The 127,921-nt window shown below is 42.0% G+C and overlaps 4 protein-coding genes and 1 pseudogene across 4 annotated transcripts; 3 read left to right on the top strand and 2 right to left on the bottom strand.

Annotated features, from left to right (window-relative positions):
• Positions 1-554: 554 nt before the first annotated feature.
• On the top strand, positions 555-1,505 carry LOC139153486 (vomeronasal type-2 receptor 26-like). Its single transcript, XM_070727908.1, has one exon. It carries the CDS (start codon positions 555-557, stop codon positions 1,503-1,505), a length of 951 nt encoding a protein of 316 aa, XP_070584009.1.
• Positions 1,506-1,981: 476 nt separating this feature from the next.
• On the top strand, positions 1,982-22,219 carry LOC139152871 (vomeronasal type-2 receptor 26-like). The gene is made up of 7 exons (XM_070726644.1): positions 1,982-2,007; positions 9,853-10,144; positions 10,705-10,830; positions 11,059-11,191; positions 13,580-13,596; positions 13,652-13,709; positions 21,315-22,219. Exons 1-7 carry the CDS (start codon positions 1,982-1,984, stop codon positions 22,217-22,219), a joined length of 1,557 nt encoding a protein of 518 aa, XP_070582745.1.
• A 12,831-nt stretch (positions 22,220-35,050) lies between these two features.
• Positions 35,051-50,148, top strand: LOC139175277 (vomeronasal type-2 receptor 26-like; annotated as a pseudogene).
• Positions 50,149-63,528: 13,380 nt separating this feature from the next.
• On the bottom strand, positions 63,529-83,141 carry LOC139174628 (extracellular calcium-sensing receptor-like). The gene is made up of 6 exons (XM_070765495.1): positions 83,095-83,141; positions 79,880-80,171; positions 71,845-72,669; positions 65,348-65,566; positions 64,465-64,594; positions 63,529-64,088 (listed from the first exon to the last, which is right to left on the bottom strand). The coding sequence occupies exons 1-6, from the start codon at positions 83,139-83,141 to the stop codon at positions 63,529-63,531; spliced, it is 2,073 nt and encodes a 690-aa protein (XP_070621596.1).
• Positions 83,142-84,411: 1,270 nt separating this feature from the next.
• LOC139173929 (vomeronasal type-2 receptor 26-like) lies at positions 84,412-112,678 on the bottom strand. Its single transcript, XM_070764287.1, has 6 exons — positions 112,548-112,678; positions 103,812-104,103; positions 94,701-95,525; positions 92,715-92,933; positions 91,965-92,094; positions 84,412-85,316 (listed from the first exon to the last, which is right to left on the bottom strand). Exons 1-6 carry the CDS (start codon positions 112,676-112,678, stop codon positions 84,412-84,414), a joined length of 2,502 nt encoding a protein of 833 aa, XP_070620388.1.
• Positions 112,679-127,921: the final 15,243 nt, after the last annotated feature.

Raw genomic sequence — 127,921 nt, 5'->3', positions numbered from 1 at the left:
GCAGGGGGCCCAAAGAGCAGGATGTGGCTCTGGAGCTACGGATTGGTCATTCCTGGTCTAGGAAATCATTGAGTAAGTAATTAATTTTTTCATTTATGTTGGGAATACACAATATCAATATGCTTTATAAACTGTCAGTTTATGGATCTGCATTGTCCTGTCCCAACAAAACATTTCTCTGCTCCTCGATAATTTAAGTCTTCGGAGAGAGGCAGAATACAAATCATATACATACATGCATACATACATACATACATACATACATACATACATACATACATACATACATCTGTCCTGTCAGCATTTTCCATTTTCCTAACCCTAACCCTGTTGAGCATGAAGAAATCAGGAAATTCAGGCAGTTCAAATGAATATAAAGGACTTTAATATTTAATATTAAGTTACATTCAAGAATCTGAAGTACTAATGATAGAAGTGAGTTGGCAGTGAATAAAAATCAGTGGAATCTACATATTTCATGTATTTAGTTTGTGGGTTGGCTAGAGTAAAAAAGGGGGGAGAGTCATGTCAATCCTTAGAAAGGGTTAATGATCATGACAGATGATGCTGAAATCCTTACACAAAAATTCTTAATTTCAGATGCAGCCCAGTGTGACCCCTGCCCAGAAGACAAGTATCCCAACAAGGAGAAGGACCAATGCATTACAAAGAAGATGCATTTTCTCAGCTATCAAGAGACACTGGGTTACACTTTGGCTTCTCTAGCTCTTTTCCTTTCTCTGATCACATCTGCAGTACTGGGTGTTTTCTGTAAACATCATGAAACACCAATAGTCAAGGCCAACAACCGAGATCTCACCTATATCCTCCTAGTCTCCCTCCTGCTCTGCTTCCTCTGCTCCTTCCTCTTCATTGGTCAACCCAGGAAGCTCACTTGTCTATTCCGACAAACTGCCTTTGCCATTTTCTTTTCTCTTGCGGTTTCCTCTGTGCTGGCAAAAACAGTCATGGTGGTTCTGGCCTTCATGGCTACCAAACCAGGAAACAGGGCAAGGAAATTCTTAGGAAAACCACTGACCAACTCCATTATCTTAGCCTGTCCCATGGTCCAAGCAGTTCTTTGTGCCATTTGGCTGATAACCTCTCCCCCATTTCCCAACTTGGACTTCCGCTCCTTGGAAGGAGAGACCATCTTGGAATGTCAGGAAGGTTCAGTTTCAATGTTTTACACAGTCCTAGCCTACCTGGGTTTTCTGGCCTTTGTGAGTTTTATTATAGCCTTTCTGGCTAGGAAATTACCTGATAGCTTTAACGAAGCCAAATTCATTACTTTTAGCATGCTTGTCTTTTGCAGTGTTTGGATCAATTTCCTCCCCACCTACCTGAGCACCAAAGGGAAGTCCATGGTGGCCGTAGAGATCTTCTCCATCTTGGCCTCTGGGTCTGGTCTCTTGGTTTGCATATTTTTCCCCAAATGCTACATTATCCTACTGAGGCCCCAATTGAATTGCCGAGATAATATAATGGGGCACAAAAAACTCTGATTAATGTCTTGGGTTTCTGTGGGGACAGGGAACTTTATTTTGACTTTGGAATATTTTTATATTTGGTGTTATTTCTAATGATAATGTATCTGTTAATCAGCAATGATCACACTCCCTTTCATTTTACTCAAATACCAATTGTCACAAAGAGGTCCAGTGATCAGCTTATATATATTAAAGAAATGCATATTAGTTTTCAGCTTCATTTACTTTAGACATGAGAGTTTTTCAAATGTTTCTAACATTTCAAACATGATTGTTTGCCTATATCCCTCAGGCTTTGCTGAGTTTCCTACTCAGTTTTTCATTTAATTTGTTCATTAGAGCATTCTAAATTTAAATGAGCTACATTTTTTACTCTCTATTAACAAACTACAGAAATGTAATTTATGTATAAAGTAGATGATGTGAAATTGATATCAACTGATATTTTCTTAGCTTTGGAATGTTTAATCTTTTTATCCATTGCAACTATCATGAAGAAGAAAGATTGGGTGGGAAAGTGAGGAAGAAGGTATAAGAATTAATAAAGTAAATCATGACTTGTTCATTATTAAATAGGGTGGAAGACACAATTATAGGTTGCTGTATTGTTTTTTTTTAAAGATGTAATAGGCAAAATTACAGAAAATGCTTAGACATTTGTAATTTATAAAGGCATATGTCTGTATATAAAGGTAATGTTTTCTAAGGACTCAAGTTATTTCCAATGTTCAATATATTTCATAAATACATATTTGTGTTATGTATTTATAATACATAATTTAATATATGTAATAATATATGTAATATATAATATAGTATTCTGAGCAGAGACAGGTTACAAGTGGTGTGCCATAAGGGTCTGTTCTGGGTCCTATTCTTTTTAATATGTTTGTGAGTGACATAGGGGAAGGTTTGGTAGGGAAGGTTTGCCTATTTGCCAATGACTCTAAAGTGTGCAATAGGGTTGATATTCCTGGAGGCGTCTGTAATATGGTAAATGATTTAGCTTTATTAGATAAATGGTCAAAGCAATGGAAACTGCAGTTTAATGTTTCCAAATGTAAAATAATGCACTTGGGGAAAAGGAATCCTCAATCTGAGTATTGTATTGGCAGTTCTGTGTTAGCAAAATCTTCAGAAGAAAAGGATTTAGGGGTAGTGATTTCTGACAGTCTCAAAATGGGTGAACAGTGCAGTCAGGTGGTAGGGAAAGCAAGTAGGATGCTTGGCTACAAGAATGATGGAAGGTCTTAAGCATAAAACCTATCAGGAAAGACTTAATGAACTCAATCTGTATAGTCTGGAGCAGAGGTCCCCAACCTTTTTAGCACCAGGGACCGGCTTTAAGTTAGATGAGTTTTCCACGGCCCGGTGGGGGGGGGGCTTTGGCCATATGGGGGGGGTTATGGAGGGGTGTAGCTTAGTGACGCAGCCCTCCACACTTCTCCACAGGGCGGAGAGAATGAGGAGGCTCCTTTGGCGGCTGGGGGGGGACTTTGTGATTTTGGCTGGGGGGGGACTTAGGAAGGTCCTACTTCTCCCCCCCCCAGCCAAAAACTCAAAGCCTATCTGCTGGATACGGGCGATGAGCGGGACGAGCGGCGCCGAAGCCGGTGGCTGTGGCAGCTGCTGCAAGAGGCTCTCCGCTCTCGGGAGAGTTTAACAACAGAGGCTCTTTGGCTGCCCGGGGCGCGCGCGGGCGCACACACGCACACACAAAAACATAACCCCGTAGATGGGAAAAGGCTGGATTCTTTCTCCCCATCTCTTCCACTCAAGGGAGGCTTCAATAGACTCAGCCACCAAACAATAATAATAATAAAATCAGCGAGCGCCAACCATAACCCCCCTTCTTTATTTTTCAAAGCTCAAGCGGTTCTTTTCTCCTCGCTCCAGAAACTTGGCGATCGCGCCCCACCGCCGCCGCCTCCTCCGTTTCCTCCAATGGCAAGCAATCTAAACGTGGGAAGGGCATTCCGGCGCTTCCCTTCAGCCTCAGAAGCCCCCTCGACGCTTGGCGGGCTGGCGTAGCTACGAACGGGCATCCCCCCGCGAGCGGGGCGGCTGCTGTTTTCTTTTGACCCTCGCCTGGAGAAAAACATGAAGAGAAAGACTCACTTTTCGGCGCGCGTTACGATCCGAGATCTTGCAAGTGGGGGCACCCGCTTCGGATGAACTGTGGCGGCTGGAGGGATGGTTATGAGGGGAGCGAGCGAGGAGAAGAAGATGGGAAAAGGTCTCCGGGTGGCCCCGCTTGGCTCCGTCTCCCTCCACGCAGGATGGGCTTTGGGTCTCCGACGCCCTCGCCCGTTCCCTCAGGAGCAATGAGTGGGACGAGCGGCACGGAAGCCTCTTGCAGCAGCTGCCACAGCCACCGGCTTCGGCGCCGCTCGTCCCACTCATCGCCCGTATCCAGCAGATAGGCTTTGAGTTTTTGGCTGGGGGGGGAGAAGTAGGACCTTCCTAACTCCCCCCCAGCCAAAATCACAAAGCCAGGCAGCCCCTAGCCGCCAAAGGAGCCTCCTGATTCTCCCCGCCCTGCCCGACGCCCCACCCTGTCCTGCATAATGTCCTCTGCCTGGAGGGCAGCGGCGCCGCAGACCGGCTGGAAAACCCCAACGGCCCGGTCCCGGTCCGCGGACCGGCGGTTGGGGACCTCTGGTCTGGAGGACAGAAGGAAAAGGGGGGACATGATCAAAACATTTAAATATGTTAAAGGGTTAAATAAGGTTCAGGAGGGAAGTGTTTTTAATATGAAAGTGAACACACGAACAAGGGGACACAATCTGAAGTTAGTTGGGGGGAAGATCAAAAGCAACATGAATAAATATTATTTTACTGAAAGAGTAATAATTCCTTGGAACAAACTTCCAGCAGACATGGTAGATAAATCCACAGTAACTGAATTTAAACATGCCTGGGATAAACATATATCCATCCTAAGATAAAATACAGAAAATAGTATAAGGGCAGACTAGATGGATCATGAGGTCTTTTTCTGCTGTCAGACTTCTATGTTTCTATATATGCAATATACTATATATAATATATGTGTGTCTCTATCTGTATATAAATATATATGCACATACATACATACATACATACATACATACATAATAAATATATACCAAACATTAAGATAATCATATTTGGCAGAGAAATGGAGTGCCCAATAAAAGGGAATATTTGTAGCTCTGGGTTGAAATTAGGGATCCTTGGAGCTCTCAGAGTTTGGATGATTTAATGGAGGCTGTTCTTTATCCAAAATAGGTATCTCCATTAATGCTAGAGTTGATGAGCTAGTACTGATGATGTTATCTGATTCAGGCAATGAAATGCCTGGAAGAAAATAACCAAACTCAGATAGTACCAAGGATCCCTTCAATGGAATGAGCCATTGAAAAGACACCTTTGTCAGAGAGAGCTGCAGAAGAGCTATACCCAAAGTCTGCCTATAAAAATTCAGACTAAGAGTAGGTGTATGAATTTGTGTATCATGATAGTGGCATAAAAATTTAATGGCTGGGAGAATTATTAGATGTGCAAACATCTGAGAAACATTGTCAATAATATTTAGTGAGGAATAAGCTTTCAAGAAAAAACAAATACAGTGAAAACTCGTTTTACGAACCCCTCATCATATGAACTTTTTGAGATACGAACCCGGATACTGAGAAAGTCATTCTTAGAGGAAGTTGATGACTTTCCCCCCAAAGAACATGAACAAAGGAAAAACAATTATTTTGAGGTGGTTTAATTTTTTGGTCCTAATTATGGCCTAATGGAAGGAAATGCATGGAGAGTTAAACTGAATGGGGATGTGGAAAGTAGTTTTTATCTAGGCTTCCTTTTTTTTTCATTTGCAATTCAACACAGCCTTCAGCTAAGTAGAAGAACAATTATGGTACCAATAAAATTGGGACCAAATACATTTCAGAGAAATTCTTCTGAAAATAGCTTGGGGAACATCAGTGAACTTGATTTTTTACAGTACAGGGCCTGCATAAGAAAAGCAGGATCTGTGTACTTTCACACTCTACAATTGTGGCCAAAATGGACTGCTGCTGCTTAATGTCTGACTTGTCCCAGTTTGAGTGTTCAGGAAAGAAAGACCCTGAACTCCATTTGTAACGAAATACAGTGATACCTCATCTTATGAACTTAATTGGTTCCGGGAGGAGGAGGTTCGTAAGGTGAAAAGTTCATAAGATGAATCAATGGAAAACCGATTAATGCATGCAAGCCCAAAATTCACCACTTTTCCCAGCCAAAATCCCCGTTTTTGTGCTGGTGGGATCCCTCTGAGGCTCCCCTACATGGGAAACCCCACTTCCAGACTTCCATGTTTTTGTAATGCTGCAGGGGAATCCCAGCAGGGGAATCTCAGCATCGCAAAAATGAGTGCTTCACTGGCAATGGAAGTCCTCGAAACCCCACCTCTGGACTTTGGTGTTTTTGTGATGCTGCGGTTTCGCTGAGGCTTCCCTCGCTGGGAAACCCCACCTCCGGACTTCTGTTGCCAATGAAGTGCCCATTTTTGCAATGCTGGGATTCCCCTGCTGGGATTCCCCTGCAGCATCGCAAAAATACGGAAGGACGGAGGTGGGTTTCCCATGGAGGGGAGCCACAGGGGAATCCCAGGAGTGCAAAAACAGATGCATCACATGCAATCGAAGTCTGGAGGTGGGGCATCCCAGCGGCGGTGGCAGGTTCATAAGGTGAAAATAGTTCGTAAGAAGAGGCAAAAAAATCTCGAACCCCAGGTTCGTATCTCAAAAGGTTTGTATGACGAGGGGTTCATAAGACGAGGTATCACTGTATATGCTACTGAAACCTAGCAGTTACAGCATAGCAAAGAGAGGTCTGAGGGTTTCCATCTTAGTCCTATTAATTTTCCCTTCACTCAAGTCCTCACCTCCACCACCCACCCACCCCCTCCATCCTTGTGATGACCAATAAGTTTCAGATTACTTATTCTGATAACAGTTCCCAAATGCATTTTGGCCTTTCTTTGCATAGCTCTTCCACATTCCATCCCCAGGCTTGGGTTCTTGGATCTTTCTCTGGACGGCACATTTGGTTCCTGTCACACACCCCTCCCTCTCCTCCCATTCCCCCTCACCAGACTTTATGGCAGGTTGATATCAATGCAACCAGAAACATGACTGAAGTGGTTTGATGGCAGATCTGACAGTTGGGCTTTCATGGTTTAAACGAGCCCTCCATGGAATTGGTCCCAGCATTTCTCTTTTATTCCAAGTCCACCAGAGATGCTAAAAAATACGTTCTTCAGATTTATATTTCCCACATAAATCTAAAAATCTTATATGTCCATGACACTCCACACTCTGCATGGTGCATTGGCTGCCCATTGGTCTCTGACCACATTACTTACAGGACCACCGTCTGCCTCAAGTATCCCAAAGGCCAGTTAGTTTCCACAGATTTGGCCTTTCTCAGGTCCCATCTGCCAGACAATGCCGCCTGGTGGGCCTAAGGGAAGAGCCTTCTCTGTAGCGGCCCCGGCCCTCTGGAATCAGCTCCTGCCAGGTATTCATAATGCCTCCACCCTCCTGGCCTTCTGCAAGGCCTTAAAAATAATCTCTGCCAGCAGGCTTGGGGCAGTTGAGTGTTAGCTCTGGCCAGTATATATGGAATGAATGTGGATGACTGTTTTTAAAGTATTGGGTTCTAGAATTGTTTAAAATTAGATTTCTTCCATATATATATATATTTTTTTTTGGTATCCATTTGCTCTGAGCCACCCTGAGTCTGCAGAGAGGGCCGGCATAGAAATAGAAATAATAGAAATAGAAATAGAAATAGAAATAAATAAATTAAGTTAAAGGTCACTTCATTTTAAATGTGATGTTTTCACCAAAATTTCATAATCTTGAGCAGTCATAATTTTAAGCAACATTTTTTTTTCCTGTTTATATATTTGAAACTCTCTAAGTCCTAATATTGGAAAGCCAAGCATCCATGGCTGATTTGGTCTTTGCTAGGGTTACATATGAGAGTTCCTTTATATTCAAAACACTTCATGCAGTAGGACAAAACATTGCTTCATCAACAAAATATAGCAGAACACAGGGTCCAAATACTGGGTCCAAGTATTTTAAATTAGTATAACATCTTGAGAGATTTTCCTATTTATATTTTTAACTTCTATGGAAGAAATTAATTTCTAATTTCATCCCCTACCCAGTTATTTCATTTAAATTTGGGAACGCTTGTTGAAACTTACTAGAATACAATTTATTGTCCTGTGCCACTATGCCCCATTAACACTCAATACTATTAAAAAAAACTATGGCTCAGGTCAAACTCCATCTTCTTTTCCAGCAGTTCAGTTTCATGAATGTCAAATACCCAACTTCCCCTTGATTCTCAAATCTATCTGCACTAGGGATTAACAACAAGGGAGACAAACTTGTTTTTCTCATTCTGGTGTGTAAATAAAATATATTGCTGAGTGGATAGGATAATTCTTTCCCTTTGCAATTATCATAAGAGTAATTCATAATGTATCCCTCTGGATTTCTGTCCCTCAAATTATTTCAGGATAAAACCTGCTTTGAAAACATGTTCCAATGTTCTCCACTAGGTGGCAGGATCTGTGAAATTACCTTGATTTGTGTTGAAAAGAGTGTTTCCTGGATTTCTTGAGACTCAGCTGTCCTTGCTTTCTGCTTTGTTCATGCATGTAATTCAGCTTCTGCATGAACCTTGGTTTATAATTTAGAAGGGATAAGAATGACTGGGCTGCCTCTCCTGCTGCTGCTCTTCTGCCTCTTTTCTCCAACTATTGCTAAGAGGAGGCAAACTGTATGTGTGTTGAGGAATTTGTTCAAGCCTAAAGGAAGAGAGCACTATTACAGACCTGGTGATCTCATTATTGGTGTGAATTTACCTCTGAGGACTCTTATGGACTCCACCCTTGCTAATTTTCAGAAGGAACCATTCGGGCTTCCTTATACTACTTTGTAAGTTTCACCTGGCAGGGAAAAATGCATTAATTATTTGCTGTGTCAAGGATTTATTTATTCATTTATTTTATTAGATTTATAGACCGCTCTTCTTGCAGACTCAGAATTCAGGGCCTCTTTTCAGAAATCCCTGGTCCACTAATGTCCTAATGTACTTCTTGCCTTTAATCATAAAGCAGGCTCAAATGCTCAATCATTTCAATATTCTATATCAGGATGATCATAGACCCCATAAAAAGTGAGGAACAACAAATCTGAAGTTGTGCTGGGTTAAAAAAAAAGTTTACAATGTTCATTTGGGTAGAAAGTCATAGTATAAAATTCATAGAAAAGCTTAATAGTTTTTCATTGTCTGGCCTTGTAGTAAGTTTTGTATTATGGTGACCAGTTCTGGTTATCACAATAAGGGGGGAAATGAGACACTATAAAGTATGCAGATAAGAGCAACAAAGATGATTAAGTGGCTGGAGGCCATAGTTCCCTCTAAGCTGAGCAGTGAGCAATCGCTCACTTAAAAATCATAATCAACTCAGAGTTTTCCAAACCTGCCCAAAAGCCGAGAGGGAAAGAGTGAGAGTGAAGGAGAGAGAGAGAGAGGAAGAGAGGAAGAGAGAGAAACAGATAGGAAAAAGAGAGGAAGGAAAAGAAAAAGGAAAAGAATGGGAGTAAGGAAGAGAGAAAGAAAATCAAAATCTAGTTTGAAACTAGCTCAACTATTTAAGTGGCATTTTGATATTGATAGAGTTGCCCTATTATGAGCTCACTGTTATAGACACACAGTACAGTATTTTATTTTGAAATTCTCTGAGGCAAAACACGTTTGTTTGTTTGTTTGTTTGTTTGTTTGTTTGTTTGTTTATTTATTTATTTATTTATTTATTTATTTATTTATTTATTTATTTATTTATTTATTTATTTATTTATTTATTTATTTATTTATTATTTCTGTGCCGCCCAGTCCCAAAGGGACTGCCGCTCAGACACTATACTTTTCCGCCCACCCCCCAAAAAAATTAGAGGGAACACTGCTGGAGGCTAAAACTTACAAGGAATTGGGTCATGTTTCATCTAATGAAAAGAAGGAGGGGGGTTAGGGTTTGGGGCTTCTACAAAGACAAAAGAATTAAACTATTTTCCAAAGGGCCAAGGTAAGAAACAATCTTTGGAACCTAACAAAGAGAAAAGCAACATAAAACTAAGGAAATCATTTCGTAATGGTGAGAGCAATTAACCAATGGTACAGCTTGCCTTTCTCCTGTGTCACTAAGCCATACAATTTTAATAAAATATGGGATTTGCTATACAACATCAAAAATATGGCTAGACTACACACTTTCTTCTCTGTTATTTTCCCAATGGTTTCCTTACTACAGACCCACAGACAAGAAGTACCAGCACTTCCTGGCTTTAGTGTCTGCTGTCACGGAGATCAACAAAGATTTGGTTCTCCTCCCCAACGTCGCACTTGGCTTTCAGATTTGCAACAATGATCAGAGGAAAAGGATGATATCTTTAATCAGCCTCTCCTTGCTCTCTACATGGGGCCAAATGGTTCCGGGTTATAAATGTGACAGGCAGGACCTTCTGATCTCTGTCATTGGAGGTGACCACCCCACATCCTCAAGGCAGATGGCCTCCACCTTCAGCATCTACAAGGTCCCACAGGTAAGGGGGATCCATTGGATATCGAATGGTGTAGAAAAAGAACAGAAACACAGACAGTCCAGGATGAAAATGATGTTGTCAAAGGGGATATCCTATAGTTGAATTCATTTTTATATTTTATATGTCAAGATATATAACCCGAACAGACTGATAATGAAGTAATTCTGAACTGGTCTACTTGCCAAGATGAATGAATTTTTGACTTTCATAAATGTTTAGCCAGCATTTCAGTGCAATTTATTACCTCTATCAGGTTAGCTATTTATTCTCTTTGACATGTCACAACCAGACAAAATATGTCAGTATTCTTCCTAGGAAGAGAAGAAACTTAAGCTTGTTAATTGAACCAGGTCTGCCTGAATGGTAAGTTTAAAAAACAAACATGTAAAGTCAGCACAATACTTTACTTTGTTTTGAAAGAGAAATCTCCCTTTCTCCAGCTCGGTGTTGGCTTTGGGTTTCCTCCGGAATACAGACCAGTTTATCCTTCTTTCTTCCGGATTAATCCCCCTGACTATTCAGAGTGTGTGGGTTTAGTTCAACTGCTCCTGTATTTCCAGTGGAACTGGGTTGGGCTGGGGACCTCTGAAGATGACAGTGCAGAACATTTCATTTCAACTCTGATGCCAATGCTGAAGGAGAAGGAGATCTGCCTGGCCTTCATTGAAGGTTTGAACACTAAGGACGTAAATATTGCAATAAAGAATTTCATTTTGAAAATTGTATTGAAAGCTGAAGTCATTATTCTATTTGGAGATTCCACTGATACTGTTAAATTTTTGACACTTCTAAAAGTTTTTGTAATATATGTGAAAATACCACTTCAAAATGTTTGGATCCTAACTTCTCACTGGAAATTCACTATGCAAGGAGACCCTTCTGAAAGTGTAAAACCTTTGCATGGGGCTTTGCAGTTTAGGGAAAACACTGGGGATGTTTCAGAATTCAGCCATTTCCTCCTGTCTTTATACCATTTGATCAAAGAAGAGGACACCATTCTGCAGGAATTTTGGGAAGTAATCTTTGGCTGCCGTATCCTCAAACCAGGTGAGGTTCTTCGAAAAGAGGTGAAAAAATGTACAGGAAAAGAGGATTTACGAGATATTTCAGATTTTATTTTTGAAATAAGCATGACAGGTGAAAGTTACAGTATCTACAATGCCATTTATGTAGTGGCACACGCATTGCATGCAATTTATGGATCAGGAGCACAACCAGCTATGCTGAAGCTTGGAAAAAGGATCTCAAATGTGGAGCCATGGCAGGTAATCTCTGCGACATTTTATCCAGTCCACCGATCAGTAGAGAAGAAGCTTCTCATATGCATTTCTTGAAATCATATCAACCAGGGTGGGTAGGTCGGTAGGTAGGTCGGTAGGTAGGTAGGTAGGTAGGTAGGTAGGTAGGTAGGTAGATAGATAGATAGATAGATAGATAGATAGATAGATAGATAGATGATAGATAGATAGATAGATAGATAGATAGATTAATAGATAGATGGATGGATGGATGGATGGATGGATGGATGGATGGACGGGTGGACGGGTGGGTGGGTGGTTTAGGTAGGTAGGTAGGTGGGTAGATAGGTGGGTGGGTGGGTAGGTTGGTAGATAGGTAGGTGGGTGGGTGGGTGGGGGTAGGTAGGTAGGTAGGTAGGTAGATAGATAGATAGATGATAGATAGATAGATAGATAGATAGATGGCAGATGACCTGAATGTGTTCTACTGCAGGTTTGAAAAGAAACCACAACCACTTATCTGCACAAGCTCCATCCCAGAAACACCAACAGCCAAATCCTCTACAACTGAACCCATCCCATTGGGTTTACAACCCCTAGTGATCACAGAAAAGGAAGTGAGCCACCCCGAGTCTTCGGAGAGGGGCGGCATACAAATCTAATAAATTATTATTATTATTATTATTATTATTATTATTATTATTATTATTATTATTATTATGTGAAAGATCTATTTCACAGACAGAAGCCTGGAAAAGCACCAGGCCCAGAGAAGTTAACTCATGTTTGCTTAAAAGTCTGTGCTGACTAATTGGCCCCCATCTTCACCCAAATCTTCAACAAATCACTAGAGTTGCACTATGTTCCTTCCTGCTTCGAACGAGTCAAAAAGAGGGCAGGGAAATTATTTACTGACCCCTCGTATCCTGGACACAAACTGTTTCAACTGCTACCCTCAAAACGTCGCTACAGAGCACTGCCCACCAAGACAACTAGACACAAGAACAGTTTTTTCCCGAACGCCATCACTCTACTAAACAAATAATTCCCTCAACTCTGTCAGACCTTTTACTAAATCTGCACTTCTATTTCTACTAGTTTTTCTCATCTTTCCTATCATCCTTTTCCTCCCACATAGGACTGTATGACTTTAACTTGTTGCTTGTATCCTAAGATTTTTATTATATTGATTGTTTCGTCATTGCTTATGTGACCCCATGAAAATCATTAAGTGTAGTACCACATGCTTCTTCACAAATGTATCTTTTTATTTTATGTACACTGAGAGCATATGCACCAAGACAAATTGTTTGTGTGTCCAATCACGCTTGGCCAATAAACAATTCTATTCTATTCTATTCTATTCCATTCCATTCCATTCCATTCTATTCTGCTATGCCATGCCATGCCATGCCATCCTAACATATCCTATGAAATCTTCTTGTCACAAAATGGACTGAGAACTGCTCGTTATGATATCGTCAACTGGGTTGTCCACCCCAATACATATTTTGTGGCTGAGAAAATTGGGCAATGGAATCCCAGGGCTGCCCCAAGCCAGGAATTCACCATTACCTCTGATGGGATCATCTGGGCCTCAAAGGTGAGCTGGAAGGAAATGTAAATTCAGGAAAAGCATCACTCTCTCCTGAGGATGCTGAATATCTTTCTGAGGCAGACATGGCAACTTTAAGACTTGTGGACTTCAAACGCCCAGAGGTATCCAGCCAGCATAGCTACAACATCTGTTCTAAGGTGAAAACAGGTATATAGATGCTGAAAAGCCTTTTTGAATTGGGTGAATTACTTGCATTTGAGGTTAACAAATTTGAGGTCTAACCTTTAGAATGAGAAGAAATTCTGCTCGAAACCAGGATGCTATTAGATCAGGCAGAGATTTCCACAGATCATACCTGTTCAGTTGGATCTTCATCATTCTTTGTTTTAGCAAAGTTGTAACTTAATAGAGCAAAACTTCCTTTGTACTTGAAGTTTCAAGATTCAAATGTTAGCATCCATTGGTGAGTCACTAGTGCCACTTGCCTTAATCTCCCAGGAGCTTTTCATGGATCCTTTAGAACTTCATGAGCTATTTGTAATGACAACATTCATAACAGAAAAAGAGGAATATGGAAATGAATAAATGTAGGATCTTTATTGCACAGGCCACCTCTAACAATTCTCTTTTCTCCTTTAGAAGGTGCCCTTTGCCAGGTGTGGCAAGAAGAGGTGCCATGCAGGAGAGAGGAGATGAGTTCCAGAGGGCCAGCCCACTTGCTGCTACCAATGTGCCCCTTGTCCAGAAGGAACCATCTCAAATCAGACAGGTAGAGCTCTTTTCATATGCAGATCTTCCAGGATCTGGAACATAGTTTGGGCAACCTTAAAAAGTCAAAGAACCATTTGGACCCATTTCTCAGAGAAAACAAAACACAAAAACTGGGTGGGCATGGCCAACTTGACATCACCCCCACCAAATTGCATAACCTACCCAGCAAGCTATGGCTACCTAGGTTTTGTGGGTCTGTTTTGGAAACATAGAAACATAGAAGACTGACGGCAGAAAAAGACCTCATGGTCCATCTAGTCTGCCCATATACTATTTCCTGTATTTTATCTTACAATGGATATATGTTTATCCCAGGCATGTTTAAATTCAGTTACTGTGAATTTACCAACCACGTCTGCTGGAAGTTTGTTCCAAGGATCTACTACTCTTTCAGTAAAATAATATTTTCTCATGTTGCCTTTGATCATTCCCCCAACTAACTTCAGATTGTGTCCCCTTGTTCTTGTGTTCACTTTCCTATTAAAAACACTTCTCTCCTGAACCTTATTTAACCCTTTGACATGTTTAAATGTTTGACATATTTAAACCACTAGGAGGACAAAAAGGGCAGAGGTGACATGATCAAAACATTTAAATATGTTGAAGGGTTGAATAAGATTCAGGAGGGAAGTGTTTTTAATAGGAGAGTGAACACAAGAACAAGGGGGCACAATCTGAGTTTAGTTGGGGGAAAGATCAGACATAATGTGAGAAAATATTATTTTACTAGGAGTAGATGCTTGGAACAAACTTCCATGAGATGTGGTTGGTAAATCCACAGTAACTGAACTCAAACATGCCTGCGATAAACATATATCCAACCTAAGATAAAGTACAGGAAATAGTATAAGGGCAGACTAGATGGACCATGAGGTCTTTTTTTGCTGTCAATCTTCTATGTTTGCAGCAGAGGCGGAGTAACGACACGGACACAAAGAGATGGATTTAAAATGGGTCATTTTGTTAATTACATTTGCATAATTTATTCATTAAATTAGCATAAATTTAACTATAACCCTAACAAGGACCTGCAGGGTCAAACAATTGCTTCCAGGGCGGAAAATGATGTCAGAAAAACTTCCGGGGCAACTTATGGGCGTAGCTCCATGCTGATCCAGGTGAAGGGCCCCACCCTCACCTGGATCTCTGCCATGCACCTGCATGTGGGAAGTCTTGCCGTCTAACCCCTACAAGGGGAAAGAAATGGGCGGGACCCAAAGACAGGTTCCCCCCAATTCCCCCCAATTGCTCAGGCCGTTAGCAGCATGAGCCTTTGGAGAGAACCTGTCAATCATCCCCAAAGATGCCCAACTGAGAACACGCAGTTGCTAAACACCACCCAGTTTTCCGCCCCTAACCTGCCACGGAGTGGGGGTCAGATCTCTATCTTGGCCCCCCGACTCCTCCCTCTAACTGCACCAGCTCGCGCAGTGACCGCTGCAGGTCCTGTAAAAAGATGGTGTTCCCCCATTCTGACAGGTGAACACCATCAGCCCGGTAAAGCCACGGCTGATCTATGGTGATGTGGGGATGGGCAGCCTACCCATAGCCTTATTCACTTTTCTCCTGAATTTGTGAATGGCCCTAGGGGAAATGGCGTCCCTCCAAACGATCCTCAAGAGGATCTCAGACCAGACCACTTGCGTGGTTGGCCAAGCAGTGCGAAGAATACGCAAGTCTTCGCGAGCCTGGAAAATCAGAGCCAGACCCTCAAGCATAGACAGGTCATTGCCACCGAGGTGCAAGACCAACCACCTGGGTGCGGCCACCCCGTGCCGCCCTTCCAGGAGCAGTGGAAGAAGCCCCTCCCACCGCAGGCCTCTTCTCCCCATCCAGACGATGTTGACCCATCGGCCCAAGGACAGCTGGGTCCCCACGGCGGTTCTTGCTGCAGAGCGGCCAGCCCAAAAGACCATACTGTGGCCGCACAGCAATGCCGTCGGTCTCGCCCTGGCGGGACTATCTAGAAGAGGGCAGAGAAAGGTTACCTAGCGTGAAATCCTGCCCTACTACCTCAGCTGGCCGTACATAACCCAAATAGGCCGCTGACTGCCAGCGGCCAATCTCCCGGATTCTATGACCCGGGAAACCAGACACTGCTGCACTAGTGGCAGTGCCTATATGGAACGAATGCGTTCCATAGCCGGTGGGGTCAATGCCAATCTTGACTAGAGCCCTAGTCACTAAAGCCCAAAATTGATAGCGGGTCAGCGGGGTACCATCCTGGTGTTTAAAAAGGTACCCTTGTCCTGTCCCCCTGAGACTGCAAAAATTAGAAAGAGCTGCCACCGGGCACACAGACTGATTGGTGGCTGCCGTCAACTCTATCCTGACACCCCTACATAACTGGTCAGTTTTAGATTGTTTCACCAAAAGGGAGAAGCCCCCTTCACTAAAATGCAGGTTGGAAAACTGAAAAGCGCGGAGAGACCCGTCACCCTGAGATGAGGCTAAAGCCTCGCTGACTCGAAGGGCCCCAAAAAACATGACACTGCCCGCCGCCTGAAAAAGGCGGGTCTCGTACAGAGAGGCGCACAGGCTGTTCCAAGCTTGATTAATAAGGGACAGCTGCTGTACAGTTAATGCCTGTCTACTGTCCGCTGGGGGCGCAGGCTGCTCCCTAACCCAACCTTCCAGCATCTTCCAAATGCGGAAGTCACAAGAAACATCCAAAAAGCCACTGGCCTTAGAGAGAAAGGCCAGGCCTGCTAACCTGGACCGAATGGTTCTAACTGCAAAACCGCGCTGTCGAAGCAGCATGCAGAGCTCCATGAGGTGATCTATTGGGAAGGGCCAAATGTGAGGGTAATCCCTGACTTGCCTGAAGTCCCAAAACTCCTTACCTGAGTTCTGATATGCCCTCAAGGTGCTTGGTGCCACTGAGAGGGCCATGGCCCTGCCTGCTTCCATCCTCCACTGCTCATGAGCCCGCCCAGGCTTCACAGGTGGTCAGGGAAGACTTCCGGCGACGCACGAGCCCACGGCGCCAGGGTCCGAAACCTGGACAACTGACCACGGGACAAGGCGTCAGCGATCCCGTTATCTAGCCCGGGGACATGCCGAGCCAGAAACAGGGCAGTTAGAGACAACGACCTGTGCATAAAATGGCGGACAAGCTGCATGACCCTGTCACTGTTAGATGACAGGGCATTCACAATGTGGACCACTGCCAAGTCGTCACACCAGAAGTGCATGGTTTTGTCTCTAAATTGCTCTCCCCACAGCTCTAAAGCTACTATCAGTGGGAAGAGCTCCAGGAAGGTCAAATCCTTGACCAGGGAAGAGGCCCTCCATTCCGGAGGCCACATGGAATGGCACCACTGGTTGCCTAAGATAATCCCGAACCCACAGGTCCCCGCGGCGTCTGAACATAATTGCAACTCAGCTTCCAAAAGAAGCTCGTGCCTCCAGAAGGAACAACCATTGAAGTGGGCCAAAAAGACTCAACATACGCGCAGGTCATCCTTTACCCCAGCGCTCAGGCGGGTACGATGATGGGGCAAACATAGCCCCTTCATTGCGGAATATACCCTCCGGGAAAAAGCCCTACCGGGAGCCACCACCTGGCAGGCAAAGTTAAGGAGCCCGGCGAGTTCCTGAAGCTGATGAAGGGTCACCTTCCGGCTATTTAACACTATGTCCAGCTTGCTCTGAATCTTGAGCAGCTTGTCCAGGGGCAATCTACAAGATTGCTCCTCTGAGTCCAATTCAATACCCAGAAAAGTAATCCTGGTGGCGGGGCCCTCAGTCTTCTCAGGGGCCAAAGGGACCCCCAATTGAGCCCAAAGGGCTTCAAAGGCCAGCATCAGGGCAGAACATTGCTCTGAATGCGCAGGCCCCGCCAAAGGAAGTCATCGAGGTAATGAATGACCGAACCCAGACCAGAGCGCCTCCTGAGTGCCCACTCCAAGAAGGTGCTAAAGCTCTTGAACAGGGAGCAAGATATGGAGCAGCCCATAGGCAATGCTCTGTCTACGTAAAAGCCACCTTCGAAGTGAAAGCCCAGGAGCTCAAAGTCATCAAAGTATGGGGAGGAGCTGGAATGCAGACTTAATGTCGCATTTACCCATAAGGGCTCCCACCCCACACTTCCTAACCATGGCCACCGCCACGTCAAAGGATGCATAGCGGACTGAGCAAAGCTCATCAGGAATGAAGTCATTCATTGATTCTCCCTTCGGGAAGGACAAGTGGTGAATCAACCTAAATTCACCGCTGGCCTTCTTGGGAACCACCCCTAAGGGGGAGAACCGAAGAGCTGGCGAGGGCGGGCACAGGAAAGGACCCAGTACCCTGCCCTCGGCCACCTCCTTCTGAATTTTAGCCCTAACAATGTCTTCATGACCCACAACCGATCTAAGGTTGTCAGACATGAAGGCCTTCCTAGGCCCAACATATGGGATCCTGAAACCCTCGGTAAAACCCTGTAAGAGAGCAGCCGCTCTCCCACGAGGGTGATACCCCTTCAACCATTCCTCTAGCACCCCCAGCCTAATTGGGCTGGGACCCTTTTCCCCCAGCAGGTGGGGGGCGCTTGGCCTGCTCCCCGTCCTTCCTCTCCTTACCCCCTTTGGGCTTGGTACAAGCGCTAGAGGCATGGGAGCCCCCACAGTTCCCACACGCGTGTCTGAATCGGCATAAGTGACGAAAACATGCCCCCTTGGCTGCAAACTCATGGCACAGAGGGGCAGCTTTCGCTGCACCTCCCCCAGCTGCCCGGGCGGCGGGCGACGCCGCCAGCTCATCCTCCACGTAGTGACCGCTGTCCGTGCGGTCGCCACCCCCGGCCCGGGTCATGTGGGTTGCGTTAAACCACAAATCGGTGACAACCACGTCCCAAGGGAGCGTGCGCTCAAATGCCACCCGCATCCTAAAGGCCTCATCGTAGTGGCGCCACACTGTGCCCTTGTACTCAAAATGAGCACGGGTAATCAGGTCAATTTATTTAAGCATATAGGCAGCCCGGGTGGGCTCCCTCTATATCACTACTGAAGCATATGTCAGGTATGCATACAGCCATGAGCTGAAGCACCTACTAACCCTGACCTTCTTGGGCTTATCCACCTTAGCCTCATCCTCTTTCTCCTTCTTAGGGACTTCCCTGTTAAGGAAGGAGAAAAGATCTACATACTCTCCCTTCCAAATACGTTCCCTGACAGTGGGGTGAAGGTGAAAACCCAAAGGTGTGGAGGGTAACCCCCACGGAATGGCAGCTGCCCGAGCAGCGGCCAAAGGGTCTAAGACCATGGGAACCCCCACAGTCGCCTCCCCTGACCCTGTCGAGGGCACTGAAGCCGTCAAAGGGGCCTGGGCCACCGCAGTAGCAGTGGGGGAAGCCCATATCTGACTACAGGTGATGGCTGAACTACCCAAAGAGTTGACCCCACTCCCAAAACCCGGTGGCACAATGGCCTGCCCGGTCAGAGGGAGGGGCGGTATGAGTGTTGTGTGTGGTGCAGTCTCACCTGCCCCAAAGCGGTAGAAGCCATCCATGAAGGCCCAGCTCCTACTGAGCCAGGTGTCGCTGACATCTGCCCGGTCTGGGCTGCTGGTTCACCTGGTGGCCTGCCAAGGGCTGCCAGAGCTGAGGGAATGGTGCCTCCAGGCCCGTACACCGATCTCCAGCGTGCATTCAGATCATCCAGCCTCTCGATGATCCTGCACCAAGAATGAGCAGGCATATTAGATTCATTTACAGGGGGACCCATCATTCTGCCCCCCCCCTCCTGACCCCTGCGGGAGTGTCCTCCTGGACCAAACGGGCCCGAGCTGAAGGTCTCAGGGCCCTCCTGGGACGTGCCCCCGTCTCCACCGGTGGGGGTAGAGGATTCTGCCTTTTGGGAGCCATGAACACAGGAATCAGCAGTAAAATTAGATTAAAATTTAAAAAAAACCTTCAATGGGAATTGCTCAATGGGGATTGCTCCTAGAGTTTCTACTTGCCAGGTAAAACAGCCTACTTGCAAGCAGAAAGCTCGCCACTGGGCACTAGGCCTAAAGGCTAAAGACCCAAAACAGGCCTACAAGGCCGCACCCCCCCAAACCAGGCCACCCAAGGCCAAAAAGGGGGAAAACCCCCCCCCCCAGAGGGGTAAGGCCACTGCTTGGGAAGATTCCCCCCTGTAACCAATGGGGGGGTCCAGCAAGCTCTCCGCCCCCCCTGCGACTCCAAACCAGACCTCATTTGAAGGTTGCAGCCTCCTAACATGGCCGACGCCATGAGGCTGCTTCAAAATGATCGCAGGGCAAGGAGCGAACCCTGGCCGGGTATTTGCTCTGTTGTCGTCGGGGCGAAAAGGAGGCCCCAAGCCTGCACAGCCCTTTTTATAGGGCTGGCAAGCTCCGCCCCCGACAATGTCATCGGCTATGGCCGATGCTTCTGGAAATGGCCGAGATCTCGCGAAATATCACGAGATCTCGGCCCAAGATGGCAGCTACACCGGAGGGCCGTGTCTTCCTGGCCCTGCAGCAAATCCAGGCCGGGGAGTGAAGCACCGGCCAGGCATTCTGTGAAGTGAATACTGCCTTATGCACAAATGTGTCATGAAGGCAGTTACATTGTCTTGCCATGCCCCCACCCATCCCACATGAGAACAGAAGCAAAGGGAGAAGGGTTTATTTATTTATTCATTCATTCATCTATCTATCCATCCATCCATCCATCCATCCATCTATCTATTTATTTATCTATTTATCTATTTATTTATTTATCTATTTATTTATCTATTTAGTTATCTATTTAGTTATCTATTTAGTTATCTATTTGTTTATCTGTTTATCTATCTATCTATTCATTTATCTACTTATTTATTTATTTATTTATTTATCTATTTATTTATTTATTTATCTATTTATTTATTTAGTTATCTATTTAGTTATCTATTTGTTTATCTATTTGTTTATCTATTTGTTTATCTATTTGTTTATCTATCTATCTATCTATCTATCTATCTATCTATCTATTTATTTATTTATTTATTTATTTATTTATTGTTAGAGTTGGAAGGGACAATGCGGGTCATCAAGTCCAACCCCCTGCTTCCTCCCACTTTGGACTGGAGCTGCGAGGTGGGGGGACAGGATGTGACACAGCAAGGTAATGACCAGATCCTTAGAGCAAGAGAAAAATCACATCCATTAGATTTAGATTTATTGGATTTATATGCCGCCCCTCTCCGCAAACTCGGATATATATAATGCAGGCTAGTTTTAGGGCATACTGTATGGGTCACAACAGAAAAAACACCTGTCAAATCTCTGAAAGAGTGGCATATGAGAGTCAAGCTTTAGCACACTTTATTGAAACTGTCCTGTCAGCATTTTCCATCTTTCTAACCAAAACCCTGTCAAGCATGAAGAAATCATGAAATTCAGGCAGTTCATATGAATATAAAGGACTATTTTAATATTAAGTTCCATTCAACAATCTGAAGTACTAATGATCGAAGTGAATTGGCAGTGAATAAAAGTCAATGGAATTTGTATATTTCTTGTATTTAGTTTGTGGGTTGGCCAGAGCAAAAAGGGGACAGTCATGTCAATCTTTGGAAAGGGATAATGACAGATGATGCTGAAATCCTTACACAAAAATTCTTCATTTCAGATGCAGCCCAATGTGACCCCTGCCCAGAAGACAAGTATCCCAACAAGGAGAAGGACCAATGCATTGCCAAAAGGATCCACTTCCTCAGCTGTCAAGAGACCCTCGGATACAATTTGGCTTCTCTAGCTCTTTTCCTTTCTCTGAACACATCTGCAGTCCTGGTGGTTTTCCGTAAACATCATGAAACACCAATAGTCAAGGCCAACAACCGAGATCTCACTTATATCCTCCTGGTCTCCCTCCTGCTCTGCTTCTTCTGCTCCTTCTTCTTCATTGGTCAACACAGGAAGCTCACGTGTCTATTCCGACAAACTGCTTTTGCCATTTTCTTTTCTCTTGCGGTTTCCTCTGTGCTGGCAAAAACAGTCATGGTGGTTCTGGCCTTCATGGCTACCAAACCAGGAAACAGGGCAAGGAAATTCTTAGGAAAACCACTGACCAATTCCATTATCTTAGCCTGTCCCCTGGTCCAAGCAGTTCTTTGTGCCATCTGGCTGATAACCTCTCCCCCATTTCCCAACTTGGACTTCTACTCCTTGGAAGGAGAGACCATCTTGGAATGTCAGGAAGGCTCAGTTTCAATGTTTTACACAGTCCTAGCCTACCTGGGTTTTCTGGCCTTTGTGAGTTTTATTATAGCCTTTCTGGCTAGGAAATTGCCTGATAGCTTTAACGAAGCCAAATTCATTACTTTTAGCATGCTGGTCTTTTGCAGTGTTTGGATCACATTCCTCCCCACCTACCTGAGCACTAAGGGGAAGTCCATGGTGGCCGTAGAGATCTTCTCCATCTTGGCCTCTGGGGCTGGTCTCTTGGTTTGCATATTTTTCCCCAAATGCTACATTATCCTACTGAGGCCCCAATTGAATTGCCGAGATAATATAATGGGGCACAAAAAACCTTGATTTATGTCTTAGGTTTCTGTGGGTCTCCTGCTTGAGTAGGCGGTTGGACTACATGGCCTCCAAGTTCTCATAACCTCTATGATTCTGTTTCAGTTTCCTGCTTTAACAGGGGTTCATAGTAGATGGCCTCTGACATCCCCTCCAACTCTATCACTCTGTATCTGTCTCATGCTTGAGCAGGGGGTCAGACTAGATGGCCTCTGAGGTCCCCTCCAACACTATGATTCTGTATCAGTCTCCTGTTTGAGGAGCGGTTCAGACTATAACTGGTGCGTGTGTGGGAGTGAGTGAGTGAAAGAGCTCCCAAAGCCCCTTCCTCACCCCACTTCTGGGGACCCTCACGATGAATGAAGGAGGGGATTAAAAGAGGCATGGGATCGTCTAGATGTCTGGACCATGTCCAGACCTCTTTCTCTGGGAATGTGGCAGGATCATTAGACCTCCTCTACTTTCTCCCCCAAAGCCCCTTCCCTACCCCAATTCTGGGGAACCTCAAGATGAACTGGTGTGTGTGTGTGTGTGTGTGTGTGTGTGTGTATTTCTCTGTGTTGAAAGAGCCTCATTTAGATGCCCCAGAGGGTCTCCAGACCTCTCTTGGAATCGGACCTCCTCCATTCCCAAATTAGCTTCCCAAATTAGTTTTATGTGAGGACTTCTCTGATTGTCTGGTGGCAAAGTGTCCTGTGTGGCCAAAAGGCCAGGCGTGAATGTGATTTCTTGTGAGAGAAAGGCTGGGCTGAACAACTAGTGGCCTTTTGGTGAGTGAGAAAAGACAGCTTCCAATGGTCAGAAATGAAAGGCTGTAGAAGAAAGAGCTGCACCCAACTGGCGGAGGCAAAATGTCCCATCCCCCTATCACACACACCCTTCCCTATCCTCCCATTCCCCCTCACCTAACTTTATGGCAGGTTGTCATTGACTCAAAGAGAAACAGGACTAAAGTGGTTTGATGGCAGATCTGACAGTTGGGTTTTCATGATTTAAACAAGAACTCCATGGATCTGGTCCCAGCAATTCTCTTTTATTCCAAATCTAAAACACTTATACAGTGGTACCTCTACTTAAGAACTTTTCTGGATAAGAACCAGGTGTTCAAGATTTTTTTGCCTTTTCTACTTAAGAACCCGAGCCCGGAAAAATTTCCCAGGAAATTTGAAAGCGGCATGAAGGCGCGGCCAATTTCCTGCCATTCCCCTTTTAATCCTGGCCATCTCAGGCTTTTCTGGGCTGCCAGAGGAGCCTTTCAGGTATGCTTAAGGAAGCTTTTGCTGTCCAGAGCAAACAAAGTATTTTCCTTTCTCTGGGCCTTTGGAGAGGGAATAAACCTCTGCCAGTGCCCAGAGAAAAGAAATGCTTCCTTCGCTCTGGGCTGCGACTCCAATTCTTCCTCTTCCTCCTGCCACCCAAATTCTGAGCTTTTATTCCTTTCCTAATGGGTTTGCATGCATTACTTGCTTTTACATTGATTCTAATGGGAAAAATTGCTTCTACTTTTCTAGTTAAGAACCTTGTCATGGAACGAATTAAGTTCTTATGTAGGGGTACCACTGTATAAATCTTTGATAGTTTATCATGTGTTATATATGAACAGTACATCACTTTATGAATATTTTCTAATCAAATTATAATGAATAAAAATATTAAACCATTTATCTGCCTATTTTCCCATTTCTTGAGCATTGTTATTGTTCTGTCTGGGTGCCCCCAGACTTCAACACCAACTGGAAAAAGCAGCCAGACACACTGGTAAAAGCAAAAGCACTTTATAGTTTGAAAAATAAACACAGAGAAAAACCTGTTCTTCCCAACAGGCAGGCTATGAGACTTCACAGCAGAGTCCTGATGGCCAGACAATACAGCAGACTTCTTGCTGGCACACCCACCACTGTAGAGAATAAGACCCACACCTTTTCCCCCCAAGGTTTCAGTATTCAAAGTCACAAACCAGAATTCCAAGACGCCAAAGATCACAGCCAGGTCCCAGGACTCCCAAAGGTAATACTCCACAAGCCAAGAAGGGTGGGTCTGCCTTTTCAGCCTTTCCAGAGAGCACCACACCCAAACCCAGCTGTTGCCTCTTTAGTGCTGAAAGTACCTGGCTAATTGTCCCCTTCGTTGTGTTGCTCTTCTCTGCCGGAGATCGATTATTGCTTGTGCATTTTCATCCGTTCCCTGAGGGGCCTCAGACGGAATCACAACACCATCCCCCCGCAGAAGGCCCCTCCCCATCTGCCAGTGGAGAGGACGTGGTTTCTGAGGGAACTGGGTGTGAAAATCCCGAATAAGGTCGGGAGCGTCCAACAACGCCGCTTCCACCCAGGAGCAATCATCAGGGTCCCCCTCCACCCATTGCACCTTGTACTGGAAGCAACCGTCCACCCAACGGGAATCCAAAATGTCATGTACCATAGCTTCAGGGAGGTGGTCACGAACACATGGAGCAGGAAACACGGGAACGTTAGGACGGAGCGGACAATCGGGAGGGACAGGGACTAACAGCGAACGGTGAAACACAGGGTGAACCCGCAAGTTGGTCGGCAGGGTGAGCCGGTAGGCCACCGGATTGATCACCTGTTCAACGGGAAAAGGACCCAGGAACCGGGGATCTAATTTGTGTCTGGGTAATTCGGAAGCTACGTATTTCGTGGACAGCCACACCTGATCCCCCACCACCAAGGGGGGCACATCCCATCTGGAGCGGTCAGCCACCCTCTTATAGTCCTCCTTGGCTTTATTCAGGTACCTCTTCACCATCTCGTGGACCGCCTGCAGCTCCGAGAGAAAGTCCTCGGCAGCAGGCACCGGGGAATCTAGGAGGGTCAAGGGAAAGAAGCGAGGATGGAAGCCATAATTGGCAAAAAAGGGCGTGAGCCGGGCCGAGGAATGGCGGGAGTTGTTGAAAGCAAACTCCGCTACAGGGAGGAACCTGGACCAATCAGTCTGGCGATCCGCCACTACACACCTCAGGTATTGCTCCAGTATCCCTATGACCTTTTCTGTGCCTCCATCGGTCTGGGGGTGCTGCGTCGATGCGAGGCACACGGACACATTCAGGGCCGACATCAATTCCCGCCAAAACCGGGCTGTGAATTGTGTTCCCCTGTCAGAGACCACCCGATCCGGAAGCCCATGTAACCTAAACTTCTGGCTGATAAACATTTGGGCCGTGAGTTGGGCAGTGGGCACCCTAGTGCAAGGTACAAAATGGACCATCTTGGTGAGCATGTCCATCACCACCATGACTACCATGAAGCGAGCAGAGGAAGGCAAATGAGTTACAAAGTCAATGGACACGGCACCCCAGGGTCTCTCAGGCGTGGGCAAAGGTTGCAGTAATCCTGGTGGGGCTCCAGTCACCCCCTTGGCCGTACGACACCGGACACAGGTGGCCACATAGGAACGCACATCATCTTGGATGCGTGGCCACCAGAATGTCCGAGAGACCAGCTCCAATGATTTGAACAGGCCAAAATGCCCCGCCACTGGACAGTCATGACACTGGGTCATAATCAACCCTCTCACTGGGCCAGCGGGAACATACAGCTGCCCCTGGTACCAAAGCAGACCGTCTTGAAATGTCCAGGGGGAATTGGGTGTTAACTCCCGCACCCTCTGCGCTACAAACCCATCCTCCCGCTGCGCCTCCCGTAAACGGCGACGCAAGTCCACTGGGTCCTGAGTCGCAGGCAAAGCTGCAGGGGGTAGAACCGTCTGCAGAGGAGCCGGCTCCTTCGGGTGCGTGTACTCCGGCTTGCGCGACAAGGCATCTGCTCGAGGGTTCTGGGCGCTGGGAGTGTACCTGATGCGGAAATTGAACCGCGCAAAAATGAAGGACCAGCGGATCTGTCTCTGGTTCAATTTCCGAGCCGTCTGCAGATACTCGAGGTTCCGGTGGTCCGTCCGTACCTCGATTTGGTGACGGGCCCCCTCCAGGTAATGCCGCCAATGCCACAAGCCAGGAAGGGTGGGTCTGCCTTTTCAGCCTTTCCAGAGAGCACCACACCCAAACCCAGCTGTTGCCTCTTTAGTGCTGAAAGTACCTGGCTAATTGTCCTCTTCGTTGTGTTGCTCTTCTCTGCCAGAGATCGATTATTGCTTGTGCATTTTCATCTAAGGAATCCAGGCTGCTTGCTGGGGAGAGCTCCCTCTCGGGGGACTCTGGCTGTCCTCCCTCTCCCTCAGCCTGAGATTCCTCCTCCCCATCTGCCTGAACCTCCTGTTCCTCATCCTCCCCCTCTGAGCAGGAAGCCGGCAGAGGATCAGCCGTTCCCTGAGGGGCCTCAGACGGAATCACAACATGTTATATTCAAAGCTCCTTGCCCAATAAACCATACATTGTTTAATGTAATTGTTTTCTAGGTTGAGTTTCAACAGTATTTTACAGACTTTGGCAATAACATGCTCATTATTACCAGTTTCAAATTATTCTTTTTACAGACTCAAATCCAACTTTCCTACCTAAATTAAATCATTTCTTTTATTGTGAGGAAACACATTCTTTTTATTCCAATTCTTGTTTTGTCCTGAGTTTCGGTTTATTTATTTATTAATTTGACTTCTAATAAGCTTGGTTAAGTTTGTTTAAAATATATTATCTGCTTATATTAACATTAGTTTGGTATCACCATTATTTCTATTCTATATAACGTTTCTTGAGCTCAGGGATAGATTCCAAAACTTTTTTGCTACCACTCTGTGGGCGGAGCTTTCTTTTGTGGGCATGGCTTACTTTTGTAGGAGTGGCTTGATGGTCATGTGACTGGGTAGGAGTGGCCTGGTAGTCAGCCTCATTCTTAATCGGGGAGCACTTAGCCTCAATTTGAAACTTAGGAAGAGGGATAGGGGAGCATGGCAGATGTGATCGCATTTTTCATTTAAAAAAACTTAAAATTTACAGTGCTGCTTTATTCAGAATGCTGCGGCAAACCCCTTTTCTTCAGCAGGGAAGAGGAACCCTCTGGCTTCCGCTGTCATCATGCAAGACCATCCACAGCAGAGAGAAGACCCTGGGAGTCTTCTGATGCTGCTGTCTCCCACGTGTTTCCTTCCCTCTCCTCACCTGAACAGAGACTCAAAGTTTGGGAGCATCACACAGGAAGAGAAAAGGCAGGAAAGCCCTCTGGAACAGCAGTGCAAAGCACATGTGGCGGCAAAAGGAAATTAGGCCTGGTGATATCCAAGGCTTTCTGGCTCCCCTTGTCAAAGAAGAGTCAACCCCTCACTCTCCGCTCTTTGCTAGCAGCCACCCTATTTTTCACACTCAGGACACTCTTCAAAGGCAGCCCCATGTAGAGAGCATTGCAGTAATCGAACCTTGAGGTGATAAGTTGCCCTCTTCTTTACTTTTCCCAGAGTTTCAATGCCTTTTTTGTAGTGTGGAGGCCAAAATTGAATGCAGTTCTCTAGGTGAGGTCTGGCAAAGGCATGAGTATCTCTTTAGTCTTAGATTGTACCCCGCTGTTGATGCAGCTCAAAATTGTGTTACCTTTTTTAGCCGCCATTGCACATTGCTGGCTCATAGTGGTTACAGCATAGCAAAGAGAGTTCTGAGGGTTTCCCTCTTAGTCCTGTTAATTTCCCCTTCACTCAAGTCCTCACCTCCACCCACCCACCCCTCCATCCTTGTGATGACCCATAAATTTCAGATTGGGTATTCTGAGAACAGTTCCCACATTCATTTTGGCATTTCTTTGCATGGCCTTTCCACATTCCATCTGCAGGCTTGGGTCCGTGGATCTTTCTCTGGATGGTACATTTGGTTCCTGTTACACACCCCTCCCTATCCTCCCATTCCCCCTCACCAGACTTTATGGCAGGTTGACATCAATACAAGGAGAAACAGGACTGAAGTGGTTTGATGGCAGATCTGACAGTTGGGCTTTCATCGTTTAAACGAGCCCTCCATGTATTTGGTCCCAGCATTTCTCTTTTATTCCAAGTCCACCAGAGATGCTAAAAAATACGTTCTTCAGATTTATATTTCCCACCTAAATCTAAAACTCTTATATGTCCATGACTCTCAACACTCTGCATGCTGCATTGGCTGCCCATTGGTCTCTGACCAGATTACTTACAGGACCACCGTCTGCCTCAAGTATCCCAAAGGCCAGTTAGTTTCCAAAGAGTTGGCCTTTCCCAGGTCACATCTGCCAGGCAATGCCATCTGGTGGGCCTACAGGAAGAGCCTTCTCTGTAGCGGCCCCGGCCCTCTGGAATCAGCTCCTGCCAGGGATTCATACTGAAATGAATGAGACTCAGACAAGAAGTACAAGATGGTTCCGTTTATTCAGCTCTCTCGCAAGTGACTTCAGCAAGGAACGCATCTGAACTGTCAGTGTCAAAACAGCCCTTTTTATACCTTTAAGGCTCGCGCCTAAAAGAAACGGCCGTGCGTCTTAGCCAATCAGACGCGGCCAAGGTTATTCATAGTCAGAGACAGTTTTTTACAAGATCTTTCTTTTACAGAGTTTTACATTTGTTATACAGACTTAACACCCCTCCCTCATTAGTTGAGTCAAACTGTCAATCAGTGAGCCAAGTGACGTAGTCCTCCAATCGATTGGGCCGGCGTGACGTGCGCTCAGACCTGCGCAGATCATTACCGGCTGGTATGTCTATGGTGGAGGTTGGCTCACAGTTGTCTCCTGTCCGCGGCTGGGCCCAAGTTGGGGCTCTGGCCTGCGGAGATGAGTATGCTGGTGGCGCACCGTGCCCTGAAGAGGAGGAAGGCTCGGCGTCGCTGGAGGATGCATCTGGCCGTGGTAAGTCCTTTTGTAATTCCAAAAGTTCGAGTTGCGAATTAATGTCTGCTTGGGGGGAAGAATTTCCGTTAGCGGCCGGCTCTTCATTTGGTGTTATGCGCCCTCTTAAATGATCGATGTGCCGCCTCCATGTGCGGCCATCCTCCAATTTTACCACATAAGATTTTGGGGCTGTTTGTTGCATTATTTTTCCTTTCAGCCAACTCAACCCCCCGTCAAAATTTCTAGCAAAAACAAGTTGCCCTAGGTACATATTTCTTTCAGGTGCTATACATGTTTCATCATTTACATTTTGAGTACAATAACGAGGGTGCAACCTGTCCAGGGGGCACCTTATTTTTCGACCCATTAAAATCTCTGCTGGGCTTTTGTTTGTGATGGAATTTGGGGTGATATGCTGCATTAGTAGGAATTGATCTAATTTGTGTTGTATTTCCCCTGGGCCTGCCCTGCGCAAGGCTTCTTTGGCCACACGTACGTAACGTTCTGCAAGGCCATTAACCCATGGCGAGTAAGGGGATGTGAGTGCGTGTCTGACCCCTAAGTTGCTTAAGAAACACTCAAATTGTCTGGCAGTCAATTGTGGCCCGTTATCTGAAACTAGGATGTCTGGGCACCCATGTGTGGCAAACAAATGATATAATGCCTTAATGGTGGCACAAGTAGTAATGTTTTGCATAGCAATGATTTCCACCCATCTGGAGAAAGCGTCTACCACAATTAAAAAGTTTTGAGTTCCAATAGGCCCTGCGAAGTCAATGTGAATGCGGGACCATGGCCCAGTGGGTCTTTCCCATTCCAGAGGTGTTGTTTTCGGGGGATTGGGTCGTGATTCCTGGCAAGGGTCACAGTTTGCTACCCATTGCTCAATGTCCCTATCTAAACCTGGCCACCACAAGTAACCTCTGGCTAAACCCTTCATTCTAACAATGCCTGGGTGGCCTGCATGCAACATACTTAGTACCTTCTGTTTTAAGGTATTGGGGATGACCACCCTGTCACCCCATAACACGCATCCCTTCAAGTAGGATAATTCCAACCTCTTTGATTTAAATTCTGACAGTCCAGTTTCCTCAGAGTCTCCCAACCATCCTTTTTGAATACAATTGATTACTTTTAACAACAGTGAATCCTTCTTAGTGTGCTCAGCCACCTCTTTGGCAGTGGTCAGGCAGTTTTCCTCAAGGTCAATTAGTAAAACATCCTCTGTGGGGGTTGGATCTGAGACTAACTCGGGCATTGGGCATCTGCTTAGGCCATCAGCATGGTTTATTGATTTTCCCCCCTTATGTGTTAGTTGATATTGATATCCTGACAGGAATAGAGCCCATCTTATTAATCTAGGGGACATGAAGGGAGAAGTTGGTTTATTGGCAGCTAGAAGACCAAGCAGGGGTTTGTGATCTGTTATTAGTTCAAAACTCCTCCCACACAGATAGTAATGGAATTTCTTAACGCTAGAGACTAGGGCCAATGCCTCTTTGTCTAATTGGCTGTAATTTCTCTCTGCCATGGACAATGTTTTAGAAAAGAAAGCGATGGGGGCCTCTGTATTGTTTGGCATTATGTGAGCTAATACCCCGCCAACCCCATATGCCGAAGCATCGCACGTGAGCCTTATGGGCAAAGTTGAGCTATATTGAACCACTACGCTTTTAGAGGTCAATAACTGTTTTATTTTATGAAAAGCTTCGCGCTCCATTGTGCCCCAGGTCCAGGGAACTCCCTTCTGCAGCAGTCGGTGTAGCGGTTCTGCTGCCGTTGCCTTCTGTTTCAGAAAGACAGAATAAAAATTAAGAAGGCCCAGAAATGCTTGGAGTTCTGTCTTATTATTTGGCTCGGGTGCTTTGGTTATGGCCTCTAATTTATCTGCTGTGGGGTGTATTCCCTCACTGTCTATTCTATAGCCCAGAAATTCTATGCTATTGGCTCCCCACACACATTTGTCTGGTTTTACTTTTAACCCCTTAGCTTGAAGTCTAGCCAACACTTCTCTGATGCGCATGTTTAATTCTGCTTGGTTTTTTCCTGATATAAATATATCGTCAAAATATGGGGAGGTCCCTTTTATACCTGCTAATAATCGTTCCATGAAACTTTGGAAAATGCCTGGGGCGGTACTGACCCCAAATTGCAGGCGGGTGCACCTGAAAGCACCCCTGTGGGTCACTATTGTCTGGGCCAGGGATGTGGCCTCATCGACCGGAAGCTGTTGGTACGCTTGCGCCAGGTCGATTTTTGAAAAGATTCTCCCTTCCCCCAGGGAATGTAGCAACTGTTGGACTACTGGAATCGGGTATGGATGGTGTTGAAGGGCTTTATTGATAGTGGCTTTGTAGTCTGCACAGACCCTTAAGGAGCCATCAGGTTTAACTGGGGTGACTATGGGGGTTTCCCATGGCCCTTGTTCTACAGGGACTAAGATGCCCTGGGCTATCAGTTTGTCCAATTGGATGTCTAGTTTAGGTAATAGCGGTAGGGGTACCCTGCGAGGCTTAAGTCTGACTGGGGGTACCTTGGGATCTAGAGAGAAGGAGATCGGGGCCCCGTTATAGGTGCCCAAAGTTGGGCTGAAAACCTCAGGAAATTCTTGGATAAAGTTAGGGATATTAGGTTCAGCATTTACATGGCAAAGACCCAGTATTTCAATTCCCAAAGGAGACATCCATGTTAACCCCAGGAGGGAGTGTTTCGCTCCCTCAACCACGATCAGAGGAAGAGAATATTCACAATTTTTAAATTTTACAGGCACATCTACTTTCCCCAAAACAGGTATGACATTACCTTGAAAATCCCTTATTATTAAAGTTGAGTTAACAAAGTCAGTTTTAAGAAAATTTGGCATGTACATTTTGAATTTGTCCCAAGGCATAATAGAATGCTTAGAGCCTGTGTCTAATTCTAGGTTACAGGGTTTGTTATTTAAAAGTAGCGAGATGATAATCTTGTTCCTGCCTTTAGTAGTTGCGCAATTTACGTAAGTTTGTACTTTACCTCGTGCGTAGTCACGGTTAGCGGTGGAGTCGTTTCTGCGATTGAAGCCTCTGGAAAATTTGTTGTCTCGCGGTTGTTGTGCCTGGTTGTTGAAACGTTGTTGGCGGGGTGTAGAGAAGGACTCCTCTGGAAGGGGCGCTCTGCAAGCCTCGGCGATGTGCCCGCGTCGATTGCAGCGGCGGCAAATGGCGTCCCTGAAGGGGCAGCGCTGTCGTGGGTGATTCCCTCGGCATCCGGGGCAGGGGTTGGAGGGACGTTGGTATCTGGGTTGTCTGGCTTGCTCGGACGGCAGCAGGAGACAGGTGTCGTCGTCCGTGGCAGCTGGGCTGAGGTCATCTGTGGTTTCGGCGCGGGAAACAGCAACGGAGATTTTGGAGACGGTCTCCTTTTTTTCGTGTTCCTTTAGTTCTTTGGCGGCCGCGTCAGCTACTTCGGCTGTTTGAGCCAGCTTGATAACTGACTGAAGTGTTGGGTCGTCCTCTGTCAGGATTTTGTTTCTGACCGTCGCATTCTTCATCCCAAAAATTAGAGCGTCTGTGAGGCGAGCTTCTGGGCTGTCAAATTTGCACTTTGACAGTACCGTGCGAAGTCTCGTGGCGAATTGATTGATTGTCTCAGACTCACGCTGGGTCATCCTGGAAAATTGATGTCTGTAGACTACGGCCGGCTTCGTTGGTTTGAAGTGGTTTGCAAGTCTTGCTTGGAGGTCGTCCCACGGAACGGATTTAGCTGGAAGCGGGTCGGTGAGCGTTTGGACGAGGTCAAAAATCTCAGTCCCGCAATAGTTCAAGAAGATCGCCCGCTTCCTGTCGTCTTCAGCTTCTCCCATTCCAGCCGCTTCTAGGAAGATTTCAAATTTCGCCATGTAGGCGTCCCAGGACGACTTCTCGGGGTCGAAGTAGTCGGGAGCCCGGCCGATCTGGAGGTGATTCATGCTTGACTCGTGGATTCTTCGTTCTCTCGTCGCCAGTGAAATGAATGAGACTCAGACAAGAAGTACAAGATGGTTCCGTTTATTCAGCTCTCTCGCAAGTGACTTCAGCAAGGAACGCATCTGAACTGTCAGTGTCAAAACAGCCCTTTTTATACCTTTAAGGCTCGCGCCTAAAAGAAACGGCCGTGCGTCTTAGCCAATCAGACGCGGCCAAGGTTATTCATAGTCAGAGACAGTTTTTTACAAGATCTTTCTTTTACAGAGTTTTACATTTGTTATACAGACTTAACACATACTGCCTCCACCCTCCTGGCCTTCTGCAAGGCCTTAAAAATAATCTCTGCCAGCAGGCCTGGGGCAGTTGAGTGTTCGCTCCGGCCAATGTATATGGAATGAATGTGGATGACTGCTTTTAACGTATTGGGTTTTAGAATTGTTTTAAATTCGATTTCTTCCATATTTTTGTTTTTTGTATCCATTTGCTCTGAGCTGCCCTGAGTGTGCGGCAAAAGGAGGCATAGAAATAGAAATAATAGAAATAGAAATAGAAATAATAGAAATAGAAATAGAAAGAATAGAAAGAATAGAAATATAAATATGAATATAGAAATAGAAATATAAATAATAGAAATATAAATATAGAAATAGAAATAGAAATAATAGAAATAGAAATACGGTAGATAAATTAATTTGAAGATGACTTCATTTTAAATGTGATGTTTTCACCAAAATTTCATAATCTTGAGCAGTGATATATTTAAGCAACATTTTTTTTCTGTTTATTTATTTGAAAACTCTCTAAGTCCGAATACTGGAAATACCAAGCATCCATAGTTGATTTAGGTTTATATATGATAGTTTCCTTATATTCAAAGCACTTCACGCAGTAGGACAAAAATAATACCACTCTATACAGCCCTGGTCAGACCGCACCTGGAGTATTGCATCCAGTTCTGGTCACCACACTTCAAAAGAGATACAGAGACTCTGGAAAGGGTGCAGAAAAGAGCAACTAAAATGATAAAAGGACTAGAGACCAGGCCATACGAGGAAAGGTTGCTGGAACTGGGCATGGATAGTCTAGTAAAAAGAAGGACTAGGGGGGACATGATAGCTGTATGCAGGTACTTAAGGGGTTGCCACGGAGAGGAGGGGGACACACTATTTTCCAGGGCACCAGAGGGCCGGATGAGGAACAACAGCTGGAAGCTGACCAAGGAAAGATTAAACCTGGAGATAAGGAAGAATTTCCTGACGGTGAGAGCGATCAACCAGTGGAACGGCCTGCCAGCAGAGGTTGTGAACTCCCCAACTTTGGACATTTTCAAGAGGAGATTGGACTGCCATTTGGCTGGGGGGCTGTAGGATTTCTTGCTCAAGCAGGGAGTCGAACTTGATGACCTGTAAGGTCCTTTCAACTCTAATAATAAATAAATAAATAAAACTGTGGGATCATTGCTTGATCAACAAAATATAGCAGAACACTGGGTCCAAATACTGGGTCCATACAGTTTAAATTAGTATAACATCTTGAGAGGTTTTCCTGTCTATTTTTAACTTCTATGGGAGAAATTGATTTATAATTTCAGCCCCTACCAAGTTATTTGATTTAAATTTTGGAATGTTTGTTCAAACTTACTAGAATACAATTTATTGTCCTGTGCCACTATGCCCTAATAACACTCAATATTATAAAAAAAACTGTGGCTCAGGTCAAACTCCGTCTTCATCTCCAGTGATTCAGTTTCATGTAGGTCAAATACCCAACTTCCCCTTGATTTTGAAATCTATCTGCACTAGGGATTAACAATAAGAGAGACAAATTGTTTTTCTCATTCTGGAGTGTAAATAAAATATATTGCTGAGTGTATAGGAGGATTCTTTTCCTTTGCAATTATCAGAACTGTAATTCTTAATATATCCCTCTGGATTTCTGTCCCCCAAATTATTCCAGGATAAAACCTGCTTTGAAAACATGTTCCAAAGTCGTCCACTAGGGGCAGGATCTGTGAAATTATCTTTACGTGTTAAAAAGAATGTTTCCTGGGTTTGTTGAGACTCAGCTGTCCTTCCTTTTCTCTTTCTTCATGCATGTAATTCAGCTTCTGCAAAACCTTGGTTTATAATTTAGAAGGGATAAGAATGACTGGGCTGTATCTCCTGCTGCTGCTCTTCTGCCTCTTTCCTCCAACTACTGCTAAGAGGAGGCGAGCATTATGTGTGTGGAGGACTGTGTTCATACCTAAAGGAACACAGCACTATTACAGATCTGGTGATCTCATTATTGGTGGGAATTTACCCCTGCAAATTCATATGTTCTCCAGAGTCCCTGATTTTCAGAAGGAGCCATTCAGGACTCGTTATAATGCTTTGTAAGTTTCACCTGGCAGGGAAAAAAAAATCATTAATTATTTTCTTTGTTCAGGATTCAGAGTCTCCTTTCAGAAATCCTTGGTCTACTGTTCTAATGTCCTGGTTTAGTTCTTGCCTTTGATCTTAAAGCAGGCTCAAATTCTCAATCATTCCAGAATTGTATACCAGAAAGATGACAGATTCCATAAAAAGTGAGGAACAATAAAACCGAAATTGTGCTGGCTTAAAAAATAGGTGACAATGTTCATTATGGTAGAATGTCATAGTAGAAAATTCATAGAAAAGCTTCATTATTTTTCATTGTCTGGCAGTGTAATAAGACCAGTTTTGTAATGTGGTGACCAGTTCTGGTTATCACAATACAAAAACAAAAAATTGATACTCTGTAAAGTATGCAGATAAGAGCCACAAAGATGATTAGGTGACTGGAGGCTAAAATTTACACGACGGTTACAGGAATTGGATTTTGTCTAATCTAAAGAAAAGAAAGAGTGTGGTTAGGGTTCAGGGATCCTACAAAGACAAGGGAATCAAAGTATTTCCCAAAGCACCAAGATAAGAAACAGTGGAAATTAACAAAGACAGAAGAAGTTTAGAACTAAGAAGAAATTTCCTAATGGTGGGAACAATTAACCAAAAAAGCCAATGCAGTTCTAGTCTGCATAAACCGAGGGATAGAATGAAGAAGTGTTAATAGTAATAGCACTTAGACTTATATACCACCTCAAAGAGCCTTTACAGACCTCTCTAAGTGGTTTACAGAGTCAGCATATTGTCCCCAACAATCTGGGTAATGATATTACCCACTTCAGAAGGATGGAATGTTGAATCAACCTTGAGCGTGTGAGATTTAAACTGCTGAACTTCAGCTAGCATTTTAACCACTGGACCACCTTGGCTCTCTAATACAACTTTATAATGCCTTGGTAAGGCCACATTTAGAGTACTGCATCCAGGTTTGGTTGCCACTATATTAAAAAGATGTTGAGGCTGTAGAAAGAGTTTAGAGAAGAGCAACAAAGATGATTAGGGGCTGGAGGCTAAAACATGTGAAGAATGGTTGCAGGAATTGGGTAAGTTTTGTTTAATGAAAAGAAGTTCTAGGGGAGACATGATATCAGTGTTCCAATATCTCAGGGGATGCCAAAAAGAATTGGGAGTCAAGCTATTCTCCAAAGCACTTGAAGGTAGAAAAAGAAATGAATGGTAACTTATCAAGGACAGAAGCAAAATTTCTAGGTTTCCTGTCTAAACAGGGTGTTGGACTAGATGACCTAGAAGGTCCCTTCCAACTGTAATAATAATCTAATCCAATCTGAATTTGCAAAGTCCCTTCCAATTCTGTTATTCTATTCTAAATCACATACATATTTTCCCTATAATGCTCCCAGTGTTTTCTTTACAACAGACCCATACTCAAGAAATACCAAGAGTTCCTAGCCTTAGAGTTTGCAGTCACAGAGATAAACAAAGATTTGGTTCTCCTCCCCAACCTCACATTTGGCTTCCACATTTGTGACAATGTTCGGATTGAGAGGACCATTTCTTTAATCAGCTTCTCCTTGCTCTTCACCTGGGGCCAAATGATTCCAGGTTATAAATGTGACAGACAGGACATTCTGCTCTCTATCATTGGAGGTGACCACCCCAGCATCTACAAGGTCCCACAGGTAAGGGGGATTCATTGTATATAGTATGGTGTGGACAAAGAACAGAAACAAATGCGGAAGTCAAGGGTGAAAATGATGTTGGTGAAGGGGATATCCTATAGTTGAATTCATTTTTAGATTTTATGTGTCAAGATACATATCCCCAACAGACCAATAATGACATAATTCTGAAATCCTGTACTTGCCAAGAATAATAAATTTCTGGTTTTCATAAAAGTTTAGCCAGCATGTCATTCAATTTATTGCCTCAATCACGTTAATTATTTCTTTTCTTTTGACATATCAAAACCAGACAAAATGTGTCACAAGCAGCTCTTCCTAGGAAGAGAAGATGCTTAAGCTTGTTAATTGAAGTAAGTCTGCCTGATTGTTAAGTTTTTAAAAAAGGCAGGTGAAATCACAATACTTTACTTTGCCTTTGAAAGAGGAATCTCCCTTTCTCCAGCTTGGTGTTGGCTTTGAGATCCCTCGGGAATACAGACCACTTTATCCTTCCTTCTTCCGGATTAATCCCAGTGACATTTCAGAGTATGTGGGTTTAGTTCAGCTGCTCCTGTATTTCCAGTGGAACTGGGTTGGGCTTGGGACCTCTGAAGATGACAGTGCAGAACATTTCATTTCAACTCTGATGCCAATGCTGAAGGAGAATGACATCTGCCTGGCCTTTACTGAAAGTTTGAACACTGAGGACGTAATCATTGCATTACAGAAATTCCTTTCCAAAATTGTATTTAAAGCTGAAGTCATCATTTTGTTTGGAGATTCCACTGATACTGTAACATTTTTGTCATTTTTGAAAGCTTCTGTAAAGCATGGAATGGTACAACTTCAAAATGTTTGGATCCTAACTTCTCACTGGAAATTTACTATGCAGGGAGACCCTTCTGAAAGTGTAAAGCCTTTGCATGGGGCTTTGCAGTTTAGGGAAAACTCTGGGGATGTTTCAGAATTCAGCCACTTCCTCCTGTCTTTATACCATTTGATCAAAGAAGGGGACACCATTCTCCTGGATTTGTGGGAAAAACTCTTTGGCTGCCATATCTCCAAACCAGGCAATGTCCTTCCAAAAGGGGGAGAACAATGTACAGGAAAGGAGAATTTACAGGATGTTCCAGATTTTATTTTTGAAATGAGCATGACAGGTGAAAGTTACAGTATCTATAATGCCATGTATGCAGTGGCACATGCATTGCATACAATTTACAACTCAAGAGCACAACCAGCTATGCTGAAGCTTGGAAAAAGGATCTCAAATGTGGAGCCATGGCAGGTAAATGCCCAGCCGGCAGTTTTTTAAAGCTGCCGGCTGAAATTCCCTACAGGGCGGGGGGGCAACGCTGAGCTAGCTCTTTTCAGAGCTCAGCACTTCCGGGTTCATTCGGAACCCGGAAGTTCGGCTTCTGGCAGCGCGCCAATGAGAGGGCGCTGCCGGCTTGCCCTGCCGGGTCCCGATCGCCCTATTTAAAGGTCGATCTGGAAGGGACCCCCCCCATTGCTTTTGCCAGCGAACGGCGGAGGAGCAACCAGACGTTGCTGCTCGCTCGATTGGACAACGTGGCGTTCCAGGCTTGTTGGCTCAGGGGCTTACAGGCCTCTGACTCTTCCTTTTTCTTTACTTGTTTAAATTGGGAACGAGAGGGTAGGGCAGCCTACTCTCTGGACGGGTGGGGGTGTAGAGTGTAGCGAGGCATAAGGGCCTCACTCGGTAGGCAATTTTGTGCAGTCAGAGGCCTTCGGCCTCTGATTCTTTAATTTATTAATTGGTCAAAGTAAATAAATTGTAAAATAAAAAATAAAATAAAATAAAAAATAGAACAATAAGAATAAAATTCATTTAGGATTTTGTTTGCATCGGGGATTAGCAACATCGCCTCTCCCCTTAGGGGGAGTTTAAACCCCCCACACACACACATCACCTTCCCAATCCCCCCCTGCTTTAGTTAATTGATTAATTATTTAATTAATATTTAATTTAATTAATATTTAATATTAATATTAATTTGGGACATTTTGTGGAGTTAATTCTCGATTAATTAATTATTTAATTAATATTTAATTAATAATTAATATTTAATTAAGTCTTTAATTGATTAGCTCAGCTAAATTAATTTAATTTTGTAAAAATAGAAAATAAAAATAAATGTCATTTTAGGAACGGGATTTTGTTTGCGTTGGGGGTTAGCGGGCAGGCCTCTCTCCCCCCCACTTAAGGGGAGTTTAAACCCCCCACACACGCACACACACACCACTTCCCCCCCTGTGCCCCCCCAAATTCTCCACGGGGGGGTTGTTTTACTAAGGTGGGCTGGTAAGGGCTAAAGGAAGATAAGCCTCTTGTTTTGGGACAAAGGGATTTGGGCACTTCGAAGCAAGGGTGGCCTTAGTGCAGGGTAGTGGGATCAAGTACTGCACCTAGTGGTGCAATCTGGTCCCAGGGCCCCCCCCTGTTCGGGTGTCTTGGCCTGGGTTGTGGGGGCATCCAGGTTTTTTCCCTGTTAACAGTGTCCCAGGGTTTCCTGAACCCCAAGACCTCCCTTCCGGGTGGCTGGGGGTGAGCAGGCCTGGTTTGGGCCTACGATCTTAACTTTACCCCTGGGATTTTAGAGGGATTGTCTGCATGGCTCCCAAGAGGCGTGCCCCTACCCAGGGTCCCTTCATTACGGGCTAGGGAGGCGGGGGAGATAGTTACTACCCCTCGTGCGCAACCCTCTTCTGTCAGCCATGTCACCCCAGGCCCTGAACCCATTATCTCGGCTCAATCTTTTTCCGCTTTACTAGATCGCCTGGACCGGATGGACGCCCGCTGGGAAGCCGCCTTCAGGACACACAGTGGATCCAGGCCCTCGGCAGCGTTGGGAGCCCCTCCTGCCAGCGGGGATGCGCAAGATCCAGCTCCGGACCAGAGCGACCCGAGGGTACAGGATGCCAGTACGGCGGCCGGGGCCCTTGGGGCCCCATTGGATGGCAGGGGTGAGTCAGTATCCATTGCACCCACACCGGTTGTACGGGGGTTATCCACCGTAACCCCCCCCCCGGTGGGGCCGGCCAGCATGGCTCCCCCTTTGGGGTCCAGCACGCCTACGGTATGCTCCCAAGTTTGGGGTGCAACCGTGCAACCGGCTTTGGTCCTGGCCGGGGTGCCAATGGTGAACATGGGGTCCACCGTGGGGGGGAGCCAGGGTAGTATTTCTAATACACAGTGGCTCCAACCATTGCCCGGATCTTCGGGGCCAACCGGGTCATCGCTCAACATGACTGGCAGTGGAGGGCCCCAGGTAGCTCCTGTTGGGGTAGCTGGGGCGGTGACAGTGCTGGGTTTTTCTTCCCTTGCGGCGGCCTTTTCTGTGGCAGGGACGGACAGTAACAGTGTGGCCACCTCGACCGACCCCATGGCTGCTGCCATGGGGGCGGTGCCTGTAGGCCTTCCATCAACCTCCTTGGGATATCATTTGCACCCCTCGATTAGGGATAAGATTTGGAGGGGAGAATATATCGACCTCTATACCCTGTTAAATAGGGAGGTTCCCAAGAAGGAGAGGGATGAGGAAGCTCAGACCGATCGGGCCAAAAAGGTCAAGGTCCCCAGAAGTTTCAGGTCTTGGCTGTACGCCTTTTTGACCTATGCCACTGTTATAATACAAAAGGAACTGGGTAGGGCTACGGCGCTACTTAAATACATCGACCTCATTGCCATGGCATACTTCGAGGTCAAGGGGGATGCCTGGCAGAACTACGATGAGGCATTCCGGATGAGGGTGGCTTTTGACCCTTCTCTCCCCTGGGATCGGGAAGTGCCCGACCTATGGTTTCAGGCGACCCGTAAGAGCAGGTCGGGTCAGCGGACCGATAGCGGTCATTTAATGGAGGAGGAGCCGGCTGCACCCCGCGCTGCTGCGGGGCAGGGTGTTTGAACCACCCAGCTTTGCTATGAGTACAGTGCCAAGGGCTCTTGTGCACACTCCTCTTGTAAGTTCCAGCATGCTTGCGGTAAGTGTGGGGGTTCCCATGCCACCCACATGTGCACATGTCTCGGTGGAAACAGGGACAAAAGTAAGCCAGCCGTTCCTGCGACGCAAGGGCCCCAGTCCGGTCAAGCTTGAGTGCTTGGCCGAACTCCTGCAAGGGTACCACCCGCTATCCTTTGGGGCTTTTATGAAGGCTTTAGTATCCCTTATCGTGGTCCACGTAAGGCCTTATGTCAAAGAATTTGAAGTCAGTTTTGGGTAATGACGATTTAGTTAGAGCTAAGATTAAGAAAGAGGTAGACAAAGTAAGGGTCCTGGGCCCCTTCCCCCCCGTGCCTAATAGGAGGGTCCCCCCCCGGGTGGTGCCCAAGAAAGCCCTAGGGGAATATCGGCCTATTCACCCCGGAAAAAGGTAACTCTCTAACAGCTTCAGGAGCTCACAGGGCTGCTTAACTTCGCATGCCGGGTAATTGCTCCCGGTAGGGCATTTTTACGCAGACTGTATTCCCCCATGCAGGGATTAAGCTTGCCCCATCATCGTGTGCAGCTCAATGCAGGGGCCAGAGAAGACTTGCGGGTATGGCAGACATTCCTGGCCTGATTTAACTGGATTTCCTTCTGGCAGCAAGATTTGCTTCTCCAAGCAGACTTGCCATTGCACTCTGATGCCTCGGGTTTCCTTGGCTTTGGGGTGATGCTAGGAGGAAGGTGGCGCCATTCACCATGGCCAGCTGAATGGGAGGCAGCAGGAATTTGTAGGGATCTTAGGGAGCCTGGCGGGGCTACAGAACCAGGGAGGCAGGAGGCAGATCAGGCCATTGGGCCGTCAATAGCTCCAAGCACCCGGGCTGCATACCGCAGGACAGGTAAGGAATTTTGCAGTTCAGGGCTAGCTAGGGTTACAGGCAGGCTTGGCCATACCAGTCGTAGGCTTCCCCGATAGGGACCCGGGTATTTGCCGTTTTAATTGTTTGGTTTGTTGTTTCAGCCGTTGCTGTTTTTCCGGCCCGTGGTTTGGCTTTTGGGCCGGCTGTTTTGCTGCTAGGTCTCCTGTCGGATCGCAGCTTTCCCTGGGCTCCAGGAGGGACGTCGTCTGGATGGGCCACAGGGGAATGCGCTGGGAGGGGCTCTGCCCCCTGTTTTCTGAGCAGTGTTGGTCCGGGAGAGCCCCCGAGTTGCTGGTGATTAATCTCGGGCGCAATGACCTCGGTGTTTTGAGTGGCTTGGCGGTGAGCATCCAGGCTCGCGAAGATCTGCAGGCCATCACCACTGCATATCCAGGTGCACGCATAGTGTGGTCTGAGATTCTCCCCAGACTGGTCTGGCGGAATGCTATTTCACCTAAAGCTGTGAACAAGGCCAGGTTAAGGGTCAACCAGGCCATTGGAAGGGTGGTGGGGGAGTTGGGGGGGTGTAGTGAAGCATCCCCTGATAAAATTTGGAACCCCCGGCTCTACCGGGCCGACGGCGTTCACCTCTCAGATGAGGGGAATGCCATTTTCCTGTCGGACCTGCAGAGGCGCCTCCAGGAACCAGTTTAGGAGGCTGGGTGGGGGTCGGGGGGGACAAAATTGAGATCTGACCCCCCCCCTCCGTGGCAGGTTGGGGGCGGAAATGGGCAATTAGAAGCAACTGTGCATGCTCCTTTCGGGCATTCTTTAAGGGTGATGGACCGCCTCTCTCCAGGAACTAGAGGTTTGAGCAACGTTGGGGATTGGAGAGAGGATGCCCATGGGAATCATCGGATCCAATCTCCCCCGGGGATTGGAGGGTGAATTCCTCCCACACGACGAAGGGGCGTGGTTTGATCCAGGTGAAGGTGTTACCTCCACCTGGTTCAGCAAGGAGTTCTTGCCCAATGTTGCCAAGGAATGTTATGGTAGGAATTTCCGCCCCGTTAGTTTGGCTCTGCAGGTCCTTAGTCTGTTTTGAATTAAATATTCAAAGTTACGTATTTAAATGTATTTAAAGTCATTTAAATTTATGATAATTAATAAATGACCCTTAATCCACAATATATGTCTCAGCGTCTTTACTCCGCCTCTGGGGGGCAATCTCTGCGACATTTTATCCAGTCCACCGATCAATAGAGAAGAAGCTTCTCGTATGCATTTCTTGAAATCATATCAAGGGAGATCATATCATGGCATCTCTGAACAGACTAAACCAGCAATTACTTAAAAAAACAATAATATTCATTAAATGTTTTGTTGAAAGAGGGGACAAAAGAAGAATAACCTATAAAGTACATGGTCCTGAAACATATTCAAAGCTCCTTGAGTATCATGAGGTGAGCAAGGAGGAGGTGTCATTTCAGATCAATATGATAATCTGGTTGCATTTTATTGTTGTAAGACATCCAGAGTCCTTCGGGTGTGGGCAGCATACAAATGCAAATAAAGAAACAGATAAACAAACAGATAAATAAATAAACAAACAAACAAACTGACAGGCAGATGGACAGGCAGAAAGACAGGCAAAGAAAAACAAACAAACAAAGAAATAAACAAGCTCTGTGAATTAATGGCCATAAGAGGCCTTTACAGGAGCAGCTCTGGCACAGCTGGTTAAGACACCAACTAGAGGGGAGAATATTCTAGATTTAGTTTTTACGAATGGGAATTGGGTTTCAGATGTCAAGGTGGGAGAAAATTTAGGATGCAGTGACCATCTATGTTTGTGGTTTGATGTAAAAACTAATTGTGAGCAATCCTATAATGCAACCAAAGTATTGGATTTCAGAAAAACAAATTTTAATGCAATGGGGGAATATTTAGAAAATGAATTAAAGGGGAGGGATAAAATGGCAGGAGCGAGCACCCAGTGGACTGTATTAAAAAAAGTCATCTTAAAAGCCACTGGACTGTATGTAAGACAAATAACTAAAGGTAAAAGGAAGAAGAAACCGCTATGGTTTAGCAATGATGTAAGGGCTATAGTCAATGAAAAAAAGGCTGCCTATAGGAGGTATAAAGAGTCTGGAAGTATAGCTGATAGGGATGTGTATAAAATGAGACAGAAGGAGGCGAAACAGATAATATATGCTGCTAAAGCCTCAAAAGAGGAAGAAATTGCCAAATCTGTAAAGAAGGGGGATAAAACCTTCTTCAGATATATTAGTGATAAGAAGAAGAAAAACTGCGGCATCACGAAACTTAGTACCGGGAATAATACATGCATTAATGGGAATAAGGAGATCGCTGACCATTTCAATAGCTACTTCTGTTCAGTTTTCTCAAAAGACACCGTACAAAATAGAGGGATATAGCATTGCTTCCAGCTGTACGGATTCAGCTCCAGTGATCTTAGAAGCCGATGTCTTAGAAGAACTTGAACGATTAAAGATAAATAAGGCAATGGGTCCAGATGGCATCCACCCCAGAGTTCTTAAAGAACTCAGATCTTAAAGAACTCAGGAAAAGGGGGGACATGATCGAAACATTTAAATATATTAAAGGGTTAAATAAGGTTCAGGAGGGAAGTGTTTTTAATAGGAAAGTGAACACAAGAACAAGGGGACACAATCTGAAGTTAGTAGGGGGAAAGATCAAAAGCAACATGAGAAAATATTATTTTACTGAAAGAGTAGTAGATCCTTGGAACAAACTTCCAGCAGACGTGGTAGATAAATCCACAGTAACTGAATTTAAACATGCCTGGGATAAACATATATCCATCCTAAGATAAAATACAGAAAATAGTATAAGGGCAGACTAGATGGACCATGAGGTCTTTTTCTGCCGTCAGACTTCTATGTTTCTATGTTTCTAAACAAACATGAAAGATGGTTCAACATGAGAGTTGAAATTCTAAAGGGTATATCTAAAGAATCTTCTCCGATTACCTTCGCATGTAACCTGAACATGTAAAAAGATGTTCAGCTCAATTCCTTTTAATCTTCTTTTATGTTTTTATGAATTAGCATCATGTGTGACTCCAATTGATATGTTTACTTCTTTGTTTCTTATAATGTGCTTAACAGAATTAAATAGAATAGGATATAGAATAGAACAGAATAGGAAATAGAATAGAATAGGAAATAGAATAGAATAGAATACTTTATTGGACTCTGTTGGACACAAAAGGATTTTGTCTTTGGTGCATATGCTCTCAGTGTACATAAAAGAAAAAGATACCTTTGTCAAGAATCATGAGGTACAACACTTAAAGATTGTCATAGGAGTCAAAAAAGCAATCAGGAAACAATATTAATAAAAGTCTTAAGAATAAAAGCAACAAGTTTTGGTCATACAGTCATAAGTAGGAGGAGATGCGTGATAGGAATGATGAGAAAAAAACTAAGTAATAGAAGTGCAGACTTAGTAAATAGTTTGACAGTGTTGAGGGAATTATTTATTTAGCAGTGATGGCGTTCGGGAAAAAACTGTTCTTGTGTCTAGTTGTCTTGCTGTGTGGTGCTCATTTTGAGGGTAGGAGTTGAAACAGCTCATGTCCATGATGCGAGGGGTCAGTAAATATTTTAACAGCCCTCCTTTTGACTCATGCAATATACAGGTCCTCAATGGAAGACAGATTGGCAGCAATTGTTTTTTTCTGCAATTCTGATTATCCTCTGAAGTCTGTGTTGGTCTTGTTGGGTTACAGAACCAAACCAGACACTTATAGAGGTGCAGATGACAGACTTAATGATTTCTTTGTAGAACTGGATCAGCAGCTCCTTCGGCAGTTTGAGCTTCCTGGGTTGGCATAGAAAAAAACATTCTTTATTGTGCTTTTTTGATGATGTTTTTGATGTTAAATGACCATTTTATGTCTTAAGATAGGATGGAACCTAGAAATTGGAAGGTCTCTACTGTTGATACTGTGTTTTCTAGTATTGTAAGAGGTGGTAGGATGGGAGGGTTTCTCCTAACGTCTACCACCATTTCTACGGTTTTCAGGTGTTCTGTTCCAGATTGTTCTGGTCACACCACAAGGTGCAAATGCTCTATAGTCATTCAGTTTCTTGATGGAATCTTATTTAGCAATGGGATGATAGTAGAGCATTTGAAATAGGAAGGAACATAGTACATCACTAGTGAATAAGGGAATTGGACACGACCTTGGAAGTCTTCTAGTCCAAACCCCTACTCAAGCAGAAAACTTTATACCATTTCAGATGAAAGTTTTCCAACTTCTACTTTAAAATCTCCAGTGATGGAGCACTCATAATGTCTGGGGGCAAGTTATTCATTTAAAATTGTCATTTTAAAAAAACTGGTGATGGGGAAGCCAAAATAAAAATACCCAGTGATAAACGGAATATTTTGTATTGTTGACAATTGAGTCAATGTTTACTATTTCTCCTGGTTCCTTGTATCTCAACCAATTGTAGCTTTTCAGTGTAGCTGTAGACTTGTGACAAAAATTATAAAACTCTATTCTATTCTATTCGACACTATCCTACTCTACCCTACCCTACTCTGTTTCTGCCATTCAGCTAATTGCTCCAATTTATGAAGATCTCTTTTCTTTCAGATTCTTGCCAATTTGAGAAATGTCCACTTCAACAACAGTGCTGGAGATGAAATCTCCTTCTCACAAATTGGAATGAGAACTGCTCGTTACGATATTGTCAACTGGGTTGTCCATCCCAATAAATCTTTAGTCCCTGTGAAAGTTGGGCAAAAGGATCCCAGGGCTGCCCCAGGCCAGGATTTCACCATTAACACTGATGGGATCATCTGGGTCTTAAAGGTGAGCTGTAAGGAAATGTTGTAAATTCAGGAAAACAATCACTCTCTCCTGGAGATGCTGAACATCCTTCTAAGGTAGAGGTCCTCAAATGTGCCAACTTTAAGATCTGTGGACATCAAACACCCAGAATTCTCCAACCGGCATAGCTAGAACACCTGTTCTAAGGTGAAAACAGGTATATAGATGCAGAAATTTGGAACTTGAAATTGGGTGAATTACTTGCATTTGAGGTTAACAAATTTGAGATCTAATTTATGAAACCTTTAGCAATGAGTGGGAATGAGAAGAACCAGGATGCTATTAGACCAGGCAGAGATTTCCACGGACCATAGCCATTCTTTTGGATGTTCATCATTCTTTGTTGTAGCAAAGTTGTAACTCAATGTAGCAAAACCTCCTTTGTATTCTGAGGTTCAAGAGTCAAATGTTAGTATCCATTGGTGAGTCAGCAGTGCCACTTGCCTGAATCTCCTAGGAGATTTTCATGGTTCCTGTTAGACCTTTGTGAATGATTTATAATTGATAACATTCTCAACAGAAAAAGAGGAATATGGAAATGAATAAATGTAGGATCTTCATTGCAGAGGCCACTTCTAACACTTCTTTTTTTCTCCTTTAGAAGGTGCCCTTTGCCAGGTGTGGCAAGAAGAGGTGCCATGCAGGAGAGAGGAGACATGTTCCAGAGGGCCAGCCCACTTGCTGCTACGAATGTGCCTCTTGTCCAGAAGGAACCATCTCAAATCAAACAGGTAGAGCACTTGTCATACACAGATCTTCTAGGATCTAGGACGGGGATTGGCAACCTTAAAAAGTCAAAGAGCCATTTGGCCCTATTTTCCAGAGAAAACAAAACATTCAGAGTCACAAAACCTGGGTGGGCATGGCCAACTTGACCTCATTTGACCTCACTCCCATCAATATACATCCCCCCAGCATACAAATCTAATAAATAATAACAATAAATAATAATAATACCTATGTTTTATGGGTCTGATCTCAATTTGAAAAAGTTATCTGTCTCTTTCTCTCTCTCCATCTCTTTTTCTCCCTCTCAACTTTCTTTCTCTCTTTCCCTCTTCCTGTCTTTCTCTATTTCTTTCTCTCTCCTATCCTCCCCACACACCACTCTCTCTCTCCCTCCCCCCCTCATCTCTCTCTTTCTCCCTTCTCTCTCTTTCTCCCCCTCTTAGTGTATGCTGAGTAACAATAACCAGTCCTGGTTTCTCCATCCCCTCTCCCTGGCTGGTTGTGGCATGTCCAGGGAGACCCTCCTCAAGGTGCAAAGGCAAACACAGAGGGTGAGTCGCTGCTCATTTAAGGAGAGGTTTTAGACATGGCTTTTCTCCTGCCCTAAGGATCCGGCCATTACCTTGCCATGTCCCATTCCATCCTGTCCCCCTCCACATCTTCGGCTTAGCAGGGAGCGTGTGACCACTACGAAACAAATATTGTCTTACGCACAAATGTGACATGAAGGTAGCTAAATTGCCTTGATATGCCCCCCCCCCCATCATGAGGGTAGAAATATTGGGAGGAGGGTCACCAGAGCAAAGGCACCCTTAGCCGCCTTGAGTCCTTCAGGATTGGGTGGCATAGAAGTTGAATGAATAAATAAGCCTTTGCTTCCTCCCACTTTGGGCTGGAGCTTATGTCCACCCTGCTTGGGCTGAAGAGCTGTGGGTTGGGGGGACAGGATGGGACATGGCAAGGTAATGGCCAGATCCTTAGAGCAGGAGAGAAGTCACATCCTTAAGCAAGCAGCAGCCCACTGCCTGCCCCCCACTGGCAACTTTGCTGCACTTGGTACTCATTTTGGGGTCTCCCCATGGATGTGCAGACTCCTGGCCACACCATAGCTACCCATGGAGTCACAAAAGGGACAGGAGAGTCGACGAAAAGGAAGCCTTTACAGGGATGACAATGTTCCTCATCCAGTGTCAGAGAATCAACCATGACCACATCTACATTCACACTGTTGCCCTTACTTTATCAGGAAAGGTGAGGGAGGAGAGGGTGAGGCCAGCCAATGATGGGACAGGGAGCAACAGCAGGGGCCCCAAAGAGCAGCATATCGCTCTGGAGCTACGGGTTGGTGATTCCTAGTCTAGGAAATCATTGAGTAAATAATTGATTTTGTTGTTTTTGTTGGGAATACACAACATCAATATGCTTTATTATCTGTCAGTTTATGGGTCTGCGTTGTCCTGTCCCAACAAAACATTTCTCTGCTCCTTAATAATTTAATTTTTCAGAGAGAGGCGGCATACAAATCATATACATACATACATGCATACATACATACATACATACATACATACATCTGTCCTGTCAGCATTTTCCATTTTCCTAACCTTAACCCTGTTGAGCATGAAGAAGTCAGGAAACTCAGGCAGTTCAAATGAATATAAAGGACTATTTAATATTTAATATTAAGTTCCATTCAATCTGAAGTACTAATTATAGAAGTGAATTGGCAGTGGATAAAAATCAGTGGAATTTGCATATTTCTTGTATTTAGTTTGTGGGTTAGCCAGAGCAAAAAAGGGGGGACAGTCATGTCAATTCGTAGAAAGGGACAATGACCATGACAGATGACGCTGAAATCCTTACACAAAAATTCTTATTTTCAGATGCAGCCCAGTGTGACCCCTGCCCAGAAGACAAGTATCCCAACAAGGAGAAGGAGCAATGCATTGCCAAGAAGATCCACTTCCTCAGCTATCAAGAGACCCTTGGATACATTTTGGCTTCTTTAGCTCTTTTCCTTTCTCTGATCACATCTGCAGTACTGATGGTTTTCCGTAAGCATCATGAAACACCAATAGTCAAGGCCAACAACCGAGATCTCACCTATATCCTCCTGGTCTCCCTCCTGCTCTGCTTCCTCTGCTCCTTCCTCTTCATTGGTCAACACAGGAAGCTCACTTGTCTATTCTGACAAACTGTCTTTGCCATTTTCTTTTCTCTTGCAGTTTCCTCTGTGCTGGCAAAAACAGTCATGGTGGTTCTGGCCTTCATGGCTACCAAACCAGGAAACAGGGCAAGGAAATTCTTAGGAAAACCACTGACTAATTCCATTATCTTAGCCTGTCCCCTGGTCCAAGCAGTTCTTTGTGCCATCTGGCTGATAACCTCTCCCCCATTTCCCAACTTGGACTTCCACTCCTTGGAAGGACAGACCATCTTGGAATGTCAGGAAGGCTCGGTTTCAATGTTTTACACAGTCCTAGCCTACCTGGGTTTTCTGGCCTTTGTGAGTTTTGTTATAGCCTTTCTGGCTAGGAAATTGCCTGATAGCTTTAACGAAGCCAAATTCATTACTTTTAGCATGCTGGTCTTTTGCAGTGTTTGGATCACTTTCCTCCCCACCTACCTGAGCACTAAAGGGAAGTCCATGGTGGCCGTAGAGGTCTTCTCCATCTTGGCCTCTGGCGCTGGTCTCTTGGTTTGCATATTTCCCCCCAAATGGTACATTATCCTACTGAGGCCCCAATTGAATTGCCGAGGTAATATAATGGGGCACAAAAAACTCTGATTTATGTCTTGAGTTTCTGTGGGTCTCCTGCTTGAGCAGAGGGCTGGACTAGATGGCCTCCAAGGTGCCATCCATCTTATGATTCTGTTTCAATTTCCTGCTTGAGTGTCAGAGCTTCACTTTCGGAAGATAGCCAACCCAAGCAGCTAACCTGCCCAACCAGCTAACCAACCCAACCAGCCAGCCATAGACCAATAGATATGGAATTCAAGTCTTCAATAAAACACAGCAGCAACAAGACGTCTTGCAAAAATATATTTACTTCTTATTTACACTACTAACTGTATTCCATCAATACACACACCACACTAGTATCTCACTATTATATCACTACAACTATCTCAATTACAGTAACTCACAGGAACCAACCAATCAATACAGCAATAAGCAACAGGAACTTCAGATCAGAGCATGGAGAACATAGCACACTCCCCAGAGATCAGAGAGTAGAGAGAACAGATTAGAGAACCGAGAGCAATACTAAAGCTCTTGCATATTTAAATATTTATCACCCAATCAGGTTGCTGCATTCTTAATTAACTCAGAATGACTTGGCATTCTCTACGTAGTCCTTTCTTCTGCATTGAGATATTACCTCAGGATATTGCTTAATCCTGACATTGACCAGGGGGTCAGACAACATGGCTTCTGAGATCCCCTCCAACTCTATTAGTCTGTTTCAGTCTCATGCTTGGGGGCGGGGGGGTTGGACTAGATGGGCTCTGAGATCCTCTCTAACTCTATGATTCTGTATCAGTCTCCTTTTGAGGAGTGGTTCAGACTAGAACTAGTGTGTGTGTGTGTGTGTGTGTGTGTGTGTGAGAGAGAGAGAGAGAGAGAGAGAGAGAGAGAGAGAGAGAGAAAGGCTTCTCTAGATGCCCCAGAGGGTCTCCAGATCTCTCTTGGAATCGGACCTCCTCCGTTCACAAATTAGCTTTTTAAGGATTTAGCATCTCTCAGGGGGAGGCGAACTGTCCCATTCTTTCCATCCCAAAATAGCTTTTTGTGAGGACTGCCCTGATTGGCTGGCGGCAAAGTGTCCCATGTTGCCAAAATGTCCCATCCCCCTGTCACACACACTACCTTTCCCTATCCTCCCATTCCCCCTCACCTAACTTTATGGCAGGTTGACATCGACACAAAGAGAAACAAGACTGAAGTGGTTTGATGGCAGATCTGACAGTTGGGTTTTCACGGTTTAAAGCCCTTCATGGCATTGGACCAGAATATCTCCGAGACCGCCTCCTGCCGCACGAATCCCAGCGACCGATTAGGTCCCACAGAGTGGGCCTTCTCCGGGTCCCGTCAACTAAACAATGTCGGTTGGCGGGCCCCAGGGGAAGAGCCTTCTCTGTGGCGGCACCGGCCCTCTGGAACCAACTCCCCCCGGAGATTAGAACTGCCCCTACTCTTCCTGCCTTCTGTAAACTCCTTAAAACCCACCTTTGCCATCAGGCATGGGGGAACTGAAACATCTTCCCCTGGGCATGTTTAATTTATATATGGTATGCTTGTGTCTATGTCTGTTAGTATATGGGGTCTTTTTAAATCTTTAAATTTTAAATTTATCAGATTATTTATGATTTGTTTCCACGTGTTGTGAGCCGCCCCGAGTCTTCGGAGAGGGGCGGCATACAAATCTAAGTAATAAATAAATAAATAAATAAACACTATCGGACTTTGCCGGGTGCCAGATAATAGTCCTAATAAAGGCTGGTGATCGGTCACTAGTTCAAAATGACGGCCATACAGGTAGTCGTGGAACCTACGGACTCCCGCTATCAAAGCCAACGCCTCCTTATCTATATGACCGTAGTTCCTCTCCGCCTTGGCTAAAGTGTGGGAAAAAAATGCCAGGGGGGCTTCAGTACCGTTTGGCAATCTGTGGCTCAAGACTGCGCCCACCCCATATTGTGAAGCGTCACATGTGAGCACTAAGGGCAACCCAGGTGAGTATTGTGCCAGAACATTGTTAGAGGTGAGTATTTCCTTGACCCCCTTGAACGCGACTTCCTCCCTTTCCCCCCAATGCCAATTAGAATGTTTATCCAGCAGCCGGTGTAAAGGTTCGGCTACCGATGCCTTATGCGGGATGAAGACCGCATAGAAATTCAGCAGTCCTAGGAAAGCCTGGAGTTCCACTTTGGACTGTGGTCTGGGGGCGTCCCTGATGGCTCGAGTCTTATCAGGGGTCGGGTGGATTCCCTGCCCATCCACCGTAAAGCCCAGGAACTCCACCTGGGGAACACCAAACACACACTTCTTGGCTTTCAGCTTCAGACCAGCGTCCCTGAACTTGGACAAGACCTTCCTCACCCGTGTCATTAATTCGTCTATGGAACTCCCTGACACCAGGACGTCATCAAAGTATAGCACCGTCCCATCCAGCCCATATAACAGCCGCTCCATCAAACCTTGGAAAATCCCTGGGGCAATGGAAACCCCGAATTGCAACCTATGGCATTTGAATACCCCCCGATGGGTTATAATGGACTGGGCCTCCGCTGTTGAGGAATCGACGGGGAGCTGCTGGTAAGCTTGAGAGAGATCAAGCTTTGCAAACACCCGACCCTCCCCCAGAGTGTGCAGTAACTGTTGCACCACAGGCAGGGGGTATGAATGGTGGGCCAATGCTCTGTTCACGGAACACTTGTAGTCCCCACACAATCTGATACCTCCATCCCCCTTGAATGCTATCACCACCGGGGTCTCCCACACCGCTTGATCTACTTGCTCCAAAACCCCCTGAGCAATCAGTCTGTCCAATTCAGCATCCACTTTCGGTCGGAGGGGAATAGGCACACGGCGGGCTTTTAAGCGCACCGCCGGAACTTGCGGATCCAAACTAAAAGAAATCGGGGTCCCCGTATAACACCCTAAATTGCCGTCAAAGACGGTTGGAAATTCCCGTGCCAATTTGTCAAAACCCGACTCCCCCTTAACTACATTTACCCCTATAACAGAGAGTCCAAGAGAAGTGAACCAGTCCAGTCCTAGTAGGTTTGCAAATGGTCCATCCACCACAATGAGTGGTAGTCTGCCGGCAAAAGATTTGAAGCGGACTGCAAAACGACCTTCGCCGAGAAGTGGAATCGGAGCTCCTTGGTAGTCCCTCAGGCTCAACGCGCAGGGCTGCAAGCGACTCTTGCTCATGGCCGGGAAACAGCGCTTCAGGGTGGCCCAAGAAACCAACGAATGAGCCGAGCCTGTGTCCACCTGCATGTGGCACCTTGAGCTGCCCAGTTGAACCACAACTGAAATTTTTTCGGCAGAATCGGATGTCTTCCTGACATAAGTAGGAGATGGATGAGGGCGGCTGTAAACGGCATTGCAGTCCTCCCTCCGACCCGGGAGAAATCTCCGTTGTCCCCGGGGGTTGAAGCTTTGGAACTCCCTCTGCTCTTTAAACGCGGTCGTAGGAGATCTGCGAGAGCGGCAGACCCTGGCAAGGTGGCCTTTAGCGCCACAGCGCCAACACGCCACGTCCCGGGATGGGCAACTGGATCTAAAATGACTATCCCCACATCCACAGCAAGGCGACAGCGGGGGACGGGGGCGCCCAGCAGGCAGTTCTCGACCTCGATTTGCAGCCAACCTGCAAACTTCTTCTTCCTCCGCCCCCACAGTGCTCTCCACGTCTGGGGAAACTTTGGGCTTATCCACCACACTGGGTGCTTTTTGTGTGACATTTATGGAGGTATCCATCGTGGCCAATGACTGAGTAGATAACTCGAAAGCGCGAGCCTCTGCCAGCGCCGCCTGAAATGTCAAGTCCCGGATAGCCAGGAGACGCTGCTTGAGGCGACCATCCCGCACTCTGAAAACTAATCTGTCCAGTAGGTAGTCATTGAGATCCACAAACTCACAGTATAAAGCCGCTCGGCGGAGAGCAGCCACAAAGTCATTAATTGACTCCCCCTCGGCTTGGTTTCGCTGATAGAATTTATAACGCCGCACACACCGTGAAGGGGCAGGGGCATAATGGTCCTGTAGCGTCTTCAAAAAATCCTCCCAAGGCACATCATGGATGGAAACTGGGGCAAACAAGGCACGAGCTGTCTCGAACATGTCAGGGCCACAAAACCCCAGAAAATAGGACCTCTTTCTATCCCCTGAAATCTCCATGTATCCATTGGAGATCAGGAAGCAATCGAAACGGGCGACATAAGAGTCCCACGTCTCCCCTTGAGGATCAAAGGGGGCAAATGTTAATTGTACAGACATCCTGACTTACTGTCACAACTGTCAGTCTTCCGCGACAGGCTCACTTCCTCGTCGCCAGTGTAATAGAGGCCTCAGTAAACCAAACTGTTTATTACAGAATCATGCCAGGCATGGCAGGTACACGCTTAGAGAGAAAAACAGAATACAGGCTTATATAATAACGAGCTGCCTGAGGCAGCACCCAATCCACACAGAGAGAAACTTCCCGCTTACATTGTAACTAGGGACGGGCGGCCAATCAGTACCTTGGATAGGGACGTCTATCGCACGGCTCTAATCTGCGGCTGTAACTGAGCAGATACTGCAATGCCAGTAAAACTAGCACACTTCCAGAGGAAAGGAAAAGGGAACTGCTGGCATGGTTGCCAAATAAAAGGAGTTTTTATGCATATGCTCTGGGAATGTGCTGAAGTTCAAAAATTTTGGAAGGAAGTACAGAATGAAATTAACAATATGCTAAACATTATTTGGATAATCACGAAAGAATCAGCAACACTAATTAAACATGGGGAATTACGAGAATTTAAAGAAATCAAAACAGCAGCTTTGGAAAGCGCTCAAGCAGTAGTGGTACTAGGGTGGAAGGATAGCAATAAATGGACAATCCAGAATTGGTACTGGTATATGGTGGACCCCATCCACTTCGAAATTATGGAAATAAGATTAAATAACTTTGATGAAAATAAATTGGAGAAGCTAATGGCACGATGGAATAAGGTGAAAGATTATATCTTAAGTAGAATATATGACGACAATGTGAAAAATAAACTCCAATCACTTTTTGTATGTAAAGAAATGTAAACCGGAGCCAAGGAAGAAATTGAAATTTACAGTAAATAATTTAACCCCCTAAATGATGGAGGGGTTATTGGTGTTGGGCACTTTTTCTTTAAGATTTTTTTGTTTGTTTGTTGTGATAAAAATTTAATTAAATTTTTTTTTTTTTTTAAAAAAGTGTTTCAATTAACAGCAAGAAATGAATCAATCTCCAAATCTTGGCCATCTTCTAAGTTCCAATTTATTAACAGAGACATGTTGGCTACAAACTGTAGGCAACCTGATACTAACTTTTCCTACATTTCTCCACCCAGGTTCAGGTTCATCCCTCGTCCCCACACCCACAAGTTCATCACATGGACCACTTCAGTTCTCTCAATGTCCAAGAGTCTTCCCTGTAGCAGCTCCAAACCTCTGGAACCAATTGCCCCCAGAGATTTGCACTGCCCCCACTCTCCTGGCCTTCCAGAAGACTTTAAAAACTTTGCTAGCTGGCCTGGGGCCATTGAGCTCTTACACTCTGTTCCCGCCATTAACATGACTGTGACATGAATGAATGTGGTTATATGGTTTTATGACTTGGGGGTTTTAGAGAAGTTTTATAATTTGGCTTTAGAATTGTTTCTTTGCATTGTTTTTATATGTTGTCAACTGCCCTGAGTCTTTGGAGAAGTGTGGCATATAAATAAATAAAAATAAATAAATGTTCCTTCTCAACCACCCCTTCCCAATTCCCACAGTAGTATTCTATTCCTACTCAAAACTATGGTTTCGGCCTCACAGGTGCCCCCCCCCCAAGACAAAAGCATGTCCTGCAAAAGGAGAGAACAAAAGAACCTAGAGGGTTAATATCATCTTTAACCCCTTTAACCCCTTCCCTCCCCCTAGGGGGATCTTTTGGTGTGTTTGGGTATTTTTCATGGAACTGTTTAATTAGTTCCTCAGCTTTCAATTCCAACATTTAACCTAAGTGGCCTCAGACAAAGGGTATCCTTTCCAATGAATTAAATATTGCAACTGACCTCTAAATATATGGGAGTATATTTATGAGCTGTTTGCGGGGGCATTGTATCAACGCACTGGGAAATGGCACCCACGGCTGCATAGAATAGAGCACCCTTGAGGAAACTGCAAAGAAACTGTGAAGGAAGAATAGAAGATACAGAGAGTTTGGAAAAAGGAGGAGTGGGGAAGGGAGCTGTGCTGCTGAAATTGAGTGGAGCTGCTGCCGAGACAAGCTGGGCCGAATTGAGAGCAGAGAACAGATCCCTGATGCTGATGAAATTACCCAAATGGCAGTAAAGGGAGATATTGTGGTTATGGGTGATTTCAACATGCCTGATGTTGACTGGAATATCCCCAGTGCCCTTACATGCAAAAGTAAGAATATAGTAGAGGCCTTTACAGGAGCAGCTCTGGCACAGCTGGTTAAGACACCAACTAGAGGGGAGAATATTCTAGATTTAGTTTTTACGAATGGGAATTGGGTTTCAGATGTCAAGGTGGGAGAAAATTTAGGATGCAGTGACCATCTATGTTTGTGGTTTGATGTAAAAACTAATTGTGAGCAATCCTATAATGCAACCAAAGTATTGGATTTCAGAAAAACAAATTTTAATGCAATGGGGGAATATTTAGAAAATGAATTAAAGGGGAGGGATAAAATGGCAGGAGCGAGCACCCAGTGGACTGTATTAAAAAAGGCCATCTTAAAAGCCACTGGACTGTATGTAAGACAAATAACTAAAGGTAAAAGGAAGAAGAAACCGCTATGGTTTAGCAATGATGTAAGGGCTATAGTCAATGAAAAAAAGGTTGCCTATAGGAGGTATAAAGAGTCTGGAAGTATAGCTGATAGGGAGGTGTATAAAATGAGACAGAAGGAGGCGAAACAGATAATATATGCTGCTAAAGCCTCAAAAGAGGAAGAAATTGCCAAATCTGTAAAGAAGGGGGATAAAACCTTCTTCAGATATATTAGTGATAAGAAGAAGAAAAACTGCGGCATCACGAAACTTAGTACCGGGAATAATACATGCATTAATGGGAATAAGGAGATCGCTGACCATTTCAATAGCTACTTCTGTTCAGTTTTCTCAAAAGACACCGTACAAAATAATACTATAGAGGGATATAGCATTGCTTCCAGCTGTACGGATTCAGCTCCAGTGATCTTAGAAGCCGATGTCTTAGAAGAACTTGAACGATTAAAGATAAATAAGGCAATGGGTCCAGATGGCATCCACCCCAGAGTTCTTAAAGAACTCAGATCTGTCATTACTACCCCCCTGACTGATTTGTTTAACCAATCCTTGTTAACAGGAGAAGTTCCTGAGGATTGGAGAATGGCCAGTGTTGTGCCTATTCACAAGAAGGGCAGTAGAGAAGAAGCTGGTAACTACAGGCCAGTTAGCTTGACATCAGTTGTAGTTAAAATGATGGAGACTCTACTCAAAAAGAGGATAAATCAGCACCTAAAAAACAATAACTTATTGGACCCAAATCAGCATGGCTTTACTGAAGGCAAATCATGTCAGACTAATCTCATTGATTTCTTTGACTATGTCACAAAGGTGTTGGATGAAGGTGGTGCTGTGGATATTGCCTACCTGGACTTCAGCAAAGCCTTTGATATGGTTCCACATAAAGAGCTGATAGATAAATTAGTAAAGATTGGACTTAATCCCTGGATAGTTCAATGGATTTGCAGCTGGCTGAAGCATAGACATCAGAGAGTTATTGTTAATGGCGAGTATTCTGAGCAGAGTCAGGTTACAAGCGGTGTGCCACAAGGGTCTGTTCTGGGTCCTATTCTTTTTAATATGTTTGTGAGTGACATAGGGGAAGGTTTGGTAGGGAAAGTTTGCCTATTTGCCGATGACTCTAAAGTGTGGAATAGGGTTGATATTCCTGGAGGGGTCTGTAATATGGTAAATGATTTAGCTTTACTAGATAAATGGTCAAAGCAATGGAAACTGCAGTTTAATGTTTCCAAATGTAAAATAATGCACTTGGGGAAAAGGAATCCTCAATCTGAGTATTGTATTGGCAGTTCTGTGTTAGCAAATACTTCAAAAGAAAAGGATTTAGGGGTAATGATTTCTGACAGTCTCAAAATGGGTGAACAGTGCAGTCAGGCGGTAGGGAAAGCAAGTAGGATGCTTGGCTGCATAGCTAGAGGTATAACAAGCAGGAAGAGGGAGATTATGATCCCGCTATATAGAATGCTGGTGAGACCACATTTGGAATACTGTGTTCAGTTCTGGAGACCTCACCTACAAAAAGATATTGACAAAATTGAACGGGTCCAAAGACGGCTACAAGAATGGTGGAAGGTCTTAAGCATAAAACGTATCAGGAAAGACTTAATGAACTCAATCTGTATAGTCTGGAGGACAGAAGGAAAAGGGGGGACATGATCGAAACATTTAAATATATTAAAGGGTTAAATAAGGTTCAGGAGGGAAGTGTTTTTAATAGGAAAGTGAACACAAGAACAAGGGGACACAATCTGAAGTTAGTTGGGGGAAAGATCAAAAGCAACATGAGAAAATATTATTTTACTGAAAGAGTAGTAGATCCTTGGAACAAACTTCCAGCAGACGTGGTAGATAAATCCACAGTAACTGAATTTAAACATGCCTGGGATAAACATATATCCATCCTAAGATAAAATACAGAAAATAGTATAAGGGCAGACTAGATGGATCATGAGGTCTTTTTCTGCCGTCAGACTTCTATGTTTCTATGTTTCTATGCTGACGAGTGGAATGGTCGGCATTCAGTCGTCACCTGGCTGTGCTCAGCATTCAGAGCCGGTGACTGAGGGACAAGAGCAGCAGTGGTGTCATCGGGAATGGGATTGCGCATGAGTTAAGGCTAGACGCGTCTCATTTTCGAGTGCTAATTATGATATATTAAATAAAGGTGAAATTCCTCCTTAAAACATCATAAATCCTTCTTGAAGGCAAGCAGAGGAGTAAAGCATTCTCAGGAGATCAAAGAGAATCTAATATCTGAATTTCTAAGGAAGACAGGACTTCTTTCGCTATTACGAGTGAGTACAATCAATCTTAATAAAATGGCTGAAGGGTCTGAACCTAGTCTTGGCAAAATCGAGATGAAGCTGGATCAGCTATTACAAATTGTTTCAGGCTTTGAACAGAGGTTTCATAAAGTGGAATCGGCTTTGGGAAATCTTTCTTTACACTTTAAAACAGTTAAGAGGGAAGGAGAGGTGGAAGAAAAAATTCAAAGTTTGGAAAAACAAGGTAAAATTCAGGATGAGACTTTTAAACAATTGAATTACAGAATTGCTAATTTGGAATATCGCCAAAGGCGAAGGAATTTACGTACAAATCTAATAAATAATAATAATAATAATAATAATAATAATAACAACAACAACAACAACAATAATAGCAACAACAACAACAATAACATTATTATTATTATTATTATTACTACTACTACTACTATTATTACTATTATTGTTGTTGTTGTTATTATTATTGCTATTATTATTATTATTTTATTTATTTATTTATTTATTACTGATTCATTTATTTTTTTCTTATGAATTTTTCTTATGAATTATTGTTTAACACAAAATAAGATGAAAAAATAAAGACATTTGATAACAGTGGAACGTTTTTGTAAGAGCTTTTCTTGTGGAAAACCTGATGCGGCCCAGCCTCACCCAGCCTCTACCTCCAGCGACCCCCGGGTAAATTGAGTTTGAGACCTCTTCCCATGTGACCCTCCCAAATTTTGAGTCTGTGGTCAGGTTGGGAGAGGGAAGGAAACACGTGGGAGACAGCAGCATCAGAAGACTCCCGGGGTCTTGTCTCTGCTGTGGATGGGCTTGCATGGTGACAGCGGAAGCAGGATGTTTCCTCTTCCCTGCTGAAGAAAAGGGTTTTGCCACAGCATGCTGAATAAAGCAGCATTGTACATTTTTAATTTTTTAAAATGAAAAATGCGAGCACATCTCCCATGCTCCCCTATCCCTCACCCTAAGTTTCAGATTGAGGCTATGGGCTCCCCAATTAAGGGTGGGGCTGACTACCAGGCCACTTCTACCCAGTGACATGACCATCAAGCCACTCCTACAAAAGCAAGCCATGCCCACAGAATGATAGCAAAAAATTTTGGAATCTATCCTTGAGCTCAAGAAACTTTATTTAGAAAAGAAATAATGGTGATACCAAACTAATGTTAATATAGGTAGATAATATATTTTAACCAAACATAACCAAGCTTATTAGAAGTCAAATGAATAATGAATAAATGAACATTAACTCAGGATAAAACAAGAATTGGAATAAGAAGAATGTGTTTCCTCAGAATATAAGAAATGATTTAATTTAGGCAGGAAAGTTGTATTTGAGTCTATAAAAAGAATAATTTGGAACTGCTAATAATGAGCATGTTATTGCCAAAGTCTGTAAAATACTGTTGAAACACAATCTGGAAAACAATTGCATTAAACAATGTATGGTTTATTGGGCAAGGAACTTTGAATATAACAATTGTCAAGAAATGGGAAAATAGGCAGATGAATGGTTTAATATTTTATTGATTATAATTTGATTAGAAAATATTCATAAAGTGATGTACTGCTGATATATAACACATGATAAACTATGAAAGATATATATATATATATATATATATATATATATATATATATATGTATGTATGTATGTATGTATGTATGTATATGTATATATATATATATATATATATATATATATATATATATATATATATATATATATATATATATATATATATATATATATATATATATATATAAGTGTTTTAGATTTGGAATAAAAGAGAAATGGGACAAGATCCATGGAGTTCTGGTTTAACCCTGCTGTTCTGTTTCGGGTCTATTTGACCCGAAGCCAAGTTTGAGTCCTTGTAAAAAAATTTCCCTGCATATCTGAAACTTGAAATTTCATGACTATTCATCATTTCAGGGGTTCTCTCTATGAGAATTTTTTTTGGGGGGGGGGTGGGGGGCTTAGTTTTTGCTGGGCAAAAAAAGTTAAAAATCTTCTGTTCCCGGGTCACCCTGACCCGGACCGAAAACTCTTCATTTGCAGTGCTTATGTTTGGTCTTTTTGAAAGCTTTTTTCACTTGGAAAGTAGTCTGAACATTTCTGCACACAATGATATGAAAATTGAAATGAAAAAAGTAAATCTTATTGCTTTATTTTGCTGATATAATGCACGCCCCCCCCCCCGTTTTTGTGAAAGTTTTTTCAATTTATGGATAGTTTTGCTTGCAAAATGCATTCTATTTTACTGAAGTTGGTGTGGGATTGGTAGCTTGAACATTTCTGAATATAAGAAAAATATAAAGGAACTGAAAAAAACGATTCTTACTGGTTTTTTAACATCAGAAATAAGGCCTTCCCCCCCCCCTCAGCTGCTTGCAACCATTTTCACTTTTTATTTTTTTATGCTCCAAATCCGAAATATTCTTTAAAATCTTAGGCATTCATTTACTCAATTCAACAATGCTGATCATCAAAAAAATATTTGTGGGGGTGGGGGAAAAAATTTTTTTCTGGGCAAAAAAAAAGTCATGTTTAGTCTGTTCGGGTCATATAGACCCGGACCAAAATGATTTTTTTTAGGTACTTGAATTTGGTCTTTTTGAAAACTTTTTCAACTGGAAAACTAGTTTGAACATTTATGAACATAATGATATGAAAATTGAACTGGAAAAATTGAGACTTATATTTTTATTTTGATCAAAAAGCCCCTCCCCCCATCCTTTCTGAATTTCGTGTCAATTTCTATTTTTTAAGGCTACAAATCCCCAAAGAATTTTCCCCCCAAAAGGTTTGATATACTAAATTGAACATTTATGAATATAAGAAAAATATAAATGAACTGGCAAAAATGGTTCTTATTGGTTTATTTTTGCCACAAAAGGGCCACCCCCCCCCCCCTCGGCCTTGCTGTGTGCCATTATTGTCACTTTTTATACATATTTGGCTAGAAATATTTGGAATATCCTTTTGAAAATCAACCACATTGTAGCCAGAGAACTAATTTTATGAAACAAATCCATTTTACTAAAAAAAAGTATGTAAGTTTGAAATTAACAGCATAATTTTTATATAAATTGAAATAATTGAACATGGGGGGAGGCATACATTTATGTGCAAAATAAACCAATATGCATCAATTTTTCCAGTTCAATTTTCATATCATTATGTTCAGAAATGTTCAAGATACCAATTCCACACCAACTTTAGTAAAATAGAATGTATTTTGCTAGCAAAACTATCCATAAAGTGAAGACTATTTAAAAAAAACGGGGGGGGGCGTGCATTTCATCAACAAAATAAACCAATATGCATCAATTTTTCCAGTTCAATTTTCATATCATTATGTTCAGAAATGTTCAAGCTAATACCACACCAACTTTAGTAAAATATAATGTATTTTGCAGGCATAATTATCAATAAACCTAAAAAATATTCACAAAAACGGGAGGGGGCATATTTATGTGCAAAATAAACCAATAAGGATTAATTTCTTCAGTTCAATTTTCATATCATTGTGTGCAGAAATGTTCAGACTACTTTCCAAGTGAAAAAAGTATTCAAATTGACCAAACATAAGCACTGCAAATGAAGAGTTTTCGGTCCGGGTCAGGGTGACCTGGGAACAGAAGATTTGTTACTTTTCTTAAACAGAACAGCAGGGTTAAAGGTCATAACCAACACTTTGAATTGTGACCGGAAACTGATCGGCAACCAATGCAGACTGCGGAGTGATGGTGAAACATGGGCATACCTAGGTAAGCCCATGACTGCTCTCGCAGCTGCATTCTGCACGATCTGAAGTTTCCGAACACTTTTCAGAGGTAGCCCCATGTAGAGAGCATTACAGTAGTCGAACAGTAGTGTTATCCCCCAGAATGTCACGTTGGATCGTTTTCCTGGCAAACTATAATTACACCTTGTCCTACAAACCCGGGCGCCATATAGCTCATGCAGATGCCCTCAGTAGGTGCCCCTTGGCCGATGTACTAATTGACCCCGCACCTGCATGCTCAGTTTTCACCCTCTCCGAAGGGGCTCTCATGCTGTCTGCATCCGATGTGGCATGGGAAACAGGGCGGGATTTCACCTTATCCCAGGTAAGGCAATGGGTGTTGAGGGGGTGGCCAGTTTCTGCCCCAGCCGAAGAATATGTTCCCTTCCTCAGATGTTGGACTGAATTCTCCGTGGAAAAGGGTATTCTGCTAAGGGGGTGTAGGGTAGTGATTCCGGGTAAACTGCGCAGCCAGGTGTTGGCACTTCTGCATGATAGCCACCCAGGTATCGTGCGCATGAAAAGCCTGGCTCGGGATTATGTGTGGTGGCCGGGGTTGGATAGGGAGGTGGAACAAAGGGTGGCGGCGTGCAGAATATGCCAGGAGAACCGGCCATTTCCTCCCCGGGCCGAGCCGCTGGCAAAAACAATGAAGTTGGCTAGTGGTTTTCCTAAGAATTTCCTTGATTTGTTCCCTGGTTTGGTGGCCATGAAGGCCAAAACCACCATAACAGTTTTTGCCAAAACAGAATAAACTGCAATGGAAAAGAGAATGGCAAAGGTAGATTGTCGAAGGAGACATGAGAATTTACCAGGTCGACCAATGAAGAAGAAGGAGCAGAGAAAGCAGAGCAGGATGGAGGTTAGGAGGATGTAGGTAAGATCTCTGTTATTGGCTTTGACAATTGGTGTGTCATGATGTTTAAAGAAAATCACCAGGACAGCACTTGTGATTAGTGAAAGGAAAAGAGATAAAAAAGTTAAAGTGCATCCCAGGGTCTCTTGATAGGCAAGGAAGTGGAGCTTCTTGGCAATGCAGTGGTCCTTGTCTTTGTTGGGATATTGATCTTTGGGGCAAATATCACATTGGACTGCATCTGAAATTAGGAATATTTATGTAAAGATTGCAGGGAATTCTGCCATGAGCATTCTGCCTCCCCAAAGTTCACATGACATGTCCTTTGATTCCTCTGGCCAACCCACAAAAATGGTGATAGTCTTTCTCATGGGATTTCACAATTGGTATGGTTAGTAGGGGAACCATGTATTCTGTCCTAAAACTATCCTGTATCAAATTATTGAGCAGAAAAGAGGTTTGTCCAGGCAAGACAGCTCAGATCTATAAACTCACAGTTTCTGATAAAAAGTATGAATAATCTGATGTATTCCAAACAGAAAATGACAAAATTAGCATCTTTATCTACTCAATGACTCCCTTGATCCTGGAAGAACTGCATTTGTAACGTGCTCTACCTGTCTGATTTGAAATGGTGCCTTCTGGACAAGGGGCACATTGGTAGCAGCACACTGGTTCTCCCTTGGGAACTCTTCTTCTCTCTCCTGCCTGGCACCTCTTCTTACCACACCTGGCAAAGGGCACCTTCTAAAACAAAAAAAAAGGGAAGTGTTTGAGTTGGCCCAAGCAATAAACACTCCTCATTTATTCATTTCCAATTCCTATTTTCCTATTGAGAATGTTCTCATAAGAAATTTGTCAAGGTAATTTAAAAGCTGATCAGCTGATGCAATGAGGGGAATGAGTTAGCAAGGTTTCTTGCTGTTATCCCTTTAAGAGCCCGTGTAATAAGATGAGCATCTGCTAGCATGTTTGTTTGTTGAGTTTCTTCCCTGCTGCAATTGCTATTTGTTTAGATACTGTAGTGTGTGTATGTATAGTATTCTTACTGTAGATAAAAAACAATATTTGATGCAAACCACTGTTGACTTTACTTGCTCCTGGGTGATAGACCTGTGCACACTCTGACAAAATTATTCACCAAAGTGTAACAGGAATCAGGAAAAGGTAATGGGAGAATCTGGCAACTAGCACTAGTAACTCACCAATGGATGCTAATATTTGAACCTTGAACTCCGGAGTGCAAAGTGCTACATTGTGCTACAACTTCCAAAACAAAGAATGGTGAAGATTCAACTGAACAGGAATGGTCCATGGAAATTTCTGCCTGATCTAATAACATCCTGGTGTTCTTCCTATACTGGCTGGAGAATTCTGGGAGTTGAAGTCCACAAGTCTTAAAGTTGCCAGGTTTGAGGACTTCAGCCTTAGAAAGATGTTCAACATCCCTAGGAAAGAGTGATTCTTTTCCTGAATTTACAACACTTCGTTCCTGCTCACCTTTGAGGCCCAGATGATTCCATCAGAATTAATGGTGAAATCCTGGACTGGGATAGCTCTGGGATCCTTTTCTCCAACTTTCACAGGGACTAAAGATTTATTGGGGTGGACAACCCAGTTGACGATATCATAACGAACAGTTCTCAGTCCATTTTGTGAGAAGGAGACTTCATCTCCAGCACTATTGTTGAAGTGGACATTTCTCAAATTTGCAAGAATCTAAAAGAAAAGTGATCTTCAGAAATTGGAGCAATTAATGAAATGCCGAAATGAGATATCATGGTTTCTATCATTTTTGGGACAGCTGTCATCTTAGGAGACAATGGTACATCTAAAAAATTAAAGTTGGTCCCTTGGTTGAGATATGAGCAACTGGGAGAAATAATTTGACTCAATTGTCAACAACACTTGTCGCCTGAGCTAGACGCACCAAGGGAAAGCTCTCCCATATGAAGAAGAAAAAATAAAAGTTAACCCTTAACTACCCTCTCTAGCTTACCAAAAGTGGATTGAGAGGAGAGTGAACTGAACAAGCTGTTGGAAAACTTTACCAGAAGGAGTTAAAAGTTGAAGCAAATAACTCTTTTTAACGCGGTTGGGTGAAGAAGTGAGAACAAAGGGAAGATTGCGTCTGCTGTGGAGCTGGAGGGGAAGATGGATTCGCTGCTAAAAGGTTTTGCTGATATGGGCAAATTGCTCCAAGAGATGAAAAAAGATTTATCGGCACTGGGAACTGGAATGGCGGAACTGAAACAACAAACCAAAACTCAAGATCAAAGGATTGGAAAGCTGGAAGCGGGGAAATCTCGCCAGGAAATTCGCATCATAAATCTTGAAGATAGACAGCGTCGAGCTAACATATGCTTGAGAGGCTTCCCCAAAGATTTGGGGGGGGGGCAAACAACTCATTCAAGAAATCCTCCAGTGGTTTATCGAGAACAAAGTTACATGTGAGTTGCAAGAATTTGAAAGAGCACATTGGGCTTTTGGACCTCGTAAGGGTGATTCCAAAGACATTGTTATTAGATTTGCTTCAGAAAGAAGAGCTGCAGAGATTTTTAAAGAACTGAAACAGATTTTAAACTTACGTTACAAAGCTTTCCCAATACGTGTTTTAAAAGATTTATCTGCCGAGACTCTCAAGATGAGAAATCAGATGAGAGAGGTCTCTTCTCAGCTGTATGAAAATGGAATCAAATTTTCTTGGAGATACCCTGCCACCATCATTGTGTTTAAAGATACCAAGTTTTTTCAGGCAAGGTCATTAGAAGAAGGAAGAAAGTTGCTTTTCCAATTGGGATTAAATCCAGAGGGAGCAATTCAGAGCCAGGCATCGATCGACCGGCCAGATGTAGCAGAACCGTTTCGCGATCCAGAACAAAGCAAAGAGGAGAAAATTGCCGAGCTACAAAGAGAGTTGGCTTCACTTCAATCGGAGAAGCGAGATGAGCCAAGAATCACCCGACAAAAGAAAAAAATAATAAACTGAACTGAGTTGACGTGCTAATATGGTATTAAGTTTTTCAACTAATTAACCTTTTTTCTGTACTTCTGTACTTCTTGTTGGGGGTTCATGCTAGTTAACAAGGGGAGAGGAGGGAAGGAGGGGGGAATCTTTTATTGTCCTGTAAAATGGGGAAGAAGGGAGGGCTTTCAGAGGGAACGTAGATCTAGGAGTGCCTCTCAGTAACGGAAGGTTTTTTTCGTTGCCTTCCCCTGGGGGGGGAGGTCAGGTTAGAGGCACCAGGGTGTGGATTCATTGGAAAAATAAACAATTCTCCGGCAGGCTCTGTTTTGTTGAAAGAGGAAATGCATTTAGTTTATGTAAATGGGTGATTTAGGCCTTCTATCTCTCAATGTAAATGGTCTTTCATCACAGAAAAAGCGATGTAGAATCATGAAGCTGGCTAAAGACTGTAAGGCAGATATTTTATTCCTTTCAGAGACTCATAAGGGAAGGGAAAAAAACAGACAGATTAGTAAGAAATATAGAGTGGGAAAAAGTTTATGAGTCAAAAGGAACGAACAAAGCAAAAGGCGTAGCTATTTTGGTTCACAGAAGAGTGGATTTTCAGTTAAGCAATATTAAGAGGGACAATGATGGCAGAATGTTATTTATTAAGGGGAAAATAAGAAATAATTTAGTAACTTTAGCGGTCATTTATGCCCCTAACGTAAATGCAAAACAATTCATAATAAATGTAAAACGGAAATTAGATAACTTTGCGGAAGGTATAGTGATTTTAGCAGGTGACTTTAATTTGGAATTAACAACAGGGAAGGGGGGAAAGAAAAAGTTACATCTAAATAAAATTAATATGATGGACCTTCATCAAAACGTAGTTAATAGAGATACTTTCTACTCTGCAAGACATAATAAATTTAGCTGTATAGATTATATGTTAATTAATAAAACAGATAAGGTAAAGTTGAAGAAAGCAGAAGTGAAAGCTATCTGGCTATCAGATCATGCTCCTTTGTCAGCTGTGTTAGAAATAGAGGTTTGTAATAAACAAAGAATTTGGAGGTATAACCCCATTGTCTCAGCAAATGAGGAGAGTAGAATTAAATTACAAAAGGAACTCAATTGATTCTTTAGTATTAATGCAACAGGCGAGATTAAAGAAACAATAGTTTGGGATACACATAAAGCAGTGATGAGGGGTAATTGCATTAGTACGGAAGCTTTCCTTAGGAAATCCTGGAATGTTAAGAGAAATAACTTATTAAAAGAGATAGACTTAATCCAAGAAACCTTAAAAATTACAAGAAACAGAGAATGGAATTTATTATTATCATTTAAGAAAAAGCAATTACAATTACTTGATGAGGAAAATTGGAATAAAATGAAGATGATTATGAAACATAGAATTAGAAGTTGGAACAATAAATCAATGAAGCAAATGGTACACTATTTGAAAAAAAGAAAAGAGAAATCTTATATCTCTGCTTTAAAAGATAAGGATGGTCTAATAAAACGTAATACTGTAGAAATGGAAAAAATAATGAGAGATTTTTATGGGGAATTATATAAAAAAGAGTATGTTGTTTCACAAACTTCAGAGGTTAAAAAGCAATTAAAGGAAGAGGACAGTCAAATGTTAAATGCAAAAATTACAAGTGAGGAGCTATCTAGAGTTATTAAGGGATTGAAACCTGCTAAAGCTCCAGGTCCAGATGGTTTTACAGCTGAATATTATAAAGTGTATATGAATGAATTACTACCATATATGGAGAAATTGTTTAATAATGTAATGGAGACTTTTGAAACTCCACAGACGTGGAAAATGTCAGAAATTATAACGGTCCCAAAACCAAATCGTGATTTAACGGATCCTAGTTCCTATCGCCCCATTAGCCTGTTAAATCAGGACTACAAGATATTTATGAAAATATTGGCAAATAGGGTGGAGAATATATTACCAAAAATAATTGGAGAAGATCAATATGGATTTGTGAAAGGAAGGAAAATCTTTGAACCAATAAGAAACGTGATCAATGTTTTACACCATGCTACCAGTACCAAAAGGAAATTAAGCATTTTAAAATTAGATGTTTATAAGGCTTTCGACAAAGTTAATCATGAATACCTATTTCAACTATGTAAAGATTTAAATATGGGAAATAAATTTTGTAAAGTTATAGAAACAATATATAAGGACAATGTAGCTCAAATTAGAGTAAATGGCAATAGAACAGAAATGATTAAAATTCAAAATGGAACTAAACAGGGTTGCCCATTATCCCCAATGCTATTCGCATTAGCAATTGAGACCTTAGCAAATAAAATTAGAAATGATAAGGAATGGAGAGGCTATCAAATAGGGGAACTTGAATTGAAATTAAACTTATTTGCAGATGATGCTATAGTAATGTCTGAAACCCGAATTGAAATGATGAAAAAAATAATGATATTACTTCAGGAATTTAAAGATCAATCTGGTCTTAAGGTTAATATAGAAAAATCAGAGATAATATGTTTAAATACTGGCCCTAAAGAGCAAATTGAGATTCAAAAAATCTCAGGATTGAAATTAGGTTGTAAAAAAATGAAATATTTGGGAATTTGGTTATTTAAAAATCCATCAAAAATAACAGCGGCCAATTATAACTTAATATGGAAAAAAATCCAGAAGCAGATCAAAAATTGGAAGGGTAAAAATTTAGGAAGAATGGCTAAGATTAGGGCCCTTAAGATGATGATAATACCAAAGATGATGTATTTGTTTCAAGTTTTACCGGGTAGTTTTCCTGAGGCAAAATTAAGAGAATGGGATAATAGACTAAACTTTTGGATTGAAGGAGAGAAAAAATCCAGAATAAGGAAGCATTGGCAGTTTGCACAAGAAAAAGAAGGAGGTTGGGGAAGCCCATGCCTAGTATTATATAGAAATGCATTTCAAATCGAAAGGTTAATTGAGCTACAGTTATGGGGGGAAAAGAAATGGGTAGAATTAGAAAGAGAAATTAATAATATAAATAACAAAGAATTATTATTTAAAAATTGGAGTAGAATTGAAACCAGTACCCTAAGTGATCCTTTTAAAGCATGTTTAGAAATATGGCTTAAATGGCAGAGGACAAGTGGAATAAAGATATCCAAGCTATCAACGTTACATGTATTGAATATAGGGGACGATGCTAATTTAACTAGAATTATTAAAATATTAAATAGTAAAGGGGTAATGAGAATTGAACAGTTATATGAGAAAGATGGAAGAGTTAGTAGAACTAGATTGGAATGGTGGATCGGTAAACAGAAATGGTTGCAGATTAATGCAATATGTACATATTTAAATAAAAGTGAGAATAAAGAAGCCTTCTTACGAGAAGAAAATAGCTTGGAAAAAATAATAACTGTAAAGATAAATGAAAGTAAAGCACAAGCCAGCAATATATATAGAATGCTATTGCAGAGGGAAGAAGAAGTAGTTAAAAGTTTAACAAGATGTTGGCAGGATGACTTACAAATAGACGAAAGAGAAATGGAAGAAATAATAGAAAATATATACAAGATTAAAAATACGAGAGTTAAAGAGATGAGAAGAAAAATCTTACATAAGTGGTATTATACACCTGTACAAATTGCACACTTCCAGTGGAAAGAGAAGGGTAAACGTTGGCATGGGTACCAGAAAAAAGGAATTTTTATGCATATGATCTGGGAATGTGCAGAAATACAGAAATTCTGGAAGGTAGTCCAGAATGAAATTAATAAAATGTTAAACATCAACTGGATAATTACAAAAGAAACAGCAATCTTAATTAAATATAGGGAACTAGGAGAATCTAAGGAAATTAAAACTGTAGCATTGGAAAGTGCTCAAGCGGTGATAGTATTAGGATGGAAAGACTCTACAAAATGGACACTACAGAATTGGTACTGGTACATGGTGGATCACATACATTTTGAAATTATGGAAATAAGATTAAATAATTTTGATGAGAATAAACTAGAGAAGCTGATGGTGCGATGGAACAAGGTAAAAGATTATATGTTAAGTAGAATCTGTGATGTAAATACGAAAAATAAATTACAATCACTCTTTTAGTAAAAATCGTTCAAGATAGAGCCAAGGATCAATAGATAGATAAATAACTTAAAATTCTTTGAATCCTTCTATAGGGGTGATGGGGGTGACGGGGTGTGTGTGTTGTTTGGTGATGGGCACATGCACTGTGCACTGTTATATGTTTGTTTTTTGTAAACCTATAAAATCAATAAAATTTATTTTTTTAAAAAAATTGTCAACAACACAAAATATTTCCTTTATCATTGGGTATTTGTACTTTGGCTTCCTCGACTCCAGTTTTAAAACAAATGACACACGAATGACTTGACTCCAGAAACTGTGGGTGTTCAATCACTCCATATTTTAAAGAAGAGATTTGACAAGTTTTTTTCTGAAATGGTATAAAGCTTACTGCTTGAGTAGGGGGTTGGATTAGAGGATCTCCAAGATCCTGTCCAATTCCTTTGTTCTGTTAAGCAGCTGAACACTACAAGAAAGAGAAAACTAAACATATGGGGTGGAGTCATATGGGATGCTAATTCATAGAAACATAAAAGAAGATTAAAATGAATTGAGCTCAGTATCTTTTTACATGTTGGATTCAGGCTACATGCTGAGGGAAACAGAGGAAGTACTGCAGATATGCCCATTAGGACTTCAACTGTCCTGTTGAAGCATCTAGCATGTTGTACAAATGCTTCCAGATTATCATCTTGTTCCAAGATTACACCTCCTTCTTGGCCACCTCCTGATACTCAGGGAACAGTTGAAGATGTTTCAGGACCATATACTGTAGAGGTGTTTTTCTTTTCCCCCCTCTTTCAACAAAACATTTAATTAATAATATTGTTTTTTAACCAATTGCTGGTTTAATCTGCTCAAAGATGCCATGATATAATATCCCTCAATATGATTTCAAGAAATGCACATGAGAATCTTCTTCTCTATTGATCTGTGGACTGGATAAAATGTCGCAGAGATTACCTGCCATGGCTTCACATTTGAGATCCTCTTTCCAAGCTTCAGCATAGTTAATTGTGCTCCTGATCCGTAAATTGCATGCAATGCGTGTGCCACTGCATAAATGGCATTGTAGATATTGTAACTTTCACCTGTCATGCTCATTTCAAAAATTAAATCTGGAAGTTCCTGCAAATTCTCCTTTCCTGTACATTGTTTTTCCCCTTTTGGAGGGACTTTGCCTGGTTGGGGGATATGGCAGTCAAAGAGTGTTTCCCACCAATCCAGGAGAAAGCTGGCCCCTTCTTCAATCAAATGGTATAAAGACAGGATGAAGTGTCTGAATTCTGAGACCTCACCACCGTGTTCTCTAAACTGCAAAGCTCCATGCAAATTCTTTAAACCTTCAGAAATGTCTCCAACCAGAGTAAATTTCCAATGAGATGTTAGGATCCAAACAGTTTTAAGTGATATCTTTCCATGTTTTACAAAATAATTCAGAATTGACAAAAACCCTGCAATATCAGCAGAGTCTCCAAACAGAATAATAACTTCAGCTTTAAAGAAAATTTTGGTAGTTAATTCCTTTAATAAACCACCAAGTTGATCAGATTTCAGCCATTCAGTGAATGCCAGGCAGATTTCCTTCTCCTTCAGCATTGGCTTCAGAGTTGAGATGAAATGTCCTCCACTGTCATCTTCACAGGTCACAAGCCCAACCCAGTTCCACTGGAAATATAGGAGCAGCTGAACCAAACCCACACACTCAGGAAAGTCACTGGGATTAATCCGAAAGAAGGAAGGATAAACTGGTCTGTATTCCTGAGGAAACTCAAAGCCAACACCGAGCTGGAGAAAGAGAGTAAATTTTGTGAGGACTTAGGGGGTTACAGGCAGGGCCAACGATAGGGGGGGTACTACTGGTAGTGGTGTACCGGGCCCGGCCATGAGGGGCCCCGGTTTTGCCCGCCGTCGCACATACGCAGTACCAGCCCTCTCTTGCCTGCCTCACCAACGAAAAAGGCGGGCCCTCTGGCCCTCGCGAGGCAGGACTCGAAGAAGCCCCGACGGAGCCTTTGGCAGCGCGGTCCTCCAGTCCCAGAGTAAAGCGTGCGGCGAAGGTAGGAGCCCCTTCGGGGTGGCGGTTGCAACTTGCGCTTGTGTTAAATTTTGTTTCTTTCCTAAGCAGCCTTCTATGTAAAAAAATCCATTTGGGAATGAGTCGTTCCCAAATGGATTTTTTTACACAGAAGGCTGCTTACGAAAGAAACAAAATTTAACACAAGCGCAAGTTGTAGGCTTCCCACGTGTGCGCCAGCGTCCCCCAAAAGACCCCCAGCGCGCCCTTTTCCAAGGGCGTGCACGAAGCCGCGGCCGCCCCCGCCCCCCCGCGCCTCTAGCCCCCTCGCGCCCCCGTGGCTACTCGCCGCTGCCCTCGCCCGCCCATCCGCTCCACCTCTCTTCCCTGCAGGCATTCTCACAGCGGGGGCCACCGCGCTCTCTCCATCTCTCTGCTAGCCTGCCCGGAGCATTCAAAGTAAGAGCGAAGGTTTTTCTTACTTTGAATTTTCCGGGTTGGGCTGGCAGCAGGGGGGTGGAGAGAGCGCGCGTCAGCCCACGCGCCCGACATTCCAGGCGCCATCCCCTGACCCCAGTTTCCTGGATTCCTGGTGGCGCCAACCGAGCCCTGACCAGGGGGTTCCCGACCGAGCCCTGTGGCGGGAACGAAGCGAGTGGGGCGCTCCCCGCCCGGCTGCGGCTCTTGTAACTCGGCCCGGGATGGGTGTGACTCTACGGGCTGCCCTCGTCTGGGAAAGGGAGGGGAGGGGAGGGGAAGAGAGGGCCAGGAGGACACAGAAGGGAAGGAAGGAAGGAAAAATAGGGAGGGAGGGAAGGGAAAGACGGAGGGGAAGGAAGGGGAAGAGGGAGGAGAAGGAAACAGGAAGAAGAGATAGGTTGGTTGGTTGGAATGAAGGAAGAAGGGAAAGAAGGAGAAAGGGGAAGGGAAGGAAGGAAAGGAAAAGAGGGAGGGGGGAAAGGAAGGAAGGAGAGATAGGTTGATTGTAATTGAAAATTACAATTGAAAGTAATTGAAAATTACTTTCGCCAGCCTCCGGAGAACGAGAGAGAGTGAGAGCGATGACAGAACAAGATAGAGAGAAAGTGAGTGAGAGAGAGAGAGAGAGAAATAGGGGGAGAGAAAGAGATAGCAAGAGAAAGAGAATGAGAGAGAGAAAGAGTGTGAGAGAGAAAGCAAGAGAGAGAGAGAAAGAAAACAAGAGAGGGAAAGTGAGAAAAAGAGAGAGAAAGAAAGGGGGAGAGATAGAGAAAGAGAGAAAGAAAAGAGAGAGAGATCAGAGAGGAAGAAAGAGTGAGAGAGAGGAAGAAAGCAAGAGAGAGAAAGAGAGAGAGAAAGAAAGAAAGAGGTGAGAGAGGAAGGAAGAGAGAGAGGGGAAGAAAGCAAGATAGAGAAAGAGAGAGAGAAAGAAAGAGAGAGAGATGAGAGAGGAAGGAAGAGAGTGAGAGAGGAAGAAAGCAAGATAGAGAAAGAGAGAGAGAAAGAGAGAGAGGGGAAGAAAGCAAGATAGAGAAAGAGAGAGAGAGATAGAAAGAGAGAGAGAGAAATGAGAGAGGAAGGAAGAGAGTGAGAGAGAGGAAGAAAGCAAGATAGAGAAAGAGAGAGAGAGAAGGAAAGAAAGAAAGAAAGAGATGAGAGAGGAAGGAAGAGAGGAAGAGAGAGGAAGAAAGCAAGATAGAGAAAGAAAGAGATGAGAGAGGAAGGAAGAGAGTGAAAGAGAGGAAGAAAGAGATAGAGAAGAGTGGAAGGAAGAGAGAGAGAAATGATAGAAAAAAGGGGAGAAAAAAAGAGAAATGAGAAAATGATTGAGGCAGAGAATGACAGAAAAGAGAGAGAAACAGAGGGAGAAGTGATTCTTGATTTAAAGCATATGGTAAAAGCACTTAAATAATAACAGAGAAAAAACCCCAGCCCTCACCTGTTTTTATTAATAGTTTTGCTGGTTGTTTTAGTTTTAATAGTAATGGATTTTGGTTTTTTTAAATTTATTTATTTATTTATTTATTATTTAGATTTGTATGCCGCCCCTCTCCGAGGACTCGGGGCGGCTCACAGCAGAGAAAAACAAATCATAAATAATCTGAATACATTTAAAACATTTAAGATTTAAAAAGAAACCCCATATAGTACATACACACTCACAAGCATTATTATTGACAAAATTGAACGGGTCCAAAGACGGGCTACAAGAATGGTGGAAGGTCTTAAGCATAAAACGTATCAGGAAAGACTTCATGAACTCAATCTGTATAGTCTGGAGGACAGAAGGAAAAGGGGGGACATGATCGAAACATTTAAATATGTTAAAGGGTTAAATAAGGTCCAGGAGAGAAGTGTTTTTAATAGGAAAGTGAACACAAGGACAAGGGGACACAATCTGAAGTTAGTTGGGGGAAAGATCAAAAGCAACCTGAGAAAACATTATTTCACTGAAAGAGTAGTAGATGCTTGGAACAAACTTCCAGCAGATGTGGTTGGTAAATCCACAGTATCTGAATTTAAACATGCCTGGGATAAACATATATCCATCGTAAGATAAAATACAGGAAACAGTATAAGGGCAGACTAGATGGACCATGAGGTCTTTTTCTGCCATCAGTCTTCTATGTTTCTATGTTTCTATTAATTTCTTTTAATAAAAAAGAAGGGATTTATTTATTTATTTATTTTTTATTTCTATGCCGCCCAGTCCCAAGTTTTTCCTTATTTCCAGATTGCATTTCTTCTTGGTGAGGTTCCGCCCATTGCTTCTTGTACTACCTTCAGGTGGCATGGAGAATAAATAGATGCCATCTGCTCTGTGGCAGCCCTTTAAGGATTGGGAAACTACTATTATATTCCCCCTCAGTTTTCTATTTATTGAGTTAAACATACTCATTCTCTTAGCCCTTGTTCATAGGATTTAGCCTCTAGGCCAGGGGTGTCAAACTCAATTTCATTGAGGGCCACATCAGGGCTGTGTTTGACCTCAGAGGGCCGGGGGAGGGCTTGCCCAGGGTGTGTGGCCATGGTGGCCATGGCACCGGATTTGGGGGGCAGTAGTTTTAAAATGGCCGGGGGGGGGCAGACACTTAGGCTGTATGGGGCCCCAAAATTCCTGATGGTGGCCCTGGTTACAGGTGTTGATTTGGGACAGAGTAAGGATGTGGTGAAGCTGATGAGGTGTCTCCCAGGGGCCACTGCCAGCAGGGACAGGAGGCGGATTACAAATATTGTCAAGGCTGTGAGTAAAGGTAATAATGTTGATGTGGTGGTGCATCTTGGCACAAATGATTTGTCCCAGAGAAATGTTAATGTAGTAAAAAGAGATTTTCAATGTTTAAGTGTGGAGCTGGGCAGAATAACTGATTCAGTGACTTTCTCAGAGGTGTTACCGATTTGTGGCCAGGAGGATAAAACAACTTGTATCAGAGAGTTTATTAATGTGTGGTTAAGGCAGTGGTGTAAAGCTGAAGGTTTTGGCTATGTAAGTGATGATGTCAGTAGGTGGTCTAATACGGAGTTGTTTAAGAGGGATGGTTTGCATCCATCATACAGAGGCACCCAGGTGTTCGGTGAGGAGTTCAGAACTTTTTTGGACATGCATTTAAACTAGTGAAAGGGGAGAGTGATGTAACTGATGTGGATGATTTCTGTCCCCGACCAATGAGAATAAATCAGTTTCTGGAAGCTTATGAAAAGGGAGCTGTAAATAAAATAGATATAGTTGTTGATGATAAGGGGCAAACTAATAATGAAAATAATGTTCTTCGGGTAATGTTCACGAATGCTCAAAGCTTGAGCGACAAGCTCTGTGAGTTAATGGCCATAATATCTAGAGATAATTTGGATCTGGTCACCATAACTGAGACATGGTTTAAGGATTCTAATGAATGGGAAATATCCATACCAGGATATACATTGTATAGGAAGGATAGAATAGAGAGAAGGGGAAGTGGAGTAGCCATTTATGTTAAGGAAAATCTAAAAACAACACTAGTTCAAAATACATGTAAAGATCTGGAGACTCTCTGGGTTTGCATGCAAAATAAAGATGGTTCTGTCATTAGAATTGGGGTGACCTATAGGCCTCCAGGGCAATCTGAGGAATATGACAACAAGATGGTGGATGAAATTACCCAAATGGCAGTAAAGGGATATATTGTGGTTATGGGTGATTTAAACATGCCTGATGTTGACTGGAATATTCCCAGTGCCCTTACAGGCAAAAGTAAGAATATAGTAGAGGCCTTTACAGGAGCAGCTCTGGCACAGTTGGTTAAGACACCAACTAGATGGGAGAATATTCTAGATTTAGTTTTTAAAATAGGAATTGGGTTTCAGAGGTTAAGGTGAGAGAAAATTTAGGTTGCAGTGACCATCTATGTTTGTGGTTTGATGTAAAAACTGATTATGAGCAATCGTATAGTAAAACCAAAGTATTGGATTTCAGAAAAACAAATTTTAATGCAATGGGGGAATATTTAAATAATGAATTAAAGGGGAGGGATAAAATGGCAGGAGCGAGCACCCAGTGGACTGTATTAAAAAGGCCATCTTAAAAGCCACAGGACTGTATGTAAGGCAAATAACTAAAGATAAAAGGAAGAAGAAACTGCTATGGTTTAGCAATGATGTAAGGGCTATAGTCAATTAAAAAAAGGCTGCCTATAGGAGGTATAAGAAGTCTGGAAGTCTAGCTGATAGAGAGGTGTATAAAACGAGACAGAAGGAGGCAAAAAAGATAATATATGCCGCTAAAGCCTCAAAAGAGGAAGAAATTGCCAAATCTGTAAAGAAGGGGGATAAAACCTTCTTCAGATATATTAGTGATAGGAAGAAGAAAAACTGCAGCCTCACAAAGCTTAGTACCAGCAATAATACATACATTGATGGGAATAAGGTGATCGCTGACCATTTCAATAGCTACTTCTGTTCAGTTTTCTCAAAAAGACACCTTACAATATAATACTATAGAGGGATATAGCATTGCTTCCAGCTGTACGGATTCAGCTCCAGTGATCTTAGAAGCCGATGTCTTAGAAGAACTTGAACAATTAAAGATAAATAAGGCAATTTGTCCAGTTGGCACCCACCCCGGAGTTCTTAAAGAACTCAGATTTGCCATTGCTACCCCTCTGACTGATTTATTTAACCAATCCCGGTTAACAGGAGATGTTCCTGAGGATTGGAGAATGGCCAGTGTTGTGCCTATCCACAAGAAGGGCAGTAGGGGAGATGTTGGTAACTACAGGCCAGTTAGCTTGACATCAGTTGTAGTTAAAATGATGGAGACTCTACTCAAAAAGGGGATAAATCAGAACCTAAAAAACAATAACTTATTGGACCCAAATCAGCATGGCTTTACTGAAGGCAAATCATGTCAGACTAATCTCATTGATTTCTTTGACTATGTCACAAAGGTGTTGGATGAAGGTGGTGCCGTGGATATTGCTTATCAGGACTTCAGGAAAGCCTTTGATATGGTTCCACATAAAAAGCTGATAGATAAATTAGTGAAGATTGGACTTAATCCCTGGATAGTTCAGTGGATTTGCAGCTGGCTGAAGCGTAGACATAAGAGAGTTATTGTTAATGGCCAGTATTCTGAGTAGAGACAAGTTACAAGCGGTGTGCCACAAGGGTCTGTTCTGGGTCCTATTCTTTCTAATATGTTTGTGAGTGGCATAGGGGAAGGTTTGGTAGGGAAGGTTTGCCTATTTGCCGATGACTCTAGAGTGTGCAATAGGGTTGATATTCCTGGAGCTGTCTGTAATATGTCAAATGATTTAGCTTTACTAGATAAATGGTCAAAGCAATGGAAACTTCAGTTTAATGTTTCCAAATGTAAAATAATGCACTTGGGGAAAAGGAATCCTCAGTCTGAGTATTGTATTGGCAGTTCTGCGTTAGCAAAAACTTCAGAAGAGAAGGATTTAGGGGTAGTGATTTCTGACAGTGTCAAAATGGGAGAGCAGTGTGGTCCGGTGGTAGGAAAAGCAAGTAGGATGCTTGGCTGCATAGCTAGAGGTATAACAAGCAGGAAGAGGGAGATTGTGATCCCCTTATATAGAGCACTGGTGAGACCACATTTGGAATACTGTGTTCAGTTCTGGAGACCTCACCTACAAAAAGATATTGACAAAATTGAACGGGTCCAAAGACGGGCTACAAGAATGGTGGAAGGTCTTAAGCATAAAATGTATCAGGAAAGACTTAATGAAGTCAATCTGTATAGTCTGGAGGACAGAAGGAAAAGGGGGGACGTGATCGAAACATTTAAATATGTTAAAGGGTTAAATAAGGTTCAGGAGGGAATTGTTTTTAATAAGTGAACACAAGAACAAGGTGACACAATCTGAAGTTAGTTGGGAGAAAGATCAAAAGCAACATGAGAAAATATTATTTTACTGAAAGTGTAATAGATGCTTGGAAGAAACTTCCAGCAGACGTGGTTGGTAAATCCACAGTAATTGAATTTAAACCTGCCTGGGATAAATATATATCCATCCGAAGATAAAATACAGGAAATAGTATAAGGGTAGACTAGATGTACCATGAGGTCTTATTCTGCTGTCAATCTTCTATGTTTCTATGTTTCTATGTTACATTGCATGCATTTTACCCTATCAGTCAGCCTGATTTACTTTGATTAAAATAAGTTTATGCTTTCTCCCTACTTAGGAATAGTTGCTAGTTACATATTTTCTGTAGTTGTGACATGTCAGAAGCTGAGGGAAGAAAATGTTAAACTGATACTGGTAAAAATATTGCAATGAAATGGAGACTTCATTTTTATGAAAGTCAGGAATTAATTCATCTTGGCAAGTACAGTATTTCAGAGCTATTTCATTAGCTGTCTGTTTGGAGTTACATAAAAATATAAATTGAAACATAGAATGTAAATATCAATTCAATTGTAGGATATCCCCTTCAATAACATTGTTTTCACCCTTGACCTCTGTGTGAGCTTCCATACTGTATCCAGTGAAGCCCCCTTACCTGTGGGACCTTGTAGATGCTGAAGATGGAGGCCATCTGCCTTGAAGATTTGGGGTGGTCACCTCCAATGACAGAGAGTAGAAGGTCCTGCCTGTCACATTTATAACCTGGAACCATTTGACCTCTTGTGGATAGAAAGGAGAGGCTGATTAAAGAAATCTTTCTCTCCATCCGGACATTGTCACAAATGTGGAAGCCAAGTGTGATGTTGGGGAGAAGAACCAAATCTTTGTTGATCTCTGTGACAGCAAACACTAAGGCAAAGAACTGCTGGTACTTCTTGAGTATGGGTCTGTAGTAAAGAAAACATTGGGAACATTACAGAGAAAAATGTGTGTGTCCTTTTTTTTTAATAACAAATCCCAGATTTTATTGAAGTTTTTTTTTCACAGATGCTCTTTGATTAAAATTGTATGGCTTAGTGATAGAGGAGAAGGGCAAGTTGAAACATTGGTTAATTGCTTTGTGTTCTTTGCTTTTAAATTGCTTCTCTCTTGGTTGATTTCCCAAGATTGTTTCTTATCTTGGTGCTTTGGAAAATAGTTTGACCCCTCAAACTATTGTAGGAGCCCCTCAAATATTAGAACAGTGCTATCATGTCCCCAAGTCCTTCTTTTCATTAAATAGACACAACTCAATTCCTGTAACTGTCCTTTGTATGATTTCGCCTCCAGGCACATAATCATCTTTGTTGCTCTTCTCTTCATGCTTTCCAGAATCTCAACAACTTTTTAAAAAATTGTAATGATCAGAACCGGTCACCACAATTAAAATGGATTTTATTGCAATGCCATATAATAAAAAATGATTAAGCTTTTCTTTTCTACTATGCTTTACTGTCCAAATTATCATTACATCAACTTTTTTTTAATCCAGCAGAGTTTCAAATTTGCCCTTAGCAACTGTTCCTTTTTCATTCTTTATGTCCTCTTGATGTAGAGTTTTATAATGATTGAGAATTAGAGCCTGTTTTAGGATCAAAGACAAGAACTACACTAGGACATAAGATGGCTTCAAGAGTTTTAAACCTAATCCTATGTAGCTTCTGCTCGGGCAATCTCACACTACTTACCAGAGCTTACAAAACTTTTGCCAGACCCATCCTCGAATACAGCTCTTCCGTTTGGAACCCATATCGCATCTCAGACATCAACACCCTTGAAAATGTCCAAAGATACTTCACCAGAAGAGCTCTTCACTCCTCCACTTGAAACAGAATACCCTATGAGACTAGACTTTCAATCCTGGGCCTAGAAAGCCTAGATCTAAGTATTGCCCACAAGATCATATGCTGAAACGTCCGGCCTGTCGGCGACTACTTCAACTTCAACCACAACAACACAAGAGCATTGGCTGCCGATCAGTTTCCGGTCACAATTCAAAGTGTTGGTCATGACCTTTAAAGCCATGACCTACATGGCATTGGACCAGATTACCTCCGGAACCGCCTGCTACCGCACGAATCCCAGCGACCGATAAGGTTCCACAGAGTTGGCCTTCTCCGGGTCCTGTCGACTAAACAATGTCGGTTGGCGGGCCCCAAAGGAAGAGCCTTCTCTGTGGCGGCCCCGGCCTTCTGGAACCAACTCCCTCCAGAGATTAGAATTGCCCCCACCCTCCCTGTCTTTCGTAAACTACTCAAGACTCATTTATACCGCCATGCATGGGGGAGTTGAGATATTCCTTCCCCCTAGGCCATTAAAAGTTATACATGGTATGTTTGTCTGTATGTTTGGTTTTATTATAAGGGTTTTTAGTTGTTTTATTATTGGATTGTCACATGCTGTTTTTACTATTGTTGTTAGCCGCCCCGAGTCTAAGGAGAGGGGCGGCATACAAATCCAATAAATAATAATAATAATAATAATGATGATGATGATGATGATGATGATGATGATGTCTGGTCACTTTGCCCTATTGTGATTATTATTTTTTGAGTAGAATTTCTAAAATTACAATGAAGGTTTTATCAAAATTGTTGCTTTTATTCTAGACATTACCAATAATGGTGATTGATATTTCATTGAAACAATGGCAAAGGCTATTTCCAAGTTTACGTGGCAAGGAACAACAACAAAATAATGGAATGTAAATTGTTGCAAGATGCTAAGAAAGCGGGTTTGAGTAACCAGGTTTAAAATCATATTTTGTTTCCTATTGTTGGATCTGATTGAAAGACTGGGTGGCCCTTAAAAATCTGTTATCAACTCAGAAAACTTTAGAACTTTAGAAAAGAAATTATGATGAGATCAAAATAATGGACCTGTAGTCAGATAATCTATTAACCAAGCTTAAGCTAAACTCAAGTCAAAAGAAGAATCTGAAGGGAAGAATTTGTTTGTCACAAACTCGCATACTTGCAATGTAAGAAAAGATTTAATTTAAGCAGTAAAGGTGAGTGCATTTGAGTCTGTAAAAAATAATTTGAAATGGCTAATAATGAACATGTTATTGCTAAGGTCTAAAAATGCTGTTGGAATTGAATCTGGAAACAATTATTATTTTTATTTATTTTGTCAAGCATGTATTAGACAACAGACATAAAAACAAATGTAACTATGACTGCATGAAATGTATACAAATAAAAGAGAACATTAGGACAGAGATAGTTAACAACGTTTACTGATTTTTTGGCAAAGCTGTTACAGTGAACTCTAGCACTTAGATCATTTGAGATGAGTACTCTAAGGCAGTGTTTCCCAACCTTGGCAACTTGAAGATATTTGGACTTCAACTCCCAGAATTCCCCAGCCAGCAAATGCTGGCTGGGGAATTCTGGGAGTTGAAGTGCAAATATCTTCAAGTTGCCAAGGTTGGGAAACACTGCTGTAAGGTCCTTGACAGAGTGATATTTCAGCAATTATGTTAAATTATGTTAAACAATGCTCAAGCAATAAGAATATAGGTGGACAAATTTTCATTGAATTATAATTTTATTAGAAAATATTCATAAAATAATGTATTGTTGGTATCTAACAATTGATAAACTGTCAAAGATGTACATAAGTGTTTCAGATTTATGTGGGAAATATAATTGTAAAGAGCATACTTTTTACCATCTCTGATGGACTTGTTACACAGTGTGTTCCAAAAGTAATGCAATTATTTTCTTTAAGTAATTTATTTAACAGATTTGCACTAAAACTTAAAATTCTTCAAAGTATTGTCCTTGGGCCTCTACACATTTTTTCCAGTGACTCTGCCATGACCAGTACACGGTCTGGAAGGCTTCTTTGGAGACCTCTCGCAATGTCTTCGTCATGGCTGATTGGATCTCTTCTATGGACGAAAAACAGGTGCCTTTCAGGTCTGCCTTAATTCGAGGGAACAAAAAAAAGTCTGCTGGGGTGACATCAGAACTATAGGGGGTGGGGCAGCATTGACACCTGGTGTTTGGCCAGGAACCCGTGGACTCATAGCGCGTTGTGGCAAGGCCCATTGTCGTGATGGAGTTGCCAGGTAATGGAGATGTCTTTTCTCATACTGATGAGCCTTTTGGGGAGTCTTTCCATCATATCCACATAGTAGGCAGCATTAACTGTCTGTCCTGGAGGAACAAATTCCTTATGGACCACTCCTTTACTGTCAAAAAGGACAATGAGCATTGTTTTCACTTTTGATTTGCTCATTCTTGCCTCTTGGGGCTTGGGGTACTGGTCAGTGTGCCACTCAGAGCTTTGGCATTTTGTTTCTGGATCATATTCAAAAACCCAGGTTTCATCACCAGTGATGATGTTGTCCAAATAATCAGGTTCAATTTCTATACATTGCAAAAATTCACTTGAAATTTCAGCTCAGTCGATCTTTTGGTTCACAACACCTTGGGCACGACCTTGGTGCACATTTTCCTCATTGCTAAATCTTCAGTAACAATGCAAAACACAACAGTAGACAACAAGTTCAGTTCATTGGCAACCATCTTGATACTCAATCGACAGTCAGAGTCCAACAATTGTTGAGCACAAACCACATTGTTTTCGGTTTTGCTGGCTGATGGCCCCCCAGAGCGTTGTTCGTCATGAACCTCTTCCCAACCCTCCTTAAAGGCCTTTAACCACCTCAAAACTTGTGAGTAGGATATAGCAGAGTCCCCGTAAGGCTCATGAATCATTTTGTTAGTCTCCTCAATCAATTTCATATTATCTCCTTTATAAATAAATTATGTTTCCTTAGTTTGTTAATAGAGAGTAAAAAAGGGTGGCTCATTTAAACTTAGAATAATAAACAATGAAATGAAAAAGTTAGTAGGAAACTAAGCAAAGCCTGAGGGATCTAGACAAACAATCATGTTAAAAACACTTTTGAAAAAAATAAATGAAGAGAGAAACAGTCATGATAGAAACTAATACCCAATTCTTTTAATATATATTTTTTCTAAGGTGATCACTGGACTTCTTGTGACAATTTGTATTTCAGTAAAATAAAAGGGGAGGTGATCATTGCTGATTAACAGATACATTGTTATTAGAAAAAAAAATCAAATATAAAAAAATTCCAAAGTTTCCTGCCCTCACAGAAACCTAAGACATAAATCAGAGTTTTTTGTGCCCCATTATATTATCTCGGCAATTCAATTGGGGCCTCAGTAGGATAATGTAGCATTTGGGGGAAAATATGCAAACCAAGAGACCAGCCCCAGAGGCCAAGATGGAGAAGATCTCCACAGCCACCATGGACTTCCCTTTGGAGCTCAGGTAGGTGGGCAGGAAAGTGATCCAAACACTGCAAAAGACCAGCATGCTAAAAGTAATGAATTTGGCTTCATTAAAGCTATCAGGCAATTTCCTAGCCAGAAAGGCTATAATAAAACTCACAAAGGCCAGAAAACCCAGGTAGGCTAGGACCGTATAAAACATTGAAACTGAGCCTTCCTGACATTCCAAGATGATCTCTCCTTCCAAGGAGTGGAAGTCCAAGTTGAGAAATGGGGGAGAGATTATGAGCCAGAGGGCACAAAGAACTGCTTGGACCATGGGACAGGCTAAGATAATGGAATTGGTCAGTGGTTTTCTTAAGAATTTCCTAGCCCTGTTTCCTGGTTTGGTGGCCATGAAGGCCAGAACCACCATGACAGTTTTTGCCAACACAGAGGAAACCGCAAGAGAAAACTGAATGGCAAAGGCAGCTTGTCGGAATAGACAAGTGAGCTTCCTTGGTTGACCAATGAAGAGGAAGGAGCAGAGGAAGCAGAGCAGGAGAGAGACCAGGAGGATATAGGTGAGACTTCGATTGTTGGCCTTGACTATCGGTGTATCATGATGTTTACGGAAAACCATCAGTACTGCAGATGTGATCAGAGAAAGGAAAAGAGCTAGAGAAGCCAAAGTGTAACCCAGGGTCTCTGGATAGCTGAGGAAGTGGATCTTCTTGGCAATGCATTGGTCCTTCTCCTTGTTGGGATACTTGTCTTCTGGGCAGGGGTCACACTGGGCTGCATCTGAAATTAAGAATTTGTATGTAAGGGTTTCAGGGGCATCTGTCATGATCATTATCCCTTTCCAAGGATTAACATGATTGTACAATTTATGCTCTGGCCAATTCACAAATGATGTTGGTAGAGATATAGTATGCATGATGCATCAAATAGGAGAAATCATGCTACATTTAGAATGATTCTGGGGAATGGTAAGCCACAGAATAGAATCTTTTCAGTTCCAACTGGCCATCTCCAGTCACTTCTAACGTGAAAATTATAACTTATCAACAACTTTTAAATGATCAAAACAACCTAAAAACAAAACAGGACCTTAGAATAGCTGAATTAGAATTGGATTGGGGGCATTACCTCCAAGTACAAACATGATAAAAGAAAGACATATCTCAATTTGTTTTTCAAATTGTATAAGAATTGGACAAAATTGTATTTGTCCTGGAAGAAAAAATAACATTGAAACTATCTAATTTTCAACTGCAAATTAAATTGGAGGAAGAAGTTGTGAAATGGAATATGATCATATGGGCACAAAACTTTGGGTATGCAATCAATTTGGCAGAATGGGAAAAAATGGGAAATAAATTATAGATTGATTTTAGTAGAATCGTATAAGGAGAATATTTATAAAAAGTTCTCCCGCTAGCTCCTACCTCCGGCAGGATTGGCAAAGATTTTTCCAAGAGTGTCCTCGAAATGTTGGAAATGCAAAAAGGAGAAAGGACCTACTATCACTTGTGGTGGACATGCCCCCAAATCAAAGTATTCTGTAACAAAATTAGGAACTGATCAACCTTTCTGACTGTCTGGAAGAGAGTGACACCTGCTGGTGGAAAGAAACCTGACAAGCTCATTAGTAAAGCCCAGGAGGCAGCAGGGAAGGGGATGGAGATTTAGAGGTCACCTCTAAATGGGACCTCCAGTCTTCTTGAAACCTGAGGACAGTGAGCCAGATGACACCCCTTTTTAAGTCCATCCTGTGCATCCTTCTATCTCCCAATTACATTGTGGGACCCATCATCTGGGCCCAGGGGAAAATGTTAGCCCTTTTGGAATCAGGTTGAACCCATTGCATAATTGGCCCAGAGATGGGGGAGAAGATGTTACTAAAGCTCCAGCCTATGGAAGAACCTATTGCCTTTTGCCAGTTGACTGGGGGGAAGCCAGGTAGATATGAAACTGAGCCCATAGAGATGAGAATTGGGGCTCATCAAGAGTCTATAAGCTTTATTGTGGGCCCAGGAATGGATAAGCTCGTAATAGGGTTGCCCTGGTTGAGAAAATGGAACCTGGATGTCAATTGGAGCAGAGGAGTAGTGAGCATTCCCCATGACAAAGGAGGGGCCCCATGGACTGATGGAAGGGGCTACCCAGTATAGGTGGCTGTGGAGGAGGAATGGATAGCTGGGGAAGAAAAGATACCAAAGGAATAAGATGGAGTGGATGTGGGTTTTGCCTCCCAAGGACAATCCCATCTGTCCGTCCATCACCCTGGGGGGGAATTATTGACCCCCTCGGAGAGGGTCCGCAACTTGGGCATCCCCCTCGATCCACAGCTCACATTAGAGAACCATCTTTCAGCTGTGGCGAGGGGGGGCGTTTGCCCATGTTCGCCTGGTGCACCAGTTGGACCGGGAGTCACTGCTCACAGTTACTCATGCCTGCATCACCTCGAGGTTCGACTACTGTAACGCTCTCTACATGGGGCTACCTTTGAAAAGAGTTCAGAAACTTCAGATCGTGCAGAATGCAGCTGTGAGAGCAGTCATGGGCTTCCCAAGTATGCCCATGTTACACCAACACTCCGCAGTCTGCATTGGTTGCTGATCAATTTCCGGTCACAATTCAAAGTGTTGGTTATGACCTATAAAGCCCTTCATGGCATCGGACCAGAATATCTCCGAGACCGCCTTCTGCTGCACGAATCCCAGCGACCTATTAGGTCCCACAGAGTGGTCCTTCTCCGAGTCCCGTCAACTAAACAATGTCATTTGGCGGGCCCCAGGGGAAGAGCCTTCTCTGTGGCAGCCCCGACTCTCTGGAACCAGCTCCCCCCAGAGATTAGAACTGCCCCTACCCTCCTTGCCTTTTGTAAACTCCTTAAAACCCACCTTTGTCATCAGGCATGGGGGAATTGAGATATTTCCCCCGGGCCTATACAATTTATGTATGGTATGTTTGTATGTATGTCTGCTTAATAATGGTTTTTTTTAATGTTTTAAATTGTAAATTATTAGATTTGTTATGAACTGTTTTATTGTGTTGTGAGCCGCCCCGAGTCTACGGAGAGGAGCGGCATACAAATAAATAAATAAATAAATAATAATAATAATAATAATAATAATAATAATAATAATAATAATAATAATAATAATAATATTGGAACTTGAAGGAGGCTTTCGGTGAGAAGGCTTCGGATAAGCTGCCACCTCCTCCAAGGAAATTTTATGAAATATGGGAAAAATAGTATAGCTGGTTAAAACAAAATTAAAAATTAAAGGTTTTGTCATGAAACACAAATGATCTAATGTGAATCCATAAATGTTTGCATTCTCTTCCCAAGAACAACCAAAGAATTAGATGTATGGGTAATAAACGATATGGATATGAAAAATATAGCATGAAACTAAATAATTGTATAGATAGGTTTAGATAAATTTTAATGAAAGTTAAAAGAAACCAAATAATATTGTAATCCAAAATTAAATATAGAACTACTTTGAAAAAGCTGTAAAAGTGAGTAATCATCCGTGTTTGTTTTGATATATGTATCTTTGTTATAATTGTTTTTTGTTTGTCTTGTCTGTTTTGTTGTCCTTTTGGAAAACTTAATAAAGACTATTTTTAAAAAAAGAAAGAAAAGGCCATCTCGAGCCACTGCTAACTTGTTACTGCTGTGGCTTTCAGTGTGAGAGAGATTGCAACCTTTCCCCCCCACTTCTAAATGGAACCCCAAGAAGATGGATAGATTTCTCAGCCAGGAAGCCTGTATGTTATGTGTGCACGCTGTTTGTTGGCTTTCCTCTGGCTCTGACGAGAGGGCTAGTTATAGTTATAGTTAGTTATAGTTTATTAGACTTGTATGCCACCCCTCTCCGGAGACTCGGGGCGGCTCACAAGAGATAGGATGAAATGCATCATCTAGACTGAGATAGGATGAAATGCATCATCAGTCATGAGTCCTTTCACACCCACAAGCGATCTAAGTCCAGCACATCTTCAATCTAACCCCCACAGCTTCAACCTTCAACCATCTACCGTGGGCCTCACTCCATTCCTAAGAGGTCCGTAAAATGGGCAAGCATAAGTGCATCAATGTGGCTACCATCCCTCTCCTACTATCTCCATTTATTTGTACTCATTTCATTGTTCAGGTCCATGTTTTTACCTCTATCTGTTATCTTGCACATGTTTGACAAACTAAATACAAATAAATACAAATTCCATTGACCCCCTATCCACCACCAATTCACTTTGACCGTTAGTAGTTCAGATTCTCGAATGGAACTTAATATTAAATATTAAAATAGCCCTTTATATTCATTTGAACTGCCTGAATTTCCTGATTTCATCCTGCTTGACAGGGTTAGGGTTAGGGAGATGGAAAATGCTGACTGAAGGACAGCTTAAATTAAGTGAGCGAAAGCTTGACTCTCATATGCCACTCTTTTAGAAATTTGACAGATGGTTTTCCTGATGGGATGTTGTTAGTACATTGGTACTCACCTGTTTTGGGGGTTGCCATGTATTAAACTACCAATGATAGTCTGTGTAAAGATGTCATATGTCTTTAAGAGCTATGACTGATTTGGCCATTAGAGGGGGTGAGTACCTTTCACTGTGGAGGGAGTTATCTTTGAAAGTAGCTGTGTGCGGGTTGTACTCTGTTGTTGATATTTGTATATATTTGTAAATAATAATTTGTTAAATACTAAGTCTGTGTATTTACTGGCTAGCCCACATAATTACACCACTGCTGTGTGTATGTCAATGGTTTCACACCGGCTGGACTGAGATATACTAACAGATGTGACAATAAGTAAGACTAGTAGTTGTGCTATATAGTATACCCTAAAACTAGCCTGCATCCAATTATTGAGGAGCAGATAAATAGCTTGTTGGGGCAGGAGAGCTCAGGTCCGTAAATTGTATGAATACTCTGATGTAGTGTATTCCCAACAAAAATGACAAAATTAATGTACAGTGGAACCCCGACATAAGAGCTGCTCTACTTAAGAGCAACTCGAGATAAGAGCTGGGAGGGGAGATATATTTTTGTTCTACTTACAAGCCCAAATTCGAGATACAAGCGCCAAGGAGCTGTCTCCTGAAGCCAAACGCTAACTTCCGCGTTCGGCTTCAGGAGACAGCTGCGAAGCGGCGCACGTGTTTTAAAAGGTTGCAGCCGGCCTGGGGGGCTCGGGGGGGTGCTTGCAGCTTTCTTTCTTGCTCTTTTTCTTTCCCTCTTTTACCTTCCCTTCCTCTATTTCTTCTTTTCTTTCTCCTTCCCACCTTCCTCCCTCCCTCCCTTCACTCATTCCTCTCTTACTCTCCCCTTTCATAAGTTTCCTTGCTTCCTTCCTCTGTTCCTGTCCCTTCCCCCTTTCTTTCTTTCTTGCTTTCTTTCTTTCTTTCTTGCTCTTTTTCTTTCTCTCTTTTACCTTCCCTTCCTCTATTTCTTCTTTTCTTTCTCCTTCCCACCTTCTTCCCTCCCTCCCTCCCTCCCTTCACTCATTCCTCTCTTACTCTCCCCTTTCATAAGTTTCCTTGCTTCCTTCCTCTGTTCCTGTCCCTTCCCTCTTTCCTTCCTTCCTTCCCACCCTCCGTCCATTCATTCACCCATTCCTCTCTTGATCGCTTAAAGCCGGTCCCTGGTGCAAAAAGGGTTGGGGACCTCTGTCCTACAGGATTGGGTGGCAGAGAAGTTGAACATATGTAAATTTAAAAGTTTAAGAAAGTTTACAAGTTAAGTGAAAGAAACTTCATTATTCATTTATATGTACATGTACATTTCTTCATTAAAAACATGTCTTTCTGCATAATTTAGACTAACTTTGTGAGTTTTTTGAGGGCTGGAACCAATTAAAATTATTTACATTAATTCCTATGGGGAAAAGTCGTTCGAGATAAGAGCTGCTCGACTTAAGAGCCCAGGTCCGGAACGAATTAAACTCGTATCTCAAGGTACCACTGTATTCATTTACTCAATGACTTCCTACACCAGGGGTTGGCAATCCGTGGCTCTGGAGTCACATGCAGCTCTCTGGGTTTTCTGGTTTAGCTTCCTGTACTATTACTAGCTGGCCTCATGCTCCCCTTCCTTACCTGGCCTTAGAAGATAAGGGCAACAGCGTGAATGGAGAAGCGGTTCTGGCTGATTCTCTGGTGCTGGTTTAGAAACACAGCCACCTCTATTGAGGCTTCCTTTGGGTTACCCTCTTCCCAGTGAAGGGCGACCAAATTTTTTACTACTACACTATGGGCGTGGCTTATGCAGGATGCCCTGCATTTTCTTTCAACATGTTTCAATGCAAATTGGGTGCTCTGGAGTGGAGCTCCATTTTTGCAACCCCACTGTGTCCATCACTCCCCCCCCATCCGGGCAGCAGCCCAACCCTGCTTCTCCCCCTCTTGCAACTCCATGACTGGTTGTGGCAGGGCCAGTCGTATGCACATGCACGGAGAGACAATCAAGCAATCACCAAGCACAGCAAAAGGTCCCTCAGAGGACAAGTGGGGGTGGCGGAGGTTGAGCAATGGGTAGCTGTGTGCTTCCGGAGGGTCTTTGGATACAGCTTCTTTTCTGCTGTAAGTGTCTGACCATTGCCTTGCCATGTCCCATCCCGTCCTCCTGTAGCTCTTCAACCGAGCACAAAGTCTGCCTCCAATCTAGTGACCCTCCTCCCCCGCCTCCTCTCATGTGGGGTGGCGGTGGCATGGTAATGTGATGGCCAGATCCTTAGGGCAGGAGAGAAGCAGCTTGGTGGCTCCCTTATTCCATTCCATATTTGCATGTAAGACAGCCTTCGCTTCCAGCCGCTTTGGGCTGGAGGTCACGCCCTCCACATTTGGCTGAAAAACAGCAGGGAAATGGGACAGGAAAGGATGGACATGGCAAGGAAATGGCTGGATCCTTAGGGTAGGAGAGAACTGGCATCCAAGGACCCTCCAGGCAGGCAGTCATCATCTGCTCTCTCTGTGTGCCTTTGCACCTTGAGGAAGGTCTCCCCACCTATGCCCCAACTACAGAGGGAGTTTCGAGAAAGGCCAGAGGTTCACCCTAAGAGAAGCTGGGGATGTCGATCATTCCTCAGCACACACAGAGAGAAGGAGAAAGAGAGGGATAAAGAAAGAGAGAGATGAGGGAGGGAGAGAGATGAGGGAGGGAGAGAAAGAAAGAGGAGAGGGAGGAGAGAAAAAAAAAGACAGATAATTTTTTCTCATAGAAAACAGACCCCACAAAACTTAAGTAGGAGTAGGTGGAGGGGTCATGTAACTTGGTGGGGGTGACATCAAGTTGGCCACACCCACCCAGGTTTGTGGCTCTGGGTGTTTTGTTTTCTCTGGGAAACGGGTCCAAATGGGTCTTTGATTTTTAAGGTTGCCGACCACTGTCCTAAACTCTGGAATATCTGCGTATGAAAAGTGCTCTACCTGTCTGATTTGAGATGGTTCCTTCTGGACATGGGGCACATTGGTAGCAGCAAATGAGCTTGCCCTCTGGAACCCATCTCCTCTCTCCTGCATGGCACCTCTTATTGCCACACCTGGCAAAGGGCGCCTTCTAAAAGAGAAAAGAAAAGTGTTTTGAGGTGGCCTGTGCAATGAAGATCCTACATTTATTCATTTCCATATTCCTCTTTTCCTGTTGAGAATGTTATCATAACAAATAGTTCACCAAGATGTAACAGGAATTATGAAAAGCTTCTGGGATAATCAGGCAAATGATACTAGTAACTCACCAATGGATGCTACCATTTGAACCTTAAACCCCGGAGTGCAAAGGAAGGTTTGCTACACTGTGCTACAACTTTTCTAAAACAAAGAATGATGAAGATCCACCTGAACAGGAACGGTCCATGGAAATATCTGCCTGATCTAATAACATCCTGGTTTCAAGCAGAACTTCTTCTTATTCCCACCCATTATTGAACATTTCACAAATTAGACTACAAATTTGTTAACCTCAAATGCAAGCAATTCACTGAACTCCAAAACTCTTTTCTGTATCTATATATCTGTTTTCACCTTAGAACAGGTGTTCTAGCTATGCTGGCTAGAGAATTCTGGGTGTTTGAAGTCCACAAATCTTAAAGTTGCCAAGTTTGAGGACTTCAGGGTGTTCAACATCTGTAGGAAAGAGTGATTCTTTTCTTGAATTTACAATACTTCCTTTCATCTCACCTTTGAGGCCCATATGATCCCAGCAGAGTTAATGGTGAAATCCTGGTTTCGGGCAACCCTGGGATCCTTTTGCCCAACTTTCACAGGGACTAAAGATTTATTGGGGTGGACAACCCAGTTGATGATATCATAACGAGCAGTTCTCAGACCAATTTTTGAGAAGGAAACTTCATCTCCAGCACTGTTGTTAAAGTGGACATTTCTCAACTTTGCAAGAATCTAAAACAAAGAAATCTTCAGAAATTGGAGCAATTAATGAACAGCAGAAGTCAGATATCATAGCTTCTATCATTTTTGGGACAGCTATCATCTTTCAAGACAAGTGTACATCTGGAAAACAACCGTTGCTCCCTTGGTTTGAGATAAGAGCAACCAGGAGAAATATTAAACATTTGACTCAATTGTCAACAATACAAAATATTCCTTTTACTAGATATTTGTATTTTGGCTCCCAAAACTCCAGTTTTAAATAAATGATAGACTGGAGATTTTAAATAAGAGATTGGACAACTTTTGCCTGAAATGGTATATTGCTTACTGCTTGAATAGGGGATTAAATTAGAAGACCTTCAAGGTCCTGTCCAATTCTGTTATTTTGTTAAGCAGCTAAAAGCATAAGAAAGAGAAAACTAAACCTATGAAGTGGGATACTAATCCAAAGAAACATAAAATATAGTATGTGACTCTGATTTTAAATGTTTAGTTTTTAAGATAATTAAAAGATAATTTTTAAATTAATTATGCTATTAATTGGCTTAGAAATGTTTTATTTATACTATCTTTTTACCAAAATGTTATAGGCCACCCCGAGTCCACAGAGAGGGGCGGCATATAAGTCCAATAAATAAATAAAATAAATAAATAAAAATAAGATGGAAATGAATTGAGCTGAGTATCTTTTTACATGTTGGATTCAGGCTACATGCTGAGGGAAACTGAGGAGGTTCTACAGATGTGCCCATTAGGACTTCAACTTTCCTATTGAAGCCTCTAGCATGTTGTACAAATGCAACCAGATTATCATCTTGTTCCGAGATGACACCTTCTTCTTGATCACCTCCTGATATTCAGGGAATAGTTGAAGATGTTTCAGGACCATATACTGTTCTGCCTGTCCTCAAGCCACCCAAGAACAAAATAATTAATCAAACACACACACACACAAACTTGTAAAAATCAAACAAGGATTGTTCTTTACATTCAGAAAACTGCAAACCATGGAGTTTCAGAGCAATTGTTAGTTTAACAGTTCAATAGGTCAGAGTTAATTACTGCAGTCAGTGCAGGAGCCTTTCATGAGCCTTTTACGACTGTCAGAAATAACTCACAAATTGAATGGCAAAATGTCCAGAAATCCACAGCAAACACCAAACCACAAGTCATCAAACTTTCTTCAATGCTAAATTATAGACTCCTACACAAATCACTCCAACCCTCCCCTTTTTCAAGATTGCAGCAGCGTCATTAAGTCTTATCACCTGTGACCTATAATTTGTTTCTGCGATTGCGCAGCTGCTCTTGTCTTCCCAGCATTCTCCACACTTGAGAATTCAGAATGTTCATTAACTCTTCCCCATCTTATTCAGATGAACATCTGGTTGGAGATCTGACTGACTCGGTTTCCCTCTCTGTCTCGCCAGTCCCTTCCTGCTCCATTTCTCTCCCTGTCTCTGCTTCTCTTTCACTGTCTGAATCATCCTCCAGCCAGACTGGTCTTCTGTAAACAGATGGCTCCCACTTCTCTGTGTCAAAATCCGCAGCAACAGGAGCTGGCCTGAAGCCAATGACAATATATACTATATAGGTGACTTTTCTTTTGCCCCCTCTTTCAAACAATATTTAATTAATATTGTTTTTAACCAATTACTGGTTTAATCTCTTCAGAGATGCCATGATATGATATCCCTTCATGTTATTTAAAGACATGCATATGAGAAGCTTCCCCTCTATTGATCTGTGGACTGGATAAAATGCCACAGAAATTACCTGCCATGGCTCCACATTCGTGATCCTCTTTCCAGTCTTCAGCATAGCTGGTCGTGCTCCTGATCCATAAATTGCATGCAATGCATGTGCCACTGAATAAATGGCATTGTAGATACTATAACTTTCATCTGTCATGCTCATTTCAAAAATTAAATCTGGAATATCTTGTAAATTCTCTTTTCCTGTACATTTTTCTTTTCCTTTTGGAAGGACCTTGCCTGGTTTGGGGATATAGCAGTCAAAGAGTTTTTCCCACCAATTCAAGAGAAAGATGTCCCCCTTTTTGATCAACTGGTCTAAAGAAAGGAGGAAGTGGCTGAATTCTGAAACATCACCAGCGTGGTCCCTAAACTGCAAAGCCCCATGCAAGACCTTTACACCTTGAAAAATGTCTCCAACCACAGTAAATTTCCAATGAGATGTTAGGATCCAAACATTTTGAAGTTGTACCATTCCATAGTTTACACAAACATTCAGAGCTGTCAAAAAATTTGCAATATCAGTGGAATCTCCAAACAGAATAGTTACTTCAGCTTTAAACAAAATGTTGAACATTAATTTATCTATTAAATGAATAAACGTATCAGATTTTAATTTTTCAATGAAGGCCAAACAGATCTCCTTCTCCTTCAGAATTGGTATTAGACATGAGATGAGATGTCCTACACTGTCATCTTCAGAGGTTACAAGCCCAACCCAGTTCCACTGAAAATACAGGAGCAGCTGAACTAAACCCACACACTCAGGAAAGTCACTGGGATTAATCCGGAAGAAGGAAGGATAAACTGGTCTGTATTCCGGAGGAAACTCAAAGCCAACACCGAGCTGGAGAAAGAGAGAAAATATTGGCATGATTTGGGGGATTACATTGCATTGCATTACATCTGATTTATTTTGATTAAAATGAGCTTATGCTTCTTCCCTACCTAGGAACATATTTTCTATAGTTGTGGCATGTTAGAAGCTCACGGAAGAAATTGTTAACCTGACACAGGTAATAAATTGCAATGAAATGGTGGCTAAATTTTTATGAAATTCAGAAATTAATTCATCTTGGCAAATACACTATTTCAGTGTTATTTTATTATCTGTCTGTTTGGAGTTATATATAACTCCAATATATGTATGTATGTATGTATGTATGTATGTATGTATGTATGTATATATGTATGTATAATATATGTGTGTGTGTGTGTGTGTATGTACATATATATCTACATATATATATATGTATAAATCTACATATATATATATATATATATATATATATATATATATATATATATATATATATATTGTTCTGAGTTCGGGTTTTGCCCTGTGTAATATTTTGCATGTCTATGCGACGTTTCGGCAAAATCACATTCACCATCATCAGGCTGAAGTTCCAATCTTTGTGTTGTTGTAAAATGGAATGTTAGCAACTGTCATTTCTTCCTAGTATATAGTGTGGGGGTGGAGATTTGTTTTGAATGTAGCAAATAGATTGGGTGATTATGTTTCAGTGATCTGATTGGTTGGTGTAATCATAATTATTAGAAGGAATGACATGGAGATTTTTATGAAGTGTTTTGTTTAAGGCTGATTTCCAAATATAAAATTCTAAAATCATAATAATTAGACCTTACCAACCACTGCCTGACCAATACATACCGTATTTTTCGCTCCATAAGACGCAGTTTTTTTCCTCCCAAAGTAGGATGAAAAATCAGCCACGTCTTATGGAGCGAAGATGCAGGCAGGGAGGGGGGGGAGGCGCTGGAGCAGAGGGGGGGCGGCGATATACTCATCTGGAGACCGCCGCCTCTGTCGCCGCCTCTCCTCTTCCCAACCCCGAAGAGAGCCGCACCTTTCGGCCTCGGGAAGTGCTGGGCCGGGGGACGCCTCCACCCCGCAGGTTTAGGAGGCGGAGCAGCACCGGAGGAGCGTTGGCGGTTCCGAGCCTTTGGGAAGGCTACGGGAATCGCTTCAGGAGGCGGGGAGGTCTCGAAGACACAAAACCCAGCCAGTCGCTCGCAGCCGGCCGCCGCCTGTGCAAAGTTTGGCTGCGAACTCGGCTGGCTAGCTGCTGCCTGGCCCCCTCCCTCCCCGAGGAGGATCTCCCTTCGCACCACCAGCGGCGCTCCCCCCGCCAGCCAGCCAAGCCCCGCGCCCGCCGGAGCCGGCTCCTCGCTCTCCCCCCGCTGCCCGCCGCGTTTGCAGTAGGTGGGGAGGATTGGGCGGCCCGCCAAGGCCAGGAGGGACGCCGCTGCCCCCCCTCCCTCTCTCCGCCCGCTGCTGCGCCTCCTGCTGAGCCCCCTCGGCCCCGCGCGGCGCCTGTCAGAGGAAGCTGCCCTGTCCCGGCCAGGATCCGGGGGCGAGGTCGTCGGGGTTTGAGGGGCCCTAAACCGCCCACAGCAGAAAAACAGAAAAAATAAGGGAGAGAGAAAGAGAGAGAAAGAAAGGAAGAGGAGAGATAGAAAGGGGGAGAGATAGAGAAGGAGAGAGAGAAAGAGAGAGATACAAAGAGAGTGAGTGAGAGAAGGAGAGATAAGAAAGAGAAAGAAAGAGAAGAACAGAGAGAAAGAAATAGAGGGACAGAGAAAGGGAGAGGAGAGATAGAAAGGGGGAGAGAGAAAGAGGGAGAGATAGAGAAGGAGAGAGAGAAAGAGAGATATCCAAAGAGAGTGAGTGAGAGAAGGAGAGATAAGAGAGAGAAAGAAAGAGGGAAAGAGAGAAAGAAAGAGAGGGACAGAGAGAAAGAAAGAGGGACAGAGAGAAAGAAAGAGAGAGACAGAGAGAAGGAAAGAGAGGGACAGAGAGAAAGAAAGAGAGGGACAGAGAGAAAGAAAGAGAGGGACAGAGAGAAGGAAAGAGAGGGACAGAGAGAAAGAAAGAGAGGGACAGAGAAAGGGAGAGAGAGAAAGAGAAAGAAAGGTAGAGAGAAAGAGGGAGAAATAGAAAGAAAGAGAGAGGGGGGCTTGTTTGTATATTTTCCCAATTCCCCTAGGGCAGTGTTATTGTAATAAATATTTTAGCCTACTTTTTGGCTCAAAATATTTTTTTTCTATTTTCCTCCTCTAAAAACTAGGTGCGTCTTATCAGCAGGTGCGTCTTATAGAGCGAAAAATACGGTACTTCATCTATAATGAACAAAGATATAAACAGATAGAGGGAGCCCCCATGGGATCACCTCTATCACCTGTCATAGCCAACCTCTATATGGAATATTTCGAAAATAATGCATTAGAGCAAGCCAAATACAAACCCAAACTTTGGGTGAGATATGTTGATGATACCTTTGTAATTTGGCCACATGGTAAAGAAAAACTAGACAATTTCCTCACACATCTCAACAGCCTACACCCCAAAATACAGTTTACTATGGAAACAGAAATCAATGATCAACTTCCCTTTCTAGATGTACTGGTCTATAAAAAACCCAATGGCAGCCTAGGACATACTATCTACCAAAAGAAAACCCATACCAACCGTTATCTAAATGCACACTCACACCACCACCCCGCACAAATCACCTCAGTGGCCAAAACTCTCATCACCAGAACCAAACGCTTAGCTGACCATGAGCACTTAAAAACTGAATTGAACAAACTCAAAGATGTATTAATTTCTAATGGATTCAAAGAGAAAACAATAACAAACCTAATCAAAAAGAGACACCCCCCAAAAAACAAGATCAAGAACAGGACAATGGCACCACCATCCTTCCTTACATCAAAGGCACCATGGATAAAATTAGTAAAATTCTGCACAAACATAACATCAAAACTTCATTTTGCACTAACCAAAAAATATCTAATATCCTAAGGAGCCCCAAAGATAAAATCCAATTGGAATACCAAGGAATCTATGAAATCCCTTGCAAAACATGTGCAGCCACATACATTGGACAAACTAACCGAAGAGTGAGCCAACGCATAGCAGAACATGTGAATGCAGTCAAAAAAGAAGAAAAGACCTCCTCCCTTGTCCAGCACATTAAAAAAACAGGGCACGAAATTGACTTTGAAAAAACTAAATTACTCCACAAAACAGAGAATTTATATAGAAGAATTTCTCTAGAAGCTATAGAAATTGAGAGGAGACCCCTTTGCATAAATAAAAGAGATGACACGTCCCGCCTACCAGAAATTTGGAAACCAGCCTTAAACAAAAAAAAACCCACTTCATAATAATCAGCATGTCAATCCTTCTAATTATTATGATTTTAGAATTTTATATTTGGAAATCAGCCTTAAACAAAACACTTCATAAAAATCTCCATGTCATTCCTTCTAATAATTATGATTACACCAACCAATCAGATCACTGAAACATAATCACCCAATCTATTTGCTACATTCAAAACAAATCTCCACCCCCACACTATATACTAGGAAGAAATGACAGTTGCTAACATTCCATTTTACAACAACACAAAGATTGGAACTTCAGCCTGATGATGGTGAATGTGATTTCGCCGAAACGTCGCATAGACATGCAAAATATTACACAGGGCAAAACCCGAACTCAGAACAATCTACATACATATACCCGTGAAAATTTACGAAAACAAATATCTTACCTCTACGGGGAGGACACTTTCCTACTGACTAGGACCTATGAAAAACTTGAAGTCAGAAAAGCCTCCATCTTATGTGATCTCACATTCCTACGCAACTGCAGGGACAAAAAAATAATTCCCAAATACTTCCAACTAAAATTCCACCCAAAAACCCCAACCATTGAGAGGATCCTAAAAAGAACTGAATTAGCCCTAATCAGAAATGAACTCCACAAAAAAAGATTCATACTTGATGAAATCAACAAAAGTCTACTCTCTCTTCACCTTAAAATCAGCAACCAAATACACCCTATACTCTGGGATAAATTCAAACAAATATCAATCTGGAGAGCAGAAACAGAAACCCAATACAAGACAGACACACATAATAAGAAACTCCAAATACTAGAGGTACAGCAAAAACCCAGCCCTCCACAACAACTTATGACCAAAACAGTTCATAACATATCAGACAGGATACTCACCACTACAGAAACCAATATTCTTTCAAAAGGATTTAATTTTGCAATAACCCCAAAACGCATACCAACTGAAAACATCATATGTGGAATTGAAACAACTTTAAATAAAATCAACCCAGATACTGCTAACAAAATCAGACTTAAAGTCACTAATATTCTCTGCTCTAGTAAACCTCCTAAAAGCAACATACAACAGGAAGAAAGAGATGCACTTATCAATCTGAAGAAAAACCAGGAAATAATAATCCTCCCAGCCGATAAAGGAAACTCCACAATAGTGATGAACACAGCAGACTACAAAGAAAAAATGACAACTCTACTACAAAACCCGGCCTACAAACTCCTAAGCACAGATCCTACCACCTACCTAGAAAAAACCACCAAATCTAAAATCAAGGCCTCTCCCATCAGCGAAGAAATCCAGCAAAAAATCATCCCCAGAGAAAAATCTTCCATATGTCCAAAACTCTATGGCCTTCCAAAAATACACAAGGAAGGAATACCTCTCAGGCCAATAGTCAGTTCTATAGGCTCCCCTCTACAAAACCTTGCCAAATTTTTAGCCAAATACCTTCAACCATATACAGAAACTATTACCTCATATGTTCAAAATTCATTCCACTTTATACAAATAATTAAAAAACAAAACCTACAACCCGATGACCTACTTGTAAGTTTTGATGTTGTGTCCCTGTTCACACAAATACCTATTAAAGAAGCCTTGACAGCTATCCAGGACAAACACAAACCCCCCAAATATATCCTAGACCTTACCAACCACTGCCTGACCAATACATACTTCATCTATAATGAACAAAGATATAAACAGATAGAGGGAGCCCCCATGGGATCACCTCTATCACCTGTCATAGCCAACCTCTATATGGAATATTTCGAAAATAATGCATTAGAGCAAGCCAAATACAAACCCAAACTTTGGCTGAGATATGTTGATGATACCTTTGTAATTTGGCCACATGGTAAAGAAAAACTAGACAATTTCCTCACACATCTCAACAGCCTACACCCCAAAATACAGTTTACTATGGAAACAGAAATCAATGATCAACTTCCCTTTCTAGATGTACTGGTCTATAAAAAACCCAATGGCAGCCTAGGACATACTATCTACCAAAAGAAAACCCATACCAACCGTTATCTAAATGCACACTCACACCACCACCCCGCACAAATCACCTCAGTGGCCAAAACTCTCATCACCAGAACCAAACGCTTAGCTGACCATGAGCACTTAAAAACTGAATTGAACAAACTCAAAGATGTATTAATTTCTAATGGATTCAAAGAGAAAACAATAACAAACCTAATCAAAAAAGAGACACCCCCCAAAAAACAAGATCAAGAACAGGACAATGGCACCACCATCCTTCCTTACATCAAAGGCACCATGGATAAAATTAGTAAAATTCTGCACAAACATAACATCAAAACTTCATTTTGCACTAACCAAAAAATATCTAATATCCTAAGGAGCCCCAAAGATAAAATCCAATTGGAATACCAAGGAATCTATGAAATCCCTTGCAAAACATGTGCAGCCACATACATTGGACAAACTAACCGAAGAGTGAGCCAACGCATAGCAGAACATGTGAATGCAGTCAAAAAAGAAGAAAAGACCTCCTCCCTTGTCCAGCACATTAAAAAAACAGGGCACGAAATTGACTTTGAAAAAACTAAATTACTCCACAAAACAGAGAATTTATATAGAAGAATTTCTCTAGAAGCTATAGAAATTGAGAGGAGACCCCTTTGCATAAATAAAAGAGATGACACGTCCCGCCTACCAGAAATTTGGAAACCAGCCTTAAACAAAAAAAAAACCACTTCATAATAATCAGCATGTCAATCCTTCTAATTATTATGATTTTAGAATTTTATATTTGGAAATCAGCCTTAAACAAAACACTTCATAAAAATCTCCATGTCATTCCTTCTAATAATTATGATTACACCAACCAATCAGATCACTGAAACATAATCACCCAATTATTTGCTACATTCAAAACAAATCTCCACCCCCACACTATATACTAGGAAGAAATGACAGTTGCTAACATTCCATTTTACAACAACACAAAGATTGGAACTTCAGCCTGATGATGGTGAATGTGATTTCGCCGAAACGTCGCATAGACATGCAAAATATTACACAGGGCAAAACCCGAACTCAGAACAATCTACATACATATACCCGTGAAAATTTATGAAAACAAATGTGTGTATATATATATATATATATATATATATATATATATATATATATATATTTGTTTTTGTAGATTTTCACGGGTATATGTATGTAGATTGTTCTGAGTTCGGGTTTTGCCCCGTGTAATATTTATATATATGTCACATGTTTTTGCTGAATTTGAAAATTAAGGGAGACTAGGATAGATCTATTTTGCCCTTATTTTGGCCTGATTTGTTTTCATAGATTTTCACGAGTACAGGTATGAAGGTCTTGGCGTATAACCACCACTCATGAGCCAAACTACAGCAGTGCTCCCAACTGTTGCAGCCCCCTCTGACTTGCACACAAAGGAAACTGACAAACACCATAAACACATGACCAGACCACAAACTCGCATCCAAACAAAGGTTGTTACACCCCAGACACACATTACAAAACAGCTAAGTAACCTGCAGGCTCCAACTACTCAGGATATCACCCCCAATCCACAAACATCAACTAATCAGCATACATCAATTACATCAACGACCCCAAGTGTTACCCCACTGACTCACCAGGAAGTTTCAACATAACTTGCAGCTGCTGAGGCAGCACACCACACCCACCCACCAGTATTTATAGACAGAAGGCAGCTCAGGTCTCGCTGTGTTCGTCCTAGAACAAGGACAGAAGCACCAGCCTGAAGATGACAAGTGGGACCGCATTGAAACATCGCCAGAAATCTCTGAATCCTACACGGGAAGAAACCTGAATATGCCAAGACCTTCATATATGTTGTGGTTCCGTCTGAGGCCCCTCCGGGAACGGCTGACCTTCTGTCGGTTTCCAGCTCAGAGGGAGAGGCTGAGGAACAGGAGGTGCAGACAGACGAGGAGGAATCCCAGGCTGAAGAAGAGGGAGGACAGCCAGAGTCCCACCAGGGGGAGCTCTCCTCAGCAAGCAGCCTGGATTCCTTAGAGGAAAGTGCACAAGCCATAATTGATCTGCGACAACGAAGAGCTAATCAGAGACGGAGTCAATTGGCTAAATACTTCCAGCATTAAAGTGGCAGCAGCTGGGTTTGGGTGTGGTGCTCTTGGGAAAGGCTAAAAGGCAGACCCACCCTTCCTGGCTTGTGGAGTTTTATCTTTGAGAGTCGTGGGACCTGACTGTGAACTTTGGTGTCTTGGAATCCTGGTTTGTGCCTTTGACTATTGAAACCTTGGGGGAGTGTGCCAGCAAGAAGCTTGCTGTATTGTCTGGACATCAGGACCCTGCTGTACCGTATTATATCCTGTCTGTTGGGAAGAACAGGTTTTCCTCTGTGCTTATTTTTTCCAGTTATAAACTACTTTTGGCTTTTACCAGAGTGTCTGGCTGTTTTTTCCAGTTGGTGTTGAGGTCTGGGGGAACCCAGACAGAACACATATATATATTTGTTTTCATAGATTTTCATGGGTACAGGTATGAAGGTCTTGGCATATTCTAGGGCGAACAAAGATAGAAGCACCAGCCTGAAAATGATGAGTGGGACCTCATCGAAACGTCATCAGAAATCTCTGAATCCTACGTGGGAAGAAACCCGCAGCTTCTGCCTTGTAAGGCAGAGAATTAAACTCTAGGCCACAGGATCTGATCCCTTCAGCTTTGTACCGGGAAGGGGTTATATGTTTTTTCTGTCGGATCACCCTGGTATATTGAAGGAGTATTGCAGCTTCCTTTTTGCCTCTCAGCCCAACCGATATATATAAACCCAATCAATCAATCAATCAATCAATCAAAACATAAAATGTAAAAATAAATTCAATTGTAGGATATCCCTCTCAATAACATTGTTTTCATCCTTGACTTCTGTATGAGCTTCCATACTGTAACCAGTGAAGCCCCCTTACCTGTGGGACCTTGTAGATGCTGAAGGTGGAGGCCATCTGCCTTGAAGATGTGGGGTGGTCACCTCCAATGACAGAGAGCAGAAGGTCCTGCCTGTCACATTTATAACCGGGAACCATTTGGCCCCATGTGGAGAGAAAGGAGAGACTGATTAAAGAAATCTTTCTCTCCATCCGCATATTGTCACAAATGTGGAAGCCAAGTGTGATGTTGGGAAGGAGAATCAAATCTTTGTTGATCTCTGTGACAGCAAACACTAAGGCCAGAAACTGCTGATACTTTTTGAGTATGGGCCTATAGTAAAGAAAACATAGGGAACATTACAGAGAAAAAAGTTTGTGCCCTAACCATATTTTTGATGTTTTTTAATAGCAAATCCCAATTTTTATTCAGGTTTTTTTTCATAGATGCTCTTTGATTAAAACTGTATGGCTTAGTGACACAGGAGAAAGTCAAGCTGTACCATTGGTTAATTGCTCTCATCATTAGGAAATGTTTTCCTTAGTTTTTTGTTGCTTCTCTCTGCTGGTTTCCAAAGATTGTTTCTTATCTTCGTGCTTTGGAAAATAGTTTGACCCCCTAGTCTTTGTAGGAGCCTCTCAAATATTAGAACAGTGCTATCATGCCCCCCCCCCCATCCTTTTTATTAAATAGACACAACTCAATTCCTGCAACTGTCCTTTGTATGATTTAGCCTCCTAATCATCTTTGGGTGATTTTTTTTTTAAGAATTCATTTATTGAATTTTTCTGTTAAATATATATCTAAATAGATATTCATATTTTTTATTTCTGTGACACCAACAATGACTTGGTTATTTCTGTAAATTATTCCATCACATTTATATTATGAATAATATTTATATTTATGTTTACATTTTCATTTATATGATATTGATATAAATACTTCATTATTTTTCTTAATGTACAATCAGGTATAAAACTTTTTCCATATCTAAAGTGACCAGATTATAGCCTCGGTAAAGCAGGACACCATTGTGTCCGGCTTTACTGAACTGGGGGCGGGCAGTCTTTACCGAGCAGGGAGGGGTGTATGTGGGTGTGTAGAAATTACTCAGCTCTTTATGATGTCAGAGCTGGTGCTCCTTCAGGCCAATGTCTCCAAGCCCAAGTCCCTGACCCTTCCCCTTTGCTGTATAAGTGTGGAAGCTCTGTGGGCTTGACCGAGGGAGCCTTCTCCCCCTCCTACGTTTCTCTCCCACCCCAGCTTTTGCTTTGTCCTGCAGTTTCCCCATAGTTACATCAGGCCACCTTTTGCCTTTCACTTCTCATTGCTCCAAGTCAAGATGGACAAGACCAAAGTCCTTCACCTTGGTAAAAAAAAACTAGACACACATACAGCCTGGGAGAAACCCCACTTAGCAGTAGTGACTGTGAAAGAGCTCTTGGAGTCTTGGTGGATAATCAACTAAACATGAGCCAGCAATGTGCAGCAGCAGCCAAAAAACCCAACACTATCCTGAGCTGCATCAACAGGGGGATACACTCCAAGACCATGGAAGTATTAATATCACTCTACTACACCCTGGTCAGACCATATCTGGAGTACTGCATCCAGTTCTGGTCACCACACTTCAAAAGAGACATTGAAACTCTGGAGAAGGTGCAGAAAAGAGCAACCAAAATGATTAGGGGACTTGAAACCAAGACTTACGAAGAGAGATTGCGGGAACTGGGCATGGATAGCCTAGAGAAAAGGAGGGCCAGAGGGGACATGATAGCTGTATACAGGTATATGAGGGGTTGCCACAGAGAGGAGGGGTCATTCTATTCTCCAGAGCACCAGAGGGCCGGACGAGGAATAACGGCTGGAAGCTGACCAAGGAGAGATTCAACCTAGAAGTAAGGAAGAACTTCCTGACGGTCAGAGCGATCAACCAGTGGAACAACCTGCCTGCGGAGGTTGTGAACTCCCCAACTCTGGACACTTTCAAGAGGAGATTGGACTGCCACTTGGCTGGGGTGCTTTAGGATTCCTGCTCAGGCAAGGGGTTGGACTTGATGATCTGCATGGTCCCTTTCAACTCTATAGATAGATAGATAGATAGATAGATAGATAGATAGATAGATAGATAGATAGATAGATAGATAGATAGATAGATAGATAGATAGAGATAGATAGAGAGAGAGAGAGAGAGAGACAGACAGACAGACAGACAGACAGACAGACAGACAGACAGACAGACAGACAGACAGACAGACAGACAGACAAATAAAGTAAGTCTCCACTTTTGCTTCATCCACCCTTTCCTGTTCCTGTCTATTTCAGACCCTGGCTGCCTGTCTCCCTGCTCTCAAAAAAGCCCACTCGCTGGATCTTATTTATTTATTTGTTTGTTTGTTTGTTTGTTTGTTTGTTTGCTTGCTTGCTTGCTTGCTTGCTTGCTTGCTTGCTTGCTTGCTTGCTTGCTTGCTTGCTTGCTTGCTTGCTTGCTTGCTTGCTTGCTTGCTTGCTTGCTTGCTTATTCATTCATTCATTCATTCATTCATTCATTCATTCATTCATTCATTCATTCATTCATTCATTCATTCATTCATTCATTCATTCATTCATTCATTCATTTATTTATTTATTTATTTATTTATTTATTTATTTATTTATTTGGATTTGTATGCCGCCCCTCTCCGAAGACTCGGGACGGCTCACAACAAGTGAAACAAATCATAATAATCCAATTAATTAAAATATTTAAAGATTTAAAAAACCCCATCTTGTCCTTCGGGCTCTTCCTTTGCTGCCTGCTGAAAGCGCTGGGGCCAAGCGCGGAGCGGAGTAGTTTGTTGCATGGCCTGGAGGAGTGCGTTGCCTTTTCCCGTGTTCAGCTATAAAACTTCTTCGCTTTGCAGATTGGCTGACTTTGCAATCAGGAGAAGGAGAAGCTGCTAGACTCGATTTGGTCCATTCCTAAGGTAAACAGACATCCCGTTTTTTAAAAATCAAGACTTTTAAAAAATGCCACGGGATGCAGGACAAATTGCTCAAAGGCGGGAATGTCCCACCAAAAATGGGATGTCTGGTCACCTTACCCATATCACATAGTATTCTTTATCTTCACGATTTTGTCATTCTAAGTCAGTTTCACCATTTGAGCACAGTCCATTATTTTTTTATTATTATCAGATTTCCAGGGGACAGGACTCAGATTTCCAAACTTGTGCAAAAGCTATTCTGGCTGCTGTCAGAATAAGTATTAAGAGGTATTGGATTTCTCTGACCCATTGTCCTTTAATGATCGCTAATAGATAGATCTCAGGTTTGAAACTAATTTGCATTTTTGTTATTTCTTGGATCCAGTTCTTATCCCACTCCAGTATTTTTTGGCCTTAGAACATGAATAGCAGAATGCAGCTGGGAGAGCAATCATGGGCTTCCCTAAATATGCCCATATCACACCAACACTCTGCAGTCTGCATTGGTTGCCGATCAATTTCCGGTCACAATTCAAAGTGTTGGTTATGACCTATAAAGCCCTTCATGGCACCGGGCCAGATTATCTCAGGGACCGCCTTCTGCCGCATGAATCCCAGTGACCAGTTAGGTCCCACAGAGTGGGTCTTCTCCGGGTCCCGTCAACTAAACAATGTCAGTTGGCGGAGCCCAGGGGAAGAGCCTTCTCTGTGGTGGCCCCGACCCTCTGGAACCAACTGCCCCCAGAGATTAGAATAGCCCCCACCCTCCTTGCCTTTCGTAAACTCCTCAAAACCCACCTCTGCCATCAGGCATTGGGGAATTAAGATAATCTTTCCCCCTAGGCTTCTAAAATTTATGCATGGTCTGTTTGTATGTATGATTGGTTTTATAACAAGGGTTTTTAGCTGTTGTAGTATTGGATTTTTACATTCTATTTTTTGTCACTGTTGTTAGCCGCCCCGAGGCCATGGAGAGGGGTGGCATACAAATCCAATAAATAAATAAATGAATGAATGAATAAATAAATAAATAAATAAATATGTCCTCATGTGATAATAGGTGCTATGTTCCTGCTTGCATTTCCAGCATCTTGGGTTCAAGTTTGAATATATTTTAGCTAGTCTGGCTGGGGCCAGATGCCAACGATAATACATTTCATATAGATTCTCCTTATATGACGCTGACATAGTCAGTTGAATAGTATACCTAAAGTTTTTTGCCCATACTATCATATTGCCTTTTATTTTCTCTTCTTCCTTATCAACTTGTAATAAATAATTATACATTTTGAATATTTTTTCCAGTCCTAATAAAATTTTGTCTAATAGATTCTGCTCTTTGTCTATACCAAATTCTTCCATATCTTTCTTTAAATCTAGTTTTTATCTGTAGGCATGGCCACCCATTGATATTTATTCTTTCATCACCTAGTTCTTGTTTAGTATTTAATTTACCTTGTTTACCTAATAGTTCTTCATAATTTCTCATTTTGGTCTTTGGGTAGATCATGGCCTCCATTGTAGATAGCCATCTTGGTATTTTCATATAATGTTTTACCCTAAGTTTCGCCCCCTATTGAATTATTTTGGAAATGTGTTTTGTATATTTTCCCCCATAAATGGGTGTGCCAACCATCCTGCAAATCATGGCCCTCTAATGTTAATATTCTTCAATTGCTTAAAACTATCCACTCTTTTATCCATAGTAACGTTGCTGATTGATGATATATTTGGACTGGGAGTCACTGCTCACAGTCACTCATAGAAACATAGAAACATAGAAGTCTGACGGCAGAAAAAGACCCCATGGTCCATCTAGTCTGCCCTTATACTATTTTCTGTATTTTATCTTAGGATGGATATATGTTTATCCCAGGCATGTTTAAATTCAGTTACTGTGGATTTATCTACCACGTCTGCTGGAAGTTTGTTCCAAGGATCTACTACTCTTTCAGTAAAATAATATTTTCTCATGTTGCTTTTGATCTTACCCCCAACTAACTTCAGATTGTGTCCCCTTGTTCTTGTGTTCACTTTCCTATTAAAAACACTTCCCTCCTGGACCTTATTTAACCCTTTAATATATTTAAATGTTTCGATCATGTCCCCCCTTTTCCTTCTGTCCTCCAGACTATACAGATTGAGTTCAATAAGTCTTTCCTGATACGTTTTATACTTAAGACCTTCCACCATTCTTGTAGCCCGTCTTTGGACCCGTTCAATTTTGTCAATATCTTTTTGTAGGTGAGGTCTCCAGAACTGAACATAGTATTCCAAATGTGGTCTCACCAGCATTCTATATAGCGGGATCATAATCTCCCTCTTCCTGCTTGTTATACCTCTAGCTATACAGCCAAGCATCCTACTTGCTTTCCCTACTGCCTGACTGCACTGTTCACCCATTTTGAGACTGTCAGAAATTACTACCCCTAAATCTTTTTCTTTTGAAGTATTTGCTAACACAGAACTGCCAATACAATACTCAGATTGAGGATTCCTTTTCCCCAAGTGCATTATTTTACATTTGGAAAGATTAAACTGCAGTTTCCATTGCTTTGACCATTTATCTAGTAAAGCTAAATCATTTACCATATTACAGACGCCTCCAGGAATATCAACCCTATTGCACACTTTAGAGTCATCGGCAAATAGGCAAACCTTCCCTACCAAATCTTCCCCTATGTCACTCACAAAGACCCAGAACAGACCCTTGTGGCACACCGCTTGTAACCTGACTCTGCTCAGAATACTCGCCGTTAACAATAACTCTCTGATGTCTACGCTTCAGCCAGCTGCAAATCCATTGAACTATCCAGGGATTAAGTCCAATCTTCACTAATTTATCTATCAGCTCTTTATGTGGAACCGTATCAAAGGCTTTGCTGAAGTCCAGGTAGGCAATATCCACGGCACCACCTTGATCCAACGCCTTTGTGACATAGTCAAAGAAATCAATGAGATTAGTCTGACATGATTTGCCTTCAGTAAAGCCATGCTGATTTGGGTCCAATAAGTTATTGTTTTTTAGGTGCTGATTTATCCTCTTTTTGAGTAGAGTCACCATCATTTTAACTACAACTGATGTCAAGCTAACTGGCCTGTAGTTACCAGCTTCTTCTCTACTGCCCTTCTTGTGGATAGGCACAACACTGGCCATTCTCCAATCCTCAGGAACATCTCCTGTTAACAAGGATTGGTTAAACAAATCAGTCAGGGGGGTAGCAATGACAGATCTGAGTTCTTTAAGAACTCTGGGGTGGATGCCATCTGGACCCATTGCCTTATTTATCTTTAATCGTTCAAGTTCTTCTAAGACATCGGCTTCTAAGATCACTGGAGCTGAATCCGTACAATGCTATATCCCTCTATAGTACAATGCTATATCCCTCTATAGTATTATTTTGTAAGGTGTCTTTTGAGAAAACTGAACAGAAGTAGCTATTGAAATGGTCAGCGATCTCCTTATTCCCATTAATGCATGTATTATTCCCAGTACTCATGCACTCATCACCTCGAGGCTCAACTACTGTAACGCTTGCTACATGGGGCTACCTTTGAAAAGTGTTCGGAAACTCCAGATCGTGCAGAATGCAGCTGCGACAGCAATCATGGGCTTCCCTAAATATGCCCATGTCACACCAACACTCCGCAGTCTGCATTGGTTGCCGATCAGTTTCCTGTCACAATTCAAAGTTTTGGTTATGACCTATAAAGCCCTTCATGGCACCGGACCAGATTATCTCAGGGACCGCCTTCTGCCGCACGAATCCCAGCGGCCAGTTAGGTCCCACAGAGTGGGTCTTCTCCAGGTCCTGTCAACTAAACAATGCTGCTTGGCGGGACCCAGGGGAAGAGCCTTCTCTGTGGTGGCCCCAACCCTCTGGAACCAACTCCCCCCAGAGATCAGAATTGCCCCCACCCTTCTTGCCTTTCGTAAGCTACTTAAAACCCACCTCTGCCGCCAGGCATGGGGGAATTAAGACTTTCTCTCCCCCTAGGCTGTCACAACTGTATATATGGTATGCTTGTATGTATGTTTGGTTTTTATATATTAAGGGGTTTTAAATTTTCTTTTAGTATTGGATTTTATTGTACATTGTTTATGATTGTTGTTAGCCGCCCTGAGTTTTCGGAGAGGGGCGGCATATAAATCCAATAAAATAAAAATAAATAATAAAATAAATAAATATTTCCCAATCTGGGAGCCGGTAGGCACCCCTATTCAACTATTTTGTAGTAATTTAAGTTTTATTCTTGGCTTGTTCCCTTCCCATATACATTTGGTTATTGTTTTATTCAATTTCCCCCCCAAAAAATTATCAAATATTATTGGTGCTGTTTCAGATAGGTACTGTATAACTAACTTGGTAGGATATTCATTTTTATGAATGTTATTTTTCCAGTTAATGATAATTGAATCTTGCCCCATCTTTCTAAGTCCTGTATTGCTTCTTGGAGTAATTTAATATAATTATCTTCCTTAAATGATGAGTATCTTGCTGTAAACCAAATTTCTAGTTTTTATTTATTTTATTTTATTTTATTTATTTATTTATTTTGTCCAAAACACAATGAAGGTTGCAGAGGATATACTTGTAGTAAAATATAACAATAAAAGAATAGAAGAGAAGATATAGGGATAAAATATATCAATGAAAGAATAGAAGAAAAGATATAGGAATAGAAGAAAAGATACATGAGATATAGTAGAGACAAAAGGTCTCGGGATGGAAGGCACTCTAGTGCACTTATACACGCCCCTTACTGACCTCTTAGGAATCTGGAGAGGTCAATCGTGGATAGTCTAAGGGTAAAATGTTGGGGGTTAGGGGATGTCACTACGGAGTCTGGTAATGAGTTCCATGCTTCGACAACTCGATTACTAAAGTCATATTTTTTACAGTCAGGTTTGGAGTGGTTAATACTAAGTTTGAATCTGTTGTGTGCTCTTGTATTGTTGTGGTTGAAGCTGAAGTACTCATTGACAGGCAGGACGTTGCAGCATATGATCTTGTGAGCAATACTTAGATCATGTTTAAGGCGTTGTAGTTATTTAACTTTTTTTGTTACCTATAATTCTGTTTTCTCAGTTAGCTCTTTTACCTGATTTTTTGGAAAAAAATAGTTAATATTCTCACTTTTTCTTTATTAATTTTGAGTCCCACTACCTTTCCAAATTTTTCTATTTCTTTTAGTAATTATGTTTCAGATTCTATTGGATCTTCCAGAAAAAGTACCAAGTCATTTGCAAATGCCTGGGTTTTTAATACTCCTCTTTTTTTATCCTAGTTCCTTTTATTTCTTGGTTTTGTCTAATCTGAAGTAATAAAATCTCAATTGAGAGTATGAAAATTAGGGATGACATTGGACATCCCTGTCTTTTTTGGAGATGTTAATTTTTTTGGTAAAATCTCTGTTTATCATTATTCTGGCAGTTTGCTTTGTATATATCACATCAATCATATTTTCAAATTTGAGCTCAAATTTCATAACTCTTATCCATTGTTTAAAGAATTCCCAATTCGAATTATAGAAGGCCTTTTATGTGTCTAAGAATATTAAAGCCGCCTGTTTATCACTATGTATCTCATAATATTACAATATGTTTAAAACTACCCCAGCGCTGTTTCTCATTTGTCTACAAGATAAAATCCATTTTGGTTTGTACAGATAATTATTTTTCCATTCTTTCAGCCATAATTGACATAAAAATCCTATAGTAAGCACTTAATAAGGAGATAGGTCTGTAATTTTTTATTTGTTTAGTGCCAGTGTCTTCTTTATGTATCAAAGTAATATAGACTTCACCCCAAGATGCTGGAAGTTTTACCTTCTGTGATGTAATACAGCAATATAGCTTCTACTGTTTCAAATGTTGCCTTATAGAAGTCTCCAGGAATTCCATCTGGGCCTCGTGACTTGTTGCTTTTTTGCTTCATTATAGCCTGTTGCAGCTCTGATTGAGTTATTTCCCTACTGTCTTCATCTATTGGGTTTAGGATTTTTTCAACTAAAATTTTCCTAATTTCCTCCTTTTTTATTTATTCTCATCGTATAATTCCTTAATTTTGTATGATCTCTTTTTTCTTTTTTAGCTGATAATTAAGTTCCCCATCCTTATTCCCTAGTTGGTGAATCAATTATTTCTCTCTTTCTTTTTTCAATCTGTATGCCAACTATCTACGGGGCTTGTTAGCATTTTCAAAAAAAAAAAAATTGTTAGTCTTATCTTCCTGGTGTTTTTGTTGTTCTAGCAGATTTAATTTATTTTTATTAGGTCAATTTCCTCTTTGATTTTTTTTTTTTGTAAATCTTTCTAAACTTTTCAGCAGTGTGCAGCAGCTTCCAAAAAAGCCAACACAGTTCTAGGCAGCATTAACAGAGGGATAGAATCAAGATCACACAAAATTAATACCACTTTATACTGCCTTAGTGTGAGGCCACACTTGGAATATTGCATTCAGTTTTGGTAGCCACGATGCAAAAAGGATGTTGAGACTGAGTGCAGAGAAGAGCAACCAAGATGATTAGAGGACTGGAGGCTAAAACATATGAAGAATGGTTGCAGGAATTGGGTATGTCTAGTTTAATGAAAAGGAAGACCGTGGAAGACATGATAGCAGTGTCCCAATATCTCAGGGGTTGCCACAAAGAAGAAGTAATCAAGCTACTCTCCAAAGCAGCTGAGGGTTTCCTGCCTAAACAGGGGGTTGGACTAGAAGACCTCAAGGTTCCTTCCAACTCTGTTGTTGTTGTTGTTGTTGTTGTTGTTGTTACAATTCCATCAAAATCCCCGAGTAGACAAATGTTTTCCATGTCTATTTCCATTATCTTTTGAAGTAATTTATTATAAAACTTTTTCTGATCACTACTTGGAGCATATATTACCACAAGTAAAATTGGCATTTATGTTTATTAATTGAGATCATTAAAACCCTCCATTTATCATCAGCAAATATTTTTCTGGCTTCTAGATCTTTCTTAATATATAGGGCCATGCCTCACTTTTTTTTTCCTCTGAAAGAGTTGTATACAATTTTCCTAATTTTTCTAATTCTAAATATTTTTCATTTTGTTTTTGAATGTGCACTTCTTACAGACATATTATGTCAGCATTCTGTTTCTGTAGCTTAGTGAATATCTTTTTCCTTTTGACCTGAGAGTTTAAACCATTTTTCCTTAGTTTTCTAAAAAATGTTTCTTATCTTGGTGCTTTGGAAAATAGTTTGACTCCCTAGTCTTTGTAGGAGCCTCTCATATGTTAGTACAGTGCTATCCCCTGCCCCTCCAGGCTTTCTTTCCATTAAATGAACATAACTCAATTCCTGTAACTCTCCTTAGTATGTTTTAGACTCAGACTTTAATCATCTTTGTGGCTCTTCTCTGTGTGATTCCAGAGTCTCAAAATCTTTTTTTATTATTATTGTGACAATCAGAATTCAAAATTGAATTTATTATAATATTATACAAGGAAAGATTATTAAGCTTTACTTTTCTACTAGGCTTTTCTGTCCAAATTAACATTATATCAACTTTTTAAAAGTCCAGCAGAGTTTCAAATTGGTTGTTTCTCATTCTTTATGTGGTCTATCTTCTTGATATAGAGTTTTATAATGATTGAGAATTCAAGCCTGTTTTAGAATCAAAGACAAGAACCACACTAGGACATTAGAACAAGGATTTCTGAAAGGCACCCCAGAGTCCAGAACACAGTAAAAAAAATAATACATCTTTCCCTGCCAGGTGAAACTTACAACATTTTAAAACCAAGTTGGAATGGTTCCTTCTGAAACTTTGGGATAAGGGGTGATATAACAGTTGCCAAGGGTAAATTCCCACCAATAATAAGATCACCAGGCCTGTAATAATCCAATTTTCCGTAAGACTTGAACAAATTCTTCAATACACACACAGTTTGCCTCCTCTTAGCAATAGTTGGAGACAAGAGGCAGAAGAGCAGCAGGAGGGCCAGGCCAGACATTCTTGTCCTTCCTAAATCAGAAATCAAGATTCATGAAGAAGCTGAACTGCATGCATGGACAAAGAGAGAAGTGAGGAGAGCTGAGTCTCCACAAACCCAAGAATGACTCAAGGCAAAGTAATGTGACATATCCTTCCCCTAGTGAAAGACCTTGGAACATATTTTCAAAGCAGGTTTTATTCTGGAATAATTTGTGGGACACAAATCCAGAGGGATACATTAAGAATCACTCTTTTGATAATTGCAAAGAAAAGGAATCCTCCTATCCACTCAGCAGTATATTTTATTTGAATACCAGAATGAGAAAAACAAGTTTGTCTCTCTTGTTGTTAATCTCTAGTGGAGATAGATTTGAGAATCAAGGAGAAGTTGTGTATTTGAGTTACATGGAACTGAACATCTGGAAACAAGATGTAGTTTGGCCTGAGTCATAGTTTTTGTGATAGCACTGGGTGCTAATGAGCATAGTACTCAGGACAATCAGTTTTGTTCTAGTAAGTTCAAAAAATCATTACAAAATTTATACAAAATAACTGGTTGACTTGTATTTGTTACAGGGCGAAATCAGAGATTAATTTCTTCCATAGAAGTTTAAAATAGATAAGAACATTTCTCAAGAACTTACAGTAATTTAAACTAGTTTGACAGAGAAAATATGTTCTGCTACATTTTGCTGATCAAGTAGGGTTGGCAAAGTTTTGTCCTAGTATCTGAAAGGTGTCCGATATAAAGAAACTCTCACATGCAAACCTAGAAAAAACCCAAACAATTATGGATGCTTGGCCCTTCCAACATTAGGATTTAGCCATTTTTAAAATAAATAAACAGATAAAACACTGATTTAAGATATGATTACTCAAGATTATGAAATTTTGATGAAAACCTCACATTTTAAAGTGAAAAGACCTTCTCCTTGAGATGCTGCTTTCAAATGAAAACTCTAACCTAACTAACTAACAACGAGTCAGTTGAGGTGACAGAGACATGTCTTAGTCCTATTGTGCGGGAGAACTTTGAGCTGGTGACACTTGATGAAGTAGACAAGGCCATGGGAGCTGTGAGCTCCACCACCTGTTTATTGGACCCGTGTCTCTCCTGGCTGGTTTCAGCCAGCCGGGAGGTGACATGGAGCTGAGTCCAGGAGATTGTCAACACTTCTTTGAGGAAGGGGTCCTTTCTGGCTCCCTGCAAAGAGGCAATTGTGCATGTCCTCCTCAAGAAGCCTCCCTGGACCCAGCAGTTCTAAGCAACTATCGTCCTGTCTCCAACCTCCCCTTTATAGGGAAAATTGTTGAGAAGCTGATTTCACTCCAGCTCCAATGGTCCTTGAATGAAGCCGATTATTTGGGCCCACAACAGTCAGGATTCAGGTCAGACTACAGCATGGAAACTGTTTTGGTCGCACTGATGGATGATCTCTGGCAGGTCCAAGATAGGGGTCAATCCTCTATCCTGGTGCTTCTTGACCTTTCAGTGGCTTTCAGTGGCTTTTGATACCATCAAACATGGTATCCTTCTGCGCTGACTGGAGGGGTTGGGAGTGGAAGGTACTGTCTTACAGTGGTTCTCCTCCTACCTCTCCAGTTGGTTGCAGCCAGTATTAGTGGGGGGGGGGGTGAGAGGTCAACTCCTAGGTCCCTCCCTTGTGGGGTTCCTCAGAGGTTGGTCCTCTCTCCTTCGCTGTTTAATATCTACATGAAACCACTGGGTGAGATCATCCAATGAAAGGGGTTGAGTTACCATCAGTATGCTGATGATACTCAGCTGTACATTTCCACTCTGTGCCAAATCAGTGAAGCAATGGAAGTGATGTGCTAGTGTCTGGAGGCTGTTAGGGTTTGGGTGGATGTTAACAGGTTCAAAGTCAATCCCCAAAAGATGGAGTGGCTGTGGGTTTTGCCTCCCAAGGACAATCTCATCTGTCCATCCATTACCCTTTGGGTGGAACTTTTGACCCCCTCAGAGAGGGTCTAAAACTTGGGCATTTGCCTCGATCCACAGCTGATCTTAGAACACCATCTCTCAGATGTGGCAAGAGAGACATTTGCCTAGGTTAGCCTAGTGCACCAGTTGTGGCCCTATTTGGACAGGGAGTCTCTCCACACAGTCGCTCATGCCCTTGAGGTTCAACTACTGCAATGCTCTCTACATGGGGCTAACTTTGAAGAATGTTCACAGACTTCAGCTAGTACAAAATGCAGCTGCAATAGCTGTCATGGGCTTCCCAAGGTTTGCCCATGTATCAACATCACTCCGCAAGCTGCATTGATTACAGGTTGCTCTCTGAACCCAATTCAAAGTGCTAGTTACTACCTAAAAAGCCCTACATAGCTTAGTTACCTATGGGACCATCTCCAGCCTCATATATCCTAGCGAGTAGTCAGAGCTCACAGAGTCAGCCTTCTCCAGGTTCCGTCAGCCAGGAATGGGGCTTCTTTGTAGTAGCTATGACCCTCTGAAACCAACTCCCCCAAGAGATTTGCACTGAAAGGCCTTAAAATCTCACTTGACTTTAGACCATCATCTTTTGGCTGTGGCAAGGGGGGCGTTTGCCCAGGTCACCAATTGTGGCCCTATTTGGACAGAGAGTCTTTGCTCACAGTCGCTCGTGCCCTTATCACCTCAAGATTCGACTACTGCAATGCTCTCTACATGGGGCTACCTTTGAAAAGTGTTCAGAAACTACAAATTGTGCTGAATGCAGCCACGTGAGCAGTCATGGGCTTGCCAAGGTATGCCCATGTTTCTCCAGCACTCCGCGGACTACATTGGCTGCCAATTGGTTTCTGGACCCGATTCAAAATGTTAGTTATGACCTATAAAGCCCTATGTGGCATGGGACAAGATTACTTGTGGGACCACCTTCTGCCACACAAATCCAGTGTCTGGTTAGGTCCCACAAATTTGGCCTCCTCCAGGCCCCATCAACTGGACAATATCACTTGGTGGGTCCTAGGGGTAGAGCCTTCTCTGTGGGGGACCCAGCCCTCTGGAATCAACTTTGCCAGGAGATTTGCACTTCCCCCACCCTCCTTGCTTTTTGCAACATGTCCAGTCAGCGAAGAAATGGAAGTGATGTGCCGGTGCCTGGAGGATGTTAGGGTCTGGATGGGTGTCAACAGACTCAAACTCAACCCTGATAAGACGGAGTGGCTGTGGGTTTTGCCTCCCAAAGTCAATTCCATCTGTCCATCCATTACCCTGGGGGGGATTACTGACCCCCTCAGAGAGGGTCTGCAACTTGGGCGTCCTCCTCAATCAAAAGCTCACATTAGAGAAACATCTTTCAGCTGTGGGGAGGGGGGCATTTGCCCAGGTTCGCCAGGTACACCAGTTGCAGCCCTATCTGGACCGGGACTCACTGCTCAAAGTCACTCATGCCCTCATCACCTCGAGGCTCGACTACTGTAACACTCTCTACATGGGTTCGGAAACTTCAGAATGCAGCTGTGAGAGCAATCATGGGCTTTCCCAATATGCCCATGTTTCACCAACACTCTGAAGTCTGCATTGATTGCCGATCAGTTTACGGTCACAATTCAAAGTGTTGGTTATGACCTATAAAGCCCTCCATGGCATCGGACTGGAATATCTCCGGGACCGCCTTCTGCCGCACGAATCCCAGTGACCGGTTAGGTCCCACAGAGTTGGCCTTCTCCGGGTCCCGTCGACTAAACAATGTCATTTGGCAGGACCCAGGGGAAGAGCCTTCTCTGTGGTGGCCCCGGCTCTCTGGAACCAACTCCCCCCAGAGATCAGAATTGCCCCCACCCTCCTTGCCTTTTGTAAACTTCGGAGAGGGGCGGCATACAAATCTAAGTAATAAAATAAATAAAATAAATAATAATAAAATAAACTTCTCAAAACCCACCTCTGTCATCAGGCATGGGGGAATTGAAATATTTTCCCCAGGGCTATATAATTTATGTATGGTGTGTTTTTTAAATTATGGGTTTTTAATTTCGTATTATTATACTTGTAGTGTACATTGTTTCTATCACTGTTGTGAGCCGCCCCAAGTCTACGGAGAGGGGCGGCATAAAAATTAATTAAATAAATAAATACATACATACATACATAAATATACAAATACACAAATACACAAATACATAAATACATAAATAATTTATTTGAAAACTTATTTATGCCATCAGGCTTGGGGTTACTAGACCCCAGCCTCTGGCCAGTGAATGTGTAGGATGCTGTGTTATGTTTCTGAATGTTTGGTTTTTAAATGCTTAGCTTTTAAAAAATATTTTAAATTAATTATTCCTGTTAATTGGATTTAGAATTGTTTTATATATTTTATTTTATTTAAATGTTGTGAGCCGCCCCAAGTCCATGGAGATGGGCTGCATATAAATCCAATAAAGAAATAAAGAAATAAAGAAATAAAGAAATAAAGAAATAAAGAAATAAAGAAATAAAGAAATAAAGAAATAAAGAAATAAAGAAATAAAGAAATAAAGAAATAAAGAAATAAAGAAATAAAGAAATAAAGAAATAAAGAAATAAAGAAATAAAGAAATAAAGAAATAAAGAAATAAAGAAATAAAGAAATAAAGAAATAAAGAAATAAAGAAATAAAGAAATAAAGAAATAAAGAAATAAAGAAATAAAGAAATAAAGAAATAAAGAAATAAAGAAATAAAGAAATAAAGAAATAAAGAAATAAAGAAATAAACTAGCCCTAATCAATGAATGAATCCCAGCCACAAAAACTGACACCAGACCCAGGACAACACTGGATGTCACCACCAATCATTCTCACCAGACCAAAACCTATACCCACCCCACAGACAAAATACAGCCACCACCCAGAAGCCAAACCATGGTGGCACTCCCAACTGCTGCACCCCCTTCTGACACACACACAAAGCAAACCGACACATGCCATAAACCCATAGCCAGACCCCATGCAGAGCCAAACCAAAACCCGGTATGTTATACCACAGACTAATCTGCAGGCATCAACTGCAACAACTACTCAGGATGTCACCTCTAATCTTTAAACATCAACTAATCTGCATACATCAACTGCATCGACTACTCAAGGTGTTACCCCAACACCTAATCATGATGTTACAACACAGCCAACCAATCAACTCCACACACCGCTACCAGTATTTATAGAGGGGCAGCAGCTCCAATCATGCTTTGTTTGCCCTAGCACAAAGCACAAAGCACCAGTCTGAAGATGACAAGTGGGACTGGAACAGTGCTGGAAATGCCTCTTTTCTTTTTTTTTTGCAAAAAGTCCATATAACTTCAGATATTACAATAAATAAATGATTATACATTTTAATCAATCATTCATAAATTCTTTTTATATATGACACTTTATTCCAGGTATATTTTATTGTATTGCTTCTAAAACAAATTTGACCTCTGGGATTTGTACCAATTAACTCTTCACTCTTAGTAAAATAATTAAATTAATTATATATATCAAATTCTTAACAGTTAACAGTAAACACTCTAGGATAGTGAATATAGTAAAGGGAAGAACAAAATGAAGAAAGAAAAATCTTTCTATAACATATCAACACTCCTCATCCATTTTCTTTTAATTTCTCAACCACTTCCTTTTTATATTTATATTTATATTTATATTTATTTTTTATTTATTTTTTGTCAAACATGTATAGTATTATAGTACATATTAATATAACATAACATAACATAACATAACATAACATAACATAACATAACATAACATAACATAACATAACATAACATAACATAAAGACCGACCCAGGTAACTACAGACCAATCAGTCTGACCTCTATACCTGGAAAAATACTGGAGAAAATAATCAAAAAACAACTTACCCACTTCCTAGAAACAAACAAGATCATATCCAATAAACCAGCACGGATTCATCAGAAACAAATCATGCCAAACCAATCTCATATCATTTTTCAACACCATAACCAAGTCAGTTGACCAACGCAACTCAGTGGACCTCATATACTTGGACTTCAGTAAGGCTTTCGATAAAGTCAACCACAATCTCCTAATCCACAAACTAGAAAAAAATGGAGTAGATTACTACACATGTAGATGGATAAACAGTTGGCTGACCAACCGCACCCAACGAGTTGTCCTCAACGGCACCAAATCCACATGGAAAAAAGTAGACAGTGGAGTACCACAGGGCTCTGTCCTGGGTCCTGTACTCTTTAACATCTTCATCAACGACCTGGACGAGGGAATAAAAGGGGAACTAATAAAATTTGCAGATGACACCAAGCTGGCGGGGGTAGCCAACACCCTTGAGGACAGGCTCAGAGTACAAGAAGACCTAGACAGACTATCACAGTGGGCCCATACCAACAAAATGAGTTTCAACACCGACAAATGCAGAGTCCTCCACCTCGGCAAAAAGAACCCTAGACATACATACAGCCTGGGAGATACCCCACTCAGCAGTAGTGACTGTGAAAGAGATATTGGAGTCTTGGTGGACAATCAACTAAACATGAGTCAGCAATGTGCAGCAGCAGCCAAAAAAGCCAACTCAATCCTAAGCTGCATCAACAGAGGAATACGCTCCAAGACCAGGGAAGTACTAATACCACTCTACTACGCCCTGGTCAGACCCCACCTGGAGTACTGCATCCAATTTTGGTCACCTCACTACAAAAAAGACATCGAAACTCTGGAGAAGGTGCAAAAAAGAGCAACCAAAATGATTAGGGGACTCGAAGCCAAGACTTACGAAGAGAGATTGAGAGAACTGGGCATGGACAGCCTAGAAAAAAGAAGGTCTAGAGGGGACATGATAGCAGTTTACAGATACTTGAGGGGTTGCCACGGTGAGGAGGGGGTCTCTTTATTCCCCAGGGCACCAGAGGGCCGGACGAGGAACAATGGTTGGAAGCTGACCAAGGAGAGATTCAACCTGGAAATAAGGAAGAACTTCCTGACAGTCAGAGCGATCAACCAATGGAACTGCCTGCCAGGGGAGGTGGTGAACTCCCCAACTCTGGACACCTTCAAGAGGAGATTGGACTTCCATTTGGCTGGGGTGCTGTAGGGTTTCCTGCTCAGGCAGGGGGTTGGACTCGATGACCTAACGGTCCCTTTCAACTCTATTAATAAATAAATAAACATAACATAACATAAGAAGAATATAGTAATAGAAAGGATAATAAGACAGTAGGACATTAGGCACAAAGTGCACTTGTGCACGCCCCTTACAAACCTCTTTAAAAAGGGGAGCGGTCAATTGTAGATAATGTAAGGTTGAAGATTTTGGGGTTGGGGGAAGCAACAACAGAGTCAGGTAATGAGTTCCAGGCGGTGACCACCAATTAGATTTATTGGATTTATATGCCGCCCCGAGTTTGCAGAGAGGGGCGGCATATAAATCCAATAAATCTAATCTAATCTAATCTAATCTATTGCTGAAATCGTATTTTCTGCAGTCAAGTTTGGAGTGATTTACATTCAGTTTGTATCTATTACGTGCTCTTGTGTTGTTGTTGTTGTTAAAGGTGAAGTAGTCATTGACAGGGAGTACATTATGATGTAAGATTTTATGAACAACAGTTAAATCAGTTCGGAGACAACGTAGTTGTAAATTTTCTACATTTAGTATTTGAAGTCTGGAGGAGTAGGGTAATTTGTTACATGAGGAGTGAAGGACTCTTCTTGTGAAGTATTTCTGGACTCCTTCCATTGTATTAATATCTGACATGCAGTGTGGATTCTACACAGGTGAGCTATATTGTAGAATAGGTCTGACAAATGTTTTGTATGCTCTGGATAATAAATCGGTGTTTCTAGAGAAGAAGCTACGTAAGATTAGGTTTACAATTCTTAATACTTTTTTGGCAATGCTGTTACAGTGGGCTCTAGCACCTAGGTCATTGGAAATGAGTACTCCAAGGTCTTTGACTGAGTTAGTTCAGTTTTACCAAGTATGCATTTAGTATTCGGATTCTTTTTTACCAATGTGCAGGATGGAGCATTTGTTGGTAGAGATTTGAAGTTGCCAGTTGTTAGACCATTCAGCTACATGGTCAAGGTCCTTTTGAAGGGTAGAAGTATTGTCAGTGGTATTAAATAGTTTAACATCATCAGCAAAGAGAACACAATTGCTTGTCATGTTGTCACAGAGATTGTTTATGTAGAGTATAAAGAGAGTAGGTCCTAAAACAATGCTTTGTGGGACACCATTGTTAACTGGAGCAGGATTAGATATGGCATTATCTATTTTGACCACCTGCTGTCTTGCAGAGATCAAGAGATGCCATAGGATTTTAGTTTCAAAAGAAGTTTGTCATGAACTACTGAGTCAAAGGCTTTGCAAAAGTCTATATAGATTGCATCTATTGATCCTGATCAAGTTGGGTAGTCCATATGTTTTTGCAGTGTAAGAGTTGTAGATTGCAAGATAATTTTTTCCTGAAACTGAATTGTTTGTTGGAAATTAGGTTATTAGTTTCAAGATGAAGTGTAATGGATTGGTTTATGATGGATTCCATGACTTTGCAAGTGACACAAGTCAGGGAAATTGGTCTGTAGTTTTCAACGTTGCTTGGATCACCTTTTTTGAAGATAGGGATGACTGTGGCTAGAGACCAGAGTTTAGGTAGGGAGCTAGTTTTAGAAGATATTTTGAAAATTATGCTTAGGGGTTCACCAGGGTTGAGGAGAGCTTTTTTAAGAAGTATGCTCATAGTCCCTCTGGTCCGATAGAAAGGGAAGGTTTTAGGTTGTGTAACGATTTTTTAACATTTTCCTCTGTAAATTCAATTAGTGTTAAATCATTGAAGTTAGTTGAGTTGCGACTAGGAAATGCTGGGCGTGAGCCGTTGCTATTAACAAAAACAGAGCTGAAGAAGGTGTTAAAGAGGTTGGCTTTAATTGTTTCATTGTTATACTCTTTATCATTAGGTCCTTTAAGGGGTGGGATGGATCTAGAGTCTTTGATCGTATTGTTTACCAAGTTATAGAGGGCACGAGTTGATTTTGTACATAGGAGGTTTTCTTCTTGATTAGAAACATAGAAACATAGAAGTCTGATGGCAGAAAAAGACCTCATGGTCCATCTAGTCTGCCCTTATACTATTTTCTGTATTTTATCTTAGGATGGATATATGTTTATTCCAGGCATGTTTAAACCCTGCTGTTCTGTTCGGGTCTGTGAGACCCGAAATCAACGTTTGAGACCCTGTAAAAAATTTTCCCTGCATATCTGAAACTTGAAATTTCATGACTTTTCATCATTTCAGGGGTTCTCTCTATGAGAATTTTTTTTGGGGGGTGGGAGGTTTCTTTCTTGCTGAAAAAAAAAACCTCCCTAATATTATGTTCCCGGGTCACCCTGACCCGGACCGAAAACTCTTCATTTGCAGTGCTTATGTTTGGTCTTTTTGAAAGCTTTTTTCACTTGGAAAGTAGTCTGAACATTTCTTCACACAATGGAATGAAAATTGAACTGAAAAAATTAATCCTTATTGGTTTATTTTGCCCATAAATGTGCCTCCCCCCCGTTTTTGTGAAAGTTTTTTCAATTTATGGATAGTTTTGCTTGCAAAATGCAGTCTATTTTACTGGAGTTGGTGTGGGAATGGTACCTTGAACATTTCTGAATATAAGAAAAATATAAAGGAACTGAAAAAAATGATTCTTACTGGTTTTTTAACATCAGAAATAAGGCCTCCCCCCCCCCTCGGCTGCTTGCAACCATTTTCACTTTTTTTTTTTTAATGCTCCAAATCCGAAATATTCTTTAAAATCTTAGGCATTCATTTACTCAATTTAACAATGCTGATCATAAAAATTTTTTTTTGGGGTGGTGGCTAATTGTTTTCTGGGCAAAAAAAAATCATCACTTCAAATCTGTTTCTGTTCGTATGTGACCGGACCAAAAAGATTTTTTTTAGGTACTTGAATTTGATCTTTTTGAAAACTTTTTCAACTGGAAAACTAGTTTGAACATTTATGAACATAATGATATGAAAATTGAACTGGAAAAATTGAGACTTATATTTTTATTTTGATCAAAAAGCCCCTCCCCCCATCCTTTCTGAATTTCGTGTCAATTTCTATTTTTTAAGGCTACAAATCCCTAAGGAATTTTCCCCCAAAAGGTTTGATATACTAAATTGAACATTTCTGAATATAAGAAAAATATAAATGAACTGAAAAAAATGGTTCTTATTGGTTTATTTTTGCCACAAAAGGGACACCCCCCCCCCCCCGGCCTTGCTGTGTGCCATTATTGTCACTGTTTATACATATTTGTCTAGAAATATTTGGAATATCCTTTTGAAAATCAACCACATTGTAGCCAGATAACTAATTTTATGAAAGAAATCCATTTTACTAAAAAAAAGTATGTAAGTTTGAAATTAACAGCATAATTTTTATATAAATTGAAATAACTTTATATGCAAAATAAACCAATATGCATCAATTTTTCCACTTCAATTTTCATATCATTATGTTCAGAAATGTTCAAGCTACAAATCCCACACCAACTTTAGTAAAATAGAATGGATTTTGCAAGCAAAACTATCCATAAATTGAAAAAACTTTCACAAAAACGGGGGGGAGGCACATTTATGTGCAAAATAAACCAATAAGGATTAATTTTTTCAGTTCAATTTTCATTCCATTGTGTGCAGAAATGTTCAAGCTACCAATCCCACACCAACTTTAGTAAAATAGAATGGATTTTGCAAGCAAAACTATCCATAAATTGAAAAAACTTTCACAAAAACGGGGGGGGAGGCACATTTATGTGCAAAATAAACCAATAAGGATTAATTTTTTCAGTTCAATTTTCATTCCATTGTGTGCAGAAATGTTCAAACATGTTTCCAGGTGAAAAAAGCTTTCAAAAAGACCAAATATAAGCACTGCAAATGAAGAGTTTTCGGTCCGGGTCAGGGTGACCCGGGAACATAACATTAGGAACTTTTATCGAACAGAACAGATCAGTTACTACCACGTCTGCTGGAAGTTTGTTCCAAGGATCTACTACTCTTTCAGTAAAATAATATTTTCTCATGTTGCTTTTGATCTTTCCCCCAACTAACTTCAGATTGTGTCCCCTTGTTCTTGTGTTCACTTTCCTATTAAAAACACTTCCCTCCTGGACCTTATTTAACCCTTTAATATATTTAAATGTTTCGATCATGTCCCCCCTTTTCCTTCTGTCCTCCAGACTATACAGATTGAGTTCATTAAGTCTTTCCTGATATGTTTTATGTTTAAGACTTTCCACCATTCTTGTAGCCCGTCTTTGGACCCGTTCAATTTTGTCAATATCTTTTTGTAGGTGAGGTCTCCAGAACTGAACACAGTATTCCAAATGTGGTCTCACCAGCATTCTATATAGTGGGATCATAATCTCCCTCTTCCTGCTTGTTATACCTCTAGCTATGCAGCCAAGCATCCTACTTGCTTTCCCTACCACCTGACTGCACTGTTCACCCATTTTGAGACTGTCAGAAATCACTACCCCTAAATCCTTTTCTTTTGAAGTATTTGCCAACACTGAACTGCCAATACAATACTCAGATTGAGGATTCCTTTTCCCCAAGTGCATTATTTTACATTTGGAAACATTAAACTGCAGTTTCCATTGCTTAGATCATTTATCTAGTAAAGCTAAATCATTTGCCATATTACAGACGCCTCCAGGAATATCAACCCTATTGCACACTTTAGAGTCATCGGCAAATAGGCAAACCTTCCCTACCAAACCTTCCCCTATGTCACTCACAAATATATTAAAAAGAATAGGACCCAGAACAGACCCTTGTGGCACACCGCTTGTAACCTGACTCTGCTCAGAATACTCGCCATTAACAATAACTCTCTGATGTCTACGCTTCAGCCAGCTGCAAATCCATTGAACTATCCAGGGATTAAGTCCAATCTTCACTAATTTATCTATCAGCTCTTTATGTGGAACCGTATCAAAGGCTTTGCTGAAGTCCAGGTAGGCAATATCCACGGCACCACCTTCATCCAACACCCTTGTGACATAGTCAAAGAAATCAATGAGATTAGTCTGACATGATTTGCCTTCAGTAAAGCCATGCTGATTTGGGTCCGATAAGTTATTGTTTTTTAGGTGCTGATTTATCCTCTTTTTGAGTAGAGTCTCCATCATTTTAACTACAACTGATGTCAAGCTAACTGGCCTGTAGTTACCAGCTTCTTCTCTACTGCCCTTCTTGTGAATAGGCACAACACTGGCCATTCTCCAATCCTCAGGAACTTCTCCTGTTAACAAGGATTGGTTAAACAAATCAGTCAGGGGGATAGTAATGACAGATCTGAGTACTTTAAGAACTCTGGGGTGGATGCCATCTGGACCCATTGCCTTATTTATCTTTAATCGTTCAAGTTCTTCTAAGACATCGGCTTAATGTGATAGTTGGTACATTCAGTCTTTATTTCATGACATAAATTTTTATAGCAGTTTTTAAAGTTTACAACATGGCCTGTTTTATATTTACACCAGAATAATCTTTTTTGGGATTGTAGCTTTCTTATTTTTATGGGTAATTTATTTTTCTTGGTTTTGGTGAATATTAGAGGTACATATGATTTTATGACTCTTTGGATCTCAAGAAAAAATATATTGTAATAGTCATCTACAGTGATGCAGTCGGAGAATATTGTGGTCCAGTCAAGGGATGAGAGATAAGATTCTATGTTTTCATAGTTGGCCTTTTTAAAGTTGAAATTGGTTGTCTTGTTCTTGGGGTTGTTTATTTGAGGAAGTACATTGAGGCAAAAGTCGATTGTGCTGTGGTCACTGTTGGAAAAGGGTTCTCTTACTTTGAGTTCATAAATTGAGTGTAAACTGTTGCATAAGATGAGGTCTAGGCAGTTGTTGAGTCTGATGTTGTCTTTAACCAGTTGCACTAGTCCTAGACTAGTGATAGCATTGTAGTTGAGTGGATGGGTTCAGTTGTACATTCATTTAGGGACCAGTTAATATGTGGTAGGTTTAAATCTCCAAGAAATATAAGAGGATGTTGGTAGGAGGTTGCCCATGTTAGTAGTGTGGTTAGCTTGTTCGCATGTGAGATGTCATAGTCAGGGGCTCTGTAAGGTAGGAGGAAGCGGAGTGTGGTGACTGAAGTTAGTTCACATATGATAGTTTCGGGAAGGTAAAGATCTTCTTTAACTTGGATTTCCTTTAGTTTGAGTGATTCTTTATAGAAGA

Source organism: Erythrolamprus reginae, chromosome 1 (genome assembly GCF_031021105.1).
Source record: "Erythrolamprus reginae isolate rEryReg1 chromosome 1, rEryReg1.hap1, whole genome shotgun sequence".
NCBI classification, from domain to species: Eukaryota; Metazoa; Chordata; class Lepidosauria; order Squamata; family Dipsadidae; genus Erythrolamprus; species Erythrolamprus reginae.
Note: the sequence above shows the minus strand (reverse complement) of the source record. Positions and strands in the feature narration are given on the sequence as shown.

Excerpts from the sequence above, each read along its gene's own strand:
- LOC139153486 (XM_070727908.1), top strand. The coding sequence starts at position 555 with ATGACAGATGATGCTGAAATCCTTACACAAAAATTCTTAATTTCAGAT.
- LOC139152871 (XM_070726644.1), top strand. The coding sequence starts at position 1,982 with ATGAAGAAGAAAGATTGGGTGGGAAA. Across the intron at positions 2,008-9,852 it reads AAGAAAGATTGGGTGGGAAA|ACCCACAGACAAGAAGTACC; the intron begins GTGAGGAAGAAG and ends TCCTTACTACAG. Across the intron at positions 10,831-11,058 it reads AAGGTTTGAACACTAAGGAC|TTTAGGGAAAACACTGGGGA; the intron begins GTAAATATTGCA and ends GGGGCTTTGCAG.
- LOC139173929 (XM_070764287.1), bottom strand. The coding sequence starts at position 112,678 with ATGAAGCAAAAAAGCAACAAGTCACGAGGCCCAGATGGAATTCCTGGA. Across the intron at positions 104,104-112,547 it reads AAAACTTCCAGCATCTTGGG|GCCCATACTCAAAAAGTATC; the intron begins GTGAAGTCTATA and ends TCTTTACTATAG. Across the intron at positions 92,934-94,700 it reads CGAATGTGGAGCCATGGCAG|ATTCTTGCAAAGTTGAGAAA; the intron begins GTAATTTCTGTG and ends TCTTTGTTTTAG.
- LOC139174628 (XM_070765495.1), bottom strand. The coding sequence starts at position 83,141 with ATGACGAAGACATTGCGAGAGGTCTCCAAAGAAGCCTTCCAGACCGT. Across the intron at positions 80,172-83,094 it reads AAAGAAGCCTTCCAGACCGT|ACCCATACTCAAGAAGTACC; the intron begins GTACTGGTCATG and ends TCTTTACTACAG. Across the intron at positions 65,567-71,844 it reads CAAATGTGAAGCCATGGCAG|ATTCTTGCAAATTTGAGAAA; the intron begins GTAATCTCTGCG and ends CTTTTCTTTTAG.